The 133,492-nt window shown below is 39.9% G+C and overlaps 10 protein-coding genes, 2 long non-coding RNA genes and 1 pseudogene across 18 annotated transcripts; 4 read left to right on the top strand and 9 right to left on the bottom strand.

The window, feature by feature from the left end:
* Positions 1–33,483: 33,483 nt before the first annotated feature.
* On the bottom strand, positions 33,484–44,422 carry LOC101469714 (uncharacterized). Of its 5 annotated transcripts, none has more exons than XM_076888167.1 (16): positions 43,924–44,422; positions 42,953–42,996; positions 42,682–42,746; positions 42,421–42,563; positions 42,167–42,215; positions 41,758–41,968; positions 41,565–41,651; positions 41,037–41,180; positions 39,332–40,029; positions 38,588–39,112; positions 37,361–37,925; positions 37,186–37,256; positions 35,968–36,108; positions 34,051–34,211; positions 33,855–33,945; positions 33,484–33,712 (listed from the first exon to the last, which is right to left on the bottom strand). In XM_076888167.1, the coding sequence occupies exons 1-16, from the start codon at positions 43,945–43,947 to the stop codon at positions 33,630–33,632; spliced, it is 3,102 nt and encodes a 1,033-aa protein (XP_076744282.1). In that variant the 5' UTR covers positions 43,948–44,422; the 3' UTR covers positions 33,484–33,629. The 5 variants fall into 5 exon arrangements, with proteins under 5 accessions (XP_076744282.1, XP_076744284.1, XP_076744286.1 ...); XM_076888169.1 differs by having other exon boundaries at positions 42,727–42,746; XM_076888171.1 differs by having other exon boundaries at positions 42,421–42,516; positions 42,727–42,746.
* A 6,147-nt stretch (positions 44,423–50,569) lies between these two features.
* On the bottom strand, positions 50,570–52,271 carry LOC111501677 (uncharacterized). Its single transcript, XM_023155501.3, has 6 exons — positions 52,173–52,271; positions 51,979–52,092; positions 51,498–51,642; positions 51,256–51,404; positions 51,035–51,174; positions 50,570–50,921 (listed from the first exon to the last, which is right to left on the bottom strand). The coding sequence occupies exons 1-6, from the start codon at positions 52,214–52,216 to the stop codon at positions 50,770–50,772; spliced, it is 744 nt and encodes a 247-aa protein (XP_023011269.3). The 5' UTR covers positions 52,217–52,271; the 3' UTR covers positions 50,570–50,769.
* A 3,362-nt stretch (positions 52,272–55,633) lies between these two features.
* Positions 55,634–56,573, bottom strand: LOC112430580 (nanos homolog 2-like). Its single transcript, XM_024798922.2, has one exon. It carries the CDS (start codon positions 56,571–56,573, stop codon positions 56,073–56,075), a length of 501 nt encoding a protein of 166 aa, XP_024654690.1. The 3' UTR covers positions 55,634–56,072.
* A 1,315-nt stretch (positions 56,574–57,888) lies between these two features.
* On the top strand, positions 57,889–64,966 carry kpna1 (karyopherin alpha 1 (importin alpha 5)). The gene is made up of 14 exons (XM_004546726.3): positions 57,889–57,996; positions 58,617–58,750; positions 58,899–59,012; positions 59,637–59,736; positions 60,009–60,103; positions 60,286–60,417; positions 60,556–60,644; positions 60,745–60,844; positions 61,010–61,173; positions 61,550–61,628; positions 61,722–61,847; positions 61,964–62,091; positions 62,518–62,693; positions 62,830–64,966. Exons 2-14 carry the CDS (start codon positions 58,625–58,627, stop codon positions 63,015–63,017), a joined length of 1,617 nt encoding a protein of 538 aa, XP_004546783.1. The 5' UTR covers positions 57,889–57,996; positions 58,617–58,624; the 3' UTR covers positions 63,018–64,966.
* Positions 64,967–66,980: 2,014 nt separating this feature from the next.
* On the bottom strand, positions 66,981–70,387 carry fam162a (family with sequence similarity 162 member A). Its single transcript, XM_004546727.4, has 5 exons — positions 70,180–70,387; positions 69,188–69,286; positions 68,702–68,813; positions 68,071–68,179; positions 66,981–67,642 (listed from the first exon to the last, which is right to left on the bottom strand). The coding sequence occupies exons 1-5, from the start codon at positions 70,220–70,222 to the stop codon at positions 67,526–67,528; spliced, it is 480 nt and encodes a 159-aa protein (XP_004546784.1). The 5' UTR covers positions 70,223–70,387; the 3' UTR covers positions 66,981–67,525.
* A 197-nt stretch (positions 70,388–70,584) lies between these two features.
* Positions 70,585–77,224, top strand: mix23 (mitochondrial matrix import factor 23). The gene is made up of 5 exons (XM_004546728.3): positions 70,585–70,811; positions 74,280–74,405; positions 75,357–75,503; positions 76,013–76,072; positions 76,173–77,224. The coding sequence occupies exons 1-5, from the start codon at positions 70,761–70,763 to the stop codon at positions 76,221–76,223; spliced, it is 435 nt and encodes a 144-aa protein (XP_004546785.1). The 5' UTR covers positions 70,585–70,760; the 3' UTR covers positions 76,224–77,224.
* An 8,428-nt stretch (positions 77,225–85,652) lies between these two features.
* Positions 85,653–89,362, bottom strand: LOC106676813 (cystatin-B-like). Its single transcript, XM_014414169.4, has 3 exons — positions 89,218–89,362; positions 89,027–89,128; positions 85,653–88,492 (listed from the first exon to the last, which is right to left on the bottom strand). Exons 1-3 carry the CDS (start codon positions 89,284–89,286, stop codon positions 88,364–88,366), a joined length of 300 nt encoding a protein of 99 aa, XP_014269655.3. The 5' UTR covers positions 89,287–89,362; the 3' UTR covers positions 85,653–88,363.
* Positions 89,363–95,732: 6,370 nt separating this feature from the next.
* On the bottom strand, positions 95,733–97,547 carry LOC143420507 (cystatin-B-like). Its single transcript, XM_076888699.1, has 3 exons — positions 97,497–97,547; positions 97,317–97,418; positions 95,733–96,522 (listed from the first exon to the last, which is right to left on the bottom strand). Exons 2-3 carry the CDS (start codon positions 97,416–97,418, stop codon positions 96,394–96,396), a joined length of 231 nt encoding a protein of 76 aa, XP_076744814.1. The 5' UTR covers positions 97,497–97,547; the 3' UTR covers positions 95,733–96,393.
* A 2,815-nt stretch (positions 97,548–100,362) lies between these two features.
* On the bottom strand, positions 100,363–102,803 carry LOC101468061 (cystatin-B). Its single transcript, XM_004546724.6, has 3 exons — positions 102,126–102,803; positions 101,946–102,047; positions 100,363–101,151 (listed from the first exon to the last, which is right to left on the bottom strand). Exons 1-3 carry the CDS (start codon positions 102,264–102,266, stop codon positions 101,023–101,025), a joined length of 372 nt encoding a protein of 123 aa, XP_004546781.1. The 5' UTR covers positions 102,267–102,803; the 3' UTR covers positions 100,363–101,022.
* Positions 102,804–108,248: 5,445 nt separating this feature from the next.
* LOC143420306 (uncharacterized) lies at positions 108,249–112,815 on the top strand. 2 transcript variants are annotated; one of them, XR_013100126.1, is made up of 3 exons: positions 108,249–108,352; positions 109,513–109,585; positions 111,222–112,815. It is a non-coding gene; the product is annotated as an uncharacterized LOC143420306 (long non-coding RNA). The 2 variants fall into 2 exon arrangements; XR_013100125.1 differs by lacking the exon at positions 111,222–112,815 and adding an exon at positions 110,100–110,175.
* Positions 112,816–112,928: 113 nt separating this feature from the next.
* LOC101467760 (cystatin-B-like) lies at positions 112,929–115,191 on the bottom strand. Its single transcript, XM_004546723.4, has 3 exons — positions 115,016–115,191; positions 114,812–114,913; positions 112,929–114,656 (listed from the first exon to the last, which is right to left on the bottom strand). Exons 1-3 carry the CDS (start codon positions 115,088–115,090, stop codon positions 114,531–114,533), a joined length of 303 nt encoding a protein of 100 aa, XP_004546780.1. The 5' UTR covers positions 115,091–115,191; the 3' UTR covers positions 112,929–114,530.
* A 14,122-nt stretch (positions 115,192–129,313) lies between these two features.
* LOC101467451 (cystatin-B-like) lies at positions 129,314–130,487 on the bottom strand (annotated as a pseudogene). The gene is made up of 3 exons (XR_013100123.1): positions 130,310–130,487; positions 130,119–130,220; positions 129,314–129,628 (listed from the first exon to the last, which is right to left on the bottom strand). The product of XR_013100123.1 is annotated as a cystatin-B-like (transcript).
* A 1,946-nt stretch (positions 130,488–132,433) lies between these two features.
* LOC143420305 (uncharacterized) lies at positions 132,434–132,702 on the top strand. The gene is made up of 2 exons (XR_013100124.1): positions 132,434–132,479; positions 132,522–132,702. It is a non-coding gene; the product is annotated as an uncharacterized LOC143420305 (long non-coding RNA).
* Positions 132,703–133,492: the final 790 nt, after the last annotated feature.

Raw genomic sequence — 133,492 nt, 5'->3', positions numbered from 1 at the left:
ATGTACAAAAAAGTCTCTTGGAGCAATATCCCAAATCCAACAGGAAGTCAGCCATTTTAAAATTAATGTGTAATTTTGATGACATTTTCCCCCCTTTTCAGGCCTCATATTTTGACGAACTCCTCCAAGGGATTTCATCATATTGAAGCATTCTTCAGTGTGTAGAATCTAAAGACCTTTGTGATGTTAAATTGCGAAGCTTTTTCCATTCAGGGAAACGGGGTGGTCATGGCGGCACGTAGAGTTTCAATCACTCGCAAAAAGCAGTAATCTGCTGTCACTAAAAAACACAATGTCCAATCTCTCCCAAAGGTCGCAGGTGTGATGAGACTCGAGCTTGGAAATGTTTGTTATGCTATTTGTCAATAATGGTTAGAGCGCCACCTAGTGGCATGACTATAATCCTGGTTGAATAAGATGAAATGTTAGCTGGTGATTAAAAGCATGAAATCCATCAATGTGACATCACATCGGACATGCCGGTTTGAGGTGTTGGCAGTGGCTCGACGTGCCGGGGGTGCGAGGGCCCTCATAACGCTGCTTGCAGCTTTAATTATTATTATTATTATTATTATTCAGGCGAAACAAGGGCCTTTTTGAGGGCCTAAACATGCTCAAAAACTCATGAAATTTTGCACACATGCCAGGTCTGGTGAAAAATTTTGTATTTTAATGGTTTTATATATGAGCACTGGGAAATGGCTCTACAGCGCCACCTATGCCTTGTTAAATGCAGCCCTACGACCACATCGTTTGAGCTACATGTATGAAATTTGGCACACATGTGTATCATGCCAAGACGAACAAAAAAGTCTGTGGGCCCATTGACGCAAACCCAACAGGAAGTCCGCCATTTGGAAGAGAAGGTGACATTTTGGCTCTAATTTTGCCATTTCCATGCCTCGAACTTTTGCGAACTCCTCCTTGGGGTTTCATTTCATAACCTTCAAATTTGGACAGTGTCAACTACACCCTTGTGCCATGTTAAATTGCGGAGCTTTTGAGTTTTCACAATACTATGAGGCCGTGGCGCCATGGCGAATTTCGATGACTCGCCATGAAAATCTTATTGCCTCTCATTTTGTCATACATTTTCTGATCTTGACCAAAGTGAACACATATGATAAGGCTCCACCCCTGAACATATTTCAACTGCCATATTTGACCTCAAGGACAGCGCCACCTAGTGGGAACAGGAAATGTCATGTTTTACACTTTGGGGTACAGTATAGTGATGGGTGACATCTGCAGCCTCAAATTTCTCCAGGAAAGCCTTAAGGAGTTGGTCTTGGGTTACAGTGAAAACTGTGAGTTTTCGCGAAAGGGTGTGACCCCAGCAGCATGGCGAACTTTGATGTCACGCCATGAAGAAACAAATTAGTATAACTCAATGAAATCCAGTCTGATCAGTACCAGACTTTACAGGCGTGATGTCAGACCCGCCCTGAACAGATTGATGTGCCCATTGTCAGGAATATGAAGAGCGCCACCTAGTGGGAACAGGAAATGTCATGTCTTACACTTTGTTGTACTGATTTTCACAGGTTCATCGTGGCCACCTCAAAAGCGGTGAATATCAACATCAGTCCCTCGTGATGTTTCAGTGCAAAAATTGTGACTTTAAACTGAACGGCGCACCCTGGTGGCAACGCTGTTCACCATGAAAGATGAAGTGGCTTTTGAGGGTCTTGGCAAGTTTATAGAGGCTTGAAATTTGGCACACACCTCCAATGTGATGAAGGCTTTGTTGTCATGTGATCATTTTCATTGAATATCCCAAAATGGCTCCACAGCGCCCCCTACAAAATTTCAAAACCACAGCCCCAGCTCTGTGTTTTATGTATGAATCTGAAACCTGGTAGGCTTATAGGAGATATCAAGATGTACAAAAAAGTCTCTTGGAGCAATATCCCAAATCCAACAGGAAGTCAGCCATTTTAAAATTAATGTGTAATTTTGGCAACATTTTCCCCTCTTTTCAGGCTTCATACTTTGACGAACTCCTCCAAGGGATTTCATCAGATTGGACCGATCTGAAGTTTGTGGAATCTAAAGACCTTTGTGTTGTTAAATTGCGAAGCTTTTTACGTTCAGGGAAACGGGGTGGTAATCGCGGCACGTAGACTCTCAATCACTCGCCAAAACGCAGTAATCTGCTGTTACTCAAAAACACAATGTCCAATCTCACCCAAAGGTCGCAGGCATAATGAGACTCGAGTTCGGAAATGTTTGTTATGCCATTTGTACATAATGGTTAGAGTGCCACCTAGTGGAACGACTAGCTAATCATGAATGAATGAGTTGAAATGTTAGCTGGTGGTTAAATGCATGAATTCCATCAATGTGACATCGATCGGACGTGCTGGTTTTAGGTGTTGGGCGTGGCTCGACGCGCCGGGGGTGCGAGGGCCCTCATAACGCTGCTTGCAGCTTTAATTATTATTATTATTATTCAGGCGAAACAAGGGCCTTTTTGAGGGCCTAAACATGCTCAAAAACTCATGAAATTTTGCACACATGCCAGGTCTGGTGAAAAATTTTGTATTTTAATGGTTTTACATATGAGCACTGGGAAATGGCTCTAGAGCGCCACCTATGCCTTGTTAAATGCAGCCCTACGACCACATCGTTTGAGCTACATGTATGAAATTTGGCACACATGTGTATCATGCCAAGACGAACAAAAAAGTCTGTGGGCCCATTGACGCAAACCCAACAGGAAGTCCGCCATTTGGAAGAGAAGGTGACATTTTGGCTCTAATTTTGCCATTTCCATGCCTCGAACTTTTGCGAACTCCTCCTTGGGGTTTCATTTCCTAACCTTCAAATTTGGACAGTGTCAACTACACCCTTGTGCCATGTTAAATTGCGGAGCTTTTGAGTTTTCACAATACTATGAGGCCGTGGCGCCATGGCGAATTTCGATGACTCGCCATGAAAATCTTATTGCCTCTCATTTTGTCATACATTTTCTGACCTTGACCAAAGTGAACACATATGATAAGGCTCCACCCCTGAACATATTTCAACTGCCATATTTGACATGAAGGACAGCGCCACCTAGTGGGAACAGGAAATGTCATGTTTTACACTTTGGGGTACAGTATAGTGATGGGTGACATCTGCAGCCTCAAATTTCTCCAGGAAAGCCTTAAGGAGTTGGTCTTGGGTTACAGTGAAAACTATGAGTTTTCGCAAAAGGGTGTGACCCCAGCAGCATGGCGAACTTTGATGTCACGCCATGAAGAAACAAATTAGTATAACTCAATGAAATCCAGTCTGATCAGTACCAGACTTTACAGGCATGATGTCAGACCCGCCCTGAACAGATTGATGTGCCCATTGTCGGAAATACGGACAGCGCCACCTAGTGGCAACAGGAAATGTCATGGCTTTAACTTTGTTGTACTGATTTTCACAGGTTCATCGTGGCCACCTCAAAAGCGGTGAATATCACCATCAGTCCCTCGTGATGCTTCAGTGCAAAAATTGTGACTTTAAACTGAACGGCGCACCCTGGTGGCAACGCGGTTCATCATGAAAGATAAAGTGGCTTTTGAGGGGCTTGGAAAGTTTATAGAGGCTTGAAATTTGGCACACACCTCCAAATGGATGAAGGCATTGTTGTTATGTAACCATTTTCCTTGAATAGCGCAAAATGGCTCCACAGCGCCCCCTACAATATTTCAAAACATCAGCCCCTGCTCTGTGTTTCATCTATGAGTCTGACACTTGGTAAGCTTGTGTAAGATATCAAGATGTACAAAAAAGTCTCTTGGAGCAATATCCCAAATCCAACAGGAAGTCAGCCATTTTAAAATTAATGTGTAATTTTGATGACATTTTCCCCCCTTTTCAGGCCTCATACTTTGACGAACTCCTCCAAGGGATTTCATCATATTGAAGCATTCTTCAGTGTGTAGAATCTAAAGACCTTTGTGATGTTAAATTGCGAAGCTTTTTCCGTTCAGGGAAACGGGGTGGTCATGGCGGCACGTAGAGTTTCAATCACTCGCCAAAAAGCAGTAATCTGCTGTCACTCAAAAAGACAATGTCCAATCTCTCCCAAAGCTCATAGGCGGGATGAGACTCGAGCTCGGAAATGTTTGTTATGCCATTTGTACATAATGGTTAGAGCCCCACCTAGTGGAACGACTAACTAATCATGAATGAATGAGTTGAAATGTTAGCTGGTGGTTAAATGCATGAATTCCATCAATGTGACATCAGATCGGACGTGCTGGTTTTAGGTGTTGGGCGTGGCTCGACGCGCCGGGGGTGCGAGGGCCCTCATAACGCTGCTTGCAGCTTTAATTCTAATTGTACTCTTATGAGCATTAACATTTAACATGCTAACTCAGGCCTGTACAGATATGCAGCTCTTAGATTTTTGCAGTTTTTCTGAGCATTTCACAGTCTCACCTCAGATTTAATTAACTTGTGTGTCGACTCCAGGGAGCATTGGCAGCTGTCTTTTACACTGTAGAATGATGGACTTCAGATTGTATGAAAATGGCCTTATAACCCTTCCCAGATTAATGGGCAGCCACAATTGATTTTTTTTTTATAATATCATTGTTTATATCTTTCCCCTTTGGTATTGTCTTAACACACCTGAATGCTTTAGACCCACAAACTGCCAAAATGTCTGTTTTAGTATAGAGGTGCTCACACTTGCAGATTATCAATTAATCAAGTGCATTTGTTAACAGCACCTGGCTGCTACTTACCCTCTTAATTCTAATGGGTGTAGTTAGTTTTTCACAGGACTGCATTCCTACAGTCTCACGACTGTATATTGAACAGATCAGTGATAAAACTGTACTTTCTGTAATGTGACACAAATTAATCAATTGCTTAATTTGATTAACTTTAAAAGGTTCAAAGATAGATTTCCTTTCACTTGAACTAGCAGAAGGTTAGAGCAGAAGGTTTTTCATGTCAGTAACGGAAGCATCTATTTATGGCTGTTTGTGTCAGACTTCAGTTACCAGTGTTCCCCATGGTCAGACGGTTTAAGAGCTCTTGTTGTTTAAAGGCTTCTCATGCCTCAAAAATGTAGAACAGAGGTGTGCTAAATGCTGCTGCTGGCAGAAGTGAAAGGTGAAAACGTGATACACATGGTGCATCATAATGGAGGTACATCGCAGTGACAGCAATCATACTGACAGCCAACTTGATTTTCTCTCTCTGGTGAGGTCGGCAAGAACAGCCTGCCACCTGCAGTGCCACTCAGCCGTCGTCTTTAATCCTCTGCAGCCGCACATTCACGTCAGCAAGCGCAACCAGGCCGGCTACATCAATGCCTGCTAAAGAAGCTTTCTGCAACTTGTATATTCCAAGATTATGTGAAGTCGGTTGCTTTACTGTCTTAACCTTGGAAGCTTATTATTTTTGCTGGATATACTTGGATTTTTATCTTTTATATTTTCTATACAACTACATGCTTCCACACAAACCTGCACAAGACAATGAACTAGGGCTGGGCCATATTATACCGTTCACGGTAATACCGGTATAATGTTAGGCAATGATAGGAAAATGAAATATCGCGATAGAATGGGAGTAAAACGCGCATGCGCAGTGCCTTTGTTTTCATACGCACATGGCCGATTGTTGAGTGAAACAGATGAACCAGAATTGGTTTGTAAAAATGGTGCAACTTCAGTGGTGTGGAACTGGTTTGGTGTTTGTCCGTCAGATACACAACAAAGCACATTTTTTTGCAGAACATGCAAGCGGCCGTTGTTATTGTCGTATTTGTCGGACTAAGATGCTCTTAAATCTGGGAGTAATCTGGGTCCTAAACTCTGTATGCTTCAGGTCAAACAACACTGCAGCATCACTGAGAGTTAAAAACTGTCTAAATTCTTTCATCTTTAATAAAACGATCAGCATTGCTGCTTTACCAGGTGTAACTATAAAGTTTAACTTCCAGGCATCCATGAAAACAAAAGTTATTACATTTAACGGAGTTAGAAGTTAGCAGGAAGCTAGCGGAAGTTAGCTCGCTAGTTTCGCTAGTTACCTAAGCATGATATAGCACGTTCTGACTGAGAGATTTCTGAAAAAATTCAAACGTACAGCTCTGCTATCACTTCCAACATAAATGAAGACAGGAAACTAAACAGCAGTGACGTTTGTAGGGTTACTGAAGTTGGGCTAGCTGGTATATAATGATGTGCTACGTGATCGCTAGCGACACAGCTATGTTAGCATAACATTAGCACAGTGAAGCTGGAGGATGAACGCTAACTTTTTTCCACTTATAAAAGTTAACGTGAAGGTTCCTCATGGTTAGAGACAAATGCAATCGCATGGCAGGATGCTGTAAACGGACCAAACTTCAGTCAGGAGAACAACTGAGATAATCCATCCACAATACGAGGTTAGTCATTAATATACTGCAACAACATGGGAATAGAGCAGCTGCCAGAGAATTCAACATTAATGAATCAATGGTACAGAAGTAGAGGAAGCAAGAAGAATGAGTTTAATAAAGTTTGATTTATCTGTGTGGTAGGACTCGACTTAAGCGGTCAAAGAAGTGCAGGAGACTGATGCTGTCCAGTGTAGCAAGTGATTTATTCACCATTCTGTGGCCCAAGAATATTTACAAAGAAACAAATAAGAAACTCAACTCTATAATAAACTCAATTCAAATAAACATAACTGAACTTAAATCAACGGAAATTAAGGTCAAACTGCACACAGCTACACTGACCTGAACCCTTCTTCTGAAACACCTGAGTTCGTCTGCTTAAATAGTCCCCTTAATCAAACACTTTCTCCTCTGGACTATTCCATTCAGTAGGTAGGTGAGATGAACATGATTATATTCATCCTCTACTACTCCTCTTGACTGGCAACATAAACTCTGGTGTAATCAATACATATCACAACATTAAATCTATTTCTTTATAAACCCTTTAAAATCAACTTTATTAAATTATAAGAATTCTTCCCCTCCTGCCCTTGGTCTCTTCCTGTGACCTCAGATGAACCCAGAAGGTATAAAGCAGGAAGTAGAACTACATTTCCTCCTTTTGCTTCTGGAAGACAGGTAGGTAAAGGTAAGTTCAAACAATACAAATTAACAGTTGAAATAAATAACATGTTAACTTAACAAACTTGCATGAATTGATTTAAACCAAGATGTTATATTATATAATCTGTAAAAGTGCAGAACATAAACAAACCTGGGATAGTAGATATTTGCCTATTGCAGATTACATGTGAAATATGGTTAAATCAAAACAAGAATGTTAACTAAGAATGTAGACAAATGGTCTTCTCACCCACTTTGTCACAATCTGACTGCTTTGTTTTGCTTAATGTGCCTTATAATCCTGTGCACCTTATGGTCCGAAACATACGTACTGCACACTGCAGTTTAATGTTGCAAAGCACCTCTTTTTAACTTCAGTGGATATTATACATGGTTATGCTCAGGATATGTCAGCCCATTTCTACTGGAAATGCCTTTTGGTTAAACTTTCAGCAAGGAATTTGCATTTGCACTGTTGCATTTTTATAAAGCTTTAATGTACATAAAAACCAGCTTCTTGTTTAAGTGAAAATAAATGGAAGGTTGTCTTTTTGCGCTAGTAATGTTGTGGAGTTGTATTTTGTCTCGCATCCATTATATCGTCAGTTATATCGTTATCGCAAATTTTCAAATATATATTGTGATAAATATTTTTGGCCATATCGCCCTGCTCTACAATGAACTCTAAAAACTATAAAACTATTTGAATACTGAATAATCTGAATGCTTCCACTCTCGTCAGAGCGTCCTTCTTTTATTTTGCATGACCGGCACAGTCGTACAATCACCTCACAAACAATCAGCAGTGAGAGTCTAATCTGATCCTCAATGGGCATGACTGCAGCATTTCTTCCAAGGACAACCATTAAAGTGCATCTCACCTGTAGCTTGCACTCTGAGAGCACACAATTATGCACTTGGCAATTATGACACTGTTATAATAAACAGTGTGCTGATGCTGCAGAGAAAGCTGTTGACAGTTGAGCCAATAGAAAGCGAGTATGCAATTGAGCGGTAATCAGTACAAGATGCAGGTTGTGGGATAGTGACTGCCACTTGGATGAAGGTGTTTGAAATGGTGCTTAGATAGTGGGAGCAATGTGACTGCACAAAGCACAGAGTATTGTCTTCTGTCTGGACACTGCCTGTGTGTTACAAAGCTGTGGCAGAGAAGAGGTGTGATCATGTGTGTCAGAGAGCTGCTCCTCAATCACAGCTCCCAGAGAGGAAATTACATCAGCGGTAAGCTATAAACTTACACTGCATTCTTATTTTTATCCCAAATGTATTGCTTCAAGAGAGTAAAATGGTTATAACCTCCAGACACACTGTATACGTAGTGGGGAATTCCTAGTGACACTTTTTCCTCATCTGAGTAGTGATTTTAAATGCAGCATTAACTCTGATTCCTCCTCCAGCTCTCCAATCAGGGCTTGATTATGAGGGGCACCTGCAGCCCATCATTCAGTGTATTTCTCTTGACATTTGTTGTTGTCATTCTAGTTGCAGTTGTGTGGAAAGGGGATTTAGTGCGTTTATACTAACTGTTAGAGCACATTTAATGACTGTCTTTCTGTTACAGTCTGATCCTGATGGTTGTTAGTTCTGTTGGTGATTGTTTGGCTGTCCAATGATGATGGTAAGTTTCACACCATTAAGCCTTCAGTGTTTTTTCCCCCTGTTTATATTACTACCCTGCTGCTGTCTTGTTTAAGCCTTCTTATTGTATTTTAGCATAATTGTATATTCAATGTATTAACCACACAAGCATCTTTATTTTAAATAGTATTGTATCCTGTGTTGTTTGGTTTATTTTTTATTTTTTAGTTATTAATCTATTTTAATTATTGCTTGATTTTTAGCTTTTCCTTTTAGGTAGGCAGATTATAATAAAATAATGTATTTTGTGGGGTTTTGGAGTTTAAACTAAACCGAATACGTACCTCCACTAACTGGAGGTACGTATATATTTCATTAGAGTTATATTTCATCGTGTCCAATTCCCCAGGTGTGTTGTGTTGTTCTTCTTTCTTCCAGTTCTCTTGACGCTGCCTCCACGGTATAATTGAAAGAATTGGCCTCTTATAAAGTATGAAAATGGCTTAAGCAGGCTTGGACAGTTCACTGCAGCACCTTTATTTGATCAGTAATTAAATCTGGTAGCTTTCCATCAAGCTAACTTTTCATGTGCTGCAGCCAGGTGGTGTTTTTGGTTGTTTTTCCTTCTCATCCCTGTCCTGGATTAATGGTGCAGATGCCAATAAAGTTGGGGTTGCAATTTAAGTGTCTTGCTAGTGCTAGAGAAGAGGAGAGCAGTGGGAGGTATTTGGAAAAGCTCAACAAATATCAGCAAACACACAGTTTCTCTGTAGACTGGCACTAAAGAACTGTTATGTGTTTTTCAGAAAGAAAAAAATCCCACGAGTTTCTTTTTTTTTTTTAATACTTCAGAAATGAAAACTTGGAGAGATGGAAGGGCAGGAAGATTTTTTTATTTTGTTTTTTGGAAGAGAGAAAAATCAACGTTCATCTGATATCCTGTGTACTTTTTGTACCTGTTTGGCCACTGAAGCACTTTAGTGTGGCTGCTGAATAACAGGTTGCTTAAATTTAAGTTTTTTTTTTGTTTGTTTGTTTTTCCCAATTAAAGTAACATTTTCATATTGGCTAGGGTTTGGACAGCCATGATGGCTACTGTAACATTTTCATATATGCTGTTGAATACAACTGGCTACAAAGTGCAGTAAACCTCAGAACCTATTCTGTATTTTTTTTTTACTTTTATTGGCCTCTCATACCACACAAGGAGCATCATAACAAGTTTACTGTAGCCCTTTGCAAAATGACTCCAAACAAACATGATGGGGGGGGATGGCTTCTATTTGGAGTCTAATAATTAACAGACTTGAACCAATTAATATTTTACAAAATGAAAAGGAAGCAGATAAGGATCATGGATTTCAAGTTGTAAACAATGATCCCAACACTGCCTGGAAATTAAAAGCTGAATCAATCATGAAATTAAAAATAAAAATGATAAGCTTCTTATTGAGCCACAGAATCAGAGGAATCTGACCTCTACAAAGTGTCTAATTAAACATACTTAATAAAACTGGCAAACAAGACAAAGCAAGTGAGATTCAGGCAAAAACAATGTTGTCTCACAATGGTAAACAACAGCAACCACTCAGCCTGCTCAGGAGTCATATGAATGTAGGAGTGAGAGGCCAAAGGAAAGTCGGAGAACATGTTGAAGCTCACACAAAGTCACAAAGTTTTAGCCTCCTCCAGAGTGAACAGATGTTGACACATGAGGTAAACAACGAAATGACAGCATTGTTGATTGATGGGCGTTACAATTTGCAAAGTGAGTGACATAACATTCCTCCCACTTTCTGCACAACATGTAGATGAAAAGGATCAACCTTCTGGGATACTGACATCCAGTGGTGATATTTTACACACCAACTTTTCTGGTCGTGTTCTGGTTCGGCTGTGTTGGGTGTATGGAAAAACACGTCCTCCTCCACTCCAGAAGAATCACAAAGTTGTTCCCCCCCCCCCCCCAAGCTTTTCCTCTCTTAATTGGGTGTGCTCAGCATGCTGCCTGGAATACATACCGCCACAAGATCCACCACCAGGCTGGATAAAGTGTTTCTCTCGATGTCTCAGTCAGGCCACTTATTTCATGGTCTCATCCTTATGACTTTAATATCCTGAATTTTCCTATTGCATCACTAGCAGGGCAAAGAAGCCAAATCTTGCCCTTCCTATGCATGACTGGCAATCACCTTCAGTGTTATCACGAGGTGGCAATATAATGAACCTGTGATGGATTGCAATGTAATTTGGTGCACGTCTTTATGGTCCCAGCGGGATAAAGATGGGATCTTCGAATTCATCCACCTACCCATCTTTTGTTCTATTGTGATGATCCCCTACATTTTAATAACCTACAGAATCAGCCTTTGATTCACCCAATTACCTGCTGCAGCAATACAGCATCACATTTTGCTTCAAGACGTGATGAAAAGCAATGAATTCTAATATATCCAAAGAAGTGTTTTCCTCTTTCTCTCAATAGGCCTTTCATCGGTCGTGCACAGCCTCCAGAAGCAAATCGGACTCATGTTTTTCTTCGTGAAATGATGATATCATAACAGTCCGGTGTCCTAACAGAAGGTACTGTATGGTGGTCAGAAGTAGAACCTCTATTTTTGTGTGTGGTTAGCTTAAATTTGCACCACAGGACATGTTTGTGACTCAGTTTGCTGCTGCCTTGCTGCCTATCTACTGTTAGATACTACCTCCAGTGCTGTGTATCTGAGATTGCATGAGAGCAGCATGAATAGCATGACATGTTACATCATACCTCATGATATTCCCTAAATATGAAGTCCAATGTTTTTTGTTATGAATAGAGATTTCACAGCTTGCTTTTGAGACTTGTCTGAGGTAATTATGTCACTGCTAGAAGCAGGGGGCATTGCAGGCTGTCTGTTCAGAGAAACAGTTTTGACTGCAGGGATGTAAAGTCCAGGACACAAACAACCACACAATCATACTCTGAAACAAAAAATAAACTTGGCCTGTGTTTGCTTGGTGTTCACAGGCACTTGATTGTTTAGAAAAAGATTTACAACTATTGAGAAAATGTGAAGTACAGCTGTGTGACCCATGTGTTGATTTTTTGTTTTGTGTTGCTTCAAACTCCCAAAATATAGAGTTTGGAGCACGTAAACCTCCCTCGTCTGACGAGGAAAATGTTACAGTTCACAGTCTGAGAATAAATGAGTTCATGTTCATTTCTCCTGGAGGGAACTCTGAGAAGAACTGCTTTTCATTCCTGTTAAAAAGGAGTCGGGTGAGATGGTTGGTGCATCTAATTAGGATGCACCCAGAACCCACTGGAGAGATTAGATATCCCCTCTAGCCAGGGAATAACTCAGGATCCCCCAGGAGGAACTGGAAAGCTCTGCATTGGAGAAAGATGTCTGGAATACCCGGCTTATCCTGCTGTCGATGTGCCCAAACTTCAGTTAAGTGGAAGAAAATGGATCGACATACTTCCTACAATCTATGCAGTCCCCAGCCATTGCCACTGCCCAGACTAAATGAATCAATTATTAATACATTACAATCACAGACAGATTGCTTTTAAAGGGGAGGAAAAAGCAGTACAAGTATGCGTTTCATCACTCAGTGAGTCATGAAGCAAGAAAGCATATAATTCATCTCTATTGGAACTTTGTGGCCTTTGCTTCATATTAATGATTAACGATTTCTTGTTAAGCTCTCTCATCAGATATTCCCAGGACTCAAGTCAATATGGTGTTTCAAATTTGTCGCCGACATCGATGACATTTTGTGTTGTTCTTTAAAATGTTACATTTATTTTTTTTGTCTGAATCCATAATCATCCGCTCATAACACTTCACATTTCTGTAACTGCAGTGCAGGTGTTTCAGAAGCTGCACTGTGGTCATCTCCATGGTCCATGCCAGCGAGCTACAGTATTTGGTGTTTACTGTGCATCATATGCAGTGCACGACCTTCACTGCACCAATTCAGTCTTTAACTGCAGACTCAATTTTTGGGGGGGAAACTGGATCGCTGTTTTTAGCTCATTCATGCTTGGCACTGGTCAAGATTTCATCTCACATATGTTGGTCATTTATTGTGTTAATGACTCGGTGATTCCTTGACAGAGTGTTAACTTACATACAGAGACTGGATTCAAGGATTTGAATGATCCAGTGAACAAACTCACCTCTGAACTCCTCTAGAATAACCAAAAAGGAACAAAAGAAGACCCAAAAACTGCACTCTCTGCCCTTATTTGAAAAGAGAAAATCAATGTTTTTTTTTTTAAAGAAAATCAATTACATGATTAGAGCACTTGGCTCAATTTACCGACTTTTTGACATTTATGTGCTTTCCAGACAGTTTGAGAGCAGGTTTGTGCAGAAAGCTAAGAATTAGGATATCCACTGCCTCTCCACCAATATCCTCACTAATGGAAGGACATCATATAGTGTAGTGCAGCTGCAGAGTGCTCGTTCATCTTCCAACCCATTTGATTAGCCTGATTACGACACAGCTGAATATTGCCCTGAAAAAACTCAGAAAACAGCCCTACAGTAATGTTGTCCTTCTGTCACACGTTAGGACAATTAGTGTGCTACTTTTAGGTCATTCATTTTCTTTCTCCTGCATGCGTCATACTCATTCATTATGTTGAATTTCATATCATTACGTGTTAAACGTGGCTAAAAATGCCAGGGTAGGACAATTTCAGCTGAATTTTAATACAACAAAACCCTCTGTGAGCTCAGTTAATTCAGAGGTGCTGCTTTACTGACAGCCAAGCAGAACACCAACGTATATTTGTGGGGCGATGTCCCATATGGAAAAGATATATATAAATCTTATAAAGTTTGTATCTGTCTTGTGCGAGACTGGTTTGAAAAGCATACAAGAGTGAAAACAGATATAAGATCCCTTGAAAAATTATTTAAATGAAACTTGTATGTTTTGGATACTTACTAAAACAATATATGAAAGTAATGAGAAAGTGGCCACTTTCATGAGTAAATCATATGAGCCTTATATGATTCACTATATGAAGTAGGCCACATCTTATGCAAGTCTTTTATAATTTTTTACTATTTCTTTTCCATATTGGGTGGTTCAAGAGTTGGCAGTTCATCTTGTAATCGGAAGGTTGCTGGTTCGAGCCCTGGCTCCGACAGTCTCGGTCGTTGTGTCCTTGGGCAAGGCACTTCACCTGTTGCCTACTGGTGGTGGTCAGAGGGCCCGGTTGCGCCAGTATCATGCAGCCTCGCCTCTGTCAGTGCGCCCCAGGGCAGCTGTGGCTACAATGTAGCTTGCCATCACCAGTGTGTGGATGACTGAATGTAGTGTAAAGCGCTTTGGGGTCATTAGGTACTAAGTAAAGAGCTATACAAATGCAGGCCTTTTACAACACCAGACATGAAATCTGGGATCTGTCAGATTATGTAGATGTATTTCTCTTCTTGTCCATTTAGTTAGTGTACAAAATCAACTCGTTACATAGCAGAGCTTACAGAGAGGGACAGAATATTAACTTTGAGCACCTTTTGATGCTAGATCCCTGTGAAATCCTTTATCACTGCCAGCAGAATTTATAACACAGTATGTATGCACACTTTTGCTCCACTCCATTAAGACTGTGAAGCAAACTGCCTTAACATTTTTTCAGAAGCTCCTGCTTAGACAATAAGTGACCAGCAAAGTTGGGGTTACTTAAGAATGTGAGGGATTCAAATACATTGTGGACATTTCCCATTGTGCATGTGCAAAAGAGTAGACCTGGCTGCTGGATTGGCACAACAACCTTCCAGTCCTCATGCGTCACTGTAAGCCATCTCAAGGCCCTTTTTCTCTGCTGCAGCTTCCTGTCAAGTTAATTATAGGTGGGTGTTGTTGGAACACTGTACTCTATAGTATATTGGCCTCTTTACAAGATTTATATGGCGATTTGCATTCAGTGAGAATTTAAGGGTTCAAAAAGAAAGGAAATGCCCACGATAATCTACCATCTGAAGGGGGATTAATGCCTCTGTGGGAGTGGATGAGGGGTAAACGCCCAGTTTCATTCGTCATTGTTTTCAGCAAAAATATGAGAGCAGTAGAGGTAAGGTCAAATGCTTTAAGTAACATACTTACATAATTACATTTCTCTGCCAAGCGTCCCTCTACTGAAGTATTGTCTGAGTAATGGCTGTTGTCAGGAGCAGAGGCAGGAGTAATGTGACTTTGCAAAAGTGCACAACAAGGACACATCGTATAAATGTTGAGACTTAATTGCTGTAGCTCATCGTTTACCAACAGCTAGAGGGGCAACTAGCCAATTAACACTACAGATGGGTATGGTAAGACTTTTATCATTACTGATACTGCTCTTTATATTTTGATTTAAAATAAGCAAATACCATGACTACTGCTGAGAAATACCCCATGGTGTTTGTTCATCTCAACTTCAGGTGGCAAGCAATGTGCCTCTGGGATAATGTGGTATGATAAAAAATATTAATAACACTGAGCAATAAGGAAGTGTGGTTATCTCTGGTTGTCAGAACATCTCCCGCTATGCTCTTTAATTAACTAACTTGGGGGTGGGGGCGGGGTGAAGCCTACTACATTTGCAAGGACCTGCCAAATGTGAATACCGTTAGTTTGGGGTTTTTTTGACTGTTCAGTTCCTCCATACAGTCTGTTTGAGTGTGTAAAAGATGGATAATAAGAGGTAGTATTTTTTTGTCAACAAGTTTAAGCTCATTAAGTTTCAACCTTTGACTCTAAACTCAAGGGTTAGAGTCTTTGTTCAAGAGGTCAATAGAAAGGTCAGTGATTCGATTCCTGGCTCTTGCTAATCTGCACGTTGAAGCATTATTGGGCGACACTGAACCCTGAGTGGCCACTGATGCATGTGTCAAAGTGTGTGCATGAATGTTTGGTTAAAAGTGCATAGAAATTTTTTTTTGTGTGTGAATGAGGCTTGTAGTAAGAAAGTCCTTTGAGTGCTCAAATAGAGAAGAAATGTGCTATATCAGTACCAGTCCATCTTCCCCCAGTTTGTTAATTCTAGAAAATCTGATCTTTAACACGGCTTAATTAAACTTGATGTCCACCTCATTTCATCTTTTGCTATGAAGATTTATGTGTTTTAAACAAAAAACAAAAACGTTTTTACAGTCTTCTGTTCACCACCAGTTCAGACTGCTGCTGGTGTAATGGTGAGCTCAATTAAATAAAGCATCTTTGGTGTGTGGTGGACAGGAGATTCACATCATGTATCTGCAGCAACTGTGTCATGCTATCATGCCAAAATTGAACAAAATCTCTGAAAAATGTTTCCAGCAACTTATTGAATCTGTGCCATGAAGAATTAAAGCAGATCTGAGGACAAAAGAGGGTCCAACCCAATACTAGAAAGGTGAACCTAAAAAGCTGTCCACAGTGTATTTGTGTGGTGCATTGTGTGGTATGTATTCATATTTTTGTTTCAAATACAAATGCAAATCCCTAGGAGTACAAAGTACAGACATGTATGCTAACTGATTAGTATTTTGTAAATCTAACACCAACTTCGCTAACTGAAAATCTATGATGATCTGTACCACAGAGCCAGCCATAATATTATTAACACTATAACATTAAAAACGCTCTAAAAGGCCACTTTGATCACTTGAAATACTGGATTAAGGGTAGCAGGCACTACCTGGCCCTAGCTGGTCACAGGACGATGTCAATCAAGAGGCCACTCCCCTGAATTATAATAATAATAATGGATTGCATCTTATATAGCGCTTTTCAAGACCCTCAAAGCGCTTTACAATTCCACTATTCATTCACTCTCACATTCACACACTGGTGGAGGCAAGCTACAGTTGTAGCCACAGCTGCCCTGGGGCAGACTGACAGAAGCGAGGCTGCCATATCGCGCCATCGGCCTCTCTGGCCATCACCAGTAGGTGAAGTGTCTTGCCCAAGGACACAACGACCGAGACTGTCCAAACCGGGGCTTAAACCGGCAACCTTCCGATTACAAGACGAACTGCCAACTCTTGAGCTACGATCGCCCAACAATTCACACCCTTCAGAACTATGAAGGAGTAAACTATCCATCGAGCCCCAAACCTCATCTGTGAATATTTTAAATTTAAATACATAAGATAGGAGTCTATAGGGATTGACTCCCTTTTTATTACCAGCCTCAAGTGGCCAAAAGAGGAACCACGTTTTTCCACCTCTGTATTTAAGCACTACTTCAGCACATTTAAAGCAGTTCTTAAAACAAACAAACAAACAAAAACAGTCTTAAAAGTGTGTCTTAAACAAATCAATCTCAGTTAAATAACTGAGTGTGATGTTGACTTGCATCCGAGGCAGGAAGCTGCACTGAAGAGGCCGAGATGTGTCACAGCTTCAGTCATTATGCATGATGGATTTTTTGTTTTTTGTAAAGTTCCTGAGTTTGCTTGTGTTGCATATTTTTCATGCAGCTACTTACTGGCAGTTTGAAAACGTCAGCTAAATTTGGCGCTGCTTGTCTAGGTACTTATCAATACTTTGATCTGGAAGCGGTGCCCATTTAATACCTGTCCTCTCTACGTGTCCCTAAAGTAGAGCGCTTAGCAGCTAAATAGCCAGATATTTCCCATGAGAGCTGATTGAAAACAGAACAAATGAGAGAGAATATTACATTTAAATTCTCAAGCGGCAGAAAGTCTAGCCCACACTGAACTGTATTGTTGTGGAGTGTTGTTGCCTTCAAGATGCTCTGTAAATGCTCTCAAATAAAAGGAAAGTCAGTTAATATCAACCACAGAGGTGAGAGATCAAAAACCATTAAGTCCTGCACAAGTCCTGCACAAAGACTGGCAACCAGAAATGTTTGTAAAATCCAAATATATTGCTCTGCATTGTCTTATTCCAGCTGATATTTTTTAAAGAGCATCCACTGACAGCATCCATTACACCAGTGATTTCCAACAAACTAAGAACCACAAGTATGTGCATTTACGTCTGGCCATGCTTCACAGCAGACTGAAGTAATGCAAACACAAGCTCTTATATTACTCATCTTGGAGGGTCCCACGAGAGGAAACCTCCCATAGAATTACTGCTAAGAGTGTCAATTAGCCTTTATGCTGACACACTCACACTGCACATGAGTCATTAAAGGCCCACCGAACAGGGAGGGTCAGACAATTGCACTGAGGGAAAATGAGTAAACCTCTAAAGTGGTAAAAAGGTGGCTGGAAAAGTGTCATGCAATCACTGAAGTTTCATTTTGAGCAACGTCACACAACTGGTGCAAATTCCTGCCCAATTATCTGAAACTGTAGAATCTACATCTCAATGGTATAAATCAGAAAAAAAGAAATTATGTTCTTCTCATGAATATCCAACAAAAAAAGAAAGTTTCAATCTGATTTTCGTCGTTTTAAAAACTCTTATGTGGCAGCACCATTAACAGACTACTAAATGCAGCAGAGCCAGAAGTCACGGCGCATCCAGTGAGAACTGCAGCTATGAGGCGGAAAATCTTTCTCTTCTGCTCCTGTCCACCGAGCTAAAATCCATATTGCACACAAGCCGACAGCCTTTATCACAGACTGCAAAAATCATTTTCGGGGGCATGTTGGAAATCACTACATGAAGAAGATGAAGATAAGGATAAATGAATACACTATATATAGATTTCTGATGGGAAATGGGGAATGCAATTGTGTCAGTTTTCTTAAAAATTTCTCGATCGTCAAGCAGCGGCCGGTGCTTTTTTTCTTTTCCTTTCTTTCTTTGAAACACTTACACATCCTTAATTTATTGTTGATGTCTTGAGCTGTTAAATCACTAAGCAGAAGGTAACTGAGAAGGCTGACTCAACGTCTGCTGGAGATTAATTTACTCCGTCAGACCACAGATGGATTTCAGAGGTTACTGGCTGCTTTTCAACACCATTATATCTGGCTCCAAATGTCACATTCACAAGGTGAAGAAAGGGAAGATCCACAGAGCTTTTACTCTAATTGGTAGCTGTATAAGTGCAACAGACAGAGGGGGGAGTCCTCCTTTGCACAGCCTGTGACGAGTCTCCTGACACAACATCCCTCTGCAGGGAGCCAGCTGGCCAACTTTGATTGTGGCCAGAAATAAACTTAGCCGTGACTGCTCGTGTCATCGGTTTTCGACTGAACATCCTGTCCAGAGGTACAAATGGGATGGGCTGAAAAAAATACAGAAATCACAAAGAAAATGTGAATATATGATTAAAAAATTTTCAACAAAGAAGACTCTTAGTTAATCTCTCTCTGTCTGATCTGTGGCACCAAGCTCCTCATTCCCTCATGAAACTATAAATTTCAACTTGAGATCACAGATGTATGCATTCGTTTAAAAAAACAAAACATTTAGCACAATTAGCAATTAGCACATGTGATGAGGATTTTGAAACTTTTATTTAATAACACATATTTAATGCTTGAGTGCGTATGCACGAGTCCTTCTGAGCAGTCCAGTATTACATTACACCACAACCAGTGTGAAGCCTCAATAGATCAATGCTGCCATGTTGTTAAAGCGTTCTCTTCTTCTTCTCTTGCTTCTTTTTGTCAGCCCTTGCAAATTGCAGCCCCAGTGTCTTTTCCCAATTCACACTGAATACCACCCAGGGTGCTCTTCTGCTGCTGTAGTGCATCTGCTTCATGGTTTCACAAGCTGTGCATTCAGAGATGCTCTTTTTAAAAGCGGTTATTTTAGTAACCGTTTCATTTATACCAGCTTAAAGCAATGACCATTGACATAAATAACACATTTTTGTCCAGAGAGCGTCTCTTTTTTGACCTTTTCTCTGTAAACAAGGATTTAAAAGGTGTACTTAATTAATTGACCAGTGAGTGTAGATAAATGTAGAAAAAGATGATTGTTATAGCAAACAATCTGTCTCTACCATTAAGCATTATCACAGATTATGTTAAATACATGGGACTAGTGCTTTTATGATCTAACTAAGCACTCATTCATAAAAGTACCTTACACTCACACTCAGATACACTGAGGGTAACTCGACATACTTCGGCATGCGGACTGCAGGAATCACAACCTTCCTCCACCTCCACCTCTTGAGCCCAATAACGATCAAGGCAAATGCCAACGTCTCGCATTCAGCTCTCTTTATAATGAATTCACTTTATAATAGTGCTGATTATTGGCACTAAATGCAGAATGACGAGATGAATTATTAGAGTGGCTTAACAGTAGCCAGATGTTACATCTCACACTATATGATAAAAAAATAAAATAAAATACAGTCCTTCTGTTAAAGGTACTCAAAGAATAGTAGAGCAGATGTGAGAGTGTGGCTCACTCATGTGTTTGTGAGCTGTACACAGCTGATCATCATTATTATTATTGTTTGTTTGTGTGTTTTTCTTTTCCTCAGATTTGTTCATAATAACAAAAATAAAAAAATAATCCAAACCGCATCATTTAAAGCGAAAAAGTTTGTGACGTTCAGCTTATGAACCTGATTGTAAAAACCTGAACTGAGTCTAACCTTGGATCTTTATTATAAATAGGAGATGAATACAAAAAGCTTTTTATTCATTTTTTCCCCCCTGTGGATGAATTTTGCAGCAAAACATCTGTTTCTCTTTTCAATTACGGCTTTTGTCCTTTTATGTGCCGTTGATATGACTGACGTGTCATGTTTCTCACACAGAAATTTCTATTGGCAGCGTACAACAGGATATTTGGAAAATGTTGAGCTCTGCAGCATGAAAGATTGCAGTTTTGAATTTATAGCCACATGTGTGTCGCCCTGCTGGGATCTATTCTCTGGCAGGATCCTTTATCCGTCCGCTTCCCCCCAACCGTGAGCTCAGTGACATTTCAAGCCTCTCTCACTTCACAATGAACAGTGGGACGCAGGAAGGAGTCACGTGGGGAGGGGGGTCACCCACACTGCTCTCATGATCACGCACTAAAACTCTGTGCAATGACAGTTTCAGTTTTTAAGTGATTGGAGGCTACACGAGAGCAACGACTGGGAGCACTGGAGCTGAAAATAAACTGAATGAAAGTTTTAGATTTAGTTTGACATGTTACATGCAAAGCCCTTCTCACTGTTCCTAATGTGATGAAGTAAAAAGCAAGAAGCCGAAAACAACATCTTTGAGCAACAGTCGCAAAACTGTAAAGGTGAAAGTGAAGGTTGAACCGAGATGATGAGTGTTGCCTGTCCAATAAGTAGAGCGTGTAATGATGTAATAATGACTCCTCATTTCTCATTACTAGTTAATCTGAACATCAATATGGTGTAATCCCACTTTAAGATCCCCAGTAGCTGATTTTTTCCCCCTAATATGCATCAGAGACAGGCTATATAAAGGACTGGATCCTACTGTTGGAATGGGAATCTTTTTAGGAATAAAGAATATTCTCGTTATCTCTAACTTTGAGTTTTCTAGGAAAGAGTGGATAGTTGTGAGGTTAGGAGAGCATTATTAATAGCTTGAGGAGATTGTGTATAAAACCCTGCTGAATCCCTTACTGTGATTTCTCAATCTTGATCTGCTTGAAATCTGCTTAATCGGGCTCCTTTCTTCCCAAGATTCCCAAGAGGACATCTTTATTGCTAAAAACTCAGGTTGTGCTGTTTACAGGCAAAGTTAGAGGCAAGGCTGAGATAGTTTGGGCACGTGCATGCAGGGGAGGGGTAATGGATATACTGGACAAACATGGTTAAATATCCACAGATGTGGATGTGGTGAATGGTTGGTGTGACAGAGGTGGATGTTAGGGTTAGAGGAAGACATCCCACAGAAATAGAAGAAGGAAGTGTGTTTGTATGGATCCAGTTTTGCAGTGATGGGTCAGAGCCTGTATTGGTGCATCTACCAAGTTTTTTGAACTTGATAGAAGTTTATTCTGTTCTTGAGTGTAATAATGGATTGCATTTATATAGCGCTTTTCGGGGCCCTCAAAGCGCTTTTCAATTCCACTATTCATTCACTCTCACATTCACACACTGGTGGAGGCAGCTACAGTTGTAGCCACAGTCTGTAGCATAGTCCGGGCCGGGGCTCGAACCGGCAGCCTTCCAGTTACAAGACGAACTTCCAAGTCTTGAGCCACGATCGCGAGTGTAGGAAGGTTTTAAGCAGAGCTTTGGGATGACAGAAGCAACGCAACTCTCAGATGTGTTTTTTCTGACACTTTCAGAGAATATCAGTTTGTGATTCTGCTCTCATCAGCCGCTTTGTTAGGCACACGTGTTCACATATATCTACAAATACCTAATCAGCCAATCACGTGGCAGCAACTAACTGCATTCACGCATATATTCAACACAATGTGCTGAAGTTCAAACTGAGCAGGAGAATGGAGAAGAAAGGTTATTTAAGTGACTTTCATGGAGGAATTGTTGTTGGTAGCAAACAGGCTGATCTGAGTATATCAGAAACTGATGTTCTGGGATTTTTCCCACATAACTATCTCTAAGTTTACAGAGATAGTCGGCCAAAAATAAAAAATAAAATATCCAGTGAGTGTCAGCTCTCTGGTTGAAAATATGTTGTTGATGTCAGAGGTCATCTTTGAGTTGATAGGACAGCAACAGTGACTCAAATAACCACTCATTACAACCACGTCATGTAGAAGCAGCAGACGGGGCTGCTGAGTGTCACCCCTGTCAGCTAAGAACAGGAAACCAAGGCTTTAATTCACACAGACTCACCAAAACTGAACAATGGAAGATTGGGAAAATGTTACCTGGTCTAATGAGTCTCGATTTCTGCTACTCCATTCAGATGTTAGGATCAGAGTTCTGATCATTCTGACAGCATGAAAGCATGGATCCACCCATCCTGGTATCAATCATTACTGTGTGGCAGATATTTTCTTGGTATCCTACCTACCTGAGTATTGTTGCTAATGATGTCCATCCTTTTATGACCACGGTGTATGATGTCTGAATGTCCAGCATGCTTTCTTGTGCTATCAGCATATTACGCTTTTCACTTGAGATCTGTGAAAAACAGCAAGATACTGACCGCAGACGTGATCAATAAAGTTTTCATAAAGTCATAACATTTAAATAATGCAATAATAACCATCAGAAATTGAATAATCACCCTTCCATGTAAACATGATATATAGATACAGCAGAAGAAGATGCTAACAAGTGGATTTTTAAAGTAAATGCATTCAGTACTTTTCCAAAGTTGCACGTTAATTAAAAAAACAAAACAAAACAAAACAGTATAATCAGCTTGTGCTTTCATTTAAAACTGCAAAATGTTACTGCGCTATTCTAAATGTGAAGTAGTTGAAACCAATGATGAAAATTACAGATACTGAAAATTACAACCTAAATTCAGAAGAATTGCATGCTTTATGTTGGTTGATTACAATGTAAGTGGCAGGCTGATTTAGATCATTTTTATTTAAATTCGCAAGTTAATGGAAAAAGTTGTGAATGTAATCCTTTATTTTAATTATACATATTACAGCTTACATTTGCCCAACATTCGTTTTCTCCAGACTAAAAATTTTATTTATTTTCAAAGACCGAAAAACAATCTAGACCTGATAACTACTTTGAGAAAGGACCATTGCTCTTAGGCCAGTCATGCCACTGTTACAATTAAGTGTGCACACTAAGCCATTGTTTTCTTGCTGCTGGATGACTTCTCCTTTATGTTCTTATGCTGCAGACTAAATTTGGAGTGAGTTACAAAGCTCTCTGCTGGTGCTGCATGATGGATATGAATCTAAACATGTGAAATTAGAATCGCTACCTCCTATCGGCTTTTTAAATCTGTTCTGGTTCTGGAAACTAACTCAATCATTGCTCGCACTAAGACATGGCCAGGTTGTGTTCAATCTATGTGACAAATCCACTCAGATAAACACCTCCTTGGCTAAAGCCCCAGAGAGGACATAACAAAATTGAGGTGCTAATGATATCAAAACATTTGGGAAGCTGTTTAAAGTCAGGACTGTTAAGAGGTTTTTTTTTTTTTTTTTTTTTTTAAACCCAAACCCCAAGCACCTCCTTTTATCAAATACTTCCTGGATATAGACACACATCTCAGAGCAAAGCAGACACTGACAATCTTATAAACTGCCTCTTGGTAAACTTGTGACAAACAAACAGGAAGGAAGCAGATTTTGCTCTTATTGTGTATTAGTAATCAGTATTTCTCTTCTAATACCAACACATACATAGGTGTATAATAATGAATGAGCAGGTAAGCAGGAGGGCAAGGCCTGATGGGTAAGTATTACTGCGAGGGCCATGGAGAGTGGGCAAATAGGCAGGTACTCAAGGCAAGAGTCTATTTTCTTTGGAGGGGAGCGATAAAACTACTCCAGGACAGGTGGTTACTTTTAAGTAAGAGCCTCTTTTCAGAAGAGTCTCAATCCAAAACTTCAGCAGCTTCATGTAGCAGGGGGTCAAACAGCCGGGGTCCTGCAGGAGCAAACTAGGGAGGGGGATGAGAGTGCAAGGTTAGTACACAGGAAGTAAAACACAAGAAAAGAGAGCCCGATTGTTGCTGCTAAGGTTCTTAAATCCACAGCAGGTAATGAGAAAATGGAAGTAGAGTGTTGATGCCAGGTCTCCAGGTGGAGTTTCCTGGAGAGGGGTGCCTGGCACACCCAGCAGAGACAAGAGACTCAGAGGAAGGAGATGGAACGGCCAAGCCATAACAAGGATACAATTATTAAAATACCCTTTATCAGAGCTTTCTGATTTTCAATGCAATGGAAAAGCGATTAATGAGCCGACATCATGTTTGAGCAACAAATTGACAGGTGGGTATGTGAAAGCTGTATTGTGAGTCTGGAGAGTTTAAAAGGGTTTCCACAGCATTCATTATCAAATAAATGTTGAATCTATCATGCGCCAAATCCTCCTTTTTTATGGTCTTTTTGTTCTGTTTTGTAACTAAACACAAATGAGCTGTTATCTCTCGCCTCGCTGTGTTTTTTTTAATGCTCTGAACATTTTAAGTACATATTCTAAGCTAAATTCAGAACTGAAAGGTTGGGTGGGTGTTTGGGGCTTTTCTGGCTAATGTATGTGGTGTGACCTGTATTGTAAAAAGTCTCCGTAATACAGTCCGTAATACAAATACCACACAGCTTAATCACAACACCACAAACCGCAGCCTCACAAAAATTCACAGCTCTGATACGCTGTAAATAACTATTAAACATTCAAAGGGTTTAAGTTTATTGTAATTGAAATAAGGCAGCTGATGTGCTAAGACTTGTGTGAATCCTGGATGCATGTCACACCTGAATAAAAAAACATTAGAAACAATTTAGTTATAGTAATTGCAAAACAATTACCGTAACAGTTAAAACAATAAACTATATTTTAAAAATAATGCAGAAGTAATCATATAAAAATAAAAGAGACTTTCCCTGAAATCCATTTCTCAGCAGCTTTCAGTTGAGAAGAGCTGTAGCAGAAAAACACTGATTAATCCGTGAGTCGTTCGTGCCTGTATCTGTGACTAAAGCTCTCGCTCTGCTTTTCTAAAGCCGGGACACTTTTTTGAGAGAATCTTTCATTTGATACGCCTCGAAAGGTGCAGACGGAAAAAGCTTGTTTGTGGATTTCAGCTGCTATGAATCTGACTGCAAGGTTGTAAAGTGGAAAAATGGAAAATGTAAACTGCCACTTCTGATGGGAATCAGCAACTGATTTTCAACCATCTGAGACGACGCAGGGAAAGTAAAAGGCCCATGTGGATTACATTTGATGAAGATGATGGGACGACATTGGACTGATTGAAATTTAATAAAGATTGGCAACAGAATGGAAACACTTTCAAATATAACGCAAGATTTCGCTGAGGATGCAGCTGCTGAGAGCGCCTTCAGTCCTGCTGTAGTGGTTTATCACCTTATCTTGTCAGGTATACTCCTACAGCCTTCGCTGACACCACTTGTCATGTCTCAGATGGGTTGTGATTCATACTGATTAAGCAGTTTATTTTGACACACAAATTTTATTCCAGTGTTTATCTGTTTTAAATCAATTTTCCATAAAATGTGATTTATTATTGAAGTCTTAATTAAACAGGTTTCTTTTAATTGTTTCAATCTTTGAGTCTCCCTCTACCCAGCCACCTCCTCCAGCTTATCCGGGGGAACACCAAGGAGTTCCCAGGTCAGCCGAGAGATATAATCTCTCCAGCGTGTCCTGGGTCTGCCCCGGGGCCTCCTCCCGGTGGGACATGCCCGGAACACCTCACCCAGGAGGCATCCTTGTCAGATGCCCGAACCACCTCAGCTGGCTCCTTTCGATGTGGAGGAGCAGCGGCTCTACTCTGAGCCCCTCCCGGATGGCCGAACTTCTCACCCTATCTCTAAGGGAGAGGCCAGCCACCCTTCGGAGGAAGCTCATTTCTGCCGCTTGTATCCGCGATCTCGTTCTTTCGGTCACTACCCACAGCTCGTGGCCATAGGTGAGGGTAGGGGCGTAGATCGACCGGTAAATTGAGAGCTTCGCTTTTACACTCAGCTCCCTCTTCACCACGACGGACTGGTGCAGAAAATTCATTTGGCTGAATTTTTAGCTAATTCAGCCAAATGCTAGAAAACCGATCAGATAATGATAATTAATGACCCAAAGCATCCTCCAAACCATCCCAAAAGTTTCTCACAGCAAAGAAATGGGATCAAGGATACTTGGGTAAACTGTTTAGCCGAAGTTTAGATTGTGCAGGGAAAGGACATAAGAACTACATCTGAGACTCGACAGGCCTCATTAGTGTGTTCATTAGAGTGCAATTAGAAAAGAACGGAGGATTGTTGCCAGGAACAAACCATGATACTTCTGAAACAATGTCCTTTGGACAGATGAGATGCTCAACACCATATTTGGTGAAAACCAAACACAGCTTATCACCACAAACACGTCATACCAAAGGTCAAGTATTGTGGTGGAGGGGTTTGTTTTGACATGACGGCCTTCCAGTCATTGAGCCGAGCATGAACTCTGTTTTAGAGTCCATCTCTCTGACACCTAAAGACAATGATCCCAAGCACAGCAGAAAATCTACAACGGAGTGACTCAAAAATGAAAGAATCGACATGCTGCAATGGCCCAGTCAGTCCAGACCTCAACCTGACTGAAATACTGTGACGGGGCTTAAAGAGCTGTGCATAAATCAATTCTCGCAAACCTCAATGAACTGAAGCAACGCCTAAAAGAAGAGTGGGCCAAACAAATCCTCCACAACCATGTGCGACACCGAGAAAGCAAACAAAAGATGATTACCTCAACTTGCAAGCTGCTGAATAATTTTCACTGGACTGTATATTTATTTGTTTTTCACAAATGTAATTAAATGGGCTTAGTAACCGAATATATCTGATACTCAAAACACACGTGGCCATTTTTTAAACACTAACACTGGAATTTGCAGGTCTGCTTTTCGTCTTGTTCTCTTTTAAATTATATCTGGCCAGTTACAGCTAGTGTACCTGGCTGAAGGTGCTTCTCTCAGCATCCATCTGCAGCTGTAGAAGAGTTCAGCGGGAACAGATTGAATCCAAGGTTAGAGAGGCCTGAACGAGCTGTTCAGGGAGGATTCTTGAAGCGTATGTGTGTCATTACAGCACACAGATGGAAAACCATTTTCCACTAAAATGACCTTTTATCATTTAACACAGGGAAGATAATGACTGTGCCCCTTGATTTCTTCTTTAAAAAAAAGAAAAAACAAGAAGCTCTCAATATATGTATTACGCTGACAAGCGAACATACTTGGCTGAAGCAGCCAAACCTGCTGACAAAAGATAATTGGGAATTTTAGATTCAAAGGCTGCTTCGGCTCCCTCATCAAGACAGTAACCCTGAACACATCTCTCTACTGTACTTCTTTATAAAGAGAAACGCTGGTCCATCATGGTCTGAGAGCCCCCTCTTTCTGTAACCGCAGGTGAATCAGGTCATCAGGGTGAAATGTTTACATTTTTCAGACTGCTTCCATATTATTGCATCATAATGATATTTGTAGAAAAGGTTAATGTCACAAGAAGTGACGTCAGAGGAAACCTTTTCTTATTTACGTCTAATTTTTGATTACTGACTTTTGACAACACATGGCACGTAAAATATTCTTTATCAGTGCTTTATTATATATTATATTAGCTTGAATAAAACACTGGTGCAGTGCATCACCAGATTTATTAAATCTACTTAATCAATGTTCATTTTGATGAATGCTCCACTGCAAACTATTTACAACATAGTTAGACTAAACGAACAAGGCTGACTGTTCAAACCACCTCTTTGAGTTTTACTGAAAAGGTTTTTGTGTGTGTTCAGAATGTATTCTTTTCCTAACACAGGCTTGGATTAATAAACTCAATCCAGTCTCCCTTTTTCTTTTTCTTTGTTGTTGTTGTTATTGAAATCAAATAATATGTCTTCCTGCTGCTGCTGAGAGTGACTCCTACACAGCTGAAGATAATTATTTCACTGTTAGTTTTTACTCCAGTCTGTTTGCCCAGTAAAGTGTGCGCAGTCTATAAAGCCAAGTCCGCCAACCTGAGCGACTATATTTGTCCCTCTCATACAGGACTGTAGCAGGGGCAAGACAAACGTTTTAAAATTACAATTTTAATCAAAATTTACACTCACCGGCCACTTTGCTAGGTCAACTTTATTAGTACCAGGTTGGAAACAGTCATGATAAATAAAACAGTCTGAGATTACATGAGCTTTGTGACGTGGTGCGTTATCCTGCTGGAAGAAGCCATCAGAAGATGGAAACACTGTGGTCAGCAACAATACTCAGGTAAGCTATGGTGATTAAATGATGCTCAGTTGGTACAGAGGAACCCGAAGTGTGACAAGAAACTATCACACCACTGCAACGCCAGCAGCCTGGATGAATCCTTGCTTGTTGTTTATGCCGAATGACCCTACCATGCGAATGTTGCAGCAGAAATTGAGGCAGATCAAATGAGGCAACATTTTCTAGTCTTCCGTTGTCCAGTGTTGGTGAGGCTGTGAACTCTAGCTTCAGTTTCCTGACTTAGCTGACAGGAGTGGCACCTGGTGTGGTCTTCTGCCGCGGTAGTTCATCTGTTTCAGGATTCAATTTGTGGTGCATTCAGGGATGCTCTTCTGCATATACTGGTTGTAATGAGTGGTCATTTGAGCTAATGTTGCTTTGCTATCAGCTCAAAGCAGTCTGACTATTCTCCTCTGACCTGTAGGATCATTTTTATCCAGAGACCTGGTGCTCACTGGACATTTTCGTGTTTTCAGGCTGTTCTTTGTAAACACTAGAGATTGTTGTGTGGGAAGATCAGCAGTTTCTGAAATACTCAAACCAGCCCGCCTGGAACCAACAACCACGCCAATTTCAAAGCGACTTAAATCAACTTTCTTCCCCATTCTGATGCTCGGTTTGAACTTCAGCAGGTGATTCATTGGATAATTTTCTGAACAAACAGCTGAACAGCTGTAAAAAGTGGCCAGTGAGTGTTTAGAGTTTTACGAAAGTCTGCTAATCCCTATTTCTTAATCCGAGAACATCAATAAGTCAAAATGAAGTGGTTTTATTTCAGGATATCGATCCTGTGATAAAACTAAACTGTTTGGACATCTCTGCATGTCTTCTGTGTACACCCGCACTGCATAATGGATGTGCATATGATTTACTTCTCTAATAACTAAAACACTGCGTCTGTTTGCAGGGGCGTACTCCTCAGTGCAACTCCTGTGGATAATTTTTCAATGAGAGATATTCAAATTCTGTTTGTGCCAAAAGTGTCAGTATCCTCTGTTAGCAGGGGTGTAAACAGGATGTAAAACAACACACTGGAGTTCAGTGACATGGGAGACAGGGGTAGGAGACTGGCTCTTTCAGCTGTTCGACTCAGGGTACACATCAGGAACACAAACATGTGTTTAAGGATTAATTAAAAGGCTTTATTTTCCCTCTCAACGAGTCTTTGTGTTAAAATTTCAAATGAGCATTAAAAAAACGATTTCCTGTTATTTGCCTGAACATGAAAGCGCTCACTGATTAATAAAGGGTGATTCATGAAACAACACAACAGCTTTGTTGCAAATTGGTTTATCATACACTCACGCGCCCATTAGCAAGTGCCCCAAACAGTTACTTGGAGCCAGTTCGAACAAAGGCAAGGAAAATGATCAGTGCCTGAAGTCGGGTCCAAGAACTGAGACTAAGATTAATGACTGAAAACTTGAATAGGCTTTGTTTGGACAAATGAATTCATGGCAGGCTCAGTGAATGCAAGCCCTGTGTGATGTCTGTAGGCTCAGACTGTTAAATATACTCACTGGCAGCCAGGTTTCTCATTATAAATGCTGTCCATGGTTTATCCCAGTTGCTTTAATTCAAGATTAGAAAGCTGTGATTGCTATCCCGACTCATCGTAGCTTAAACTCTGCTTAAACTATCTCAGAAATGTAAACACTGGCTCTCCAGAAGTTGTCTGCTGATAAGCACTTTACTCACAAAGGTCCTGTTTTTGCGAAAGAAATCAAACATCTGAGCAACAACGTCCTGCATCAAACGTTTCTCGGCAGAAAGAGATAAACACAAAAGGTCATTCATCTCTCCCGAGCACGCCTGAAGCCACACACCTCTGCTTTGCACTTTGAGCTGAATCACATGGAGTTTGATTGAAATCAGCTTTTAAATATATATTTATTTGCATCTGATTACATTGCAAGCCCTGGGTGCAAAACATAAAATACTTCTTTTCATTTTCTCATGTTGACATCTTAGGTGAAACTTTAATAAAAATACATGCTGATCCCCACGAGGTATTAGACCGGCGAACTAAGCGCCGTATCTGTGGCGGTTAAATGAGTCATTATGCGGTTTTAGATACACTTATGTCAGATGCATTAAGGAGTAGAACTGTGAGTAAGAGTGCATTTCGTTGGCAGAGGCTGAGGTTAAGCTCTGTGTTAGGCAGACTCTGGATACATTATTCAGTGTCTGTCTTACCACTTAAACCAACTTATCTGAGAATGGGAGTCCACATTTGCACTTTAGCGCAAACTAAGACAGCACACTTCTTTCACTCTGTCACTCATTAGCCGAGGGTTTTTCAAACTGGCTTGCAGCTTTGTTCTTAATTTTGGTGACTGAAATATCGTTAGACTTCTAAAGGAAATTTAGCACATGAATCTGTGCGTTTGAAAAATCGGCAAGACCGAGGCCTAATCATTTCTGAGTGTCTATGTTAGAGCTCAAGCCACAAGTTCCTAAGGGATCCATGTGATTTGAGCGTTTAGGCTCAAATTAGGATTAAAAGTTCAAATCAAACACTGCATCCTCTCACATTGTCTTCCGCTTCTCTTTAGAGTTCACTACAGGGGGTGATCTGCCTCCATCTCACCCTATCCCTGTCAACTGTAACAACAGCTCTCCCTGCAGCATCCATAAACCTCCGCTGTGGTCTTTTCCTGCTGCTGGGCAGCTTTAGCTTCAACATCCTTTGTCCAATATATCCACTATCCCTCCTCTGCACATATCCAAACCACCTCAGCCTTGCCTCTCTCATTTCTAATTCTACAATTTTGGTCACTTGCATCAAAAATCTTAACATCTTCGATTCCAATTCAGCCTCGTGTCTTTTTGTCAGTGCCAGTGTCTCCAAACCATACATCATAGCTGGTCTTGCCATCATCTTGTAAACCTCCCTTTTCACTCTTGCCGCTATCCTTCTGTCACAAATCGCCCCTGACAGTCGTCTCCACCCACTCCACCCTGCCCGCACTCTCCTCTTCACCTCTCTCATGAACTGTCCGTTGCTTTGGATGGTTGAACCCAGCCATTTAAAGGCATCCACCTTTACTATCTCTGATCCTTGCATCCTTTGCATTTCCACCAACCTCACCTGCATTCTCTTTTTTAAAACGTGAGAAACACGAGGAGACGGTTAGTGAGCAAAAATTCACTTTGACGTTATTCTCTGCGCCCTGCTTTTCCTTCACAACACCAGATCAGGGTCGATGTATTTCGCTCACTTCCTTGCACAGATGTTGCGTTACAGGCGGCATATTACAGTAGTTTATAATTAAAGACCTTGGGAGGCTATTCCCGTGAATACTCTGGAGGTCCACACACATCCTGAGTGAGAGTTCCTGCCCCGAGGAGAGTCAGTCCGTGGGTGCACTATGCAAAAACCAGACGTTCAGAAGTGATGAATTATCAAACCGGCAGGTGGTTGGATCCTCACCGTGGAGAAGATTCATTTCTCCTTTATTTTACATTCAAGTCATGGGTGGTGATCAGTTAATTAGCGACTATCAGCATGCCTGCACCAGTGATGGACGTTTTGTAGCCTGCAGAAACAGACGTCTTAATGGAAGTCGCTTCGCTGCACAGCGAAAGATTTCCAAAGCCACTTGTGTGTGATACATTATGAAGGAGAAGCTTCAAGGCTTAACCCCAAAGTTCTTGTTTAAGAAACATGTTGGTATCATTGTCTCATAAACTATTCAACAGTATAGTGGGGGAGAAAATACCATATTCACTTACGGAAACATGATTTTGGCTCCTGAGGTAGTTCGGTAAATATTTAATGACAGAGCAGAGCTGTGACTTAGTGCCTGCCAGCAGATGTGTGAGCTTTGCTTTAAAACAAACATATGACAAACGCCCGTTTATCATCAGTTACTTTTGGTATGACTTTACTGCACTGCTCTCAGTGATGTGCTTTTTATTTCTTCCGTGCGTTACGTGATCGTTACTTGGTCAGAAATTTCAGCTGGTTTAAATCTTTTTTATTTCTTACACATCCTTTATATTGCATTTCACAGCAAAAGCCTTGAGTGTACCAAAACTTCTATAATCCATTATTCTGTGGATTCTTGCCAAAGGAAAGACAGAAAGGTGCGTTCAGGTGAGGGGAGTAGTGTGGGGAGAAGAGAAACGCTTCCAGTGGAGTCCAAGCTCGTGTCGCATGTCAGATGAGTCACACACAGTGCTAAGTAATTTTAATTTTTTCTGCAAAAAGATACAATACTGTATCTTTTAAATATAGTAATATTCAAAGGTAGTCTTTAAGGATGTGAAAGATCACTGGTAGCACGTATAATGTGTTTACGTGTGGTATTTCTCATCTCTTTATCTTTTTGAAAGATCACAATTCTTTCAAACTTGACGTGAAAAGAAACTCAGAACAGAGGAAGAGGCAAACATTTCTGGCAATGCCTCTAACATGACATGACTTCTGAAGGGCAGTTTCTCTAATGACAAACCGTCTGTGCACACCTGTGGACCCGTAACTCTGAGTGCATTCACAAGTCAGGATTTCACTGAATGCTGTGTTTCAGTGAAAATCTGAGAATGTGACAAGAAAGGTTTTAATGATGCTTACATGTCTACCTCCACCTTTCACTGCATATATCCAAGTGCTGGAGACTGAAACTAAAACATAATTTCAACATTATTAAAAATAAATGGCCTCTTCTACTTAGATTACAGCCAGATATGGCTCCAGAAATGAAGGTCAAGGTTAAATGCTTAGCCAGCCTTTGTACTCTCGTCCTCCAAGGCCTGGTATATTGTTTAGAAGTTTGAAGAGAATCATATAAAGTTTTACTGATTTTCACATTTATTGTGACCTTGACCCAATTTTCACAAAAATGAAATCAGGTCAAACTGTTATTGGCATCTACCGTAACACAAAATTTGAACAACATATCTTGAGAACTGTGAATGCCAGACAGCTAACAAACACACCTTTTTCTTCAGAGGGGGAAACAAAACCACCTCCAAACATCTTGAACTAAAATTATATCCGAATTTCTCGATAGTCACGCTCTGATAAAGACGCAGTTTAACGCAGGCTTTGGAAATGGCAAATACGGTATTTAAAAGCAAACTTTATTCAAATATTTTACATTTTTACCAACATTTTCTTTCAGTTTTATTTCCTAGAATCATAAACTGAAGTAAGTCTTAGGAAAAAAAAATTACAGCCAATTTTCTATTTACATTTTCACAATGCATCAGTTTACAGTTTCAACTAACATTCTGGTGAAGTACAGAACCGCAGGCTGCGCAGTCAGATTCTTGATGGCGTATGCATGTCCTGTAAGAAGAGAACAGTAACTGTAAGAAACAAAAAAAGCATCAAAAATATGTGCCTTTATCACTAAACCATGTTAAAGATCTATTATGTATTTGCAAACGTTTTTATGATGAGATCTTACAGTAAATGTAAATATTCTTACCAGACTCCACCACAAAAGATTTTCCAGGACTGAAGCATGACTCACAGCCATCGATGGTCACACTCACTGAGCTGGTTAGTAAGTTAAAAACCTTTAAAAAGACAGAAATAAATAATGGAAATACTTTAGGACTGTTGTATAAGAGGCCTAGTTACTGCATAATTATATGCAAGAAACAGAATAAAGTAGTACTCACTGTTGTAGCACTGTGGTCCACCCAGAGAGGCTTCTTCATGAGGGATCCCAGCAGCAGCTTTCCACTACAGAAGGAGTTGGTGCTCACGTCCTCTTGGAGGCCCATAGCTCTGTCTTGATAGAAGTACCAGTCAAACTGGTCTGGAGTGACACCAGGATCGCCTACAGTAATACAAAGAAGACATAAGGATCATTAGATGACATAACTTTATTTATTGAAAATGTCTTGTCTACATTAAAAAGAAAGCAAACCAAATTAGACACATAAATGCTTTGAGTTTTTTGATGCAGGCATTTTAAGTATTTTATTTTGATCCTAACTGACAATAAAGAGAAAATTAATAAAAGACGTGATGATCGATCTGTCCAGTTAGGAAGGATAAACTACTGTGAATCCTTTTCAGCTGTTTTGGTGCAAGTGAAAGTGACAACAGGTGCACTGGAGCGGCCACAACATGGTTTTAACAGGTGTTTGCCATGGACCACTGCTTTCTCCTTATCCCTGCTGACTGATTGTTCTCAGTTTGGCTTTTTGCTTGTGTTTTTGTTCCTGCTGGTAACATGAGATGATGCCTCTAGCCCAGGGGTGGGCAATCTCAGTCCACGAGGGCTGGTGTCCCTGCAGGTTTTAGATGTGTTCTCGAACCAATACAGCTGATTTAAATGGCTAAATTAGCTCCTCAACATGTCCTGAAGTTCTCCAGAGGCCTGGTAACGAACTAATCATGTGATTCAGGTGTGTTGACCCAAGGTGAGATCTAAAACCTGCAGGGACACCGGCCCTCGTGGACTGAGATTGCCCACCCCTGCTCTAGCCCATTCTGTTTGCACAAGTACTGTAGTTCAGCTCCTCCAGGATGGCACATTCATATGTGTCGTTACAAGAAGGCTTGTCGTGTCTCCCAGCAGAGTCTAAAGAGCGTGGACGAGATAACAGATGGGCCGTTACAGGAGAAGAGCCGAATAGGGCCATAGAAGGTCATCAGCCCTGCAGCAGAACGGATATTGACTCCTTTGTGCAGGGAGACGGATGGCTGCAAATGTCCCCACAAAATGACCAAACTGTCAGAAAAAGACTCCATGAGCATAGCTGAGGGTCCTTTAGTGGGACCTTTGCTCATAGCTCTGCACCGTGCAGCTCAACTGGCATTTGCCAGTGATATATCTCCCCATATACCATCGCTGACCCACGGTCAAACCAGTCATGCAGGGTGATTTTGAAGGCAGCATAACATTTGCTACAAACGGTTGTCTTGAGACTCTTTCACATCTGTCACATGTACTCAGTGTGGCCCTGTGCTCATGTGCTCATCTGTGAAAAGAGAGGCCAGTGGCGGTTCTGCCTGTTCTGGCGTCCTCTGGCGAATGCCAATTGAGCTGCGCAGTGTTGAGCTGTGAGCAGGAGTCCCACGAAAGGAAGTTAGGCCCTCATGGCATGCTCATGCAGTCTGCTGCTGACAGCTTGGTCAGAAACATGCACATGAATCGCCCACTCAAGGCCATTTTGTAGACCTCTGGCAGCGCTCCTCATGTTCTTCCTAAAACAAAGGAGCAGATGCTGCTCCTGCTCTGTTGATCCCCTTCTACGTGCTTGTTCAGGAGTCCTCGGTTAATGACCCCTGTCACGGCATCTTCTCCACAGTCTTGAGACTGTGCTGGGAAACCTAGCAAACCGTCTTGTGATACGCTGTCCTGGAGGAGTTGGACTACCTGTGCAACCTGAATGGACTGCAGACACTGTAGCCAATCTGCTTTACAAACAGCACAAACCACATTTATGACCAAACAGTTTATTTTATTTAACAGTGTAAAAGACAACAGACATTTAAACACCTGTATCTGTGAAGTCAGTGCAAAAACAACATTTGGAAATTATTTTTTCTTATTTTTTCTCTTTTCTTTCTTAGAATTTTCTTACCTTCTGGTGTAGCCAACCAGAGGCTCCTAAACCACTCAGCCAGGTTGGCCATATCCTTCCGCTGTAAGATCAGCGGCTTGAGGGGAGGGGCACAAAGATCTGAAGCAGAGAGCAGAACTGTGCTCCTGGATGACGGCAAAACTGGAACATAATAAAAATAAAACGCAGATATTTATAATGAAAAAATAAGGTTTTTTTAAACCATTCGGGCACGCACCCAAACAGTGATCACACTTTCAGATATTTATCATTTATATTCAAGCCAACTGAGGTTAACAAGGACGACCATTTTAGGGCTGTAAATATTGCAGTATGAATGCTCGTATTGCCAGCCTGACAGACGAAAATGTCAAATGTGACGGATTCATTTCATTAATTCAAGACTGAACTCACAGTGACACACACTGATTCATCCACAACAAACACTAGATTAGGCTTCAGCCGGCTATACTACTATTTAACAACAAAGGAAAAGCTTCAGCACTTTTAAATTCCTCCTCTAATGATTCTGAATCCTTTCAAAACCATTTCTGAGTCTCTTTATCTGTTTGGTAGTTTGTGGGACTGACAGTTTTTTTCCTAGTTGGTCTGACATTGAAAATCATTGTGAAAAACAATTCTGCTCTCAGTTATTTACTTATTCATCCAGGTTTTAAAACGTGCCAGTGCCCCAAGTTCCCGCTTCAATTACTGATACTATAATATTTGTAGAAAAGGACCGTCCACAAACACTGCACTTTATAGTGGTTTATCTGACTGTCTGCAGATGCCTGCAGTATCAGAAACACTGAGAGGCTAGGAGAGATTATGAATGAAATATCAGATGATCACAGAGCTTAATGGTTCTGGGCATGTCACCAGCTTGAAGTCTGACCCAAAATGGAAAGAATTTCAGGGCCTTGAGACTTATAAAAAACAATAAACTGCCTTTTTTTAAATTAGCAAAATACTTAAAGGGGTTTTGATTTCAAAACAAGCCAATAACATTAAATCCTTGTTGATTAGATTTCTTTCTCATGTAAAGTAAAAGCATTTTAATGACTTCAGCTCATCCCGTCTCGTTTTTACTACGAGTGAAGCAGCCAGTGTTTGACACTTTATACTTTTCTTTACACTTTATTAAATGTTATAGTGAAGCTTTCTTTTCAGAGAATTGTGTAAAATGTTCTTTGAAAGATGAAACTGTTGGAAAATGTTTTAATGTAATTTAAAACCCACTTATGCTGTCAGCGTCTTCATAGTCTTCCAGCTCAATCATGGAGGACGGTCCACTCCTGTGGACTTGTGACCTGCCGATAAAAGATGAACGACAGTCAGAAATATACTGAAAATATAATAAAGACAGAGGTTAAGAGTAATTCAGGCTTTTCCTTGCATGTCATGTAGCTGATACCTGCTGTCTCGTGTGGTCTCCTGGTTGTCTGGGCTGTTGTCAGCTGCATGAGTGTTACTGCCTGCTACACAGATTTCCTCAGACGGACGTGATCTGACATTACATCTGTTAGTCTGACGTCTGTCCACAGTCGAAGACTCTATGACTGAAGCAAAAATGTCTCTAAATGTTGCCAGAGAGCGTTTGACAGTCTTAGGAGTGATCGGTGACTTTGCTGTCAAAGGAGGCACTGGAGCTCCTCCTAGAGGTTTTAATGAGACTGCCGTGTTGCCATTTTTGGGAACACCGAGTCTGGGAGATTTGCTCTGTTTAGACTGTTTCTTCCTTTCTTTTTTAGGTTCGGGCCTCTTGGGATGAAGCTGCTGAGGCTTTGAGGACACGTTCTCCAAATCTTCAGCTACGTTGTTGACAAGCCACCAATCGCCCGGGGCTCTCCTTCTCCGTTTGGCTGAATCTGCTTCCGTGAGCCGCTCCTTAGGTCGACTTTGCGACACGGGCGCTTTTGGTGTGGCTGACAGTTTTCCAGTAGAATCGTGCTGATATACTTTCTGAAATATCTTATTTCCTGTAACAAAAAGCACATTTCCTTTCCATTCTTTGCTACTTAATATTTCACACCAACTAGGAGGCAAACAAGGAGCACTCTGAGAGCGCAAACATTTAAGAGAATACTTTAGTTTTACTTTTAAGTTAACAGTTTTATATATCGCACTTTTATTTTGTTTGTGCTTTATGAGTACAATAAAAGCAAGTGCAAAGTACAGCCTTTTTTCATTTGCCCTGGTGAACCTCATTTTAATATACCGGACACAATTTTTTTTTCTTTATGTGTAGCATTCATTTCACTGTTTAGTAAGTTACATTTGTGTTAAGTTTTAAGCAATAAAAAGAAAAGTTTCTGATCCCAAGTTTATCGTGTCTCCTTATTTTGCCAATTCTAGACAAATAAATCATTGAGTTGACCTTGAAGAGCTTGGTGGATCTAAGCCAAATTTTAATGACTTGTTAACACTATCACAGTATTAACTCATAGCCAACAAGATTTACCTATTTTACTTTGGAAGGCTAAACTACCTGTCAAGACATCTGTTAAAAGTCGATCCAACACAAAAGGCCAAATTCTCTTTATCTACACATGCATCAGTACTAAGAGTCCAATAGCACAATATATAAAACATCAGTCACAGAAACTCCTCTGTAGTACTGGCACTTTTACCTTGACCTTACCTGAGTTAAGGCTGTGGTCCCTCTGAGTAAAGACCAAAGGGCTAGACTCCTGGTCCAATTCTTGATCCGGGACCTCCTGCTGCTCCGGCTCGTCGGCAAGCTCCGGCTCAGCCGTTACTAAATCTTTATCAATTGCTTTCATCTTGTCTAACTTTTCTCCTTGTTTATTTCCTTTTTCGCTCTGTTTTGTTTTCCTTTTTTTAAACTCACTCGTCTCCTGACTGGGCAACACTTTAAGCCGTTTCTGATTTCTTTTCTTTGAGGCTTTGTCTTTCTTTGCTTTTGCAGGTGAAGGAACTGCTTCGCTGGAGTCTTTAGGTTTCTGTTTGGACTTCTTTTGCGTGGCCTGCTGGCTGTTGTCCGCTTCCTCTGTGCTCTGAGGGCAACTCAACCACCACTCTCCTGTCGATTTCCTTTTCCTTTTCCCGAGAACCTGACAGTCTTCAGATGAAGTCCCTTTAGAAACAACTGACTGGTTGTTTTGTTTCACCTGTCCGTCTGTTTCACAATTCATAGCTTCTTTGTCTAAAGGGATCAAAGGAAAAACATATATAAAGTAAGCAAAGTAATTTTAAGTGAATGAAGGAAAAAATTGTTGCAATTCCAAAAATTAACATGTTTTGATGATAAAGATCAAAACTTTAATCAAACTTCAAAGGTTAAGATCACATAAGATGACAATAGCTAGCACAAATATTCAACAACCAATTATAGAAGAGTTTTTAGGAAGTACAAAGGACTCACCAACAGTAGAAACTATGTCTTCAGTATCTCTGTGCTTGTCACTGGTCTGCTCATCAACATCCTTAACAGTAGGTTCTCCCTGCAGCTCTTTCCTGCTCGCCTTTAACGAGTCAGCCTTCTGTGTCTTGGTATTTTCTTTACCATCTTTTGAAGACTTTTGTTTCTTTGTTTCAGCAGACTTACTTGCTTTCCTTTCTGTTTTCTTAGAGGGTTTCGCTTTTTCTGTTTTGCGACTCGTTGTGTCTTCAGGCTGATCTTCTGCTTCATCACTCTCCTTTGACAAAGTTTTCTTGAGCTGCTTCTTCTTTTTTACTGGCTCTTCTTGAACCAATAAGTCACCCGCAGGAGCATCTTGAGGAGCAGGAAGCTTATTTTCCTCATTTCTAGGCCCAGTCTCCTCACTGTTCTTCTCTTTCTTCGTTTTCTTCTTAATTTTCTGATCAACAGGCTGATCTTCCAATTTACTTTTTGACTTTTCTTTTTCCTGCTGTGGCTCTGGCATCTCCAGTGATCTATCCTTTGTCCTCTTATCTGAGCTGTCTTTGTCTGTGCTGGGAATTCTGCTGTGACTTTGTTTCTTACTGGCAGCACTTTTACTTGGGATGGAAAACCACAGAGGTGTATCATCTTCTAGGATCATAAAATCATCCTCTGGTTCAGGGGGAGGAGTGGGTACTTTGACTTGTTTCTTCCCAGAACTTAAAAAAAAAGATAAATACATATAATTAATTTTTTTAGGAAAGAATGTGACTGAGGCCACGTGGTATTATGTGATCAGTGTTGGGGAGTAATGGAATACATTTAACAATGTTACATATTTAAAATACAAAATATGAGCAACTGTATTCCGTTACAGTTACTGTTTAAAAAGGTGGTATTCAGAATACAGTTACTTTGTTGAAATAAATGGATTACATGGCAGTCTTTTCCTGTTTCATATGTTAGGCTATGCCCTCTCTATTTTTGGTAATTCCACGCCAGTGGAAACCCAAACAAAACACGCATTAAGAGGCTCTGTGTCACCGAGCAGAAACGGGAGCTGGAAGCATGTAAATATAATAATAACCACTGCAGCCAAAAAGAGTGCCTGACGAGCCCAGCTGTGAGTAAGCTATTAAGACTCGACTGTACACCGTGTTCGTGTTTTCCTCTGAAACAATAAGTTCCGTTGGAGCAGGCTTTCAATGCCTCTCTCTGTCTCTCGCTAGCAAAGTTGACCCAGACAACAAAGTAAAGCTAGTTTTCAGTTACGAGCCCGACACAGAACCCGACGTATTAACCAGAGGTCCCTTTACTATGGTTTGGAGCCGCAGACCTGTTTTCTATACGCGTGAAACAGTTTTAATACGAGATCACTGCAAAAAGTGCAGCCTTACCTAATGTCCACCTACTGTTACTTATTTATATTAAGATTTAAAAATCTAGTTGGTATTAGTATGATGAATAACCTTCAGTAAAAGTAACAAATCCCACAGCAATAGTACATTCATGTAGTTGCAAAAAGCATGATAATATATTAAGTATTCCAAAGTATTCAGAATACGTTACTGTCATTGAGAGACATAACGGAAAACGTTACAAAATACATTTTGGGGCATGTAATCTGTAGTGGAATACATTTTAAAAGCAACGTTCCAAGCACTGTATGTCATGCAGACATGTTTACGTAGACAAGTTATAAAGGTGTCCTCTGATCTCAACTCACCTGAAAGGTTTTGACTGTGCTGCATGTTTCAGTTTCTGCAGAAAAGCTGTCATATCTTTTCCCGCTCGTGTGGATGCCACAGGAGCTGCGACTTCAGGCTTCCGGCTCACTGTTTGAACAGCTGGCTGTGTGCTTTCTTGACTCCTGTAAACAAAGAAGACATAAAATGTGACTGAAATAATCAAAACGTTTTCAAGAGCGACCAGAAACACTTCCCTATCTTTTTGAATCGTTGTTCCTGCCTCCACTGATCAAAATGAAGCGTATCACCAATACAGTATGTTTGATGTGCTATATAATCCCGTAGCCTATAAATATTGTTCATCTTTGATTACTGTTGTGCAGTATTGCTGTGTATGTTCGTTTAATTGGGGAATTTTTTTTAAGTAGAAAAGGGCAAATGGCAGATGGCAAAAAACTAAAATATCTTGTACAATTAATGGTCTCATATGGTCACATTTATAGCATCAAAGTCTCTTCCTCCTGAAAAAACACCCAACGAGGTATTTAAATGAAAAGCAACCTTACCCTTGTAATTCAATCTCCTTCTTGTGGCCAGATATCTTTGTTAAATCAATCTTGCTTGGGGGAGACTCCAATCCAGACTCGCCGTTCCTAGAGAACAGGATTAGTGAAAGATTTGTGGAAAATAAAAAAATAAAAACATGAAAAATTGTAGAGGCAACATTTCCTGCTAGGAACTAAGTATGAATTTCCGTACTCCTCTGTGACTTGTCCATTACACTGGGGATTCTGGGTGGGTAGAGAGTCTTTCTTCACCTCTTCTATTCCTTCATATTCACACATAAAAAGAATTGGGGACACAACTTGTGCTTTTTCATCGTCCTGCTTTTCTTCTTCAGCAGCCAAACTTTGTTCTGCTGGACTGGAAGTCTTTACTGGGTGATGTCCTTTAAAGGGGATGTCCAAATCTGCAACAAGAAAAAGCCCAGTCCTAAACAATTCATTTATTTCCCACCTGTGGGACTAATAAAGGTCATCTTACCTTATCTTATCTTAATTTAAAAAAAAAAAAAAAACACAAACAAACAAAGAAACAAACAACAACAACAAAAAACACACACACAAGGCATATATTTTCATTATGAACACAAATTTGAGTGTCTTACCGATATCCAGTTCAGTACTTGCAGGATGCAAGACATCTCCATCATCTCCCTGAAGAAATTCAAAATTGTGAATTAAAATAATGAACACAAATTACCAAAAATATTGTCTTGTTCAAAAAAGGACTCACGGCTGAGCCAGTAAACAAGAATTCATTAGAAAGTGTCTTTGTTTTAATAGCTGGACTGCAACAGATGTTTAACACTAGAGCTTAGGACATGCATGCAATATAAGCAGAAGTATCAACTGACTGTACCATTACTAATTGGTGTCCTGGAGGTTTTTTTATCAGCTGTCGCTCTGGGGGGACCGAGTCCTCACTCTTATTCTGGTGTATTTCTGAATCAGAAGTCTGGAGCAGAGGAGAGGGGGGCTGTAGATTTGCATGTGAGGCTGAATCTGGAAAAAACAACAACAACAACAACAACAAAAAAAACAACAGTCGAGAAGAGGTTAATAAAATGGAAATACCTAATTTATAACAAAGAATTACACCAATCGGATGAATATCACTCACCCATGTCATCAAAGATCTTATCAATATCTTGCAGTGTCAACGTACCTTCCCAGTGCTTAGCTGGGCTGAAAAACAAAGGTAAGAATTAAAGGGTAATTCCAAACTGTTGTAATTTCGGTTCTGTGATATCAAATACAAATAAATCTGCAATAGCATGAATAAATCCAGAAAATGAATTTATGAAGCTCATAGATATTAAAACACACACACACACACACAAACGTTTAACTAAAATAAAACAGCTACATTTTAGAAACGTGTTTAAACTTACCTTTCATTGTCAGTAATGTAACAGAGCTTCCTCTTGGGTCTCTTCTGTGAAGAGAAACCAGCTTAGAAACCACTCCAGGATTAAATGAATAACTATGTTGACTTAGCAAACACAGCCCCTGTTCTAATAGATACAAAGGGTCTAAAGAGACAACAGATGTAAGGCTAAATGATCAACTCTCTAAAACTTTACAAGAATCATAACATTCATGGATGTAGTCAAGTTCACTTCAGTTTTGTTTATATATACTGTGACTTCCCAATTACAATAACAAGTATCTCATAAGAGTCTCTGTCTCTGTCCAGATGGTAAAAATAAATCCTACAATATTAAAGAGAACTTAAACAAACAGAGCAAATGCTTGGTAACTGGCAATCCCACATTTGTTTGACCCTGGTTTAAATGAGAAAGGATTGATCTTTTCAGTTAACCCATTTTTGAGGTTCTGCACATTTCCAAACCATCCCAGCCTTGCCTCTCTAACTCAGTTTCCAAAACACTTAACCTGAGCTGTCCCTCACATGTACTCATTTCTAATCCTGTGCATTTTGGTCTCTCCAGTGAAAATCTTAGCATCTAGGCCTGCCTCCTGTTTTTTTTTTGTTTTGTTTTGTTTTTAGTGCCACCTTCTCCAAGCCATGCATCATAGCAGGTATTACTACCATCAACATTTTTTCACTGTTGTTGCTATCCTTCTGTCACAAATCACCCCTAACATTTGTCTCCATCCACTCCACCTTGCATGCACACAGGTGCTGCAGAGATTAAAGAATGCAGTCCTAATATTAAGTTTAGAGGACGAGTTAAATGACAAGTCATGTTCAAATGGATACAAAAGGCGATCGGTGTGTGTAAATAAAGACGGTAGTCTGCAGCCAGACTCGGAAGTTTAAAAACTTGTCACCGGGAAAATGTCCTGGGCTAGGGTAATGTTTGTAATAAGTTTGTGCAAAAGCACGAATAGAACTTACTAGGACTGGGTACTCCATCTCCATTTGTGTTAGCTGGCTGTCGTTCTTTCAACAGTATGGTTAGCCGACTGTTTCCGACCGCGAGACCCGAGTTAACAGGTAATAATCATTTCGTGTTCGTTTACTCTCTAGTTTGTTAGCCCTCACGTGAACACCTTAAAAAATCATGTAAAAAATAACTATTTAGCCATACAAAGACCAAATATAACGTTTTCTTCTAGCCAATATCCTCCGTTAGCACAACAATGGCGCTGTTTACAGTTTGTACTTCACCCGCGCACTCTAGAAAACTAAAGCGACATTATGCCCCGAGTACTGACTCAAAGGCGGGAGTGTCGCGAAATTGGCACGCTGTAATTCACAGTCCATGTCTTCTATAACATCGCTGTGAGTGTGTTAATTAAGTAATGACTTAAAAATAACTGTCTAATTGGTAGGGCCTACTGATTTTTAACAAAGTTTTGGCTGGCAGCGGACTTGCAGCCTGAAGAACAACGCACAGGGAATCAGTGTTCACTCTTTTCTTCTTCTACATATTAGTTTCCGGCAGATTAAAGTTGGCGCTTTGCCTACTGCCCTCTACAGTTTAAAGTCGGAACCAGCATCCTGCACCATATACTGGATAACAAAATCAAAATCAGAATACAGTACTTTCCTAAGGAAATTATGTGGTTACAGTTGCTCCAAGAAAATAACAGTAAAAGACTGAACTAAATACTATTACAATATTACAATTTATTACTAAGTTTACAAAATATAGGAAATAGCTCTAATAAATAGCTTTCCAATTTCATATGGTAAGTATGACTGTGCAATGACAATAAAGAGCTATCTTATCTTAATATATACAAATACTTATATTTACTTAATTATAAATAGCATATTACAGAGGTGAAATACACATATTGACATATTAGTCTAAAATTTAAAACTTTGTTATTTGTTAGGTTGGTCATTTTAGGTCATTGTAGAGGTTGTGCAAAAGGGTGTAGCTGTTTCACTATTTCACAACAGAACCATGAACATGACTTAACTGACTTAATTTCTAGGCTTAATGGATCAGCCGCAGTCAAACAGCCAAAAGCTGTGCATTAATGGCAAAAAAATATGGCTGTTAGCTGCTGTTTATATTAGCTGTTTCCTCAATGTATTTATCTGGTGAAATACGTTGTATTATTTTGTGATTTGTTAATTAACAAGCTACACAGCTTTGAATGAGGCCTTTAACCCTTTCAAGCATAGTGGTTACTACAGTGGACAGCTATTCAAAGGCTGTTTTCTCGTATTTGTGTCAGTGTTGATGGTGTACTTGCACATAAACTACTACGTTGGACACTCATGTGCCACTCCATACCCTGCCACCCACTTTTCAGGCAGTGTAAGTGCACAAACCATTTCTTATTTAATTAAAATTGAAATTTCTCTAACTGCTTAGAAGTTAAAAAAAAATCTTTTTTTCATACCTAAAGATGAATAAAAATACTGAGGTTGTCATAATTCATGCATGAAAGAGTTAAATGGTTGTTACAATTACCAGCTGTTGCCGTTTACTCCTACAAACTTCTTTTCTTTTGGTAAACTGGGTAAATATCTTCGTTTTCATATATACAGATAAATGTTAAGTGACGGCAAAAATTTGGACGCTATCTTGAGAAAATGGAAATGATCGTCATGTTCAAATGTGTAACATTTCACTGAAAACAAGTGCACACTGATATATGAAACTTAAAGTTTATTTGTACTTTTTAAATATGACATATAACTGATTAAAACATATGAAAATGTTTCTCCTTCATGTATATTAATGTGTTGCATATAAGCTCTATGGTGTATGTCATTTGCTATGAAACCACAGCCTGCACAGAACTCATCCCTAGAGCAGTAACATAACACACCCATATATGATCTGCATGGGATATAAAGAAGTTAAAAATAATTAAGTGCTGTAAAGTATGCACTGTATAGAGTATATGCTCTAAATCAGGGGTGTCAAACACAAGGCCCGTGGGCCAAATTTCAAATGCAGCCCACTGAATGGCTTTGGAAAAGATAAAAGAGGGTGTAAAGTCTGGACTTTTAACTGTATTTTCATAAATTTTACAGCATTTCCTACTGATAAAGGCCTCTCCCATGGCCATACACTAAGGTATTTAAATAATAGATAAACAATTACACGGCATAAAGATAACAGTTTTTTCACTTTCTGCTATAGAAGTTTGTTTTTTTACAATGGGTCCACAGTTTTTGTTAAGTAACAAAAACTTTTTTATGTTTTATAATTGCAGGGCAGTCTGGGCAATCTGCAGCCAGAACCTTTTTGCAAAATTTACACATTTATTTTTACAATTTAAGCCCAAAAGAGTCATGCTGACAGATTTTTTTCATTTGCTTTCAGGAACATTTATTTATCATGTAGAAAAACTGAGATCTACAGCTGATATTTTCCTTCTTTTCTTTTATTAACATATCTCAGGGATTTTGTGTGTATTTACATTTCTTTACACTGATAGAAATGTAAATGATATAGTGATATAGTAAAAGTATGTTCTCTAACGTTACAAGCCTTGTATTTTTTAAATGTAAAAAAAAAAAGGATGCTTAAAATAAAATAAATGAATTTTTAGCTCATATCTTAAATCAGAAATAATATTTTATAAAACCTTGATTTTGGAGTAGCAACATTTATATGGTGTTAACACTGAACAAACAGCTGTGATCATGTATGGTCTATTTCACAATAAATATGTCAATATTAAGAAAACTACATTTGGCTTTGGAGTGTAAGTTTGCACTAATACAAAACAAACATAAATATATATTCAGTCATTTGTTATACATAATAGTCTTATGCTGCTCAGCGAAATATCTTTTTCTGCTTCTTAGCGATCTCCATCGGTTCCATGGCTTCAGGATCGACACCTTCATAGAGTGGCTGTTTGATGTGTCTCCAGACCACCAAACCAACCCGAATCACAAACAGCACACAGGCTGCAGCCAGCAGCACAGCTGAGAGAAGAAAATCAAATCAGTACAGCTTTTGCACGTGACACACGGTGACACAGAGCTCATTTTGTGGGTGTATTTATCTAAAAAGTTTAGTGTGGATGCAGGGATTTATGTGAAGTCTTACCAATGAAGACGCCATTGCGACTGGGTGATTCAGCATCATAGTTTTTGTCAAGGTTTCCAGACAGCGCCCAGATCACAACGGGGTAGGTAATGCAGACGTACCGCACATGCTTGTCGAGGACAAGATTCTCTAAAACAAACCTATGAAACACAAAACGCGTCGCTTTAGCATCTCAATTTTAATATGTTAGATTCTAACATATATTAATATGTTAGAAGCCTAAGAGTTCAGCCAATTCTACTCCAGTCATATGGATAAAGATCATACAAGGTCAAAGGCCATAAGTTTTAGCTTTCATTGGATCATCTCCAAATTTTAAATATACTAATCATTGGGGGAAATAAGCGCGGTCTTTATTTGAACTCTTTCAAACATTATTGTTTTAAACAAACATTATTTGACAAATATTACAAAAAGATTAATATACTACATTAGCTTTCCATACTGATGCATAAAGCATCTGAGTTTTAGTGTAGCCGTTGCCCTTCAAAGGGAATTGGAGGGAACTGAGCTCTCTCAATGCTCTCGTTTGGGTTTTTTGGGGTTTTTAAGAAGCACACTCACCATCCAAGCAACAAAATAGTCAAAAGAGAGTATGAGAGTGTGGCAGCATCGTCTTGGGACATGTCTGTTTCATAAGCCAGTACAATGGTCAGGTTGAGGAGGGTTGCAACAGTTGTCCAAGTCGTGTATATCATGACACCATTCTGGACCTGCAAACAGATTTTTTCATGGAGTCCAAGCAAACATTATATTAATAATGTCTGACCACAACAGGCTAATGTAACTTGATCTACATGCAAGATTAAAAGCTTAGCTTACAGTTAATAATGCACACTTACCAACACCCGGAGGAGCCACAGGTCTGCTTTGTGGTATTTGTTGAGCCAAGCTCCATAAACGTGAATCCCATGGCAGATGAAGCATATCATGGAGTAGTTAGTGCAGATGATGAGGATGAGAAACACCAGTGCAGGAATCATCAGTCTTTTTTAAGGATAGATACAGCAGAAAAACACATTTAATGAATCTGTTGAACAGCTTTCATTTACATCTTTCACAGCCATGCATCACTGCAGGCTTAACTCACACACGACACTCAAAGACTCTTACTCTCTGTCCCAAACCAGCAGCCAACCAATATTGACGCCCATGTTGAGACACCAGCTAATAAAGAATCCATAAGGCAGTACTGCAGGAGTGCAGTAAACATATCCATATCCATTCCTAGAAGATAAAAAGTTGATCAACAAATCTGTGGGAACAGTTTTTCAGTGGGTTTTAAAAATAGACTGAAGAGACCTGGATTATATCTTATATCTGTGCTTTAAAAATAACACTGTAGTTTTAAAGAAGAAAATAAAAAGAAGTGGACACAACTTTCTGAAAAGACCCGCAACAATGTAGATGATCATGAAGATCAGCCAGATGTAGATGAGGGTCCAGATGAAAAATGTCCATCCTGAAGGCGTAAGCTGGGTGTCAAACAAAGCTGAGACATTGGCTTGGGTGGTGTGAAAAGGACCTTTGTGGAGAAAAAGGTTCAATTTTAGGGAAAGTTGACTGTTCGCGGTGTGTTTTCACATCCTTCACATCCAGTGTGTGAATGTGTGTGTGAATGGGTGGATGACTGGATGTGTAAAGTGCTTTGGGGTCCTTAGGGACTAGTAAAGCGCTATACAAATACAGGCCATTTACCATCCTCTACACGAATATCAAAGATGCTGAACACAACTGACAAACGGCTAACAAAGTTTCAACTTACTAACTCCAACTACAGCCAGCCCATTAAACACCAAGCTCACTACAAAGGCAGCTAAAGACATGAGTACTGCAGCGATACGTCCTGGGTTGTGTTTTCCCATCACGGTCCTCTTATTCTAAGATGGGAAGAAAAAACATTTTATAAAACAAAAGCAGGAACAGGAAGAAGTGGCAATCGATCACTTTCACACAGTTAACACAGAAGCCACTTAATATATCTTTAGACATTTATCAGAAGCTCTTTTTACAACTTTTATCAAAGTTTGCCACCATAAAAAACAAAACTACACCAAGAAAATTGACTCTTCTTAAGAGAGGGCCAGATAGTAATTTTTAAATTAATTTTTTTAATTCCTGTGTGCATTATCCACACGACATACATGTTTAGTCCGGTCTACTAAAACAGCGTCCACATGATGAGATTAATAAGACTTACCTGGCTTTGCTCCATGTTGTGTAAGCCGTGTGAAGATCAAGAGTAACTGCAGAGGACACGGGACCGACTTTTATATAGAGCGACTAGTTGTGCAAGAAGGTTTATGACTCTTCAAGACATCACGTGCATCTCTTATCCTCTTTACATTTCTGAAACAATCAATCATAAAACGCTGATAAATATATCTACTCATATATTAAATAATTTTGAAAGCACTTATATACAAGTATGTGTTTAATGAATTACAGTTTACAGCATGATTTTATTATGTTATTACTTCCTATTTGTCTCAGCCCTCCTTCATTACAAAAATTACTTTTATACTGTATAACTCGGAGTTTGAAGGTCCTTCATCGGGTGGCGTGGCATGATAGTAATCCCTGGTTATGTATAAGGTCATATCTGATGATGAACACACTCTTGAAAACAGGGTTTGTGGAATATACAGGTAATTGCTTGCATAAGGAAATCAGTGGGTGGAGGTCTGTGGGTTTTTTTAATCAAAGCTTTTTATTGATCTGCAAAAACAAAAAAAAGAGCAAAGCCAAGATAAAAAGATAGATTTGATGAAATTGTACAGCTTTTTAAATCTAAGTAAAGAGCATAATCCACATATCTGTGTAAGTAGACAACAACAGATCTTGGAGGCAGCCACACAAATCCACCCAGCAACTAGATATAGATGCAGTCTGCCACCAGCAACTTGTGCTGTTTAGTGGAATTTGTTTAAAAATATACATTAAAAGATTATTAAGGTGTACAACCAACAGAGGCTGGCTCTGAAGACTTAAGACTGACGTGACAAAACCAGCGGACTCAGACTGGAGCAGAAAACACGCATAATCGTAAACTTTGAACACAACTGAGATTTGTTACCTTTGTGCATTTGTTGACTCCGTTCACGTTTTTATTCGCTTAAATGGTTTTATTCCCACAGCGCTCTAAATAGTAATGCATTTACTTACAAGTGCAGTGTGCTCTTAGTTTATGCAATAAAGATGATTTTTTTATGAGGCTGATCAACAATCAGCTCGAGAGCTCCATTCATTGTGTGTGTGTGTGTGTGTGTGTGTGTGTGTGTGTGTGTGTGTGTGTGTGTGTGCGTGTGTGTGTGTGTTTATTAAACATAACCATATGTGTTAAAATGACATTTTTTAAATCTTATCATCCATCCTTGTCATTATTAATGAATCTGAATTGCTTTGTCTTCTCTCTTATTGAACAGATGTGCTGTCTGTTAAATAACTCAAAAAAGACACCATTAAAGTCAGTGTTAACGTTTATTTTTACAGCTTATGAAAGAAAAGTAAATGAAAGCATAACTACATTTTTCATGTTTATGTGGTGAAATCAGAAATACACACTTTATTGCAGTTTATACTTTTTGACAGGTGTGAACCTTCAGCTTTATATATCACTTTATGAGGCTTGATGATATTCAGCTGAGGCTGGAGTCATTTACAATACAGCCCTGGTATCATACAGAAATCATACTGCAAATCTTTTCCTCGCTCTCTCACTTAAATATCTTTTTCTGCTTCTCTAAATTCTCCATCGGAGACATTTTGTCAGGGTTTACGTCTTCGTAAAGCGGCTTTTTCATTTGCCTCCAAATGACCAAACATATCCGAGTGGCACACAGGGCACAGGCTACACCCAGCAGGGCAGCTATAGTGGAAAGAAAATATCAGAGCGTGGCATCAGTGTGCATCCACATATGAAGTTATCATTTATAGTCAGTGCTATAGTGTCATTGAGACCGGTTGATGGTTTATCCTCACCGATAAAGATGTTGTTGCGGGTAGGAGCTGCGGTGTTGTAGTTTTTGGTGAACACCCCTGTCAGCGCCCAAATCACAGTGGGGTAAATGCTGAAGATGAATCTCACATATTTTTCAAGAATGGAGTTTTCCAGGATGAACCTGTGAGAGAGACGGCACCTTTTATTGATCCATTTTTTCTAAAGAAGTCGCCCTTGTTGTTTCCTCTGTTTGTCAACTTACCACGCTATCAGCACAATGGACAAAACAGAAAGAGCAAGAGTGGCGCCGTCAGCGTGGGACATGCTTGCATCATACGTCAGCACAATGGTCAGGTTAAGCAGGGAGGCAATAGTTGTCCACGTTGCATAGATGGCAATGCCGTTCTGAATCTGCAATGAAGACAAAGCAAAAGACAGAGATGCTGAGATTATAACCATGTACATGAAAAAAAAAGAAACGCAAACATCAGGTGCCATACTAACCAGCAGATGATGGAGCAACAGGTCTGTTCTGTGGTATTTGTTGAGCCAAGCTCCATAGTTATGCAGACCGTGGCAGGAGAAGTATATTACAGCGTAGTTAGTCAAAGCGATTAGGATGAGGAAAGCCAGCGCAGCAGGTGTGTACCTTGAGCAGGGATGAAAAACAGAATTTGACCACAATGAAAACAATTAACCTGCATGTTAGAAGCTGTGTTTACATGCTTCTTGCATGGACATACTTATTTTTCCCATTTATTGCATGATTTCAGGTCAATCTTATCTGCATATTTAGGCCAAGAGGGCCTGACAATGTGATTCAACACAGCTTCATTTGGTTACTCAGCTTAGGTGGACTAACCTAACTAATCAGCACTATATCCAGCCCTCATTTATACGCCCCCTTTTCTAATGCAGAAAGGAAAAACATTAATCAATACTATGGCTTTTTAATGATATCATTTAAAACTCTCATCACACTCACTTTCTGTCCCACAGGAGCAACCATCCAATATTGACGCCCAGATTTAAGCAAAAAGTTACAAAAAATCCGTGTGGCAAAACTGCAGGGCTGCAGTAGACATAACCATAGGCATTCCTGCAGAAAGAGGTAAATGTAGACTTCAACAAACATCATATAGGAGAAGAAAAAATTTGTCTCAAGAATAAAAAACTTACTTCCTAAAGATGCCTGCAAAGACATAGAGCACCCCTGAACCCATAAAGATGTAAATGATGGACCAGATGGTAAAAGTCCACCCTGAAGGCGTGATCTGGGTCACAAACTCATCTGAAATGTTCGCGGTGGTGGATAAAAATGGATCTGTGGCGCAGAAACACAGAAATCAGAGAGAGAGACAGAGTGCTCAAAGGTTACAACGTAATTCTAAAAGTATTAAAAGCCAGACTTACGTTTTCCTAACGCTGCCAGAGCAGACAACACAATGGTGACGATGTAGAAAATCACTGCCAGCACTATGGCAATGGCAAGAGTGATGTGGTGTTTTGCCATTTTTAGTAAGCCAGTTTCTATAAAACAGAAGAATTATAATTGAAGACAAATTATAACAAGTTTCTAAATTTCATATTAACAAGTTGCCATCAGTATTACATGTCACTAATCAGAAGAAGCCATGACGTACCGTTTAATGTCTTTTCTTGACTGAAAGCACTGGAAGACTGCTGTGTGGGGTGGGCTTTTCTTTTTTACATAAAACGAAGCTGGTTTTGTAACAGTGGAGCTTTTATAGCCCTGTAGCACGTGTACACGTTTGACATCCTCCACGTGTCCTCTGTTTTCGGCTGATTAACTGAACAAAAAAGGGGTAAAACAATCCTGTTGCCGAACTCACTCAGCTTTATAACCATCTTCCATAACTTTAAACATACATAAGAGCTGGACTTTGCCCCAGCAGTCGTGTTTAGTAACAAGTTTTTATCGCAGACTCGTATCAGCAGCAGGTGAGACCAGGGAATGAAGAGCCAAAGGATTATATCAGCTTTAAGCAACTTAACCCTCACAGTTATGAAATGTTGGGTAGCTGCCAGCTGGAGATCTATGTATCCCAATTCTAAAACTTCTACGGGTAAATGAGAAGAGCCAATGATATGTTTGCTAATGACAGGCAAAATAAATCAGCTAGGATTATATAGAGCTGGAGTGCACATGAAAACAGAAGGTCATGTATGATCACGCACATACACAGAAGGCCACACACACTCCACATCAGAGCAAGACTTTACTAGAAACACATGTAAAATGCTGCACTGAGTTAAAAGTTTATGATCACCTGTTTGGTCAATTTTCGTTTCTTTCAGCTGTTTTGTTTCTTATTTGAATCACGTGATCCAACAAAAGATATCTGTAATATATAAAGTTCCGGTCTTTAGGACATATTTTTATACATCTGTGGAGCATTTAAAGATAGTGGAAGTAGGTTAACTGCACTTTTTTCACACATTTCCATCTGGAAATTAATATCCAACATTGTTTTTTGGAGGATTCTTAAGGGGAAAAAAACAGACGAGACTGAGACTGAGCTTACTAAAAAGCACCACTGAACGACACAGGAAATAATTTCCGTTAGGGATCAATAAAGTATTCTGATTCTGATGATGTTAACATTTCAATAAGTATGTAATGTCGTATTTAAAGGCAGTTTGTTGTGGGGGTGTTACGTCCCTCTGCAGCTTCTAATCGTCTCAGTGTTTTCAGCTGGTGCTAATTGGCCACACCTAGTCAGGTGTGGATAAAAGCATACCTGAGGCAAGCTTTCCGGCAGTGCACTAGTCTTTGCCTTGGTGGCACCAGCCATTTTAGCCAACCTGGTTTTCCATTTTAGGATGAAACCTCTTCTCACCCACACTCTGTTATTCATCTCCTTTTTTTATGTTGCGGCTTTTGAGCCGGGTCGTAACAGGGGGTTTTACAGTTTTTACAAAAAAGCTTGTTTGCATGTTATCGATTCAAAACCTGCGATAATGTTCAGATTTATGTGCTGGATTTGTATTCAGATAAGCTTATATTTAGAAATGTAGGCTTTATAATGCATTTTTAAATGTATGCAAAAGTATTTAAATGTACATTTTTAAGAACTTGTATTAGGAAATTAAATTGTCTTGATATACAACACTGTGCAAGCATCTTGAGTGACTCATTTCTTAATATTTCGCTTCCAAGGAGCCAGATTTTGTTGTATTTTATCAACTTAATATATATTCATATGTCTGCTCTGTCACACATACACTCATTTCTGGTAATCAGATGGCATCTAAAAATCTTGGCTTTATCTCTGAATGAATATTTGGGTCATTCTTCTGTAAAACTCAGGCTGGAGGCTGTAGAGGAGCTTTTCTGTATCATGTTCTAAACAGCACAAGTTTTGATGCATGCAGTGACATTGACACGTAGTGAGCCACACAAATAGCATGTTGAATCTTTCACACACCGTGCAGTGTGTTTGTCGCCTCACCAGACCACAATGATGTGTGCAAAGTTACATTTTATCACACAAACTGTAATTTGCATAAATTCCTATGTGAGGCATTTAGTTCTAATCAGTAAGAGCACTGTCTCTAAGCATGTTTAAGAGGAGTGAGCTACAGCTTTCTCAGCACCACTGAGCAGACTCCCTGCTCCAAGTGGCAAAAATGAAAGTGAAACATTCAAAAGTGTAGATACGCTTCCCTCTTGTCAACTGACAAAATTCATTGTACCAAAAAGATTCCTGATATCCAGGCGTATGAGATGTCATCACTCACTGCACACATCAAGTCGGCTGTGACAGCAATTCATATGTTTTTAAAAAATCCCCATTGTTGTGCACACAGGGTGGGGTGATCTCTGAAGACATGATTCAAATGATTTTCTCCAGCTCTCCTGAGCAGCAGCTAATAGGTACTCAGCGCTTTAGGAAACTACTTTCTAAAGGTAAGTTTTTCTTTGGACATTTGCTGCTCTTTCATTCATTTTCAGTCCAGTTCTTGTACCTGAACATTTTCAAAGGACTCTTTTGTTTTTTATTAAGCCACTTAACTCTGACCTATGAATCATTTACGCATGTTTTGAAAGTACGAAACACAAGTGCTGAACCAGTGTTGTGTCCACACATAACAGCAAAACCCTAGAAGAATGACCGCCTATTCTTCAAAGAAAACTCAAGAATGAAGGTGGTCATACTAAATTATAACTTTGACGCTCATTAGAATTGTACACACTCTGTTTTGACCTTGTATACTGTATTTCCCCAGCCCCTCTATTTTGAAACTAAAACTATTGAACCTTAATTCAATTTCTCACTTCACATAATCGTTTCACTTTTGCCTTGAAGTGTTACTTTTAATTTAATTTAATTATTTTTTATGACGCATGTTCTCTGGTGAGTTCAGGTACATCTGTAACATGTGAGTTAAAATTTTCTATAATACCAAAAAAAAGACAAAATACTGATGTTTTTGTCGAATAATCTGTTTGACATGAGAGATAATATAGCATTTGCATTTTAACTAAAAGACTCGCGCACTGACACTATGGGCACATTTTTAGAAATCTTTTTAATTCCACATATTAAACAACAACAACAATAACAACAACAATAACAACAACAATAAACACTTGAGGACTTTAAAGAGTTAAATTTTTTTCCAAAGCTTGAGAGCGCTCACCCCGGCTCGGGGCTCCACAGATGTGATGGATGAGGGCTCCTTGCTGCAGGCTGCAGCGGAGTGTTTGACAGTCAAACTTGAAACAGTCTTTGGAACTGAAACGGTCTCTGCCAACATGAACACATACCCCAAACAGTTCGGTAAATATGTACAGTTTCTCGCAGCTTCAGTTTTCAGTTGCTGGCAGAACTTGGGACACCCTCAAAGCTGGCGCAGATTTCTCCCGTTGAGCCTGCGCGTACTGGCGAGCGCAGATGTGATGGATGAGGGCTCCTTGCTGCAGACTGCAGCGGAGTGTTTGACAGTCAAACTTGAAACAGTCTTTGGAACTGAAACGGTCTCTGCCAACACGAACACATACCCCAAACAGTTCGGTAAATATGTACAGTTTCTCGCAGCTTCAGTTTTCAGCAGCTACCAGAACTTGACTCCTGTCTGCATCCTCCCAGCCGCCTCCCACTTCATCTGCGGGCAGTACCTGCGTGTGTGAGCGCTGTCACCGGTGGCTTCGCAGATCGGGCAAGTGTAGTTCCGGAGGATGGGGCAGAAAACTTTCCCGTCGTCTGATTTGAGCTTGTGAGATCGGTACACCCTCGGAGTCTCCCCGTTTTGCTTGCAGAAGCGGCAGTAGTCCGAGGATGACGCGCTGCTGCTGGTGTCCGACGCGCTGCTGGTCGGACTGAACTGCGATGAGTTTTTGGAGGATTTCTTCCCCCGAGTGGAAGTGTGGACCTTACTCCAGGGGGGCGCTTGTCCCTTCTTTGGACGCTCGGTGTCTCGGTTATCAACCTCACGGTTGCTGCACAGTTTCTCGAACACTTGGCTCAGATTCATGTAGTCGTGCCACATGTTAAAGCTGTCCCCACCAGTGAGGATCGAGCTCTGGACCTCCAGTCGTCTCGGCATTGTGGTCATTTTTTGGCAGAAGTAAAACTGAGGGTGTGTTTGGAGCGCCTCATATTTATAGCTCACTGAAGATGGTTTTAAAATGCAACAATGTTTGGAGCCTATAGATTGCATGCAGCCTGGCGACGTTTTTTGGAGGCAGAGAGAGAGAAAAAAAGAACTTTGGTGCAGGTGCAGTCTTTTATGTAGCTTTCTGGTGACCTTATAAGAACCTTTGCGAAGCCCGTTGACAGGCCTTTAATCGAATGATCGGTTGGTTGATTGATAACAGAAAAAAATGACACATAAGATGGACATAAAGGACTGAAAACACCAAGAGCAAAATATTGCATCGCACTCATTTATGTAGTTTATGTTTAGATTAGATAATTTTGCAAAATAACGCAGCAAAATAAATAATAAGAGCCGGGATGTGGAGACTATGTAGCACTGAAAAAACTCCGTCCATGTGAACAGAATCAGGGGTTACCTTACCTGTTGATTAAATATCAAGACTATTTAGCAATAAGCTTACTTTAAAGGCTCGTAATAGGTGAACTGTCTTGGTATAGTTGGGTCACGCAGAGTTCATGCATTTTTTTTCTATCGTAGTGCGTTGGCCTTTATCCTCTCATCCCCTCTCTCTCTCTCTCTCTCTCTCTCTCTCTCTCTCTCTCTCTCTCACACACACACACACACACACACACACACACACACACACACACACAGTGTTTAATAGATAGATAGATAGACTAAATTCAAAGTGAATTATGTGATTTAATCTGTTAAGTTCAAATCTCCATTCTTTCCCTTAGTTTTGCATGTGTTTGCGTTTTTTTTTTCTTTGTCTTTTCTTATTTTGTCACTTGTTTACAGTTTTATTATTATTCGTACTTCTAATGTGCTTGTGTCTGACAATGGGCCGTGTATGTGTGTGCGTGTGTGTCTGAGGATGATGATGGTCCATGTTGTGTTACTTGTTGTTTGTGTGTGTGTCCCCCCGATGACCCCTGGCGCCGGAGCGTCTAGACTACATTAGAGATGTGTCACATCCAAGAGCCGCACCTGCGCTTATAGAGAGCGCATACATAGAGGTGAGGTATGAAGATAAATGGATAGATGCGGTCCTTTTTCGAAGCTGAGCGCACAGTTGTATTTCCTGCACAATCACACACGAAGTGAGGCTGTGTGTATGCCGGTTATACCATGAATATAAACCCTGCAGGCACCGCTTGTTTGTCAAACTGTTTATGAAGCAAAAGTCACATTTCTGTTTATTTACAAAGCAAAAAGAAGGGGGAAAAAGAGGCGTAGGAGGGGGCGGAGCTTAGATACGTGCGGGGGAGTTGTGGGTCATTTGCGTTTAGTTGGACGCGTGCGCACTAGCATACCGGCGACGGCTGTTCAAACGGTGGCCTAGCGAATAAGGGGATTACGGAGCCCAATCTGACAGGTTAGATAACGAAAAACGTTTACATTTTTAGCTGTGTACGTGTGGCAGCGATTCATAATGAAAAGTTAAATGAATTCTTACTGTCTGAGACGGTGGTCTGTCGTTTGCGCTAACGTTAATGTTGGATTTTGGTACTAAGCTAACGTTAGCTACAGCAGTTAGCCGCTGGCTGCCAGCTAGCTTTCGATAGTAGAGGAGGCTAAGAGCGGCGTTGACATTAGCCAGCTGATCAAGTGTACCCTCCCGGGGGACTTGTGCTTTTAGGTTTTCCTTGTGCTTGTCCGAGTTGTGAGTTGACAACGGAAATACTGGACCCCGATCAGTAGATGGTAAAATGATGCTTTCTTTCCACGCAGCATCAAGCCACGGGAAGCTAATAGGCTAGCTGCTATCCTTACATGACCCTGTTTGTTGAACATTCTTTTTTGAGAGGAATGATACACACCGGTAGCTATGCCAGCGTTGGCTACGTTAGTTGGTGTCTGTCTTGCTAGTCTTTGCAGTACAGTTGGAGGTGTTTTAATAAAAAAGAAAAAAACAGAGGGTTTGTTTCTCAGTTGGGAACTTTGAAAGATTTGCTCCAAAGCATATCCAAATAATAGACTTCCTACTCTTCTCAGGCTGCACAATGAGTCAGGGTAAGGACAATGCACGCCTCAAAAGCTACAAGAATAAGTCTCTCAACACAGATGAGATGAGAAGGAGGAGGGAAGAGGAAGGCCTGCAGCTCCGTAAACAGAAGAAGGATGAGCAAGTAAGCAATGTGTTATACTGTACAACTAAAACCGTCGTAATGATCCTGAAATTACATGCTGACAGTGTTTGGAGTAAACTTGAGGCCATGCTTTGTTTGTAGCAATTTAGTTTTGGAAGGGAAATGCATATTTGTCCTTCTGTTGCAGCTTTTTAAGAGAAGAAATGTTGCCACTGTGGAGGATGATGGCATCCTGGATGAGGATGGGATGGCTGATAGCGGCTATCTGGAGTCCCAGGCCAACAACATGGACCCACTCATGGTGAGAAGGCATTCATATGTCTGCTCTGTCACACATACACTCATTTCTGGTAATCAGATGGCATCTAAAAATCTTGGCTTTATGTTTAAATTAATATTTGGGTCATTCTTCTGTAAAACTCAGGCTGGAGGCTGTAGAGGAGCTTTTCTGTATCATGTTCTAAACAGCACAAGTTTTGATGCATGCAGTGACATTGACACGTAGTGAGCCACACAAATAGCATGTTGAATCTTTCACACACCGTGCAGTGTGTTTGTCGCCTCACCAGACCACAATGATGTGTGCAAAGTTACATTTTATCACACAAACTGTAATTTGCATAAATTCCTATGTGAGGCATTTAGTTCTAATCAGTAAGAGCACTGTCTCTAAGCATGTTTAAGAGGAGTGAGCTACAGCTTTCTCAGCACCACTGAGCAGACTCCCTGCTCCAAGTGGCAAAAATAAAAGTGAAACATTCAAAAGTGTAGATACACTTCCCTCTTGTCAACTGACAAAATTCATTGTACCAAAAAGATTCCTGATATCCAGGCGTATGAGATGTCATCACTCACTGCACACATCAAGTCGGCTGTGACAGCAATTCATGTGTTTTTAAAAAAATCCCCATTGTTGTGCACACAGGGTGGGGTGATCTCTGAAGACATGATTCAAATGATTTTCTCCAGCTCTCCTGAGCAGCAGCTAATAGGTACTCAGCGCTTTAGGAAACTACTTTCTAAAGGTAAGCAGGACTCATTACAGCCACTCCTGTCTTTGCATTTGTTTCAGTATGTCTTACAAGGGAAGGATAATGACTGGTTGAGGCCCAGTGCAAGGACAAAAGCATTGTTTTGAGCTGCATAATCTGCCACTCTGTCTCACAGTTAACTACTGCCTAAAATTCATAACTACACAATATCAGTGTGGCTGGAGTGAATGTTACATGGGGTGTAATGCTGTTAAGTGTGCCTGTATTAATTGTTTCTACGTCACCTCACCCTCCCTCACACGCAGAACCCAACCCACCTATTGATGAAGTCATTGCCACTCAAGGGGTGGTGGAGCGCTTTGTTGAGTTCCTGAAAAGAAGAGAAAACTGCACATTGCAGGTACGTTTTCCTAGAAAACTAATTTTAGATTATATTTGAAGCTTGTAGATTTTTGTTTTTTTCCCCCCCTCATGTTTGTTTGTAATGTGCTCTCTTCCTGTTTCACCATCGTATCTAAAAAGTTGCATGTGTTGTGAGTTCAGTGCACTAACTTTCTTCATATATTTTGAATATGATTGTAGTTTGAGGCTGCGTGGGTATTGACCAACATTGCTTCAGGTACGTCTCACCAGACACGGGTGGTCATCCAGGCAGGAGCTGTGCCTATATTCATAGAGATGCTCAGCTCGGATTTTGAGGACGTACAGGAACAGGTGAGGAGGCTTCATTTTTACCTTTCCTGGTGTCTACTGACCTCTGGCAGCTTGTTGAGGTCAAATTTAAACTGATTAAAATTGTAGTTTTTCATGTTGTTTTTATTGTTTGACTTGAATAATTCCTTCACCCCTCAGGCGGTGTGGGCCTTGGGAAACATAGCAGGAGACAGCACAGAATGCAGAGACTTTGTCATAGACTGCAACATACTGCCCTCACTGGTGCAGTAAGTATCCCTTCAGTCTTACATTCTCTGCTTTTGAAGTTTCCTCTACGGGGAAACAAAGAGCAACTTTGATTGCGATCGTCAAATTTTCCTCTTGCAGGTTATTGGCCAAACAGAATCGTCTAACAATGATGAGGAACGCAGTGTGGGCGCTCTCAAACCTGTGCAGAGGAAAGAACCCACCTCCAGATTTCACTAAGGTAATTTGCCAAGATAAACACATCACTATGGTAACTGCACACCTCTTAGACTGCTTAAAGGCACATCGTATCTCAGATTTCAAGGTCACAGGCTATATGAAGATACTAATATGCTAAACTGGATAACAGTTACACCTGCTGAATGTGTCCCTTTGTTTCTTGCAGGTGTCTCCGTGTCTCAGCGTGCTGTCTTGGCTGCTGTTTGTAAACGATACGGACATCCTAGCTGACGCATGCTGGGCGCTCTCCTACCTATCAGATGGCCCAAATGACAAAATTCAGGCTGTTATTGACTCGGGAGTCTGTCGCAGGCTCGTTGAACTGCTGATGTGAGAGCCAAAACAAACACACACACAGATATTTTCAGAGGCGTTCTACAAAGTGTATGCGAAACACTTGGGACTCTAGTTAAATACCCATAAAGTGACAAGTAACACATGGGTGCTATAAATTAACAGGACTGAAACATCTGGAAGAATTAGGTTATGTTGTAGAGGAAGGGTGCAAAGGTGCATTTAAGCGGGTCTGACAGCACATGTTGACCTTAGTAAGACTGCATTTTTTTTCCCTTTTAATTTGTCACCTAGTAACAACAAATAGTGGTTTAACATTATTGCTACCATCCTAAAACTGGAGGGTTAACATTTCTAAAACTTGATGAAAAAACTGTATCATCTCACACTAAGACTTTGCTTTTTGTTCCAGACACGTGGATTATAAGGTGGTCTCTCCTGCACTGCGGGCTGTTGGAAACATAGTCACTGGAGATGATTTACAGACACAGGTGGTAGCTGCATCACAACAGACAGATGTGATAAAAGTTTAAGCAGAAGGCAATGGCTCTTTGTAACTCTGTGAACATTTGGTATTTTTCTAGGTGATTCTGAACTGTTCAGCACTGCAGTCTCTACTTCAGCTTCTGAGCAGTCCCAAGGAGTCTATCAAGAAGGAAGCGTGTTGGACAATCTCCAACATCACCGCAGGGAACAGAGCACAAATACAGGTGTGCTGCGCATTCTTACAGACTAAGCTAGAAAAAAAAGCTTCCTTTTTTTTGTTCCCTGAGATTGAAAAGCTAACTATTGGAGCTGCTAACAAATTGTTTCCCACTTCTTGTAGATGGTGATAGATGCAGGTCTGCTGCCTCCGCTCATCAATATCCTGCAAGTAGCAGAGTTTCGCACAAGGAAGGAGGCAGCGTGGGCCATTACCAATGCCACCTCAGGGGGTTCTGCAGAGCAAATCAGGTACAAACTGTGCACAGTATACAGCCAGTGTACCCATAATAGTCACACTTGTCTTGAGTGAAGAAGTCAACTGATGCCACTGATTTTAAATTATACAGACTCTTCTATTATAAACAAACCTACTTCTGTTTTTCATTGTTGTATCATTCAAGACTCGAAACTATTATTTTGTTTTCATACTTTAAAGTGCATAAAATCTAAATATTATATGTAGCAAATGTGACTTCAAACAGGTTTATTTGAATCATTTTTCAAGACAGTGACTTGGAGAGGGATTAGGGAAGTTGCCATTCAGCTTGTAGCCTTGCATGTCTGCATTTCTTTCAGTGCACTGTGTTGTTCACTGATTAATATGTTGCGTCTTAAAAAGGTATTTTTCTTCGATGACTATTAATGTCTACTCTGTGTGTGTGCTGCCATCTGCAGGCACTTAGTGGAACTTGGGTGTATAAAACCTCTGTGTGACTTGCTCACACTCATGGACTCCAAAATAGTTCAGGTGGCTCTAAATGGCCTGGAGAACATCCTGCGACTGGGAGAATTGGAGGCCAAGAGGGGAGGAGGCATCAACCCCTACTGTGCACTCATTGAGGAAGCCTATGGTAAGTAATTAAATCCGGACGAAGGAAATAGGAAAGTAACGGTACTAGTCAGCAACCCTGGTCACTGGCTAATCTTTTATTTTCTGGAGTGTGCCTCCTCTATTTTAGCACTACTCTCCACCTTTTATCTTTACAGGTCTGGACAAACTGGAGTTCCTGCAGAGCCATGAGAACCAGGAAATCTACCAGAAAGCCTTTGACCTGATTGAGCGCTACTTCAACACTGAAGATGAGGATCCATCTTTGGCTCCAGCCGTCGACCTGCAGCAGCAGCAGTTCCTCTTCCAGCAGTGCGAGGCCCCGATGGAGGGCTTCCAGCTATAATGCTAATTCCTCCCTTTTCCCAGAGCTCCACGTTCATCCTCACCTTTGCTCCCGTCTCACTCTATCCCTACAGCCATGATCCAGGGTGACATACCTCGGCCTCCCCCTCCCGTTCCCCTTCTCATTGTCTGAGAGGTTTAATCATCATCATGATTATTAAAAGCATACCATTAAAGGGGCACACTCTGTTCATGCATCCAGCACGGGTGAATTCTGCAGTCTTGTCAGCCAGTTCAAGGTTTCACTCATTCTGTCTTTTGCTGAATTAATTTTTTCCCTCAGCACCTGGACCTCTCCTGTGTGGTTAAGCCCCAACATTTCCAGCTATAAACTTTTCCTATAACTCCATCCCCACATTATTGCTTTTTTTTTTTTTTTTTTTTTTTTGGGGGGGGAATTCTTCCTCAGCTTATCCCCAATAAAAGAACCTCTTTGTGGTCCTGTAGGATTGGCTTTTGCTAGCTCTTGAGTCAGTGGTAGTATTGGGCTGCACTGCTTGTCTGATTGAAGCATTAATGAGTCTCGAGACAGACAAACATGGACATGATTTCAATTTCTTTCTATCTATATATATATATATATATATATATATATATATATATATATATATATATATATACACACACACACACATACATACAGCCAACCCCCCCCCCCCCCATCCACATTGAGAATAATGAACCTAAACACTGGACTGACCATGAGACGTTGACCGCACACTCGACTGTGGTCACTGGACTGAAATGCCCACACTGGGCCACATGGCTAGTTCCAAAATAAAGACTGATCTGACCACTACGAAAGGCACGACTCAAGAGTGAAGGTTGCTCTCCGATCGCAGATGGACAATTTTAGAAATTGCTGAAGGTTGGAGCTCCTCGGTGACAAATCAGGCTGCTTGCATTCCCACCTGGATCTCATATCACGCATTCCTCTTTCCAGTAATGGGACTATTCCACCTGCACAGGCTCCATCCCGAAGAGTTTAGACTGCCTGCTGCCTTCTGGTGTGACGTGAATTAACCCCATGGAATCATGGGAACCTGAGTCTTCCCACGCACTGAGACAACTGGACAGACTTGGACAAGACAAAAAAGACTATTTAACCCTGGTTTCTGTCCAGCAGCAGACCAGTGGGGATTTTTTTTTTTTTTTTTTTTTAATTACCATAATTTCATTTCTTTTGCAGCACTTTAGTTCAGGACTGATGCCTGCTCATTGACAATAGACCACCGTTTATACATTAGCTATGTAATTGGTTAATGACACGGCTCTTCCCTCCTAAAAATGCGAGGTGCAAAGAGGTGGTCTTTATCATTGTCCCCCCCACCCTCCTGGTATGACAAGGATTTACACTGTTTTGCCCTTAACCAGAGAGACTCGAGCAGTTTGTGGACTGAAAATGTTAGCACACACTTTCGAGGATCATGGTGCCTCAGCAAAGCTAGAAGAACTTTTATTCTAACAAAGCAACCTCTACCAATCAGACAGCATTTTGAAAATTGGCCGTTTAGCTGTTAGCTGTGTAAAACATAACGTTCAAATACGTGTTCAGGTAGTATTTTTTTTAATTTGATCATGCCAAATCAGAAACATACAGTATGCCAGCTATTAGGCCCACAGTTGGTCTTATTTTCAATAAAGTGTTTTATTTTGTTTTTTTAAATTTGGGGTTTAGCATCTGCCATGTAGCTGATGGTGCCATAATCCTTATTCTACAGAAATCCTTCCACATAATTTCAAGAAAAATCCAGATTAAAACTTGAAAACCCCGGTGATCACCTTAGTTAGCAAAACTGAATGTTTGTTTACCAAGTCCTCTTTACATTGCTTATTTTTGTCAAAATCTTAGCAAAAGATGACCAGCTCTACGTGTTCATTATTGTTTGTTGTACTGGGTTTGTGCATCTGTCCCCTGTTATGCCATTTGCATAAAAGTCGTTTCATGAACTACAACGTGTAATCGGTTTCATTATAGTCACTGAGTCTTTTTGTTTTTTTTTTCATTAGATTTTTATTAACTTGCTTCCTTCAGTTTAAGGTAGCAACTAATTATTTTCCGTGTCATTATATCAAAGCATGTTAGAATCATAACTGCTAAAAGATAGCTGAAGCCACCGTGACATCACTCTGATTGCACGGTTAAAGTCAGTAGGAGCCACACAGAATCCATGCATCTGTGGCTGTGAGAGGGCGATGGGTGGAAAGGTAGTGAAGGTGGATTCAACCATTCAAAACAGAAGACAGTGCAGGCGGGGTTGAGTGGGTGGAGATGAGCGTTTGATGAGAGTAAAAAAGAAGATCTACAAGATAATAGTAGACCCTGCTCTTGTGTATGGTTTGAAAATGGTAGTACTGACAATAGACAGAAGACTGAGCTGGAGGTGGTTGAGCTGAGGATGCTAGGACCAGAATAGACAAAATTAAAAATTAGTACATCAGAAGGGTCAAGGGTTTTGGAGGCAAGGCTGAGATGGTTTGGACATGTGCAGAGCAGGGATGGTGAATGGATATGGAGCTGACAGGCAAAAGAGGAAGACCATAGAAAGATTTATGGTTGTAATGAAGGAGGACCAAAAAGGATGCTAATCGATGGGGTGAGATGTAGGCAGATGATCTGCTGTGGTAACCCCTAAAGGATGCAGCTTCGGAAAGCAGCTATTTTGTAAAGCTTTACTTTTATTAATATTTTGGCTGCTTCCATGTGTTTTCAGAGCCAGGAAGGATTACGTTTGGATGCAAGTGGAGTACAAAGTTGTTTAAGGACTTTACACTGGATGGGTGCATCACAGACATTTCCTAATTTGTGCTGAGTGACAGTAGCTTTTGGTTGTAAATCTGTTTTAAATACTCTTAAGGTTGAACGTTCATCCACTAGGAACTGCCTGTATGCTCTCGCCTCATGAATCCAGGTGTTGTTATGCACCAGGGTGAAACCAGGATCCACGGTACCAGTGTAGGCGCTGACAGCATCCTGGAGTTGGACTACCTGTGCAGCCCCTCTAAGGTCCAGGTATCACCTCATGCTAACAGTACTGACAATGAACATTAAAACTCGGGTTTTTACCTTTACTCACAATTATTAAAAAGGGAATGTCCACAATTTAGGGTTTTTGAATGTAGGATATTTTATTAAAGCAATTTAGCAGAAGCAAAGCCAAGCACGACCTATCTTAATGACCTATTCTGAGCTAATGTTGATCTAGTTCTAATCTTTGACCGAGATTGGAGAGAATGACCACACCTTGGCCACTGACGCACTTCTCTTCTGTGTAGTTATGTAACCCAATGGGAGAGAAGCAGAGGCCAAAATCCTGTTGAATTTATGATCTAACACAGGAAAATAAGCAGAGAAACAGTCAAAAATTATCAAAAACAAAACAAAACAAAAACAAAACACTTAACCTCACTCAGTGCTTAGTCATCCTAGCCGTGTGCCATGTTTACATACCCTGCATGTGTAAGAACCACCACAGCACGCACACACACACACACAGCAGTAAAAGATAAAGGCAGGTGGTAGAATAATTTCATTGCTCCAACTTTTGTTAATCAAAGATTTACTATTGGCGAAAGCACATACAGCTAAACTATATTATAGGACTCTGTATCATTTCACCCATGATGATAGATAAGACCTTTTACCACCCAGCCGATATAATGAGAGGTAAGCCAGGAGAGATCAATCAAATCTTTCTCACCAAGCGATACGCTGATTAAAAAGTGGTCCTTTAAGTTTTGAGCAGTATAGTTCGTGACGATATTGCAGGGAAAATATACCATAGTATCCAAATTACCCTCCAAAACTTTAGTAAAGATAGCTGCAAAAAAAAAAAAGAAAAAAAAAGAAAATTAAAAGCGGTATTGGTCACAAATGGTGAATATTTCCTGAAATAAGCCTTCCAAAAGCCTTGGAAGATGCCCACATGTGCCCAAACCAGGGGTCATTAAATTACACTGCACATTTTTATAGAAGCACTGCTTTATTGAACTAGTTTTGGTGCTCACCACATACAAACACAGATAGCACATCATAGTGGCTGTGAAATAAGAAGCCCAGTTAGAGGGGTATCAGGACAGACAGCCCACTGCACAGGTGAACAAGTCACATCCAATCAGCTACTTAATGTTCCACAAAAAGGGGAAAGACAATGTTTTTACAAGGCATAATTGCACATTCCTGCAATAAACCCTCCACTGGTCTGAGACGATGAAATGCCACTACCAAAATAATGGCTTGTGCCATTAATCAAGTGCCACTTTGTAACCCTGTTATTTATATACATTCACTAAGTAGATACATTTTGCATCAGGTACTCAATTATTGCAAAACTATTGTTAAGGCCAATTTCCTTGTTGCAAAAGCACTACTCAGAATTTACTGCTGATTTTTTTTTGGTTGCACTACACCTCCAAAGGTTGGGACTGGAGAAGTTGTGGTATACACAGAAAGTGGGATGCTATTGACTTGGGTTCAAGAATGAGCGTGTCTGAATGAGTCATCTTCCATCACTGAGCCTTGTCAGACAGGGCAATGGCACTTTCGCGTGGTTTCTGGTGTTCTTCTCTCCATCTGGCTTTCTTCTCGATGTTTAGTGCCGTCAGGGTCTCATTCCTGGCAAGAGCCTGCAGAAAAACAGGAGAATACATGTGGCATTATTTAAATGTGAATGAAAATACAGAGGCAATGCATGAATCAAAGCAGTGAGAATTGAATTACTCACTAATTATTAAAATTCTTGCAGGGGACTTAATTGTGATACATTTTCCGCTTCGATATCCTTTTTTTTTTTTTTTTTTTTTTTTTTAAAAACATAGGTTGAAATGTCACATTGGGAACTTTGGGACATTTTGTGACCAAACTTTTAATTGCAAGTCATTGCTCTGTTTATTCATAACATGACGTAGATGAGTTTATGTGAACAGGCAGGTTTAAACCTGCTCTTTTACATTACTGGATAGCAGTGATGACATGTCTGTCCTTGTTGACAGTTACTGGCGTTGAAAAGAGAAAAAAAAAAAAGTTTCATGCAAGACTCATTCATTATTCTTACCCTTTTGCCCAGAAACACCATAATCATACAGGCTCCTATCGTGGCAGCCATCATCACGTAGGCAGCCTTTACTCGGATTTTGTTTCTGGCAGCATCAATCATCTCAAACCTGTAGAAGAAGCACATGTACACATGAACACTCATTAGGAAATGTTTTCTTGGCTCAAAAGAAGGCTTGAAACATAAGACTTCAGCATTTAATCTTGTTATTGTTATTGAAGATCAGCGCAGCAGCATGATATTTACGGGGCCTTTTGTTCCAGTTATAGCAGCATTGGTGACTGTCAGCAGATAGTCTCTTGGGTCCTTCACACATTTTGCTTTGTTTTGGATACTGGGGCTTTTGAGTACATGACATAGGAGGGCTTCTGTTTATAAGCTTGCCATGCAGGTTTTTACATCGCAGCAGCAGATCAGATGTGATCTCCACCCCGATGCCAAGATAATCCTCTCCAGTCACCAATAGAAGGCTTGTTTGAACTGCAGCTGTCTGAGGACCAGCTACACGCTGTGCCGCCGCTCATCCTGTTAGTTAGCCCTGTTCTTGTGATGTAACTTAACTGAATGTGACAGAGGCAGTGGGACTGCGGTGTGCCGGAAGGTCTGGTATAAACAGGAAAAGGCTACTTACGACACAGTCTCTGGTATCTGGTCTGCTGACTTGAAGCGCCCTGACCAGATCAGCATCTTCTTGTCCATATCTGAGGGCCTGTAGCCTGGGAGTCTGAATGCGGGACGCGGCTCTGTGTGAATTAACAAAGCATGCATTATAATGAATCCTGCGTGCTTCCTGAACAAAAAGCCAGAGATTCACATCATGACCTGCAGACTGCGACCTCACTTCCTGTGTCCCTCTTAGTCTTTTGGGATTTAAAAAAAGTCACATACTTAGCCATCACAAATACCCTGTAATGCACAAAGTCAACATTTTTAGAATACTCTTACATCACTATGAGTGTAGCATTTTCCACATTAAAGTCATGCCACACATTTATATGAAAACCTAGAAGTTCAAATTCAAATTTAGAAGCTGGTATTTAGTTTTTTCAGGTTTATCAGTAAATATTGTGCATTGTCTTATGATGACTTTTGAGCTCATCTGTTGTTCAAACCCTACCATGTGCTGGTGCTGCAGGTGGGGACTCCGCTTTGGTCCCCTGCAGTTTATTGCACATCCCTCTGTGGCTCCATGTCTGAATGACATGTCTCCTCTGACCTGTTTAGATACAGAACTAGTATCACATCGAGTAAAGCAGGAAGTCACAGTGACGATAGAACTAGCTGATGCTACTGAAAAAAAGAAATTAAACAAGAAAATTAGTAACGTTTACATTAACATTACAAGTTTTAGAACAGCCCTTAAAAGGCTCAAAATAAAATTACGCTGGGGAAAATCTCTTCATGCGAAATCAAAGGATTACCGTTTACCCCAACTTAATCTCATTTTATTCATTTATTTTTACAATCGCGTGATAGCTATCAATCAATCACACAATTGTATTTATATATACACACACACACACACACACACACACACACACACACAATAGCACTTTAAGTTGTGTATTTATTATATACCGTTATTCTTTATCCTCCTGATACAAAAACAATTTTCCTTGTGGGCTCAATAAAGTATCTATATCTAAAGCCCTAAATTGGACACAAGTGAGTACTACATGACAAAAACAGAAATCATCACACCTGAAGGGACTAAAACTGACAACTGTTTAATTTTACTTATAAACAAAGAAACAAACCACGACTACGAATATCTTCAATTATAGACACTGTTCATACCAAGCAGGAGTGCCTGGTTAACCAGGCCTGAATAGCGTATAATGATAATAAAACAAGTTAACTAGGCCAAGTGTTAATTTACCGAGACACCACGCACCAATTTACACAAACTGCCTTTACTGCCACAAGCACAAACACCATTTCAATAAATGCAAGACGTCGAAAAAGCATCAAACATGTATTTATAACCGAGTACAGAACTCACTCACAGCTGATTTGAAAACAAATAACATCAACAAGCATCGGATTAGAGAGTATTCAAGCGACTTATTACGCAACGAAAACACAGAAATTCAAGTTAGCTATACGAACCGAGGAGGCTGCCGATGGAAAGGCGGGATCTGATGAAATTCATGCTTTTGCTGATTGAATACACAAAGTCCAGTGTTTCTAAAAAGCCATTTAAGTGCGCTGGAAATCTGTCAGTCCCTCCTCAGCTGCTGAAAGTCAAACAGCTAACAGGACCGTCAGATAGGACGCTGTGTCCTGTGACTGATCAAAAGAAACAAGCTAGGGCCCGTATTTATGCCATTTGGACAGCGTCCATACGGATCGGGTAGTGACAGCCCTGTGGCTGTGGTTGGGTCTTTGCTTTCGCTAGGTTGTGGTTGAATTATTAGGAGTCTCAAACAGGGCTGCTGGGAGTTAAGCTAAAGTTGAGAAGAAGACGTGGAAAATGTATTAGTATAAATGGCGCTATTCACTATAGTTGCACTTTTATCTATTTTAATATATTCACTTTGCGTTAATACGTGCGGCAGATGTTAATTTGTAAATGCGGCAAAAACAAATAAATAGCATTTAGGCATTATTAAAGCCTTTCCGTGCAGGCACTTTCTTGGACAGCCACCTCCACCACCAGTGATCCTGGTGAAGGACCCGTGCAGTCCACTATGGCGGCGCCCGGTGGAAGTTTAAACTGTGAGGACTATTCAATGTTTCAGGTAACGTTAACGACTGATTAATTGATCCGTGCAGGCCGATCACGCACCGACGGCCAGTCGAATCACCGCCTCCCCCGCAATTCATTTGCCGCGCTGTTTATTTTGTGCGAGAGCCAATGAATTGGTGACCCTCCTGATTACTAAAGACCTGCACGAGTTCAAGGAGGCACAGTACTCAGAGCTTTCAGTATGTGGATCAACATACCCATGCAGCCTTTAATAACTGACTCTTTAAACTGGCATAATCTACTTATAGATGTCATGGTTTGGTATATTGTGTTATTTTGTAAATTTATATTTTTATGCTAGAACCTCACTGAACTCGCTTTGCATAATTCATAACTAACACACGTACATTTATTTATTCCATATAGGCTGTTTATGAGGCTTTGGAAAGTCATTTTAGCGCCTATCTCCAGGCGGCAAAAGCACTCTTTCTTCTGATTGGTCAGCTTTTGCAAGCCAGCAGAAGGGCAGCGCTTATCTTTTTATGTGCGGATGCCAGAATACACACAGCTGTATCTGATTTAAAAAGAGCCTCATGCATTACTGCTGACAAAAAAAAGTACATATTTCAGATTCTTTCACTCAGAAGTCCTCTCAGAGTACGGAGGGTACAGACCAGAGGTGTGGACTCGAGTCACATGACTTGGACTCGAGTCAGACTCGAGTCATTAATTTTATGACTTTAGACTTGACTTGAAAAAATGTTGTAAGACTTGTGACTTGACTTGGACTTTTACACCAATGACCTGGGACTTGAATTGGACTTGAACCGGTTTACTTGAAAAGACTTGATATTTCACCCCAAATATAAAATTTAACATACATATTATATAGAGATTGAAAATGTGACGTCATTCAGGGGTAAAACCGCAAAGGATTCTGGAAACTCGTGGCAAGAGGTACGAGCGCACGCAGGCTTTCAATTGAAATCACAGCGATAAAAAAGAAACACAAAAATGGCAAGAAGCTGTTGTATTATTAACTGCAATAGCCGGTCGCATGACAGCCACGGGAAGCCGACGGGTAAAGAGATCGGTTGTTATCGGATTACGTCGTTGAAGAGAAATTGTTCGAGCCATGTTTCCGAAGTAACAAAGAGGCGACGGGTGGCCTGGATTGCAGCCATTCAAAGACCAAATATAACGTCCCAGAACCCTCCAGCTCACAGGTTAGTCTGCTCCAAGCATTTACACAAAGGTCAGTCTGCTGTTGTAGTTAATGCGTCATTTTCATAACATAATTGGTGATATAGGTTACAAGCAAGTCTGGCGCTGAACAGAAATTGTCGCTCCTTTGTTTGTTGTGCATAAATAGTGAATTGTCCTGACACAATATTGCGTTTCGCTTCTGTTATTTTGGTACATTGACAAAAACATATACTTTTATTCACAGGATAAAACAGTTTTTTGTATCACCAATTGCCCAGTACGATTACAGCATACAGTATTGTTGTCACTGCTACATTTCTGTAACGCGTACCAGAAATTATTTCCACTGCTAATTAATTACCGTTGAGCTTAAAGGTCCTATTAATAAACGGTTAACGATTGTGTATTTATGAAGACGATTTGTGAGACTGGTAAACTTATGATACGTACGATGGTCTTTCGTTCTACACGGTGCATTTCAAGGTCCTGCACCCATCCGTCGGTAAACTGTACCTGGGCTTGTTGCAGTGACCGGAAGTTACTATCGTGCCAAACTAGGTATCCCCGACAGAATTTGTTTCCCCTGCGTCGGGAGCACACGCTGGACTGTCCAAATCACGGACAAACAGTATCCCACATTGTTGATTTTTAGTTTACAAACACTTCTTATAATGACTGACTACTCCTGACATTTTTGAGATCTTAGCTCTTTATACAACGAAGTTATAGTGGGATACAAATAATATCAGGCTGGTCCTGCCACAATTTGTTCCCCCTGTGTAAATCACGGACAAACAGTATCCCACATTGCTGATTTTTCGTTCACAAACACTTCTTATTATGACGCATTTCTCCTGAAACTTTGGAGGATTTAGCTCTTTATATAATAAAGTTACAGGAGAATAAAAATAGTTATTAGCCAAAATGTTTATGGTTTATTAAAATAATCCCATCTGATACCCCGTGAGCAATAAATATATAATTTTCTGTTGTAACCCTCAAACTGAATGGTAATGTAACGATACTAATTTTTCACAAAATGAAAACATCAGTACTTCCTGCATGCTCCCAGCACAGGGGAAACAAATTCTGTCGGGGATACCTACTTTGGCACGACACCGGTCCTACAACCGCATCCAAGAATAACATGCAGCTTATCTCAGAACTGTCGGTGAAAATTATCCTTGGAGCTAGGTTTAATTGAGCTGCATTTTAAAGAGGTGCAATTTCACAATTTGTGTATATTTTCTAAGTTCACTATTTTGTCATGTGTTGAGAAAAACACAGATTTAAAAATTACATGGTCTAATATTTACATTTAGCATAACTGCAACATTATTTTTTCGTTTTTTTCTTTTTAAAGACTCGAAAGGACTTGAAATTCAAAATTTCAGACTTGTGACTTTACTCGGACTTTTACACCAGTGACTTGAGACTCGACTCTGACTTGCCTGACATTACTTGAGACTTGACTTGAGACTTGAGGATAAAGACTTGAGACTTACTTGAGACTTGCAAAACAATGACTTGGTCCCACCTCTGGTACAGACCAAAGCTATTTTACTTTTTATGAGTAAACCATATGTAGAAGTAGAGTTAGCTTGTAGAAATTAAGGGGGGAAAGCCCTGTTCTTAGTTACATGTAAGCTTGCCTCTTATTCTAACATTAAATTTGAAGATTTAGAAGTTTGGCTTCTTTTTCTTGGTGGTTTTGGAGATGATCATTCATGCTGTCAGTTTGTTTGTTTGGCGAGCAAAGCATCGAAACCACAGTTAAGAAAATAAACAACAACCAATAGCAGCCTATTAGTGTGTTCCTAGAGCTGATGCAATCCCCCCACCCCACTGTCTACACTTTGCCATGCTGTTCCTATAGCAGATGACCATATAAGGAAAGCGGTGGAAACAGAGCATTGTGAGCACAGAATATTACATTAACCCTTTACCTTTTTGCTGAACAAATATGTAAATTCAGTTCAACAGGTTCAAATTTATATTAAACATGTATTTCTCTCATGGTAGAAGGCTAAAGATGTTTGGATCCCTCCTTAAAAGTATATCAGCTGCTAAATGAGCCTTGTTAATCTTGCCTGCCATCTTGCCCTCTGTTATAAACACGATACATAAACTTATTTCCTTAAGGAAGCAACGTGTTTTGAACCACCATTTTTGGGTGGGGGGTACAGTTGTATCAGATTTAAATCTGATTCCATCTTAATGAGACAAAAGACAGCATATCGTGTTACAAATGTATTTAGTTTTAGTTGAAGTAAAACTGCTGACTCTTTTTGTGTACTTCTGTGTGTTATTTCAGGAGGTACTGAAGGTGATGCGCACTATAGACGACCGCATTGTCCATGCCCTGAACACCACCGTGCCCACAGTCTCCTTCTCAGGCAAAGTGGATGCCACACAAACCTGCAAACAGCTCTATGAATCTGTGAGTGTGACCACCAGGTCTCACCACGTTGTGAATTCAAATTCCCATTGTTGTCATTGCCACACAAACAACAAAAACGTTACCACAACAATAAAGAATAAATAAATGGCATATTTTAAACAGTGAACATAACACCTGGGAGTTTGGTTATGTAACGCAATGGCAGGGAGAGGTGCAGAGGGGACCTGTTAAGAAGTCAGTCTAACATCAAGTGTCTGAGAAACAATTTCAAGCAGCCTCTTTAAACTTGCCTTAAATCTTCACATAGAGTCAGGGATGAACTGATTCAAATTCAGTCTTTCATTTAAGTTCAGTTTCATTTCAAAAAACAGCGTTCACCTCAAGGTAAAGACACCACAATATTAGGGAAAACCTCAGTAATCAGACGATCCCCTGTGAGCAAGCACCTGAAGAACTCCAGTGAAGTAAAATGACGCTGAGGGAGGTGTGGCCCTCTGATGCACATGTGGTGATAAGCCAAAGGTTACTGTGGCGTAACAAAACTCAAGAATTCATACTCTAATTATGACAGTTTCCAAATTTTGATCAACTAATGACATTTTTGTATTCAAAGAAGTAAAAGATCACAAACAATATGGCAAAATAAGGGTCTACACAGACCAGCGTTCAGTGCCATAAAACTCAGGAAGAGAGCTTGATGTCATAATCCACATCTGGTCGCATGCTGAACTAGTCATAGTTGCTTACTTTGGAAATGCTGTGCTGCCGGGTATATGTGTGTGAAGCATCCCTGTTTCAGAATTGGTCCATGTTTCGCAGCGTCATCCATATCTGAATAATTGTCTTGTGTGAGAATCAGCTGTTGTCCTCCAAAGTCTTCGCTGCAGGAGCCATAAGAGTCTGAACAGACAAGAAAGCTGGCATGAAGTCTGTGAAGGCATGCAGAAATATTAATCTCATGTGTGCGTGTGTATTTCTGTTTTCTCACAGATGATGGAGGCTCATCTTAGCAGAGACAAAGCTATCAAGGCTTGTATAGCTCAAACATCAGAGGTGGTGGGACAGCTGCGTGAGCAAAGAGCAAAAGACAATGAAAACATGGCACTAATCAAACAGCTCAGGAAGGAGCAAACCAAAGTAAGTCCTGTCTATAAAAATTCCATGTTTTTTTTTTTTGGTTTTTTTTTTACATTCTTAATGTAGTTTTCTTGTCATTTTTTCTTTAAATCTGTCTATAGCTGTTCAGTTGCATTATGGGAGATGTAGGATTCTGTGTTTCTGCAGTTTTTGCCCATTAAAACGAATACAAATAAGGATATGTTGCTTTCTGTTGCTTCATTGTTGTTGTAGGTTTAGCAGCTATCTCCACTGAATCCACTGTGGATGCGTTTAATTTAGTTTTTCTGTGCTGTGAGGATCATAAATGAAATGTAAACAAATATCTTAAACTTGAAAAAAGCTTGAAATTTGAAAATATAGAGGAAACCTGCTGCAGCTGACTGAACCTGCAGGGCTAAATGCATCAAGTAACCACTGAGGAAATATAATCCTTCTCTTTTTAAAAAAAAATTTGAATAAACAGACCCTGTTATCTTATTAGAGCAAAATAATAATAGAAGTACTTTGTTTTTTTTTCCTGTCCCCAGTTAAAGCTGATGCAGTCAGAGCTGAACGTTGAAGAAGTTGTAAATGACAGAAGTCTGAAGGTACAGTTTGCTCGCTGTTCTCATCACTGACTCGTCCTACAGTCACACATAAATGAGCCGTCGTTATCGTGTGTTACTTACTGACGTTTCCTCGGTTCAGGTTTTCAACGAAAGGTGCAGAATCCACTACACGCCTCCAAAGGTGAAATGAAGTCCTGCTTCATGAAAGGAGCTCTTTCACTCGAGGTTTAAATCCAGGCTGGAGCTGAAACTGTGAACTGCTGCTGAGTCCTCGCTGCAGGCTGTTCACCACCCAGACATCTCTGACCTCTTCCCCGACACACAAATATATTCCAGCGTCATTACTGTATTAATTTACCATCATTGTAAAACAGTCGCCCGTGTGCTTCTTCCAAGACAAAATTATTGTACAAAAAAAGAGTTTTTTTAAAAATTGAGTCAAATGTTTGTCTGAGTTTGAAATCATTTGTTGACCTTAGACATCCTTTTTACATGTATTGAATTCAAATGTTTACTATGCACTGTCTTCATCAGGAATTGGTTCAACAACTGCTGGGTTGATGGATTACTGGGACATTTTGGACGAGTCTTCATCAGTCCATCCCTCAGGATGGGATCTACAAGCTTTGATCATTCCTTAAGTTTTCATACAGTGTCAAAAATCTGTCTGTCCAAAAATTTGATTTGGTACCAAGCACCAGCAAAAAGAACGACACTTCCATCAGCCTCAAGTGTACCTTATAAGAAATCGCCAATCCGCCAAACTAAGCTGTCTTTGTTAAACGTGATCTGTTGTACTTGCTCAACAACAGGAGCTGTATTCACTACGTACGTTGGTATTATAGTTTTTAGTGCTTCTGCCTTGATCTGATCATTTTCTCTGATTATCAGAGATGTAAAGATCTCTCAACAAGGAAAGGACTAAAACTTCTATTTCACGGAGGACGTGTGACTGATCGTAGTGTCATGGATGACACGTTCTATTACTATAATGTTTCCCGACTGAATAAACAGAAGCACTGCAGCGGACTGTCGCAGCCTCCTGTCAGCAGAGTGATCACACAAGCTCCAGCAGTCCAGTACTTGCAGTTTGTTTCATTTCCACTGGAGGGCCCCACCTGATCACAAACGGGTATTAATGGTATTAATTATTGGTGGTTTAATAAAAGCTGAGTCTTCCTCCTCTTAAAACACTTGAGTAGATTTTCTTTCTAAAATTTCCACCATCAGAAATAAAGCAAGCAAATATATTTACTCCTGTGAGCTGTGTTTTCAAACATTTTTAGGCTGATGCAGATATTTCTTGAAACTTTTCTTACTTTTATGAACATAAATTCTCAAATTTCTTGGACCAAACCACACAGATGATGAACACAGCCAGTTAAAAATAAAAACATTGTGCTGTATGTTAAAAGACTTGCAGAGAAGTCATAAACATTTACTGAAGGTACTGGGATTGTCATTCCACGAACAAGAATATAATCAATCAAAATCAAACTTGCAGTAAATTATTGTTACCCTCCTTTACATGCTCTCACACTCTGCCTCGCAGAGGTATTCAAGTCCTGTAACTGCAGAACAACTAAAGTCATTTATGGTGAATTTCCATGTGTAAGGAAGTTGTGGGAGAGCAGTACTTTCACACTTCCAAAGAACAAAAGAGTGTGATGAAACTTTCCAGTGAAACATTGGAAACAACGTCCTTATTATTTGTTCTCTCAGATAAAACAGTGCATGGAAAACTCTGCAAACAGCAATGCTTCCATGTATTTTATATCACGTGTGTAAGCAGGTGGAAATTGTTTACGAGTGTATAAAGAAACTGAATCAATAAATGCATCCATGACAATTTGATAACTAGAGCAGAATATGTGCAAAACAGTACAGATGACAGCAGACTTCAGGAGGAGCCCATCTTTCAACATCTTTGCACTCTGCAACATTGCACCATGAATAAAAATATGCTACATGTGCTGTTTTTGTCTGTGTCATGTTGCTGCTGTCAGTATTGTCTGCATACATCTCTACCTACAGTTCGATTTGTCGGTTCAGCTTTTTTCAGTGAGATCCAGCACAGTCACCTGCTGCTGTGATTATTTTGTCTCATTATATTTTTTCTCCGTGTCATGTTTATGCTTCTGTAATGAGAGGTATGGGCGTCTTCTCTTTTTCAGATTATTTATGACCTAATATGAAAATATAAACTTTGAAGAATCAATGTTTTTGATGTAAAATCCACCAAGAGTTTTTCTGCACTTTTCAGGTTTAATTAAATATCAACTTTTTCTCCCACCAATGACATTTACTTCATGTCAATAAAACCATGAATTCACATTGTCTATGAGAAATACGACTTCATGACTCAAGGAATCAACAATCAACAAAATATTTTACGATGCTTTATTTGTCATTTAAAAAATTGTTCACTCAACTGTACAGTGCTTATTACTCTCAATAATTGTGGATTTAAAGTAATACACTGTTTATATGTTATTGCATTGAATTATTTGATGTTAACAGAATAGTACTTCTTTTTTTCCCCCATGAACAGCTATTTGGTCACATTGAGCAGCTGAAGTGTGATCAGATCAGAAAGTGTTGATTGGATCATCTTTGGTGCGGTTTTCCTCCACTTTAATCAGCTTAATCTCTTCTCCGTTAAATGGAGGGGCTTGAATGAGGTCCAGATGAAGGTAACTGGGTCCACCAACATGAACCTGGAGTCAAGAGAGATGAAATGCTTGTAGTTTTTTGAAGACTGCGGATGTTCAGGAATTTGAAGAGCTGCCTACACGAATGAGTAGACTTCCCACAATGGAAACAGCACTCTCTGTGTGGTTTGAGAAAACAGTCAAGTTGTTAAGAACTATGACTGAGAAGAATCCGCCCGTGTACAGCAGCAGGCTGCCTTCCTAGAATTTGGATATCCCCCGTGCGCTCGTCTCTGCATTATGTGCATTACCTCTCTTGGAAAATTAAAACCACAGCAGCTTTTTATAGTATTTTTCATTCACTATCAGCTTACACCAAAAGTCTATTCTGAAGAAGATTATTCAAAACATGCAACACAGTCACCAATCCCAGCAAATTCACCCTTAAGTCAGACTGTAAGATACAGAAAACAAAAGAGCTACATCTCAGACTCTACAGGCTTCAGTTAGCATGTTAAATGTGAAAGTTCAGTCAGAAAAAGACTGAACAAAAACGGCCTGAGTTGACCAATTAACCAAAGTGACAAACATTGCTCTAAATAATACTCCCCTAATCCAAGTAGTCACCCAAACCTGGACGTGGATTTAGAGGCCTGAGGGCCATCTCACACATTTATTCAGAATAAAGCAAGTTTAAATTAAAATTAATTGTATTTTACATGTTGGTGCAATGTTTAGGATGAGATGGAGATATAACACTCATGCACCCCGAAAATTATGAAGGTCTAAATATGTGTCAAAGGGACTCACTGAACATCAGTGGATTTCTATGGGGCAAACGTACTTAAAGCAGCCACTGTGACCATTGCTGCAGAGCAGAATGAATGATACTGATGGGGACTGTGAGGGTTTGTAGTTAAATTCCTGCTCTTACAGGATCAGTGAGTGTCTGTTTAAAGATTATTAACATACTTTTACATCACTATGGAACACCAGCATTTCTGCAGAGGACAGAACCACCTGCCTTAATCTACCACGATGCTCTGTGCTATGTTATCATGGCAATATGAAGTCAAATAAATACAAATGTAGAAAAATGCACATTTAAAAGAGGACAAGAAGACAGGCAACTGGAAGAGCTTTTGAAGCAGGAAAACTTTTTATGGATTTCTCTTAATTTAACTGGAAATTTTGCGAATACAAGTCAAGGAGGAAACAAGGAGGCAGGTTGGATTATATTTGAGGACAGGACGCATGAAGGAGAAGCATGAGGAGAGAGAAAACAGCAGAGCGATGGTGCAGAGCTAATCGTGGATCAAGTCAAAGAAGCAAGCATCAAAACTGTGAGTAAACATAACACACAAAGAGGTAAAAATTACTGTGCTGATTAAGGAAACATTACATTTGGTTAGTTTGGGGTCTGCAGCTTCAGGTTTGTGGGTTCAGTTGCTCTCAAAATTGAGGAAAGACAAAAAATGTTTCTTTTGAAAGGTTGTTGGAGGATTCTTACTGTAAGAAATATCTGGGTGTGCATCTGCTTTTATTTAAAAAACAACAACAAAAGTAGAATTTTATTTATTCACATTGGAAAGGGAAAACTGGAGGATCAGAACAATAATGTGGCCAAATTTACTGTTTCCTTAATCAGAACAATAATTTTGATCTGAACTAGAAATTTTGAAATGGGTTATTTTCTTTCTTCTCTACTGATCACTGTGTCACATGTTGAGTTACTTGTCAGTCTACATTAATGTTAATGGTAATTTAAAAAAAATGCAGTTTGTTCATAATTTTGTAGAAAAAGACTCTGCACCTGTGAAAAAATTAGGTATCCACACCCCCAAAATCACTGTAGATCAGAGTAGCTAAGCCCTGGTTAACTGCAATTAACAGGAGATGAAAAATATTGGAATGATTGAAAGAAACAAAGATTGCTTTAGGGTTTGAAGATTTGACTTTCTTATTGAAAGAGACGAAAACAAATCTATGTGTCTCACTGAGAATAAAACTGAAAGCTTAAAAGATCTGGAAGTCCAACTGTTGTTATACAAATGTGCAAACTTGTTTTAATGACATTAGAAAGAAAAATCAGGTGTTTAAAAAGGTAATAAATAAAATTGATTTTTATTTTACTTGAAAAAAATGATGTTGGTTAGCGCGGCTGTATTTTGAAAAATGCTGGGTCACCAGTAGGCTGAGATTTAATGTGATAAACTGAGGATAGGTAATATAATCTACACACTCGCTATTATTGTTGTAATCCATACACCAGGTAATATTTTATCAAACATCAATCATAATTGGTGATCGATGCAAGTTTTAAGCAATAATATTTATTTGCATTCACAACTAATTTACAAAATATAAAAAGAATCTTGTTTTTTTAAGAAAAAAAGACGTTTCTAACTGACTTCAAACTTTTGAGCTGTAGAGGAGATTGATGAGCGCGCAATAAAGTGAACTTGTTAGGGAGAGTTTGCAATCAACTCAATTTTTGATGATAGACACAGCTAAAAAATGAGCGTCTTTTGGACACTGATGTGTGAACTGATCACATGGTTATAAACCAGGTGAAAATTGACTTCAAAATTTTGAGCTGTAGTGTAGATTGCAATGATAGCGTATAGTTATCTATTACAGAAGAATACATAAAATTATAAGGACAGAGCGACACTGTTAAAAAGTTATGAGCTGTCTTGATGCAGAGAAAGTGGAGTTTGTCATCCTTGAATGATGGGATTAAATGGATTGAATGATGCTCTGGCTCTGTGCTCAAGTTCAGACATGGGCTTTAAGCAACCATGAGCCACTGATACGCGTGATAGATTAATCAGCATGTATCAAGTGGGCTTGTTAAACAGCTCTGATAGGAGAAAGTCAATGAGCACGCAATAAAGTGGACTTGTTAGGGCCAGTTTACCATCAGCCTTGCTAAAGTTGAACTTCATTTGTATTTAAAGACAGACTTTAAAGAAAATAAAAAATTGGCTTTAATGTAATCAGTAACATCAGTAATGTTTTCACAGCTTTAATCAAATCATTCATCATCCATAAGTTGTGATGGAAAAATGTCTGCAAGCGTGCAGGAGCCCACTTTTAGAGACAATCACTCCTGTGTTATAATCTTAATTGAAGTTCATCAGGTGAGATGACCAATAGATGATAAGAAATATACTCTTACTAATTATTAGAGTTGAAAAGTACTTTGCTAAGCAAAATTAAATGAATTTATGTTGGAACTTGAACTTTTAATATAAAAATTTCATTTGGTGATGTATTTAAGTTTCACACATTAGAAATCTGTGTTTATCATTTATTTTGGTTGTAATCTGAGTTTAGTGTTTATTTGTGAGCGTTGTTTTTATTTGCACGATTTTACTCTGTTTGTATCACATGTTTTTAGTCTTTTATTTTTACATTGTTTTAATCCACTGTGGATTGGCTGGGCATGGGACAAATGAGCTGATAGTGATCACCTGCTGAGGCATGGGTGTGTCCAGTGGTGTCCTTTCAGCTGTTTAAAGGCCTTATTAAAAGGAAGCAAGCTGAGCACTGGAAGGAGAGAGGCCCTAGATTGGAAGAGGAACGCATGAAGGCCAGGTGGAAAAGAGGGAGCCGCTGTGTGATCGTGGGGGTGCGACGCCTCATCTGGAGACCCGTCAGCGTGATGTGGTCATCCAGTCCCGACAGCAGGAACGGCAACAGTGGGAGACAACGCGTGTGATTGACATCAGGGCAGATGTATACCACTGCCTGCATTTGTGAGTAGTGTCTCACTGTTGTTCACTGGGTGCAGCCGTGTTGGGAGAGGGTCGCCATGGCTATAAGCCAGGGCAGCTTCCGGGATGATGGTTCTGGCTCCTATTTGTTTTAACTTACAGGTGATGCGTGAGGGGAGCCGCGGTGGTATCGAGCGATGGACTCCAATGCAGAATGCAAACTGGGCTGGGATGTGATGGGCCCAGTGGACGGACGAGACTGGGACAGGAGGCTCCTCGTCTGCCTGGCACGAGCCCGCTCAGCAAGAGGAATTTCTGTCCAGCTCAAGAACACACAAGGAATATTCATCCTGGGTTGTGGGAGTGGGTGGGATTTTGTGCATGAAGAGAATTGTATTTTTACCAGTTTTAGAATAATCTTTTCTAGTCTCGGTGGGAATTTTAGCATATTGAGGAAAATGTTGTTGTGAATTTGCTTGATTTAAATCAAATTGAACTTCATTCAATTAAAGCCAAATATAACTTGTAATCAAATCTATTCAAATGTAAAGTCATCTCACTCAATTTGGACAACTAGCACTAAAAGATACACTGACATCCTCTGTTTCCCAATCAGCAGATCAGAGGTTGCTGTTTTATTTGTCACTCCATACTTGAATGGTTTTATCCTGTTTATAAATAAACACTTAAAAATGACATTACTTCATTGTATGATTAATTCTTTGTCTGTGTTAGTCCTTTAAATGTTCCTCCATAATTATTCTAGAGTCTTTACAGTGTTCAGCGACTGCTGTGAATCCACCTGTTCACAGGAGATCACAGGAAGATGACACCAAACATCAGAAGATGTTATCGTGCGCCACAGTAAAAGGGTGGTTTCTTGGGATTAAAAGCACATAATAAACTACAGCAGAAGCTCACACAAAGCAGGAAATAAGCAGGCAGCACTTCATCTGCTAATGCACGTTTTGCACTTTTATTGTTGTCTCATTCACTAACAGCTCAATGGTGCAAGATTACCATACAGAGAATTAGGATATCTGCATGACACATCTATGCTATACAGCGAATGGATTATAATTATTACAAATACAGTAAACATATTTACATTTTAGTTCAAGCTCCATACAACATATTTACAAAGTATGAAAATGAAACCGGTCTGACAAGTGATGTACAGCGTTAATGATGGGTTTTTTTCTCCTTTTCTTTTGGTGAACAGATCTGAAAGGGGGCGGGGTTAACTGATATTAATTGTCAGAGGGGGAAAATATCATGGCTAGTTTTGTTTGAAAGGCATCAGCGGAAAAACAAACACACAGAAAAAAGTGATGAGGTGAAGAAAGACACATTAAGTGTGCTGTCGTTTTAAATGTCACAAGCTACTTTGTATAGTCCTATATCCCTGATATTAGAAAAAATTAAAATGAGTTAAAATACACCTTTATTTTGATAGAGTTCAGATGGATGCCTAGCATGACTAATGAGTAGATAACCCCCCCCCCCCAAAAAAAAAAAAAAAACGACTTCTAATTCACTCGAACCGCTTTTTAATAAAGAGGAAGCACTAATGTAACTCACCTCCTCAGTCGAGGTGCAGGGGGTTACATTTTAGGTCTCCTTTTCCTCCCCCCCCCCCCTCTCTCTTACATTCAAACCCTCTCTTAGTTCACACTAGAACAGGCCGCCACACCATCATTTGGTTTAATATGAGTGGAACAACTAAACCGCACAGACTTTATTTGACCAGTTAGTTGAACCTTTTATTAATATGTGCAAAGAGCTGCAAACTAATATATATATACACTGCAAACAATAAATACACAATCCAAACTAAAAACACCTCTGCAAATGAAGTGGAAACGTTTGCGCTTCGCATCAACGTGTATATGAGGCACTTTTGAGACTTGATCTGTGCATATGTGCATCTTTGATGTGCAGCTCAGAGATCCACAATCCAGCACGTTTCTGTTTCTCTGACCGTCAGGCTGGCTGACCTGAGGTCACGTCAGAACTTTGTTTTTTATCTATATGTAACAGACAGTCGGTTCCTCTCCTTCCACGCATTTCATACGACACAGCAGGCAGACTGCTGGTTGGTTGACCAGAGTATTTTAATGTCTGTCATTAACACATCCCCAAACAAAACGTGAAAAATAAAATGACAGTGCCATCTAGTGACATTTTAAGAATACTGACAGTTAAATGTTATCAGGTTTTAAATGGAACATGAAAAGACCGACATACATTAAAACACACGTGGAAAAATGATAATTGAGTAGATTTGTTTGATGGTTGTGAGAGTAAAAACATCTGAAGGTTCAGTTACTTTGTCTCTGTACTTTGGTAACACTTCAGTGCTACCAAAGTGAACTTTCTGTTCACAGACACAAATTACACCTTTCTTGGCGCTGTCGGTCTTGCGTGCTGCACGATAACATTCAATATTTAGTATTTACTGTTATTTACACTAAGCTAGATTATTGCGACGGTGTTGTGTTTATTCTGTTGCTCTCTTTTTTCTTTTCTCAACAGGTGATCCATGTGATTTTTTTAAGTGCCCTTTCTCACTGTCCCTCTTTCCCTCGCTCTCTTTCTTTATTTCTCCCTTTCCTATCCTGAAGTCATGCCTGTCCCATCTGTAACAACTGAAAATAAAATAAAATAAATAAATAAATAGTAATAACGAAGGTCAATCAAATAGACCAATATGGCAAGGCCGTGATGATCCACTTGGTAACATAAATCTGTTGGGCATCTGTCTTGGCCTTCAGACAATAATTCTGATGGCTAAAGAACCAAAACGGGACAGGCAAAAAGGAAAGGAAAGGAAAGGAAAGGAAAGGAAAGGAAAGGAAAGGAAAGGAAAGGAAAAAAGAAAAAGGTTGGATGGGATCTTTGTCATGATGGTCTTCCACACCAGTAACTACGGCTTCTCCTCCATAACATGGAAGCTTCTTACAGACCCTCAGATGAAGGTAGCTGCATCCTCCCACATGAGTCAAATCAGAGGAAACTTGTACTTGCTGAACACTGAAGATCTTCAGTAAGGTGTTCAACAGTGGATCTCACAAGTAACTCAGTCCATAAACACTTTCTTTATTTTCTTTAAGTAATAATCAGTAACATGTACTTTATGACATAAAGTATGACATAGACTCTTTGCAGGACCAGTAGAGTCACCCACATGAAAATAAGAATTAAATAAATTATTAATTAATAAATTACTTAATCCTCCATATCCATTGATTTATTAAGTACGACGCCTCACTCAGTAAATTGAAAAAGAAAACAAACAACAAAAATCAAATTGCACATGATTAACAAAGAGAAGTGTCAGTCACAAGATCAAACAAACACTGACTAATGGTAAAGTCTGCTAATAAAATACTGCTGACAACCTATTGACCACCTTTCATGTGTACTTTTAGCCACTGAAAGCCTGCAGAGCTCCACTGGATGGACAGCACCATTCTTACAATAAATATTCCCTTTGTGCCCTGTGGATGGAGGCAGTGCTGCACTGGACAACTCCCTTCAGGGCAGAAATGTTTCAGCACAGGAGAAAAAATTATAAATTTTGATTGTTTTGAGATGAGGAATGAAATTCTGTCATCTCTTAAAAATCTCTTAAAAATCGAAAAAGTTGAATTCAATCAATAAGGGACTCTCGACTCAGGTCAGACTGAACTGTGCTTTATTTTAGGTCACTTTCAGAAAAGGATACCATGCTAAATGAAATATAACTCTCCAAATGATGCTACAATAAACTCTCCAACATTAAAGAACATGGGATGTGGGGGGTAAACAACAACAACAACAATCTTTATTTATAGAGCACATTTAAAAGCCTTGGGCATACCAAAGTGCTTTACATAAAACAATAAAAGGTTCAAACATTGATAACGGATAAATAAAAATAACGAGTTATGTTCATAGATAAAAGCTACCAATAAGAATGACTACAGCACATGGGTAATAGCAAGATAAAAGCTGTACCACCATAATAAAAGACACCAATAGAAAGATGGGAGGGAATTAATACAAGAGGTCAATAGGTCACAGCAACCAAACAAACAAACAAACAAACCAGCAATTAAAAGGTGGAGAAGGCAAGTTTAAAAAGATATGTTTTAAGCTGTGATTTAAAAGAATGAATAGAATCAGATGCCCGGATGCCAATCGGGAGATTGTTCCACAGCACAGGTGCAACAAGAGCAAACGATCGATCACCTCTAGTCTTAAGTCGAGATCTGGGCTGAGCCAGCAGTAACTGTGACGATGACCTTAAAGCCCTGGCAGGAGCATAAGGGTTTAAAAGGTCCTTAAGGTAGCTGGGTGCAGTGTTGTTAGTAATTTTAAAAGTAAACAACAAAATTTTAAATTGAATACGATATTTGACAGGCAACCAGTGCAGATCGGCAAGGACAGGAGTAATGTGGGCAAACTTGCTGGTTTTAGTTAGAATGCGAGCTGCAGCATTCTGAACTGTCTGTAATCTCAGTAAAAGGGAAGAGTGGAGACCACAATAAAGTGAATTACAATAGTCTAGCCTCGACGTTACAAAGGCGTGGATGAGCTTTTCGAGATCTTTATGCGGGATATAGCGCCTAGCCTTAGAGATAAGACGAAGCTGGTAAAAACTAGATCTGACAACAGCAGACACTTGTTTGTCAAATGAAAAGGAGCTGTCAAATAAGACACCCAGATTCCTGACAGTATCAGAGAGAGAACAACTAAGAAAACCAAAGGCATCCCGGAGTTTGGCACGAAGGGCATTACTACCAAAAATCATAATCTCGGTTTTCTTCTCATTAAGGATAAGAGAATTCGACAACAACCACTTCTTGGCCTCAGACATGCATTCTCGGAGGCTATTCAGAGACAGAGCAAGATCGTCGTTTAGCTCAAAATAGAGCTAGATATCATCTGCATAATAGTGATAAGCAATATGGTATTTCTCAAAGATGGCACTTAAAGGAAGCAAGTATAATGAGAAAAGGGTAGGGCCCAGCACAGATCCCTGGGGGACACCACAGCAAACAGGTACAGCCGAGGAAGAGGATGTAGCCAGATGTACCGTAGAGAGCCGATTGGAGAGATAGGATTTAAATCAATCCAGGGCAGCGCCCTTGATGCCTACAGTGTGCTCAAGTCTCGCTAATAAGATATTATGGTCAACCATGTCAAATGCCGATGATAGATCCAAAAGCACTAAGACTGAGGGGCGTCCGTTGTCAGCCATTAGTAGGAGATCATTGAAAACACGAAGCAATGCTGATTCTGTGCTGTGATGTTGTTTGAAGGCCGATTGAAATTTATCATTTATATTATTACTTACAGTTCAGTCTCACATGGTTATTGCTACAAGAATGTAAAATATGTTTGATAAGCAATCAAACCTGAACCAAATCAATATGACAGGTCTGCAAATTTTTTAGCTGAAGGGGGAAAAAGTGCATGATTGGAGAAACTTTAATTTTTGTAAAACACTCCAGAAACATGTCTTAAAAAAACATGAAAGGAGTATTCAAACCATATAAACCTGAATATAAAGAATGTAAATATTATTTTGGGAGTTTGAAAAGACATAACATTGTGTGCTAAAATCCATGAATCAATTCAGAGCCTGGAGACATGCTTGCAGTTGAGTTTTACTGCAAACATTGTCCATATCAGGAAAGAGATATGCGTTTGGCTTCATTGTGACAAATGAAGAAATAGAGTCTGCTCCTGAAACTGCAGGCATTTCACAGATCAGAAACAATAACAGAAAAATTATCGGCTTCATTTATTTACCCACCTCGTATTTAACTGATGTAATTTGCCTTCTATTATCTGCAGTATGTTATTATATATAAGTAAGGAAAACTTTCCCCACATGAAGCAGCAGGTTATTAATGGATTACAATGAGAGCACAGGCTGTAGGCACTGATGCTTTGGCTGGTTCATCTTCCCATTAGAAGTACTCAATACTGTCACATTGACTCTTGGGGTGCTGCAGATCGGTCAGCTCGAGCTCTTCTACATCACATGGGAGTTTCTCGTAAACACGGAGGTGAACATATTCTTCATCTCCCACATAGACCTGCAAGGAAGTACATGGAAAGTTAAAGGAGATGCTTAATGTGCACATAGAAGTGCTGATCATTTTAACACAGCTGTGGTAATTAATGTAAGTCACACTAGCCAAACAACATGCTAACATGTGGAAAAGGAGAATCAATGTCTTCATATATAGAGAGTGCATGATGGCTCTAATGTTCACAAACAGAACATTTGTTGATTTCTTTTCATGGCTGAGACAGTATGAAGTGCACACGGATTTTCATTTTCTTTTATAGGTTTCTCTCAAATTTTAAATACATTTCAGCAAAATTTGGCTGGAAGCAGCAGTGATGAGTAACACTTCAGGCTAGAAAGTCAAAAACTTTTGTATGAACCTCCATATAAATATAAAACCACATAACTACAGAATGAAAAAAAATCACTGATCATTGCTTTAGTTTTCACTTGAGAGATCAGATTATCTACCATCAATACTCTTATCGATGATATTTTATTATATTGAAGAGCATTGTAGTGTTGCCACTGTGCTCACTGCTTGTATTACAAACATTACCTTAATGAAGTAGTTGGTCCCAGCTACGACCTGTGTTTTGTAGCTCTGTGCAATGAAAACCTCAAAGTTTCTCTCGGCTTTCTGCTCTGCGTGAGGTTTCATCTGAATAAAAATTACAATAACATCAACAAGAAGCACAGGCCCCGTGTGTGCATAAAGTTGTGAGTGTAAAATCTCTCTTTTCTACTCACTGCATCACAGATCTTCTGAACTTCTTCATCAGCCTCCTTTTCCTCGGTCAGCCCTCCGCACATCAGCATTTTGACAAGTTTTTTTGGTGGTGGAAAACGACTGAAAAGTGAAAAAACGTACACAGAGCCTGCTTTTATGGGGTGTTCAGTGAGTCAGTGAGTCATGGGGCGATTAGAGGGGCGGTATTTGTAAAAGGTCATGTAAAAAAAGTGTAAGAGAGGGAGAGAGAGAGAGAGAGAGAGAGAGAGAGAGAGAGACTCATTTTGTGTTTATAGGATACATCTCTTAAGTATCTCTTAAATATTCATACACAAATATTTAGGCCCTTCCCTTTTTCCTGCGTGCTCTCGAGTCTGCCAGGATGTGAAAATACAGGGTGTGAGCTGCAATGTTTGGAGAGGGTCACACATGAATCACGGCCTAAAAAACTGCTTTCAGCTCTTCCTTTCTAGTTATCGTACATCTGACACCTAAACCTCAGTAAACCACAGTTCCCCAGAGTACCGAGTGGAGACTGCTCTCTGTGGTTCAGACATTATTTTATTGCTGTTATTTGTTGTTTATGGCAGTAGAATTAGATTTTACCCAGTTACCTACTTTTTTTTTAAAACTGGGGGTCTCTTCTTGTCACATACTTTCAATGAAAATTTAGAGGGCCTCTGCCTGATTAGTACTCTTTTAAAGTTCAAATTTAGAGCTGTTAATGTTAGATGCAAAAATAAAAAAAAACTAAAAGGAGACTTGAGCAGCAAAATAAAACAGAGAGATGAAAAACTGGACACAAGCTAAAAAAAACCCCAAACAGACAAAATGGGCAATGGCCACCTAAAGATGAGGACAGACATCAAAGAGACACAAATAACACAGAAAAGCAAAACCAGTGCACACATAGATCAAACAAGCTCACTCACATGACATCACTGCATTTGCTCGTAAAATTACTCTTTGTCTTGTAATTGCACATGATCTATGTTGTGTCCACTTGCTTGTGTTCTAACCAGCTAGGTCAGGTGTTGGGTTCCTTATTGAACAGGTACCACAATGGTTCTGGTGCGTACAGGAATCAGGGCAACTCTAACATTAAACCCCTTCTGCTGTTACTGTGGATGTTGATGTTAAATCTCTGAGCTATCGTGCTTTTATAACTTAAGAAATATTTCCAAGTCACACTTTAGTGTGTCATGCTCAGAATTACTGTTATTCATGCCTTTATTTCATCATGTCTGAATTATTGTAATTCATTGCTCACTTTTCTTAAAAAAACAAAACATTGGGATGTCTGCAGGCTTCTGACTAAGTCTTCTAAGTACTCACAACACGCTGTTGCTAATTCAGTTGCTAATTCAACTGATTCCCCATTAACTTTAACCTAAGATTCTGATTTTGACTTTCAGAGCTCTGCATTGAAGAGCATCAATAAAGTTTTACATCCACACATTTCCCAAGGTCATGTGATCAGGTCATGCTGGCTGTGCAGCATACAAAGCTGAGAACTGAAGGAAACAGAGCTTTTGCAACAGTGGGCCCACAGACTGTAGATCTTTAGTTTTCAGTAGCACTTTTCTTTTTCACCACACTGTGGAACTCTCTCCCACTGAGCTTTAGATATGTGGACTCGATGGTCTGTTAAAAAGCAGCTAAAAACTCATATTTAAACCCTTTTTAAGGTAACTTTATACTTTGTAACTTTAATTACTGCATATATTTTGAGATTTTAAGGATTCTTCTTTTTGTTTTGCTTTTTTGTTTTTCTTAATGTCTTAGATGCTTGATTGAGTGTTGATACACTATTTTCTCTGTGTTCTACAGATACTAGAAATTAAACAATCATCAATAATCATTTCGACAGTAAAACAAAATTATTATTCTTGAAAGTCATTTTAAATAACAAAATGAAACAGAAGGGAAACACAATGAAATGTTAGGGTGATCACTGAGCAGCCTTCTAACATTACCATGAGGTATAAATTAGTTACATTCAGTTAGCTCAAGCATTTATATAACATTAGCCACTGCATGTTAGCCTGATTTTCACAACGACAACAGATGTCTCAAACAAATAGACAGCATGCGTATATAAGAAGGATAAAATATTGGATTATATTTAACACTGAAGTCTTTAAACAGATCTACATGCTGGTCTATTAGATAAGTTGCTAAATATTTTAAGCATTTCTCCCTTTGTCTGAGTAACATAATTTGAATATCAACTCCAGTGAATCAGCTGACTTTTACTGTCTTTCTTATCAGTGAGGCAGGGTGCACGTGAAGCTTCTTCTCTGAAAGCTTGTGGCTCCCTGAGAGTCTCTATAAAACATTTAAAAGCACCACGATGTTCCAGGCAGGGCGAGTCCGAGGCTGCCGGGAAAAGTGAACATGGGGGAATATCTTTGACTTTCAAGGGTTGATTGATTGATTGAATCTTGAAAAACGTGTTGAAAAAGTACAACAACATAGAATTAAAAGAGACAAATGTTATGGGTTGTCCATAAATGCTAACCAGGCAGCACCCTCTCAACCTGAGCTGTGGCTGAAAAAGGCAGACAGACCGGTTCATGTTTTTAATCCACAGAGAAACCTACCGCATACCTTGCGTATCAGCAGCTTCGTCCCATGATTCAACACTCGATAATGGAAGACAAATTAATATCAGAATTGACTGAGCCAGGCTATATAAAGTAGTTCAGGGTCAGCAGGAATCTAAAATGTTCTTTTTTAAAGGAGCCCAGCTGTGCTGCAACTCCCAGGCATTTACATTACTTACAAGCGCAGATGCATTGCGAGCACATGCCCTCCCTGAAATGTAACACATTTTTCTCTTTTGTACATGACTAGTGTCACCTGATCTGATCTTCTTCATTTTGTTGAACACCTTATGCTTTAGCCATGACTTATGGATTTCCTATGTCACTGTTAAAAGCATTTTCAGATGAGATGTGGTGTGTTACGTTTACAACAGTTTATATTTCTCGGCAGTTACTTCATTTTCCGTCTTCGCACGCATCTCAGCATGAAGGCTATGGTCCCATTCACTGAACAGAAACACTGCAGAACAAAATGAGCAAACGAGACAAATGAGTCCAAAGTTCTTTTGCTGTTGACTCAATTCAGATGTCTTGAATTCGATGAACACTGGAGCCGAATGCTTTTAACAAAAAAAAATACTGTTTTACTTAAGTTGTTTAAGTCACTCCCACTCTCATATAGAAAGACTAACAGTTTAAGGTTGTGAATAAGGGAAGTCAAAGAATTGACATGTGCACATGACCTGATTTGTGCACTTGTGTGTCTATATTACGTTTAGTCTCAGGGGAACAGATGTCTTCTGTATGACCTTATCTCTGCAGATGCATGACTTGAGCCACTTGCTGACATTATCACATTCACAGGGATACTCCCTCACTGCCTCATTTCTCTGAACACATCAATGATGTAATCAATTGCTTAGTGAAGAATCGTTGTCCTGCACGTTCACCTACGAATTTAATAGATCATCTCAATTTCTTCAAACTAAAGATTCGGTCTTTTGAATAAATTGTTAACACAATCAGATTCACTTTCATTCAGAAAGTAAATCTGATTGTGTTGTAGCTGTGCTTCCCTTAACAAGATTAAATATCAACCCATACTTGGAGCAAATATTCCAAATACAGTAAATTTAATTTGGCGAAGTAGGGCATACAGGGAGTGCAGAATTATTAGGCAAGTTGTATTTTTGAGGAATAATTTTATTATTGAACAACAACCATGTTCTCAATGAACCCGAAAAACTCATTAATATCAAAGCTGAATGTTTTTGGAAGTAGTTTTTAGTTTGTTTTTAGTTTTAGCTATTTTAGGGGGATATCTGTGTGTGCAGGTGACTATTACTGTGCATAATTATTAGGCAACTTAACAAACAACAAATATATACCCATTTCAATTATTTATTTTTACCAGTGACACCAATATAACATCTCCACATTCACAAATATACATTTCTGACATTCAAAAACAAAACAAAAACAAATCAGCGACCAATATAGCCACCTTTCTTTGCAAGGACACTCAAAAGCCTGCCATCCATGGATTCTGTCAGTGTTTTGATCTGTTCACCATCAACATTGCGTGCAGCAGCAACCACAGCCTCCCAGACACTGTTCAGAGAGGTGTACTGTTTTCCCTCCTTGGAAATCTCACATTTGATGATGGACCACAGGTTCTCAATGGGGTTCAGATCAGGTGAACAAGGGGGCCATGTCATTAGTTTTTCTTCTTTTATACCCTTTCTTGCCAGTCACGCTGTGGAGTACTTGGACGCATGTGATGGAGCATTGTCCTGCATGAAAATCATGTTTTTCTCGAAGGATGCAGACTTCTTCCTGTACCACTGCTTGAAGAAGGTGTCTTCCAGAAACTGGCAGTAGGACTGGGAGTTGAGCTTGACTCCATCCTCAACCCGAAAAGGCCCCAAAAGCTCATCTTTGATGATACCAGCCCAAACCAGTACTCCACCTCCACCTTGCTGGCGTCTGAGTCGGACTGGAGCTCTCTGCCCTTTACCAATCCAGCCACGGGCCCATCCATCTGGCCCATCAAGACTCACTCTCATTTCATCAGTCCATAAAACCTTAGAAAAACCAGTCTTGAGATATTTCTTGGCCCAGTCTTGACGTTTCAGCTTGTGTGTCTTGTTCAGTGGTGGTCGTCTTTCAGCCTTTCTTACCTTGGTCATGTCTCTGAGTATTGCACACCTTGTGCTTTTGGGCACTCCAGTGATGTTGCAGCTCTGAAATATGGCCAAACTGGTGGCAAGTGGCATCTTGGCAGCTGCACGCTTGACTTTTCTCAGTTCATGGGCAGTTATTTTGCGCCTTGGTTTTTCCACACGCTTCTTGCGACCCTGTTGACTCTTTTGAATGAAACGCTTGATTGTTCGATGATCACGCTTCAGAAGCTTTGCAATTTTGAGACTGCTGCATCCCTCTGCAAGATATCTCACTATTTTTGACTTTTCTGAGCCTGTCAAGTCCTTCTTTTGACCCATTTTGCCAAAGGAAAGGACGTTGCCTAATAATTATGCACACCTGATATAGGGTGTTGATGTCATTAGACCACACCCCTTATCATTACAGAGATGCACATCATCTAATATGCTTAATTGGTAGTAGGCTTTCGAGCCTATACAGCTTGGAGTAAAACAACATGCATGAAGAGGATGATGTGGACAAAATACTCATTTGCCTAATAATTCTGCACTCCCTGTATGTTGGGGGGAGTGATTTAGACGTAAAGAAGGTAGTGTGATGATATATTATTATAAAGGAATTTGTGGGATACTGCATAGATGTGAGGAAAGGTTAAGGTACTATATGTGCCTGCAAAAGAGGAAAACTATTGAACTGGATAATATTATTGTCATTGTCTGGTTTCCAACTTCATATAACAAGAATTTGAGAGGCTGGGGCAGGAAAAATCTCATGGAGTGTTGCGGCTATAGGATTGAGCGCACACACACACACACACACACACACACACACACACACACACACACACACACACACACACACACACACACACACACACACACACACACAGGTTAATATACTGTATGACATTTAAGTGACAAACTGCTGTAGCCAAAGCCAAATTCTTCAGAGCTTTTTCCCCATTGCTCCCCTCTGCTGGGCTGAATGTTTTCAAACACAGTGGGTTTATTGGAGTGGACGGGCACGGGGTGGAAAAAGTTCTCTAACGAGCTCTCAGTCTCAGACATGGATAACAAGAATGAAAAGCAGGGAGAGAGAAAGAATGACCACTGTCTGGTTACAGAAAATGTTCAAACCGGCCCAGTTTGACTCAGAGATGAATCAGGCATTGACTGAATTGTGTGTGAGGGGAAAGTGTTCCTGTTCACAGCTCAGGCTTTTTAATATGAAGCCAATTACACCCATGCTGGTCAACGCTTGGTTACCTGTCATGTAGAAGTACAGTACTGTGCAAAAGTCTCAGACTATCCTCATTTCTTTATATTTTTCTTCCAGACTTACTTCAAGTCTTCCTTCTTTTAAAGTTTTTCTTTGAACTCTGGCTGTTTTTTCAACAAATTTTCAGACCAGTAATTATCAATCTTACAAACGATTGATGGATACATATATACCATCAAAACCGTGTACATCACTGTCACAACAGTTTTTCATTCAAAGGCTTTATGATTTTTCCTATAATGGTGGGCCGGTCTCTAGTCAAAATGCCCAGGCTGATTTTTTTGTCCCAAACCAGCCCTGTATGCAGCTCATCTGCAGTCTGGTGTTGCAGTCTCATGAAAGAATAAAGTTACGTTGAACCCAAGCACACCATTGTTTTCCTTGTGACATTACCAATAAGTTTGATGTGTCACATGGCCCTCTTCTTATTGATGAAACAAAAGTTGTATCCAAGATGGCCGACTTCTAAATGGCCACTATGGTCACCACCCATCTTTAGGAATTTGCCCCATCACATATACTAATGTGCCACAAACAGGACTTTAATATCACCAACCATTCCCATTTTATTACGGTGTATCCATATAAATGGGCCACCCTGTACATAGCACAACTTTTAATTCAAATCTGGTCACAAATACCTTAGCAAATGAAATACTGTTTTGTTTGTTTGTTTTTTTAAATTACACCCTTTGAAATGATATTAAAAGAACTCAAAATCAGGTTATCAGACCTTCATGATTAATTCTGTTACATCGTCCAAAACTGACCAAGTTTATACAGCTATGCGACGTAAATTACACTTTAAATACACTGTTCACATATGCGTCCCACATACACAGTCACACTCGTTTCACTCCTCTTTGATAAGTAAGCAGACTTGAACCACATTAATATACAAAGTCTGCAAATTGCAGAGTTTTTAATTTTTGTAAAACATTCCAGAAATAAGTCTTCCAAAAAAAAAAAAAAAAAAAAAAAAACCAGACAAACATGAAAGGACTATTTTTCTGCTGTGATTTGAATAATCGGCTATATTCTTTTCCACCCACCTCGTATTTAACTGATTCCCTTTGCCTTCCATTATCTGTAGTTGGTTATTATATGTAAACAAGGAAAGCTTTCCCCTCATGAAGAGGCAAGTTATTAATGGATTACATTGAGAGGACAGGCTGTAGGCACTGATGCTTTCACTGGTTCATTGTCCCATTAGAAGTACTCAATACTGTCATTCTGAGTCTTGGGGTGCTGCAGATCAGTCAGCTCAAGCGTTCCTCCATAAGCCGGGAGTTTCTCATAAACACGGAGGTGAACATATTCGTTTCCTCCCACATAGACCTGCAAGGAAAGTTAAAGGAGATGCTTGATGTGCACATAGAAGTAATCCTGATCATTTTATTTTATCAATGTAAGCCACAGCTGTGGGCCAAACAACATGCATGGAAAAGGAGAATCCACATCTTCATATATAGAGTGCCTGATTGTTGTAGTGTTCACAAACAGAACATTTGTTGAGCTCTGTTCATGGCTGACAGAGTTTATGAAGTAAATATGTGCTTATGCTTCTTTATTTAAGCCCTAGTGCACAGGTGTTGAACTCCAGGCCTCGAGGGTCTAAATTACCTCCTCAACATGTCCTGAAGTTCTCCAGAAGCCTGGTAATGAACTAATCATTTGATTCAGGTATGTTGAAACAGGGTGATATCTAAAACCTGCAGGACACCAGCCCTCGAGGCCTGCAGTTCGACACCCCTGCCCCTAGTGTGCGTTGTGTGTGACAAGCGATCATTCACAAGAACTGGAAAAACCGGAAATGCTCGTCCTGTGCCACACCAGGAGTGTGAGGTGCACTTTGTGTGGAATTTGTGAAATTTGTGTGGAAACAATGATTGAAAGCCTCAGCTATGAAGCTAGAAAATCAATAACAGTTAAAGGTTTGCACACACCTTCTTTTAAAATCACTACATATGTGAAGAGATAGTAACTGAAAACCCCCCACTGAACATTGCTTTAGTTTTCACCTGACAGATCACATTATCAATCAATGCTCTTTTTAATTATATTTTATTGCATGCAAGACCTCAGAGCTTTGCAGTGTTGCCACTGCTCACTGCTTGCATTACAAACATTACCTTAATGAAGTAGTTGGTCCCAGCTACGACCTGTGTTTTGTAGTTCTCTGCAGTGAAAACCTCGAAGTTTCTCCCGGTTTTCTGCTCTGCGAGAGGCTTCATCTGAATAACAATGACAGCAAAATCAATATGAATGACAGGCCCTGTGTGTGAGTGTAAAAATCTCCCGTTTCTACTCACTGCATCACAGATCTTCTGAACTGCTTCATCAGCCTGCTCCACCTCGGTCTTCACTCCAATCTTCAAATGTAGGGTTCGTGGCTGGATCTTCAGAGACTAAAGATTGCTCAGTATCCCTGGTACCAAGTACCAAATATGTACCAAGTTCTGTCACTCTGATGGTTGATTGAGCAGAAGGGTTGGAAGATGCCCTAACCCTGCTTACAACTTAGAATCTCAGTTCTAAATGAAATTCAGATGTTTTTTAAGGCACACACACACACACACACACACACACACACACACACACACACACACACACACACACAGGTTAATATACTGTATGACATGTAAGTGACAAACTGCTGTAGCCAAAGCCAAATTCTTCAGAGCTTTTTTTCCCCCCATTGCTCCCCTCTGCTGGGCTGAATGTTTTCAAACACAGTGGGTTCATTGGAGTGGACGGGCACGGGGTGGAAAAAGTTCTCTAACGAGCTCTCAGTCTCAGACATGGATAACAAGAATGAAAAGCAGGGAGAGAGAAAGAATGACCACTGTCTGGTTACAGAAAATGTTCAAACCGGCCCAGTTTGACTCAGAGATGAATCAGGCATTGACTGAATTGTGTGTGAGGGGAAAGTGTTCCTGTTCACAGCTCAGGCTTTTTAATATGAAGCCAATTACACCCATGCTGGTCAACACTTGGTTACCTGTCATGTAGAAGTACAGTACTGTGCAAAAGTCTCAGACTATCCTCATTTCTTTATATTTTGCTTCCAGACTTACTTCAAGTCTTCCTTCTTTTAAAGTTTTTCTTTGAACTCTGGCTGTTTTTTCCACAAATTTTCAGACCAGTCCTTGTGCCTGAGCAGTTTCAGAGGAATGGTTTTGTTTGTTAGGGCAATTAACGCTGACATATTAATCATTCGAGCATAAAAAAAACCCACCTAACCCAAGAGAGGAACTAGTTAATTTATCTGTAGGTACTTTGTTACTTGCAGCCTGTTCCAGAAATTAAAAAAAAAAAAATTGTTCCCATTTCTTTTGTTAAATGTATGAAAAATGACAAGAAAAGCACCGTTTGACAAATATAAAATAGTATTTTTGTACCAGAAGGTGATTTCTAATGAGCTGTTAGCCAAGATGCTGGTATAACTTGGTATGATCTGCAGTTATTAAAAAGATTAGGAAACTGAACAACAAGTGAAGGACAGAAATAAAGTGGCAGACCTAAAGAACACAAACAACACAACAAAACAAAAAAGAACAGCCTACAACAGATTAACTGTATCTGAAAGTCATGTTCTTCAGAAATGAAAAAAAAATATCCAGAAAAAACCCTGACACAGTCGGTCCAACTACTCTATCATTTTTAAGCAAGGCTGAGATTTGTCAAGTTACACAAGAACTGCACTGAATATCAGTGGCCACAGCTCTTATGGAGAGATGAATCCAAATTTGAAGTTTTTGGTTCAAATAATTCTCTTAACTGTTTACTGAAACATATTCCAACTAGAAAGTGCATTTTCTGAAGAAACTGCAGTGTGAATGCTGAAATCTGAATGTATGCACTGAAATGAAATAATTAATGAATATTAAGCTAAAAATGTTGAATGAGTTGGAAAATACAGACTTTTTAACCTGAAAACCAAAGTGCAGAACTTTTGAAAGCTGATGTTCACACAGAAGAAGTTGGAAAATAGCTGAAAACGTTTAAAATGTAAATTAGAAAAATGAATATTAAAAGTTCACATTCTTTAAATCACTGAATGATTATGTCATGGTCCTGAGTCTGCCGACTCAGTGTTTTGTGTTTCTTTATGCTTTTGTTTATTCTGATTATGTATTCCGTTATGATTTGCCATTTATTAGGTTTCTGTTCTGTGCCTGCCCTGGTCCCACTTCCGTGTTCCCTCTGTCTGTCTATGGCGTCACACTGTCTGCTTCTGAATCTGTCTGTTTAGTTTAGTGTCTTGTCTGGTTCCCCGTGTCTGAGTTTCCTGTTTTATTCTGAAGGTCCCCGACTCATGTGAGTGTGTTCAATTTACGTTTCCCCTGTCCCGTCAGCTCTGATTTCTCCCAGGTGTGTTGCCCTCCCGTCTCTCATCCCCTGATTACTGGTGTGTGTATTTAAGCCCTGTGTGTTCTCCTGCCTGTTGGTCTGTGTTCCACGGTGTCCTGTTCCTCGTCTGCTTCTGCTGGAGCTGCACACCTGCCTCTTCTCCCCCCCCCCCCTTGCTACTTCAATCATGAAACGGATCAATGATCAGCTGATCGGCGTTTATCTCTTGTTTGTTTATCGTTCACTTTGCCAGGATCCTTTTTCTACATATCTGACAGCTGGTAACTGTGCAGGGGCGGTCTAGCAAAGTTTGGCCAGGGGGGGCAGGTAGGGCATTAACAGGGAGAGGGGGGCACAAAGAAATACTTTTCTTCCTTATTCACATTTAAAATATCTAGCTTTTAAAAAATAATTATCAATCTTACAAACGATTGATGGATACATATATACCATCAAAACCGTGTACATCACTGTCACAACAGTTTTTCATTCAAAGGCTTTATGATTTTTCCTATAATGGTGGGCCGGTCTCTAGTCAAAATGCCCAGGCTGATTTTTTTGTCCCAAACCAGCCCTGTATGCAGCTCATCTGCAGTCTGGTGTTGCAGTCTCATGAAAGAATAAAGTTACGTTGAACCCAAGCACACCATTGTTTTCCTTGTGACATTACCAATAAGTTTGATGTGTCACATGGCCCTCTTCTTATTGATGAAACAAAAGTTGTATCCAAGATGGCCGACTTCTAAATGGCCACTATGGTCACCACCCATCTTTAGGAATTTGCCCCATCACATATACTAATGTGCCACAAACAGGACTTTAATATCACCAACCATTCCCATTTTATTACGGTGTATCCATATAAATGGGCCACCCTGTACATAGCACAACTTTTAATTCAAATCTGGTCACAAATACCTTAGCAAATGAAATACTGTTTTGTTTGTTTGTTTTTTTAAATTACACCCTTTGAAATGATATTAAAAGAACTCAAAATCAGGTTATCAGACCTTCATGATTAATTCTGTTACATCGTCCAAAACTGACCAAGTTTATACAGCTATGTGACATAAATTACACTTTAAATACACTGTTCACATATGCGTCCCACATACACAGTCACACTCGTTTCACTCCTCTTTGATAAGTAAGCAGACTTGAACCACATTAATATACAAAGTCTGCAAATTGCAGAGTTTTTAATTTTTGTAAAACATTCCAGAAATAAGTCTTCCAAAAAAAAAAACAAAAAACAAAAAACAGACAAACATGAAAGGACTATTTTTCTGCTGTGATTTGAATAATCGGCTATATTCTTTTCCACCCACCTCGTATTTAACTGATTCCCTTTGCCTTCCATTATCTGTAGTTGGTTATTATATGTAAACAAGGAAAGCTTTCCCCTCATGAAGAGGCAAGTTATTAATGGATTACATTGAGAGGACAGGCTGTAGGCACTGATGCTTTCACTGGTTCATTGTCCCATTAGAAGTACTCAATACTGTCATTCTGAGTCTTGGGGTGCTGCAGATCAGTCAGCTCAAGCGTTCCTCCATAAGCCGGGAGTTTCTCATAAACACGGAGGTGAACATATTCGTTTCCTCCCACATGGACCTGCAAGGAAAGTTAAAGGAGATGCTTGATGTGCACATAGAAGTAATCCTGATCATTTTATTTTATCAATGTAAGCCACAGCTGTGGGCCAAACAACATGCATGGAAAAGGAGAATCCACATCTTCATATATAGAGTGCCTGATTGTTGTAGTGTTCACAAACAGAACATTTGTTGAGCTCTGTTCATGGCTGACAGAGTTTATGAAGTAAATATGTGCTTATGCTTCTTTATTTAAGCCCTAGTGCACAGGTGTTGAACTCCAGGCCTCGAGGGTCTAAATTACCTCCTCAACATGTCCTGAAGTTCTCCAGAAGCCTGGTAATGAACTAATCATTTGATTCAGGTATGTTGAAACAGGGTGATATCTAAAACCTGCAGGACACCAGCCCTCGAGGCCTGCAGTTCGACACCCCCGCCCCTAGTGTGCGTTGTGTGTGACAAGCGATCATTCACAAGAACTGGAAAAACCGGAAATGCTCGTCCTGTGCCACACCAGGAGTGTGAGGTGCACTTTGTGTGGAATTTGTGAAATTTGTGTGGAAACAATGATTGAAAGCCTCAGCTATGAAGCTAGAAAATCAATAACAGTTAAAGGTTTGCACACACCTTCTTTTAAAATCACTACATATGTGAAGAGATAGTAACTGAAAACCCCCCACTGATCATTGCTTTAGTTTTCACCTGACAGATCACATTATCAATCAATGCTCTTTTTAATTATATTTTATTGCATGCAAGACCTCAGAGCTTTGCAGTGTTGCCACTGCTCACTGCTTGCATTACAAACATTACCTTAATGAAGTAGTTGGTCCCAGCTACGACCTGTGTTTTGTAGTTCTCTGCAGTGAAAACCTCGAAGTTTCTCCCGGTTTTCTGCTCTGCGAGAGGCTTCATCTGAATAACAATGACAGCAAAATCAATATGAATGACAGGCCCTGTGTGTGAGTGTAAAAATCTCCCGTTTCTACTCACTGCATCACAGATCTTCTGAACTGCTTCATCAGCCTGCTCCACCTCGGTCAGCCCTCCGCACATTTCCACTTCGACAACATTTTGTTGGTAAAAAATGACCAAAAAGCTAATAAACACACGCCAATTCACAAGACTCTGCATTGTGGACCAGCGCAGAGGAAGATGGGTGTTTGTTGGTACAGTATTTGTAAACGATCATGTGAAAAACCAAATAACACAACAGCCAGTCATATGACTTCGCATTTTGAACCGTACCATCAGCTCAAGAACAAGGGGGTGGTAAAAATCAAAAACAAAACAAGCACACTTAGACTAGCACAAGAAAATAATAACTTTTGCCCACATTTTTACCGCATGTGTGGGTTTGTCGGGGCGTATGACAAAATACTCTTGAGTCTGCCGGGAAGTGAAAATACAGGGTGTGAGCTGTGATTGAAATATTGGAAAGGATCACACATGAATCACAGCCTGAGTACTGCTTTTAGCTCTTCCTTTCCGGTTATCCTACTTCTGATACCTGAACCTCAGCCTTTCCAAATCTCCAAAAATTTTATTTATTTAATACAATTATACCAACTGAGCTTAAGGAGATAGAAACAAAGTATTGATTCTAATGAGCTAGTATCGATCAGATACCAATACTAGAGTTGGTATTGATCCAACTACCTCTAGTGCACAGGTGTCCTGCAGGTTTTTGATGTGTCCTTGATCCATCACAGCTGATTTAAATGGCTGAATTACCTCCTCAACATGTCTTGACGTTCTCCAGAAGCCTGGTAATGAACTATTCATTTGTTTCAGGTGTGTTGATCCAGGATGATATTTAAATCTTGCAGGACACCAGGGGTCCGTTCTTCGTACGTCGCTTACTACATCCAAGATCAAATGACACATCCATATGTACATCCAAGACCAAATCATCGCGCTAACTCTGAGCTCGCTATTCCGGTTCCCCGAACACACCTGCTGTTGAGGATTAGTACAGCTGGATGAAGTAATGTGAGATCACTGGGTGTCGTAAAAGGGGCTACGCATCGATAGTAGAAACATTGATCGGCAACCCTCTGATTGGTCGGCGAAAATGTCAAATAGCGCGCTCAGTACTTTTTCGGCAGCAGAGCAAGAACTCTTGAGTGAGGGATTTCAGGAGTTTCAGAGTTTAATTAAAACGCAAGGGAACACTGCAAAGGCTGCAAAAGCAAGGAGAGAGGGCTGGCAGAAAGTTGCTGACAAATTAAACTCGTAAGTAATTTAATAATAACAATAATAATGGAGTGGATTGATATAGCGCTTTTCAAGGCACCCAAAGCGCATGACAATGCCACTATTCAGTCACTCTCACATTCACACACTGGTGGAGGCAAGCTGCGGTTGTAGCCACAGCTGCCCTGGGGCAGACTGACAGAAGCCAGGCTGCCATATCGCGCCATCGGCCCCTCTGGCCAACACCAGTAGGCGGTAGGGTAGATTTATTATATTACACTATATTATCCAATAAAATATATATATATATATGAGTCTGCCTACAGGAGGGAGGTTGAACGTCTGGTGTCTTGGTGCAGCCACAACAACCTGGTGCTGAATGCCCAGAAGCACACAGTCCCACTCTCTCCCCTCCCCCCCCCCCAATCATCCTGACTGACACCCCCATCACTCAGGACCTGAAGTGGGAGCCCACCATCACCTCCGTCATCAAGAAAGCCCAGCAGAGGATGTACTTCCTGAGGCAGCTGAAGAAATTCAACCTGCCAACACGGACGATGATGCAATTCTACACCGCAATCATCGAGTCCATCCTCACCTCCTCCATCACCGTGTGGTACGCTGGAGCCACTATCAGGGACAAACAGAGACTGCAGCGTGTTGTGCGCTCTGCTGAGAAGGTGATTGGCTGTAGACTCCCATCTCTGCAGGACCTATACACCTCCAGGACACTGCGGCGTGCAGCTCGGATCTCAGCTGACCCTTCTCACCCTGGACACAGTCTGTTTGACCTGCTCCCCTCAGGCAGGAGGCTCCGGTCCATTCGCACCAGAACCTCTCGCCATAAGAACAGTTTCTTCCCCTCTGCTGTTGGACACATGAACAATAAACGTACGACTGTTCCCACCACTAACACATGACCCTACGCTGTGTTCATTGCATCATTCCATGTTTCGGCACTGATCACCACCTGCACTCATGTATATATCTTTCTACGTAGCACTTTTAATTCTTATTCTTACTTTTATTTTTTTCATGTCTATATAAGCGCAATTTATGACAGTATGTTTGCACTGAAGCACCGCAGCAATTTCCTAATGTTGTAAACCTGCTCAACATTTGGCAATAAAACCCTTTCTGATTTCTGATTATGTTAAATTATGTTATATTATATCCCCTTTCACATTAGAGCCACAACAGGACCCACTAGAACATGGGAACAAGTAAAAGTGAAATATAAGAATATTCTACAGAATGGCAATATTCATCACTTATATTGCTTTTAGTCTCTTGGAAAGAGACCCTGTAATACTCTGTTAGTTTGTTCATAACAGCAACCAAGAAAAGGGCAGAGCAAAAAAAAGACAGGTGGTGGTCCTGCACCCCTTCGTCAACAAGTTGGTTAAGTGAATAATACCCTCACGGGAATATCGATATCTCTCTATGAGCACACTGTCACGCTGAGCTAAAGGATCCTGTCTGTCCCGCAATATACGCTGAATTCTGAGGACTCTCCTTATCAATCTTGCACCTTCCGCAATGGGTCGCTCGCGTAAACGGACAGGACATGGCTGCGACAGGCTTCCCAAATCCACCTTCGCTTTTATAGCCGTGGTCTCTCATCTTGATTACACGAAGTAATTTACAATTACTACTCTGAAATATGAATTACATCTGTAATAATCACATACATGTAATAGAATGATTAATAGTACATTTCCCTTTTTTAGGAAATGACCTGTATGTATCTGTGTGAAATCAATAAATGGATCAAGTACTGCATTATCTTTAGTTACATTGATGTTATTTATTTATGGTGAAACAGTGGTGGAATATCGCTGTTGCTTTCGTATAAATGAAGCGGACATACCTGCGTGGCCGCGATCTAATCCTGTTTACATAAAGTAAACCTGCTCCCGAGCAGGTTTACGCTTACGGCTCTGTTGCTACGACAGCAAGTCCCGGATGAGCTTCGGGGAACCGAACGATCCAGGATCACGCGAAATCGTCAACAATCAAATCCAGCTAACTTACTTAGCGAGGAACGGACCCCTGATCTGGAGGCCTGGAGTTTGACACCCCTGCTCTAGTGTACACGCCTCTCTGTGGTTTAGATATTATTTTATTACTATTATTTGTCGTTTAAGGCTGTAGAGATTAGACTTTACTGTTCCCTAGTTGTTGTTGTTTTGTTTAGTTTTTTTCTGGGGGGGAATCTTCTCTTCACATGCTTTTAAGTGAGTTTCAGGATGCTCTGCTTAATTATTACTCTTTTCTAGTTAACATTTGGAGCCGGAAATGGTAGATGCAAAAATAAAAAAAATTTAAAAAAGAGATTTTAATGACTGCAAACAGCATCAAAATAAAAAATAGGGAGATGAAAATACAGCCACAAAGTGATACAAACTAAAGGAAAAAAATGCAGTATAGACAAACAGCTGAAAATGATGTGTTGAAGGTTGCAATAAGGCCACTATAAGATGGTCAACTAGATTAAATAGTTAATATATTTAAATAAATAAAGGAAGGCTGAATGATCCGGTCAAAGCATGGTGGAGATGTACAAACGATCAAGATGTGTAGAAGACATAACAAGGACATCTGCTGGATAAGTGGGACTAATTCAAGATTACAAAGAAATTCAGCTGTGGCTGACGTCTTAATACTGATTATCTTCTGTATGGACGACCATGTCCATCATTGTAAAACACAATAAATTAGAGAGATTAATAGCCTGAATAATTCTTTAATGTTTGGTTAGATTCTGTATATGCTGCACAAATATGTCTCTAAAAATAGGATAACATGTGTTGGACTTTTGGGAGTCTTCCCTCACACACACATACACACAGAGATAATTCAGACAAGAGTACTGTTAACCTTACAGTTATTATAGATGAAGCTCTGGACAAATATGAAAATAAAAAAAAAAATCATCAGAAGCTGCAATAATGGTAAAAACAGAAGTTAATAACTAGCAAGAAATCAACAATCACAATCATTTAGTTTTTTGCAGAATTTAACTTTTAATGCTTCAAATGATGAACTCCAGTTGTTAGATATTTTAGTATTATGGGAGCATTTACTGGGTACTTTTTTGATGATATTAGACAGAAGATTCTGTGACTCAACAATGCTCTTTATGTTAACCGTCATTTTCTCTTGCTTTGTCAACTCAAGATTTTATGGTGTGAAAGTAGATACTAAGGTTGGAGGGAAAACACCAACAAATCACTCTTTTACTCAGGGCCGGCCCGTGGCATAGGCCGTATAGGCAAACGCCAGTGCCACAAATGTTGAAAAAAAAAAAAAAGTTGGTACTATTATTTCTAAATACAAAAAATAATCCCACGTTAATTAAAATGCAAAGTAAAGCTTATTTAATAGAAATATTATTTGTTACAACATTACACTACACTGCTGATGTAGGGGGGCGCCACCTAAAATCTTGCCTAGGGCGCCAGATTGGTTAGGGCCGTTTCTGCTTTTACTTATCACTCCCTTGCAGAAGATGTTTATGTGAAGACTATCTGGGTTGTGTCAGAACTCACGGATGTAGGAGACCTCTGTATAAGATTTATAGGCCTTGATAGTGCATCTTACTGCAATTGTAGAACAAAGGATTCTAACTGTCTAGTGTTTAACGGACCTGTCAAAGGTATGTTGAGATATGATTGTAGAAGGCGTCTTTCAGAGCTGGGGGACCTTCCTTATATGGTTTTAACTTGTTGACACACGAACTTTCTGCCTATAAATACTGCTGCACAAAAGAATAAAACTTTGAGTTGATTTTGGGAAGGCAACCTGAACAGTCTCTGTATCATTTTGTTCTCCTAACTGCTCCCCACGTCGTAACTAACCCGCTGACGGCATATCTGAGTGCTACTTGAGAATATATTGCTGAGTGTTACTTAATAATTTTGAATCTTATAGGGTAAAGACAAAACTCTGCTTATAGACGCCCACGCCTCGGGGAAACCCGATCCACGGACCAGACCCGGGACGGAGTTTCTTTCAATTTTGGTGTCAGAAGTGGGATACGCCGACGAAGGTAAATACGTGTCTTTTTTTTTATTTATAAGACTGTGTTAGACCTTTCTCAGTGACCCACTTACTAAGTAAATTAAAACAGAAAGACACAGGAAGTTGCCTGTTGTTTTGAAAACGCATGCTAAAAAAGCGAGAAGTTGCTCGTTAAGTGAGAAGCTGCTCACCAAAAACAAAAGAAAAGATAAAATTGCTAGCAATAAATTGAAACCTCAGCTGTGCCACAGCAAAAATACTAGCATAAATCCTTCAAGCGTGTAAACCCCTCTGGAAATCACTGAACATGGGTCAGAATAATTCAATGACCTCAGACAGGTCCGATGAAAAATCGAAATTAACTGTAAAACCGAAAATATATATATATAAAGTCACAAATAACGGCTCAGTACGACTCCCACCTCCGGTTACGTGTAACCCACGTCCGCGAATCGGTGAAGACTTCCATGATTACGTATCCAGAACATGTGGAAGTGCTTACGTGACTGATTTTGTCTACAACTTAAGAACTGTAAGTTTAATGCATTCTAATTTATTTCCGGAGCCCTATCCCGAACGATTATCGCCAGAAAACAGGTCAGTAGAAATGTTGAATACCAGGCACATGCAGAGGAGGGGGGGGGGGGGGGGGGGGCTAGAGGGGCTTGAGCACCCGCCCCTTTCCTGATGGGTGCCCAAGGTGCCCTTTTGTTGAGGCAACTTTAAAAAAAATACTTTTTTTTAAATGTGTGTGTGCGTGCGGAGTCCTGTCTGTGCCCCTCAACAATAATATTTAACTATTAATCACAGTTTTGCTAAATAAAAGGCTCTGGCTTGCATCAGTCACATGCTCACATTTAACCAATGATCGCCCTTGACGGCAGAACGCGCTGGTTACGATCCGGGAACGAGCTCACAAAGAGCACGCGCACTTTTTCCGGTCCGCAGCTGTAGGAGAAACACGAGTTAACTCAGAGACACAGACTGATGCGACAAAACCAGTAAGTAGGTGTACAGCGTACACTGTAGTGTATAGCACCCAGGAGTATTAGCTTATTACGTACACGTTGGTAAGCTGTCTTGTTGCAACTGACGAACTGAAACAAACGAGCGTGCTGTGTGTGCAACAGCGCGACAAACATTACCTGTCCTTTTATTAACTGCACAAGTAGTGCTGGTCATAGCTGCTGGCTACCTGTGTAAGGCTGTCATGGGTCTGTAGCTCTGTCACCGTTTTAGGGAACATATTTAGCTTTAAAGCAAGTTACAGGGCTTTTCCTGCCTTTCTGGAGGGATTATATTTTACTAAAAAACGATCTAATATGCATGTCCACATAATTATGCATTATTATAATTATAATATATTAAAAACACACGCTGTATTTTAAAGAACATACATTAAGAAGCAGATTATATTAGATTTATATTATATAATAATTATATTATATTTATAAGACAAAATTTGGATTTTACAACAGTAAAATTATTGTATCTCTACAGTTTAAAAATGTAATAAACTTTGCCCCTGCACAGAGTGGATAGTGAAACAAATGGAATCAACATAATGACATTATTTCATATTTATTACTTTTTTCCCCTCATTGCTTTATTATTGTAGCTCTAGTAATAAATAATAATGTAAGGATTCTGGATCAGCACCATGATGCCCACAGTATATACAGTATTCTGAAGGTCTAAAGTGTTACTGTGTGTGCGTGCATGTGTGTGTTTTATTTATATGGATTTTTTTTAATTATTACTCATGATATAACATTGTCCAGACATGCCTGGTAAGGACATGAGGAGGAAACAGTAGGAGCTGTGTGAGGCTACTAAAGGCAGTGCTATAACATTTTTCTGTCATCATTTTATTTTAGATTAAGTGCTGGAGTTGTTAGGTGTGGATAATTAGATTATAGTTTATTGCAATAGCAAGTTGTGCCTTGTTCTCAGATAGACAGCAAGTGGAGAGCGATATATGAAATGATGGGATGGAAGGAAGAAGAGAAGCAAAGAGTGATTCACAGGCAGAGCCTAAATTATTTCTCAGTTTTTTGTTGCCTTATGGTTCCAAGCGCTGTCACCAATCTTTGCATTTTGTTATTATCTCATGACATTTAATCAGCTACCATCTCTCCTATGGACTTTTTAATGTCTACAGTCTCAGATCAACACAGCCCTGCCCTCCAGCACCATCAGCAGCAACCCCTCAACAGCAACATTGTACCCATCAGGTAAAGCATCGGCTATGTTTGCTTTGCCTTGTTGCCCATATTAGATTCTTGATGAATGTGTGTTGTTGTTATTCAGCCTGGTTCAATGTGCCCCTTTTTAACTTTGAGCACCCGCCCCTTTAAACCTCTCTGCACAGCCCTGTTGAATACCATTTGCGATAAGAAAAGTAGTCTGCTTAAAAAGTCCTGTAGAAAATATATGATAGAATGCCGCGATGTGATACATCGAATGTCACCACTATGGAAAAAGGGACCGGAACCAGGTGTAGATGCTTTAACATCAAATAAAGCTAGTGCAGGCTCTAGCATAGAACATAAATCTACCACAGGAAAAGCTAGTCTTGCATGCCCAGCCGTTCAGCCTACGGCCCCACCGCCTTACGAAGATGAGACCGAATTAATAGTTGCTGCAGCAGCTGCACGCACACAACGTCAGCATTCTGATCCAACCAGCTTAAAAGAAAGTGACGGAAAACCGATCGCTAATTCTGATCTTGTTCAAACACTTTTGCAGGCTATACAGCTGCCATCGGCCGTTGCAGTCGTTAAAACGAAAGGACACAGTACAGCTGACACAGACGAAGCAGCAGGTAATGCCCTACCAGACGTGACTGCCAAGGCTGCAGCTGTGTCACAGCTCCCACCTCCACAGGAAGTATTATCTGTGCCCCTACAGCTGCCACTTGTTACACTCCCAGACTATTTAGAAACAAATTTTGATTTAAAATTTATACAAGAGCAGGCCTCTGCATCTGATTACACCTATTGGGAGGATAATGACTGTACCTTAGATGACAGAGATGGCCTATACAAAAATCTTGAGGGTTTGATTGCCCTCCCATCTTCCCTACTGCCAGTCCTTGTCCGACATTTTCACGGTGTGAGTCATGTCGGACAAAGAGGGGTAATAGGGGCAATAAAATCAAGATTTGTTATTGAGAAAACATCACATGCAGTAAAAAGCATATTAGCAACCTGTCTAACATGTGCACGAACTAATGTAGGGAGACCAAAAGCAAAACATCAGCATTTACCACAACCAGATTTTCCATTTCATACATTACAAATTGATTTTACACATATGCCAGCACAAGGAAGCATCAAGTACTTACTGGTAATAGTGGATCAATTTAGTAAATGGGTAGAAGCTTACCCAACATCAAAAGAAACTGCAGAAGTAGTCTGTCAAAAGTTGTGCAATGAAATAATACCCAGATTCGGAATACCTCACCAAATTAACAGTGATAGAGGACCTTCATTCACATCAGAAGTAATTCAAAAGTGTGCTAAAACTCTAGGAATAGACTGGAAATATCATGTGCCATACCACCCTCAGAGTTCAGGAGTTGTAGAAAGAATGAATAGGACCATAAAAAATCGCCTGACTAAAGCAATGATAGAAACAGGAATGACCTGGGTCAAATTACTTCCTCAAGTCCTCTGCGAGATTAGAATGACTCCATCCGCAGCAACCAAATTATCTCCATTTGAAATAATCATGGGAAGACCATTTCCAACACCATGGTCAGCCTCCAGAGGGGCACCGCTATTGGAAGGGGATGTAGACACTGCATTGTCCGACTATGTTCACAATCTGGTAGAAACACTGAATAATAACTATCAGAAACTCTCTCAGCCTCTCCCTTCTACAGATCCAACCCATCCGTGGAAAACAGGAGACGTGGTGTTGGTGAAGTCGCTAAAACCAAGGACACCCGGGGAGGTCGTGTATTCCAGCCCCCAGACTGTACTTGCAGTGACGAGAACCAGCATCCTTACAGACGGACAACTGCAGTGGATACACGCCAGCAGGGTTAAGAGCAGCCCCACCGAACCATCTCAGGCGTCGGATCAAGGAGACGATGACTCAGGCGAGCCAGCGCCCGGAGCCAATATACATACACACACGGAATCACTGATTAACACACAACGCCTGAAAGAGCCAAGACTCAGAGAGCTCTTTGATCCTCCACATGAACAACAACAAGGTACTCGAACATCCAGCAGGAACAGAAAGCCGAGAGTACCACATGATGTCTAATCTGATAAAGCAAGACTCATTCCATCCTGATAATGGAGAAAATGAAATGCCCATTGTCATCATACGACGCTTATTCGATGTCTCTCGAACCTGGGACCAGGCCAGGAGACGACTGAAGAACTGTGTTTTTTCTTATATATTTAGGTTATTTATCATATCTATCGCATTAACTTTAGGATTTTTCTTTGCTATTTTGTATTGTAGACTGCAACCATGTTCACATTTTTGCAGGTCGTATTTTGCTGACAATACCTCATGCTCCATTTGGCAAGACACCCACCTAGTACGCTCCTCACGTTCCCTAAAATCAGTAAATAGCAACACAGATGCCACTAATAAACCATTTTATGCACCCCCTACAGCAGGAGTTAACTCCTGGTATGAAAATGCCAGAACAGCCGCTCGTGATTTAGGAACCAGTAACTGTTATGTCTGTTCAAAGGGTAATCCTGATCAGGTAATAGTAGGATACCCCATATCCGGTTTCCCCCTCACTGAGGGACTAGAGAAAATCGGCGGAGATAATGCTCTCCTCAAAGACACTTTACAGTTGACTCTGAGCCCTCTCGACTGCCTACTTAGACACACACACACACCAACTAACCCTGAGACTCCATTAGGCGAATTATTGAAGTTGTCTAATGACACCGCAGGGACCTGCGCCCCAATGAAACGCCCCAAGAATAGGTTAAAACCCTCACTGCCCCTAGGACAGATCCCTTTCCATTTTAATACTAGCATGATATGTCTGCGCAGACTAAAGTTAACTGGCCCAGACACCCACATAGATTATACAAAGGATAACTATACATTCTTCTCTGACTCCCCAGGTGCACGCTGCAATGAGACATGGCTAGCTGTCTCTGTGGCTGAAGTTTTATCATATCTGGAGGAACACACACACAGTTCAAGTTCAAGCGGAGAATCGATCATTGTTCCCCCAGAGGGTGTATTATATGACACTGACTGGGGGAAGTTAGTTAAATCACACATGGTCACACGCCTAACTAGAGCAATCCCTAACGGTTATTGGTTGTGCAACAATACTCTTAGATTAGCCTTACCTGTTAATTGGACCGGTACCTGTGGTCTAGTAACTTTAGCCCAAGAACTACTAATACAACAAACCTCAGATCTGCCTGTATCCAGCAGACGTACAAAACGCTCCGCTTACTCACATGACGTTTACATAGATGCTATAGGAGTTCCACGCGGGATACCAAATGAATTAAAGGCACAAGGAGAAACCTCTGCAGGGTTTGCCTCAATATTACCGTGGGTGCAGATAAACAAAAATGTAGCCTGGATTAATTATGTTTATTACCATCAGCAAAGACATATTAATCTGACCAATACGGCCCTTACAGCCCTAGGAGAACAGATGTCTGCTACCTCTTTAATGACCATGCAAAATAGAATGGTCTTAGATATGCTGTTAGCTGAGAAAGGAGGTGTCTGTGCTATGTTTGGAGATGTATGCTGTACCTTCATTCCCAATAATACTGCCCCTAATGGTTCATTCACACAAGCTATGAATAAACTTAAAACATTGCAGATAGAACTGAAAACCAATTCAGGTCATGGTCAGTGGCTAGACAAGTGGTTACAGGACATGTTTGGAAGATGGAAGGAACTAATTGTAGCCTTTGTAACAGTATGTATTATTTTGTTTTTGATGATTATTGCCTGTTATGTGATGCCATATATATGCTCAATGATGACCCGTATAGCTACTAGTACAGCTGCCTCAACGTATTTGAAATTGACAAAAACTGACCCAGATGATGTGCCAGATGTCGCCAATGATGATCCTGATGTATATATTGAGCATTAGGTTGTGAATTACTCCGTTATCCAAGAAGGGAATGAAGTTTTTTTTTTTGTTTTTTTTTTCCTTAGAATTTTGATATCAAGCTTGCTCGGAGGACAAGTTACATTTTCCTTTAGATTATGTTATTACATTTTGCCTTTATATTGTGTTATTATTGTGTGATAATAAAGAAGGGAACTGTTAGATATTTTAGTATTATGGGAGCATTTACTGGGTACTTTTTTGATGATATTAGACAGAAGATTCTGTGACTCAACAATGCTCTTTATGTTAACCGTCATTTTCTCTTGCTTTGTCAACTCAAGATTTTATGGTGTGAAAGTAGATACTAAGGTTGGAGGGAAAACACCAACAAATCACTCTTTTACTTATCACTCCCTTGCAGAAGATGTTTATGTGAAGACCATCTGGGTTGTGTCAGAACTCACGGATGTAGGAGACCTCTGTATAAGATTTATAGGCCTTGATAGTGCATCTTACTGCAATTGTAGAACAAAGGATTCTAACTGTCTAGTGTTTAACGGACCTGTCAAAGGTATGTTGAGATACAATTGTAGAAGACCTCTTTCAGAGCTGGGGGACCTTCCTTATATGGTTTTAACTTGAAACTTGTTGACACACGAACTTTCTGCCTATAAATACTGCTGCACAAAAGAATAAAACTTTGAGTTGATTTTGGGAAGGCAACCTGAACAGTCTCTGTATCATTTTGTTCTCCTAACTGCTCCCGACGTCGTAACTAACCCGCTGACGGCATATCTGAGTGCTACTTGAGAATATATTGCTGAGTGTTACTTAATAATTTTGAATCTTATAGGGTAAAGACAAAACTCTGCTTATAGACGCCCACGCCTCGGGGAAACCCGATCCACGGACCAGACCCGGGACGGAGTTTCTTTCACCAGTCAGTGCTATATGTCTAGAAATAACGATTTTTTTAAAATATATTGATTATAACTTTAACTTTTGAAGGAGCATTATTGCAGTTTTTTCTTTCAGGATAATAAAACAGCACATGTCATGAGGCAGCAGCTTGGAGGCAGAGAGCAGCTGAAATACAAAGTGTGACCTCATTAAAAAGGTTGGATGGGATCTTTGTCATGATGGTCTTCCACGCCAGTAACTACGGCTTCTCCTCCATAACATGGAAGCTTCTTCCAGACCCGCAGATGAAGGTAGCTGGATCCTCCCACATGTACCTGCAGTCAAATCAGAGGAAACTTGTACTTGTTGAACACTGAAGATCTTCAATCTGCTCAACAGCTCATCTGGATCTCACAAGTAACTCAGTCCATAAACACTTTCTTTATTTTCTTCCATTAATAATCACTATCATGTCTGATGTCACAGTTACCTTGATGTCATAGTTGATTCCTTGCACCACTTGACTCTTGTACTGAACAGCTTTGAACACGACATATGCTTCATTTCTTTTTTCCTCTACTTGACACTTAACCTGTGTATGGACAAAATAAAAGTAAAACATGACGTAAAATGCAGAGCACAGAGTTGATGTGTCTGTTTAATATGTGAGTCTGAATGTTGTGAAGAAGCTCACCTCATCACAGATTGTCTGAATTTCCTCATCAGCGTCTTTCACCTTCGAGAATCCTCCACATTTTATGGCATCCATTGTGAAAGTCCGCTGAAATAAACAGAGGAGACAGTTTTCTTGTTGTATGTGTCTAAAACATACTGGTGCCAGTCCAAGTACATATACTGGGTAAGTGACCTGGAAACTTACTGGAAGGTGACTCTAACGCATGATAGGAGGAGCAACATGTGACACGACAGCCCCTAAATGTTTGCTTAGAATGTCTTCTTGAAATATCTACTTGTGTAATTGTGTCTTAAATTATCTGTGTCTTTAAAACAGATAAACCTTTGCTTTTATATTAACATTTTTTTAGACGACTAAAAAGGATGATAACTAAAACGTGTTTGTCGTAGTCCTGTCAGTCTGTAGTCTGTGATAAATGTCTTATAAAAATAATTTATGTGCCACGGCTGTGGCTGTCAAAAAATAAATACATTGAACTTTGCAAATTCTTCTTTAAGCTGACTGTCCAGAGATAAGCTATCAAACCTGTGATAGATCAATATGCCAGATCTGTAAGTCAAAAAAGTGTGTGACTGAGGAAACTTACAGTTTTGCAAAATACCCCAAAAACATGTTTTCAAGAAAATTCTAAAAGCAAACTTGAGTCTATTTAAACCTGTTTAGAGCAGATGATTTACTTTATTTTTACAAACATATAAACTTCATAGATAAAGTAAGGAAACTTATATTTGAGCAATCATTTCTTTGCTGTCACACTTGGCAATAAATCTTATGCTATTGGAAAGTTTGTTTATTTTCCCTTAAATGGGGCCATGTTTGTAAGGAGAATGTATTCCTGCGTTGAGCAGCAGAGGTGAGAATGTGGATTATGCCCATAAAAAATTGCCAGATCTTCTCTGCCAAAGCCAAATAGCTTATTCTGCTATTGACTCTTGTTTTGAGCTTCAGGTACCCCAGGTACTACCAATCCAGTGCCTGATTGGTGCCCACTTAGTATCTCTGTGAGCATGAACCCTGGTGCAGCGATCATATGCTCCAAGCATGCTACATTTAACTGATGTGGATAGGGCCTGTGCTATAGGGCAACTTCAAACTTGACACCAGAGGAACATGACACCACAAGAAGACCGTTTCCACACACTGTCTGCATTTAGAAACCGTAAGCAGTCAGCTACAGATTTGCAGTCAAAGTTTGCAGGATGATTTTGCCAATGGTGCTCTGTCCAGACAATCCATCAGGCCCATAAGCACTGACGTCAGCGACATGTGCACTAAGCATGACCCTGAGGAGAAATTTCATGTTTAGCAATGAATGCAGACTCTGCATTCAGCAGCAGGACTGTAGGATCAAAGTCTAGAAAAGACACAGACGCTATGCTGATTGATGCATTGATAAGACAGCTTTTGCAGAGTTTGTGCCTTTGCAGAAAGATATCGAGATTCTATCATGTAACAACTGGGAACACGGGAAGCTTGAGAAGTACCAAGGGCTCAGAGAAGATGTGGAGGGTGAAGGTAACAGTGGTCCCAGTGGTAATCGGAGCACTAGGTGCAGTGACTCCCAAGCTAGGCGAGTGGCACCAGGAAATCCTGGAACAACATCCGAGATCTCTGTCTTGAACAGCAGGATACTGCACAGGACCCTCAAGATCCCAGGCCTCTGGTGGAGGATCTGAGCTGGAAGGATAGACAGTCTGCAGGGGCGAGAGGGGAATTTTAAAATAATACATTAATTGATTAATAGATTATACAGTTTATATAATTTATATCTTCATTTATCTAATCTACACACACACACGCACAGTTACTTTAGCCTTCCCCACTGCTCTGCCACCAACTTACCGTAAGGTTGACAGCTGCAACTATTCTGGTGCACGCAGCACTATGGAGGTAATTACATTATACACACGCAGCACTGAGGCCGTCCAAAGAGCAGCGACTTCATCCAAAATGCTGCACATGTCACAATGCTTTCACATTTACAAGATAACTGCAAAACAATTATTAAATAAATACAAGATGCAGTTGCGTTCATAGTCAACATCACCAGAACTCTTACCATCAATAACACACACTGCAGCAATCAATATACTTACAGGTATCTGAACACACACTGGCAGTCCTGGACTTTCCTCACCACCAGCCTATATCTGACATTTCCCACTTCAGTGTGCAGCTCTCTTATTTCAGCCATGGGGTGCCCAGCATTCCCAGGCTTAATGACTGACGGAGTGGAGCCGTCAGGGTGCATGCACTCAGAGCATGACTCATGACCAAAACATATTATATCCAGTAAGTAAGATCAACTCAGTTTATAGTGTCATTTACTGCTTATATCATTAAACTGATGTTCAAATTTGCTAATAAAATAATGCTGACAACCTACTGAGCACCTTTCATGTGTACTTTCAGTTATCTCCTAAAAGTTGGAAAAGTAGATTTCAATCAATAAAAGACTCTCTGACTGAACTGTGCTTTATTTTAGGTCACCTTCACATATACGTTCAAAAAGGATAACATGCTAAATGAAATATAACTCTCCAAATGATGCTATAATTGACTCTTGCACACGGGACGTGGGGAAGAAAAGTATTTAGAAGAAAAGACCCTGCATCATTCCATGTTTGGCACTGATCACCACCTGCACTCATGTATATATCTTTCTACGTAGCACTCTTAATTCTTATTCTCATGTATATATCTCATGTACAGCTCATGCACATATCTTTCTACGTAGCACTTTTAATTCTTATCCCTACTTTTATTTTTTCATGTCTATTTAAGTGCTATTTATGACACTATTTAAGTGCTATTTATGACACTATGTTTGCACTGAAGCACCGCGGCAATTTCCTAATGTTGTAAACCTGCTCAACATTTGGCAATAAACCCCTTTCTGATTCTGATTCTGATTCTGATTAAACTTCAGTCTCACATGGTTGTTGCTACAAGAACGTAAAATATGATTTTGTGAATTTGAAAACACAAAGCATTGTGTGCTAAAATCCTTCAATTCAGAGCCTGGAGACATGCTTACAGCATTTCTCTCTCATATCCTTTGCAGCTCTCTTTTTTAGCTCATTATTTTCTCACCTTTTTTACTTTTCTGGTTATTGCACCCTCTCAGATGTGACTACAGGGAAGCTCTCTGTCCATATCTCTTCCTGCTGTACTGCCCTCTGATGACTTCTTTGCCCTTCTCTCAATCTTTTCTATCTTTTCTTCACATCTTTCAAACCTACATAACTTTTTCACACCTCCTGATATAAAACTCCATAGTTTTTTTTGTTCTATATAAATCTCTGCTTTTTCACCTCCTCTGCTATAGTCCATCCTTTCTCCCTTTTACCAGGATAAGAAACTGATTCTTAATACTTAATTTTGGATGAATTGTTTTCCTAAACGCTGCCAAAATCCAGGTTTTACTGATAAATCTTTGCTTGGTGGAGGGACTTTAAATGTTTTCTTCTCTCTGCTGCTTTTCTTTTTATACTGACCGTATTTATTTTATCCTGCAGTCAAGTCAGGCGTGCATGCTGTTTGTGAGGCAAAGCAGAGGGAAAGGTGGGATTACAAATGCACAAGAGGCTGATTAGACAATGAGACCCAGGAGGGCGCAAAAGTAAAGATGAAAGCAAAACTTAACCAAACCAAACTTTTTCCACCACTTGGTGAGTAGTTGGCATCAGTGTTGGTCAAGTTACTTGAAAAAAGTAATCAGTAACTAATTACTATGAATGTGAAACGAGCTTAGATTATAGGACTCACATGTTTTCATTTCTAGTCTTTAAAACCTGTCTCTACCCATCTAGTATTAATTCCTTCTGGTATACAAGTATGTATATTATGCACACACACAAACACACATGCTGCTATTACCCATTTCTTGTTTTTATACCTAAGATGAATTATTGTTGAATGAAGACATTTTTCAAACACATGTAAAATGTGGCCAATTGTGTTTATTGGGTAAAGGAAAAGGTAGAAGGGGGAAAAGGGGGGATAGAAAGAAGGAAAGAGAGAGGAGAGAAAACCCCAACAATCCCCTCTGAGCAAGCACCAGGCGACAGTGGATAGGAAAAACTCCTTTTAAAGTGAAAGAAACCTAAAGGAGAAACCTATGGCAGAACCAGGCTCAGGAGGGGGCAGTCAACTGCCGGGACTGGTCGGGGGGTGAGGGTGAAAAAAGAAAAAGGAGGGAGGGGAAGGGGGAAAATGAAGATGGAATAGAGGTGGAGGAAGACGAGCTTACATCAGGTGAGAAGCAGCAGTGTCCCTCCTCCAGAACCAGTGGAAACGTTTTCTCTTCTTTTTTAGATATTCTTCCACCAGCACTTTTTTCTCAATGATGAGGGTTTTCAGCTCATCCATTGTTTCTGTGTTTTCTTTCTCAAGTTTGTTGCATCTTTTCACCATGTCTTCTAATTGTTCTTGTTTTTCTTTAAGATGGTCTTTCAGTTCTTTAACTGTTGCCTCCTCTATTTGCTTTGCCTTGTGCACATCTGTGTGCATGTCTTCCAGCTGCTGGTTTCTCTTCTGGATATCTTGAAGTCTACACTGCAGGTCTTTATGTGTTTTCTGTTGTTCTTGCTTTTGTGCCTGGATTTCAGTGTTTTTGTGCTTCAAGGTCTTAGAAAGTTCTTCAAGTTCTGTATTTTTTCTCAGCATTGCATTGATGCTACTCTGCATCGCTGAGCATTGATTTGCCAGTTTTTTCTTTTCTCCTTCCAGTACAGTTGTTTTGTACTTTGTTTCATTATACAGTTCTTGGAGTTCTTCATTTTTCCTTTGAAGAATAAGTTTTTCTTCTTCCAGTTGTATTTTCTGTTGGTCTTTTTCTTGAAGCAGCTGGTTATTTCCGTGCACTTTTTTATCGAGCCTGATTTGGAGCAATCTGTGTTTTTCCTCCATCTCGTCAACATTGGAGCCCATTTGTTTCAGTTTAATTTCCATTTGCTTCTTGTTTTGAAGCAACTGTTGATTTTTGTGCAGAGTTTTGTCATGTTTCACCTGCAGAGCTTTGTATTTTTCCTCCATGGCTTGGAGTTTGCTCTGCAGGTCGCTCTGCTCTACGGGCTCTTGTTTTTTGTCTTGGAGGATCTCCTTATTTCTCTCCAGAGCTTCATCAAGCATAACTTGCAAGCCTTCATTTTGTGTCTTGATGTTCTTCATCTTGCAATCCATTTCTTCCTTTTGTATTTTCTGTTGGTCTTTCTCGTGAACCAACTCTTTATTTCTTTCCAGAGCTTCATCAAGCATAACTTGGAAGCCTTCATTTTGTTTCTCGATGTTCCTCAGCTTGCAATACATTTCTTCCTGATGTATTTGCTGTTGGTCTTTCTCATGAAGCATCTCTTTATTTTTGAGCAGTGCTTCCTCAAGAGTCATTTGCAGCATTTTCAGTTCTTCCTCCAAGACTTCAAGCTTGGAGTCCGTTTCTTTCTCGAGCATTTCTTGTTGCTCTCTCTCTTGAATGAACTCTTTATTTCTGTGCACTGTTTTCTCGAGCCTGATTTGGAGCAATCTGTGTTTTTCCTCCATCTCGTCAACATTGGAGCCCATTTGTTTCAGTTTCATTTCCATTTGCTTCTTGTCTTGAAGCAACTGTTGATTTTTGTGCAGAGTTTTATCATGTTTCACATGCAGAGCTTTGTATTTTTCCTCCATGGCTTGGAGTTTGCGCTGCATGTCTCTCTGCTGTGTGGACTGTTGTTTCTCTTCTTGGTGGATTTCTTTCAGTTTTTCCAGAGCTTCGTCAAGCTTCTCTTGAAGCTCCTGATTCTTCTTGAGCATGTTTTCCTGTTTTATGCTCTCTTTTTTCTCCTTTTGGAGCAGATCTTTATTTTTTTCCAGAGCTCCATCAAGCTTTTCTTGGAGCTCCTGATTCTTCTTAAGCATGTTTTCCTGTTTTATGCTCTCTTTTTTCTCCTTTTGGAGCAGATCTTTATTTTTTTCCAGAGCTCCATCAAGCTTTTCTTGGAGCTCCTGATTCTTCTTGAGCATGTTTTCCTGTTTTATGCTCTCTTTTTTCTCCTTTTGGAGCAGATCTTTATTTTTTTCCAGAGCTCCATCAAGCTTTTCTTGGAGCTCCTGATTCTTCTTGAGCATGTTTTCCTGTTTTATGCTCTCTTTTTTCTCCTTTTGGAGCAGATCTTTAACATTCCGTGAGCCAATGAGGTTGTCACATGACATTTTTGAATGAGGTCATAGTTTTGTATGAATTTTTTAAAATAACATCAACATTCCGTGAGCCAATGAGGTTGTCACATGACTTTTGAATGAGGATAATTTGTTTGCTTTTTGCTTAATTTTAGCAGCTTTATGTTTGCAGCTCACCACAGGTTGAGCAAAGGAGTGGGTGAAGTTTTGCCTTTTCCCGTCCTCCTGTAAGCTTTGATGTTTTTTGCTTTTCATGCTTCAAATATTCATAAAAAATTAGGATAATTTTCCTTTTTTGTGTCATAGCGAATACTAATAAACCATATACTACATGTGCATTTTAAAAACTCACATCAATTCGCTGATGGTGTATGATATTAAAAAGGAAAGGAAGGCTGCTTTTTGATAAGGTATGCTGCAAATGCTTATCTTATCAGCTCAGTGTGGGATCACCACAGTCATAGTTGGGATATATTGTGTACAGCAAATATATCCCAACTATATCCCAACAAATCAAACAAAGCCACTTTAATGTGTCGCATGCTCAATTTGAAGCTTGTAAACATCATGTTTTAATGATAATACATTCCCAATAACTGAAATAACCCTTAGCCTGAGAGACGGAGGCAATATGAATAAATAAAACAGATGAGATTTCTAGTACAAACTGTAAACGTCATCCCGACTGTGAGCATTTGCTCCCATATTCTGCCAAATGCTTGTAATCAATCTAAAAATATGTTTGAGATATTACTATTCTGGATATTAATGCATAATTTAGTACTGTTTTCATCTCTGTGGTGTTTATGCTTAGCTTCCTGAAGGTCATTTGGCCAATTTTGAAGCAGTGGGGCTCTCATCTAAGTGTTTCCTTTCCACAGCCTTCTGTGGAAGGTGTAAATGAGGAGAAACCGAGAGCCAATAATAACTTTCACGTTCATTTCCAGGCTATTTTATTTCTCCAAGTACTGTGAATTGGCCCAAGGCTGCAAATTATGGAAGTGATATTTTCTAAAAAAAAATGCATTCTTCGCAAAAGATTTTTACTATTTAGATTCAGTCTTTTTTGGGTGTCCCCCTCCTCACAGCAAAATTGTGTGCAAGCATAAAAATCAGCACTAATTGTCTTTAAAGACCATCATGTGAATTTGGTTCTCCTGCTGATTTAACAAGCTGCTGCAGTGCTTTGTGACATTTTTGGCATATTTAAAAAATTATTTTTAACCCATTTTGACCCCGTGTGGTTATTTTTGACTGACTCCTATCAGACCTGATCTGAGTCAGTTCACTTCCTAGTAATGGTATTTTATTAAAATTGGGTCTGAATGGCTAAAATAATTATGTTCATCTCTATGTTATGTTCTAAGACATCCAGTGGGATCTTGCCTGGGTATTTTCCCTTTGGAGATTATCAGTGCACACCTAACTCAAAGGCAATTATGAGTAAGACCCAGAAACTACTGGAGAGCTTATACTTTATGAGTAGTAATATACCTACCTTTGAGGGCATTCAAAGCATTTTTATTTTTGTATATAAATAAATGTTGATGTTGTGCTATGGGATTGTATGTTTCAATTTTACTTATAATGTGCCAAATCACTACAACAGGCGGCTCAAGACGATGCCATCCAGAGTAAGGATCTTGTTAGCCACAGTGTTTCTAAGATTTTTACGCCCCGTTACAATAACCTCGATTTTATCTGAACTTAGAAGCAGAAAATTAAAGCTCATTATGTGTCTAAGACATCCCGGTGGTTTAACCAATAAAAGTGGGTATCATATGCATAGCAGTGAAAATGTATGCTATGCTATGCCTTCTAAAGCACGTATAATGTAAACAAAACTGGTCTTTGCACAGAAGCCTGTGGAGCTTCATAATTAAGCTCAGTGTGTGAAGAGGACTCTCCATTTAATAATAGCTGTAATAACATGTTATGGTCAACGGTGTTAAACGCTGCACTTGGGTCTAGCAGGGAAGATTTCAACATTTCAATATGAATGAAGGCTGAAAACTGATTAGATTAATGTCTGATGATCTTTTCTGTGCTTCTTCAAGTTTGTAACACCAAACATATTAAAGGATGATATAAGGTTCACAGGAAGAGTTTAATTAGACACACATTTACTATTTTTCTTTATACTCTTTCTTTCTTGACATGTTTAATATGCTTACTATCAGAGGAGAAAATGACCCTTGTGTAGTTTAAAAAAGTTTTATTTAATCAAACTGTAATGTTGTTGAACTCTGACGGACGTGTCTTTTAAGCTTGTCAACAGTCCTTAATCACCTAAATGTGCCATTTATCATCTTGTAAAATGTTCCCTCTGCTTCTGTTGCACATCCCCCCGGACACTCTCTGCTTCACCTGTCCTGTGCAGGTGGTCCAACCCCTGCCTGCCTCCTTAAACTGGGGTGTTTAAATCTCTTTACCTCTGTTGTGAACTTCACACAAAGTTTGTGGTAACAAAATCAAACTGAGGAGGATCTCGTTTGAAAAAAAACCACACAGTCACGAGACAAAATAAAAACAGACTGCTCAAAGCAAAAGCAGAGCCCTCGCAGCTGGTAGTACAAAAACACAGTGACAACATGCGTATCAGATACCCTCAGTGCCAAAAGCATAAATATGAAAAAGGTGGGATCACCAAGAATATCCTAAAAACGGCGTTGAGGTGGGTGTTACAGTGAAAAAACAAAAAGCAGCCAAATTTTCATCTGAAAATGTTGAATTTTAGTAAAAACAATACTCTGTAGTTTGATACTGTCGTTACAGACAAAGCAGATGTTTAAAGCCTTTGGACGCTCATTTGAAATGCACTCATTCTCCTTATCAGCTGGAAATATTAAAGCCGTAAAATGACTTTTTCGAACGGATAAAAACTATTGAACAACAGCAATGATGAGCCTGTTCCAAAATTTGAATGTACATGTGTTGAAGGTGCGGGTCTTGTTGAATTATTAAACATACTTTCTTTAATTTTTCGAGCCACAAAAACAACAACTTTTAATTTTCTTCTGCTTGAGTCTCGGCCTCGGGTAGTTCTACTTATCATTGCTCAGTCAGTTGTCTGTTTGTGCTACTTTTTTCAAGGAGCAGTGGATTATTGGTAAGGGTGACTTTATGTGTTTAGTTACTTAAGTGGTAGTACTGTGGATAGTTTTACCTTACATACACAGAACTGCCAGTACAGCTTCTGAGGTAACTGTTTACAAAATGTTATATTCTATCCACAAATTCTTTGCAATTTTACATTGATAAACATTATCCTTAACACATTTGGCCCACATAAAGTACTATGGCCACCACACTGTCATTTATAATTGTTTAAATAACTCGTGTCTTAAGTCATGCCAAATAAAAAAAGTCGCATGGTTCACTTTTATATCACAAAATGTTAGAAATATAAGTCGTTCATAACAAACTGAAAGGCTGGGAGTTTAAAATGCAAACCGATGGAAGCAGAAGAAGAAGACTATAATGTCACAGAGCACACAGTGTCTATTATTGTGTAGACATTTATAAATAAGAGCTTAATAAAGATGCTTAATTTCTTAAGAAATAAACAGGTGGAGTAATCTTTATCAAAAGTGGATGTTGCATCTGTGGCTAAACCCCTGTACCCAAAAACTTTAAAAATCTACTGTGTGTGAGGCTGTGTAAGTAAAGCTTGCCCTTCACACCCGCGTGTAACAAACCATTTGTTGGGGGTTGTGGATTTGGCACCTCAGCATTGTGAAAGTGGGGAAACATGTTTCTGGCTGTGCATAAGATTTCTGCTTACAACTTAGAATCTCAGTTCTAAATGAAATTCAGATGTTTTTTAAGTATGGCTAATGTATTATTTGACTTCTAAGGCACACACACACACACACACACACACACACACACACACACACACAACAACAACAACACCAGCACAGAGAAGAAGAAGAGGGGGTCGTTTTACTATGCATCATAAAAACGCAATCATTCATCTTCCAACTGTATCTTTCTGTTCTGTCTTTAGAATCATTGGTTGTTTACTGAGCCGTACTTTGGGAGTCATACTGTTGTGATACTGGGGGAAAAGGGTAAGGTTTGATAGACTAAACCCTTACACACATAACTTGAAAAACCTAAAGAGTGTGTGAGACTGCTAGCTGCGTTGTTTAGCAATAAATTTATCTACAAATGTGTTAGTAAAGAGTGACTTGTACTTCTGTCCCATTAAGCAACGGTTTAACAAATTTCACTGCAAACTATAAAAGGAATCTGGATTTATATAGAACATAGTAGTGATGGATTAAATGCAGGAAACACTAGTATGTGTCTATGGAACAAATCTCCTTCAGCGTTCAAAATGACCAAAGTGAGGCCTACAGGCGTTTCTCTCAGTTGGTTGTGTTCAGGGAAAAAGCAGCTAAATACACTGAGACTGCTCCACATTGTTAGTGAGTTAACTCTGGATATCTGTAGGTTTTGTCAAACTTGGAGTGAACAAAAGCAGAAAAACAGTAAAAGATGCAGACGGTGAAAGTCTGGTTTATTTCATTAACACAATGAAACATTTTACAGTCCACAGAGCAAAGTAGCATACATGATAAATAGATACACATAACACGTACAGTGAGAAGTAAAACTCGTCGTCTTACCACATGTTATATTCTGTAAACTTAAAATAACCACAGAAATTAGAGTTTAGTGTTTTAAAGTCATTATTAAAAGCATGAGTCAACATTACTGAAGTGACACTTTAACGATGCTTCATATCACAGTCTTTATGATGATAAAACATGTTCTCTCGTTAGTAGTTGTCTGCGCTGTCACTTGTCATGAAAATGTCCCGAGCCTGGGTTCCTCTTCAATTATCATTGATCATTAATAGGACGCACAAAAGATTTGTTACATTATCCCCATAAACAACGCGCTTTTATAGAAATCATTGTGACACAGATATTTAGATTCTTGCTTCACAATGTGCCCGAACTCAAAATCTTTAGAGTTTCATATTTATAAAGTATCGCAAAGAATACATTTATACCATTGTGTGAGCTACACTTCTTGTAAAAAACTGATTGGTAATGCGTTTGAGAAAAGCTCCTGCTGTGACCTTCCTTCTGTGAGGGCACACACACTCACTCACACGCACACACACACACACACACACACACACACACACACACACACACACACACACACACACACACACATAGAGAGAGAGAGAGAGGGGGGAGATCATTAATACAAAGGATTGAAGCCGTTTTTTGGATTTTCACTTGTTGTTGGCTTTAATATGAACAGTCACATGAAATTCATTCCAGTTTTTTTTTTTTGCCTTTGCTTCAATTAAGATGTTTCTTTAAATCTACAACAGCTTCCTTTTCAAAAAAGTTTACTGGCATAGTAAGGAAGTAGCTAGGGACCTCAGTAAGTATGAGCAACAATAGCTTAGGGACAGTTTCTACAATAAAGAGGATTTCATCATCATCTGCTGTTCGTCAAAAAGTGCCGTATTAAAAACAATTCAGCGGACCCTCAGAGTGCGGATACAAACTGTTTTCAGCTGTAGAGGTAGAGGTACGCTTCATGTACTTATCAACATACAGTTTAGCGGAGTGGATTAGAGTGCATTGGTGCTTGGGCCTCTTTTATTTAGCACGGTTATACCATTGTGAATTTAGCTATACGAATATGCTCAAGAGTCTATCATATGTTTGACATGCAACTAAAAATTCGAAAATATATATTTTTTAAATCAGTAACTTTGCAAATTTAGAGGAAATGTTTTCGGACAACATATGTGTCACATTTTAAACAGGGTTTGAATAATCAGCACTGACATACAGACATTTATGCCCTGGGTATAACAGACATGCTTACCTTGTGAAAGGCCCTCGGATTTCTTGGAGCAGAGAAACATTCTGTATTGTTGCTTTTCTCTATTGTATAAGCAGCACCCGACTGTCAGAAACGCTCTGTGCGGGTAGCAAAGTCGGCTACAACGCCCATTCAGGTGAAAAAATAAAAAGTTAAAACGCTATACCTTGCGGCAGTTGTGAAGTAGTGTGGAATATACTGTGTGTCTGATGGGGTGTTTTTATATAGGTGGGGCTACTTTCAGTTGACCTCTGAGATGTAGAAATAAAAGAGCACGATGTAAGGAAGAAAGGTGGCAGGCCTTTGGAGACTCTGTTGGACATGGTTTCTGTTGGCCTCTGACATGATAAGACTAGTTGCATTAAAGCCATTAACTGTTTGTGAAGAAACATCTTTGGGCTGAGATGCTCTTGATAAGGAGCATCTTTTGTTGCTTTGTAGACTGTTGGGCACCTAACTGCACCCCCTCTGATTAGCTATGTGTAATCATCGAGTCTAACTGTTGCAGAGTGTGGGAATTAACTATTTGTGAAGAAACACCTTTGGGCTGGGATGCTCTTGATAAGGTCTCCTCTTTTGTTGCTTCATACCTTTTTTACAGACTGTTGGGAGCCTAACTGTACCCCCCCTCTGTCTAACTGTTACAGAGTGTGTGAATATGTGTTTTTTAGAAGTATCACAGTTTATTTCTAAAGGGATACATGTTGTTTGCGGTGCTCTATTTAAAACTATTGGCCTGTGAAACTTTTAGAAAAGTGAAATGCCCCTAAAGTAGTTAAATCATCTATGTGTAATCATCGAGTCTAACTGTTGCAGACTAGTAGATAATTATAAGACTAGTTGCATTAAAGCCACATTGAGGTTGATACAGCGCTAGTGCAAATATGTACTTTTAGAAGTATCACAGTTTATTTCTAAAGGGATACATGTTGTTTGTGGTGCTCTATTTAAAAACTATTAGCCTGTGAAACTATTAGAAAAGTGAAATCTTCCTAAACTAGCTAAATTAAATGCTGTGTGGGAATACACGGTTTTTAGAAGTATCACTGTTTATTTCTAAAGGGATACCTGTTATTTGCGGCCCTCTGTTTGAAAACTATTTGCTCCTAAATACCACTGAAGAAAATGCAAAAGGCTCCTAACTAGTTAAAATACCCCTAAAGTAGTTAAATTAAATCATCTATGTCTAAATAACAGAACTCTGAGACCTATACAATCCTTTAAAAAGAGTTTAATTAAAACACATAATGGTTTCATTAAATAATACGCTATTAAACACATGTGAACTCATATGACCCCCTGGACCCACATGCACGTGCAAAAAGTCCGTTCTCGCGCACGTGCACACGCACATGGACGCGGAGGGGGATAGGGGAGGGGGGAAATGCCCGCGGGGGTGGGGGGCGAGGGGTGGGGGGGTGGGGGGAGTGGAATGCCCTCGGGGTGGGGGGGGGCAAAAAAAGCTATAGGTATTTTACTACTTTTATGTCTCATCTGGCCTGAGATCTCCTTGGGATCCTCTGGAGGATCAGGAAAGCGTTGCTGGGTAGAAGAAAACATGGTGGTAACAAAGTAATAAATCAAGCCAACTGCTACTGAAAACAAGAAGTAATTGAAACATGAAAAACAAATGCATGAACATGAATGAACTGATGAAGAAGCACTAACACTAAAAACCCCAAACAGAAAAATACATTTAGATAACTCCGTTAGTTCAAACTGTATTCATGTGTCTAACCTGAAATGAAACAGTGCCATGCCTTATTCATTACAAGGCAGTCCATTTTGGACTATCTTGTAATCCAATGAAACCAGAAGTCAGAGCGAGATTTCAAATTTAGAAGTTCTCTGCTCCAGTCCTCTTTGTCTTGTGCTAGTGCGCAATGCACAACGCTAGTTTTTGATCATTACTAATGTGGCCTTATTGCTTCGTAGCCGATATCAATCTGGGTCTGGGTACGTGTTTCATCAGGAGAACGTCCAGGAAACCATGGACAACTTCAAGTTCCTGGTCAAAGACAGCAAACCAAAGGTGGTCAGTGACAACGTCTTCCACGTCCAGTGGTCCCTCATCAGCTTTGAGCACAAAAGGTCTGCACCATTTCCCAAAAAATATACATATTTTATATTGATTACCTGTTGCCCATATTAGGAAAGAGACGTGTTTACCTTCACTGATTATGCAATTGTCTGGCCTCTTTCAGTGTGACAAATGAAGAAATAGGGTCTGCTCCTGAAACTGCAGGTTTTTCACAAAATTAGAAATTACAACAGAAAAAAAATAATCAGCTTCATTTATTTACCCACCTCGTATTTAACTGATCAACTTTGCCTTCCATTATCTACAGTATGTTATTATATGTAAACAAGGAAAGCTTTTCCCTCATGAAGAGGCAGGTTATTAATGGATTACAATGAGAGTACAGGCTGTAGGCACTGATGTTTTGGCTGGTTCATTGTCCCATTAGAAGTACTCAATACTGTCATATTGAGTCTTGGGTGCTGCAGATCAGTCAGCTCGAGCTCTTCTCCATCACACGGGAGTTTTTCATAAACACGGAGGTGAACATATTCTTCATCTCCAACATAGAGCTGCAAGGAAGTACAAGAAAAGTTAAAGGAGATCATGTGCACATAGAAGTACTGCTGATCATTTTAACACAGCTGTGGTAAGTCACACTAGCCAAACGACATGCTAACATGTAGAAAAGGAGAATCTACACCTTCATATATATAGAGTGCCTGATGGCTCACAAACAGAACGTTTGTTGGGCTCTGTTCATGGCTGAAACAGTATGAAGTGCACATGAATTTTCATTTTATTTTGCAGGTTTCTCTCAAATTTTGCAGTGATAAGTAACATTTCAGGCTAAAAAGTCTAAAAGTTTTGTATGAGCCTCTGCATAAATGTAAAACCACATAAGCGCAGAGTGTAGAAGCAGTAGCTGAAAAAAAATCCAGTGATCATCGCTTTAGTTTCCCCTGAGAGATCAGATCATCTACCATCAATACTCTTATTGATGATATGTTTTTATATTGAAGAGATTTATAAAGTTGCCACTGTTTACATTACAAACATTACCTTAATGAAGTAGTTGGTCCCAGCTACGACCTGTGTTTTGTAGCTCTGTGCAATTAAAACCTCAAAGTTTCTCTTGGCTTTCTGCTCTGCGAGAGGTTTCATCTAAATAAAAATGACAATAGCATCTACATGAAGCACAGGCCCCGTGTGTGCATAAAGATGTGAGTGTAAAATCTTTGTCTTCTACTCACTGCATCACAGATCTTCTGAACTTCTTCATCAGCCTCCTTTTCCTCGGTAAGCCCTCCGCACATCGGCATTTTGACACATGTGGATACCCCTTCGGCGCCAGCTGCGGTCGCAAGGCTGGAACCGACAAAAACACCCTGATAATGGACTGTGTTTAGACTGTTCCTTCCCATTCCATGCAAGGCCTGAGCCCGCGCTGGAATAGTAGCGCTGGGCAGGATGGCTGCTGTGTTTGCTTCGGGGGTTCCTAATTCACTGCAGGGCAACCTGCACGTGGCGAATAAAGCCTTGATTGATTGATTGATTGATTGATTGATTGATTGATTGATTGATTGATTGATTGATTGATTGATTGATTGATTGATTGATTGATTGATTGATTGCTCAGAATTACTGTTATTCATGCCTTTATTTCATCATGTCTAACTTATTGTAATTCATTGTTCACTTGTCTTTAAAAAAACAAACAAACCTTGAGCTCTGGGTGTTTTTCCACTTATTTTCAGACCAGTCCTTATGCCTGAGCACTTTCAGAGGAATAGTTTTATTTGTTAGGGCAATTTACGCTGACATATTAATCATTCAAGCATTTTAAAAGAAAAACTAACTCAAGAGAGGAACCAGTTAACTTATCTTTAGGCACTTTTTTATTTGCAGCTTGTTCCAGAAATAAATAATTTGTTCCCATTTCTTTTGTTAAATCTATGAAAAATGACAAAAAAGCACCATTTGACATACATAAATCAGTATTTTTGCACCAGAAGGTGATTTCCAATGAGCTGTTAGCCAAAAAGCTGGTATAACTTAGTATAATCTACAGTTCTTAAAAAAATGAAGAAACTGAACAACAAGTGAGTGGCAGACCTAAAGAAAAAACAACAACAACAAAACAAAAAACAACCTACAACGGATTAACTGTATCTGAAAGCATTGCCCTCAGAAATGAGAAAAAATATCTGACACAGTCGGTCCATCTACCGTTTACCATTTTCAAGGAAAGCTGAAATATGTAAAGTTACACAAGAACTGCACTGAATATCAGTGGCCACAGGTCTTATGGAGCGATGAAACCAGATTTGAAGTTTTTGGTTCAAATAATTCTCTCAACTTCTTACTGAACAATATTATAGTTATGTTATGGACACAATGTCTCTCATCTTTCATTTGAGGGTATCCACATTCAAATTGGATGAAGGGTTTAAGAGTTTCAGCTACTTAACATATGCCACCCTCTTTTTAAAAGAACTACAAGTAATTGGACAATTGACTCAAACGCTATGTGCTATGCAGATGTGGGCAATTCATTCATTATGTTATTATCAATTAAGCAGATAAATGGCCTTGAGCTGATTTGAGGCGTGGTGCTTGCATTTGGAATATTTTGCTGTGAACAGTAGTGTTGTGCAGATCAATATTGAAGTTTTTGGTTCAAATATCAATTCCTCCAGTTACAGTTATTAATGTTTTAGAATCGATTTTCATATTAAAATATCATTTTTTTAGTAATTTGGAGTAAATTTGTAGTTTATCACTAACAGGATATGGGTTAGGGTTAGGAAAGAAACTATATCATTCGGATCATCTAACTTGGAAGGAACTACTTCCTCTTCCGACTTACATAGTGTTACGAAATCAGTTTCACCCAGGTTCTTTTTTTATTCCTCCAGGCATCCAGAGACGGCACCAGACTCAGTAGTCATTTTCACAAAACCTTTATTCATCTTCATTTAAGCATGCATCTTCTAGAAGGGGAGATGTGCAAGGCCGGTGCAAATCTTCCCTCCTTTGTCTGTGAAACACAGTTTTGTAGAAGCAACCTTATCATAAAACCCCCCATGGTGTCCTGCAAACTCTGTGTGTCTGTGTGTGTATGCATGAGTACATGAGTGAGTGTGCATGTAGGTGTGGGTGCGTCGTACATCCTGGGGGTCATAAAAGTAATCTCCTCACCCAAGCTACACCAAATTCCTCTAGACAACATACAGGAAGAACATTATATATATATGTATGTATATATATATATATATATAATGTTCTTCCTCTACACCCCCCCCCCCCCCAATTTTTGCACATGTCGAGGAGCGTGTCAGGCTACATTTCACTGTATGCTATCCCTGCCTGTAAGGGGCAGGGATAGCTCAGTAGGTAAAGTGGTCGCCCCATGATCGGAAGGTCGGCGGTTCGAATCCACTTAACGGCTACCCTGATCGGAAGGTCGGCGGTTCGAATCCACTTAACGGCTACCCTGAGGTACCCCTGAGCAAGGTACCGTCCCTACACACTGCTCCCCGGGCGCCTGCTTAGTGGGCTGCCCACTGCTTCACAGAGTGAATGGGTCAAATGCAGAGAAAAACAAGTAATTTCCCCATGGGGATCAATAAAGTATCCATTATTATTATTATTATGTTATACTTGTATAACTATGCATGTGACAAATAAAGAACCTTGAACCTTGAACAACATACAAAACACAGTTAACATATTACAAACACTGAGACCCCCACTCTGCATCCACTGGGCCATTGGCCTCTTGTTGTCTTACATTTACAGATAAGGTGGAGAGTCTCCTGCAAACCTACTTCTAAGTTATAACAATTATGACCGTTTATTAGATTCAGGTTAAAGCATCAGCATCAGCAACCCCCAACTGTAGCTTCCTGTCTCCTTTTATGACAGCAGACCCCCAGTGTCCATAAATTCCTTTCCCTCTAAACAATTACACACACTCTCAGGCCTACAGCTAATAGTCTACAATAGTCATATGCAAAATAAGGCTGTATAAATGTCGCAGCCCTTTGGCGTGCACACTCAACAATGGCCAAGCGTAAATGGAGTCATGTATGGATGTATTTTACTTCCACAAACAGCCAAGACGTGGTTTGCGATACATGTGGCAAGACAGTGAGGTGTTGTGGCAACACCACTAACCTCATCAAACACCTCAGAGTAAATCATATCACAGACTATGACGAGCTTATGTTGAGGGGAACTGAAAATGAGGAGAGGAAGGTGCAGCTAGGGCGAGACAGACATCTTGTAAGAGTCCTTTAGTGCTGCAGGCAGGCAAGTGTTCAAATAGCACACAACTTCAGGGTTGTTGTTTTTTTATTTCTATATAATTCTGCATTATTAAGCAATAAGAACAAGTAGTCTGATGTCCTGTAATCATTATGAAGCTATAATTT

Source organism: Maylandia zebra, linkage group LG9 (genome assembly GCF_041146795.1).
Source record: "Maylandia zebra isolate NMK-2024a linkage group LG9, Mzebra_GT3a, whole genome shotgun sequence".
In the NCBI taxonomy this organism is placed as follows: Eukaryota; Metazoa; Chordata; class Actinopteri; order Cichliformes; family Cichlidae; genus Maylandia; species Maylandia zebra.
The sequence above is the reverse complement of the archived record's forward strand: the minus strand, read 5'-3'. Positions and strand labels throughout refer to the sequence as shown.

What these genes read in the sequence shown, in the direction of transcription:
- LOC101469714 (XM_076888167.1), bottom strand. Translation starts at nt 43,947, where the DNA reads ATGGAGATGGAGTACCCAGTCCTA. An exon ending in AGACATAGTTTCTACTGTTG is followed by an intron (nt 39,113 to 39,331) that starts GTGAGTCCTTTG and finishes TGATCCCTTTAG; the next exon opens with ACAAAGAAGCTATGAATTGT. An exon ending in ATCTTTTGTGGTGGAGTCTG is followed by an intron (nt 33,713 to 33,854) that starts GTAAGAATATTT and finishes CTCTTCTTACAG; the next exon opens with GACATGCATACGCCATCAAG.
- LOC111501677 (XM_023155501.3), bottom strand. Translation starts at nt 52,216, where the DNA reads ATGGGTTCAGGGGTGCTCTATGTCTTTGCAGGCATCTTTAGGAA. An exon ending in TTTGCAGGCATCTTTAGGAA is followed by an intron (nt 52,093 to 52,172) that starts GTAAGTTTTTTA and finishes CTCTTTCTGCAG; the next exon opens with GAATGCCTATGGTTATGTCT. An exon ending in CCGCAACAACATCTTTATCG is followed by an intron (nt 50,922 to 51,034) that starts GTGAGGATAAAC and finishes TTTCCACTATAG; the next exon opens with CTGCCCTGCTGGGTGTAGCC.
- LOC112430580 (XM_024798922.2), bottom strand. Translation starts at nt 56,573, where the DNA reads ATGACCACAATGCCGAGACGACTGGAGGTCCAGAGCTCGATCCTCACT.
- kpna1 (XM_004546726.3), top strand. Translation starts at nt 58,625, where the DNA reads ATGAGTCAGGGTAAGGACAATGCACGCCTCAAAAGCTACAAGAATAAG. An exon ending in TAGGAAACTACTTTCTAAAG is followed by an intron (nt 59,737 to 60,008) that starts GTAAGCAGGACT and finishes CCTCACACGCAG; the next exon opens with AACCCAACCCACCTATTGAT. An exon ending in GGTTCTGCAGAGCAAATCAG is followed by an intron (nt 62,092 to 62,517) that starts GTACAAACTGTG and finishes TGCCATCTGCAG; the next exon opens with GCACTTAGTGGAACTTGGGT.
- fam162a (XM_004546727.4), bottom strand. Translation starts at nt 70,222, where the DNA reads ATGAATTTCATCAGATCCCGCCTTTCCATCGGCAGCCTCCTCG. An exon ending in ACCTGCAGCACCAGCACATG is followed by an intron (nt 68,814 to 69,187) that starts GTAGGGTTTGAA and finishes TAATTCACACAG; the next exon opens with AGCCGCGTCCCGCATTCAGA. An exon ending in CAGATACCAGAGACTGTGTC is followed by an intron (nt 68,180 to 68,701) that starts GTAAGTAGCCTT and finishes CTTCTTCTACAG; the next exon opens with GTTTGAGATGATTGATGCTG.
- mix23 (XM_004546728.3), top strand. Translation starts at nt 70,761, where the DNA reads ATGGCGGCGCCCGGTGGAAGTTTAAACTGTGAGGACTATTCAATGTTT. An exon ending in AGGACTATTCAATGTTTCAG is followed by an intron (nt 70,812 to 74,279) that starts GTAACGTTAACG and finishes GTGTTATTTCAG; the next exon opens with GAGGTACTGAAGGTGATGCG. An exon ending in TCAGGAAGGAGCAAACCAAA is followed by an intron (nt 75,504 to 76,012) that starts GTAAGTCCTGTC and finishes TCCTGTCCCCAG; the next exon opens with TTAAAGCTGATGCAGTCAGA.
- LOC106676813 (XM_014414169.4), bottom strand. Translation starts at nt 89,286, where the DNA reads ATGCTGATGTGCGGAGGGCTGACCGAGGAAAAGGAGGCTGATGAAGAA. An exon ending in TTCAGAAGATCTGTGATGCA is followed by an intron (nt 89,129 to 89,217) that starts GTGAGTAGAAAA and finishes ATTTTTATTCAG; the next exon opens with ATGAAACCTCACGCAGAGCA. An exon ending in GGACCAACTACTTCATTAAG is followed by an intron (nt 88,493 to 89,026) that starts GTAATGTTTGTA and finishes ACTTCCTTGCAG; the next exon opens with GTCTATGTGGGAGATGAAGA.
- LOC143420507 (XM_076888699.1), bottom strand. Translation starts at nt 97,418, where the DNA reads ATGAAGCCTCTCGCAGAGCAGAAAACCGGGAGAAACTTCGAGGTTTTC. An exon ending in GGACCAACTACTTCATTAAG is followed by an intron (nt 96,523 to 97,316) that starts GTAATGTTTGTA and finishes CTTTCCTTGCAG; the next exon opens with GTCTATGTGGGAGGAAACGA.
- LOC101468061 (XM_004546724.6), bottom strand. Translation starts at nt 102,266, where the DNA reads ATGCAGAGTCTTGTGAATTGGCGTGTGTTTATTAGCTTTTTGGTCATT. An exon ending in TTCAGAAGATCTGTGATGCA is followed by an intron (nt 102,048 to 102,125) that starts GTGAGTAGAAAC and finishes ATTGTTATTCAG; the next exon opens with ATGAAGCCTCTCGCAGAGCA. An exon ending in GGACCAACTACTTCATTAAG is followed by an intron (nt 101,152 to 101,945) that starts GTAATGTTTGTA and finishes CTTTCCTTGCAG; the next exon opens with GTCCATGTGGGAGGAAACGA.
- LOC101467760 (XM_004546723.4), bottom strand. Translation starts at nt 115,090, where the DNA reads ATGGATGCCATAAAATGTGGAGGATTCTCGAAGGTGAAAGACGCTGAT. An exon ending in TTCAGACAATCTGTGATGAG is followed by an intron (nt 114,914 to 115,015) that starts GTGAGCTTCTTC and finishes GTCCATACACAG; the next exon opens with GTTAAGTGTCAAGTAGAGGA. An exon ending in GAATCAACTATGACATCAAG is followed by an intron (nt 114,657 to 114,811) that starts GTAACTGTGACA and finishes ATTTGACTGCAG; the next exon opens with GTACATGTGGGAGGATCCAG.